Here is a 121,896-nt window from a genome sequence, read left to right as displayed (position 1 = left end):
TCTGTTCCATAACTGTTCTAGGAGGACAGACAACATGTCAAAGAATTCAAAATCCTCGGGCTCTGGAGACATTAAAAGACACTTACATGCTCAAGCTGACACCCCCGGAGGCCTCGAGCCCGGGAGTGAATTTGGTCGGAGAAGTGCGGGAATTGCGGCGAGAAATGTTGAACATGTCGGCAATGCTGATGAAGGTCGTTGCTGACTTGGAGGATCTTGCTGTAATACGTCGATCGATCACTGCCATTGAGACGAAATTCACTGATATGGTTACAAGAGTGGGGGATGTTGAGAAACTGATTGATTATCTGGAGTCATCGGAGAGGGAATGATCTGCTAATCCGCTAGCGACCAAGATGGATTTGGAGCGTGTCTGGGCGAAGTTAGAGGACTTGGAGAACCGTAGCCGGTGGAATAACGTCCGAATTGTTGGAATTCCTGATGCCGGAGAGGGTCAAGATATGGTGAAATTCCTGGATGGGCTCTTTCCAAGTCAGCTCGACATAACAAGCCATGAGCTGGAAATCGAGTGAGCTCACAGGTTTCCGGCTCGGCGATCCGCTGAGGGAGACAGGCCCCGATCAATTCTTGCCAAATGTTTGAGACCATCCGCTAAAGATCTCGTTACTTAAGGCGAGGAGTAAAGGAAAGTTTTCTTGGAAGAACCACAACATTTTCTTTTTCCCAGACTTTGAGAATTCGACAAGAGAGAAACGTGATCGATTCAAGGAATGCAAGAAACTCTTACATCAGCGGAAGGTCGCTTTTGCTCTGATGTTTCCGGCCAAACTGAGAATAGATACTAAGGATGGCTGCAAAATATTTACATGCCCACAACAAGCAATGTCCTTCATAAAGACATTGGAGTAAGTAAGCCATTTGGTGATTTTCATCTTGCCGTCTAGTGGACCTGTCTCGCTGAACATACATTCGCCTGCCCGAGGAAACTGGGCGCCTTCTTTGTTTCTTTTTGTGCTGGTTCCGCCTAGCGGCTGGAGTTTGTTTTGTGGAGGAACACACCTTCGAGACAATTAAGTGGATGAATCTACACTTTTTTGTGCGTGTGTGTGTGTTTATTCCGCTTATGGGGTGAAGTTTGTTTTATAGATTATCTTCTGTTGTGTAATTCTGTTTTACAAACTTTTGTATACACCGGACTTGAGCAATCCGACAGCAAAGCTGTCGCGGGAACTCTCTTAGGCATACACGGACTGAGTTTAGAGGGATGGACGCTGGTTGCCGCTGTCGTGCGCGGGATTAATGCGCATGTTTTTCTTTTTTCTGTTTTTTTGTTGTGTTTTGTTCTGGGTGATGTTTGGGGGTTGTTTGTTGCACTAATGGGGAATGTGGTCTTTATAATTTTGTTTTTGCCACACAATCTATTTTTTTCTAATATATCATAATGTCAAATGTTAATATGAGTGGAATGTGAATGGGTTGGGGGCACCCCACAAAAAGAAGGAAGGTTATTTCTTTTCTGAAGCGTAAGAAATATGATATAGTGTTTCTTCAAGAAACACATCTCTCCCCACAGGAAGCTAAAAAATTTGGGAAGATATGGGGTGGACATGTTTTCTTTAGTGCTGGCTCAAGTAAGAGCAGGGGAGCCATTACATTGATAAGTAAACATCTACAACTCAAATATTTCAAACAGACTAAAGATAAAATAGGAAGAGTCATTATTGTTTTAGCAAAGATTCAGGGGCAAAGGTTGATTTTGGCTAATATTTACGCACCTAATGCTGATGATCAGGGCTTTTTTATAGATCTTGAAGGGATGTTGCAAGCCGCTGGCACCCCTCATGATATAATATTGGGAGGAGACTATAATCTTTTGATGGTCTCAGTTCTTGATCATAGTGAAGCAAAAGTGGCGCAACAGTGACGCTTCACAGGATGTGTAAAAATCTTGGTCTTACAGATATTTGGAGACTTTTGAACCCATCTGGTAGGGACAAAATTTTTTTCTTCAGTCCATAAGATTTATTCTAGAATAGATTTATTTTTGATATCTAAGTCCCTCATTTCATCTGTTGTTGATTGCTCAATTGGAAACATCTTAGTCTCAGATCACGCCTTGGTGAGTTTAGAGATGCTGCCACATATGGAGAAAGATAAATCATATATTTGGCACTTTAATGTATCCCTTTTGCAAAATCCTGAATTCCAATAAATGTTAAAGGCCGATATCAATGTTTATATGGAGACCAACTGGTCCTCAGTATCTTCTGTGGGTGTGGATTGGGAGGCACTCAAGGCGGTTGTTAGGGGTCGGATCATACAGTATGCATCATTCACCAAAAAATCCAAAACACGAGAACTCGTGGAGTTGAAAGGGAATACTAAAAGTGCAGAGGCAGAGCTGAAGCGCCAAATGTCGTCTGAGAATTGACCCGATTGAAATACAGATATAATACTATTTTGTCGCAGAAGGTGGAGTTTTGGTTATTCAGGGCAAGACAGTCATACTCTGAGTCGAGGGACAAAGCAGGGAAGCTTTTGGCTAGATATATAAAGCAGAGAGAATCTTTTTCTACCATTCCCTCAGTGAAATCTGCTGGTGGTGAAATATTTACCTCAGCCATTGATATTAATAATGCCTTTAAAGAATTCTATCTTGATCTTTATAGTTCCACGTCTTCGTCTACTGATGAAGATATTAGAAACTTTGAGGAACCATTAGAACTCCCTAAAACTGACGACTGAGCAAAAAAATTCTCTTGATTCTGAGATAAACTTGGAGGAGCCTGACGAGGTAATTAAGGCCTTACCTACAGGCAAGGTTCCAGGGCCAGATGGTTTTGCCGCTGAATTTTTTAGATCTTATGCTACAGAACTGGCTCTCACTTGATGCCGAAAAGGTGTTTGATATGGTAGAATGGGATTATATTTTTAAGATTTTGGAAATATACGGGTTTGGGAATACTTTTATTAGATGGATTAAATTACAGACACCCGTTAGCGGTGGTACAAACAAATTGATTAATTTTAGATTATTCTACTCTGGATAGGGGCACCCTGCAGGGTTGCCCTCTTTCCCCATTATTGTTATGTCTTGCCCTGGAACCATTAGCAGCCACGATAAGAAAGGAAGATGATTTTCCAGGGGTGGTGGCGGGAGGTTTAGCGCATAAGATTTTGCTTTACGCAGATGATATTTTATTATTCATCTCCGACCCCACTAGGTCTATGCCTTGCCTCCACAGAATTATTAATTCCTTTTCTAAGTTCTCAGGATACAGTGTCAATTGGTCTAAATCCGAAGCTTTGGCTCTGACAGCGTACTGCCCAGTAACGGCTTTTCAGCCGGGTGCCTTCCAGTGGCCCAAACAGGGCATTAAATATTTGGGCATTTTATTCCCAGCAAATTTGTGTGATTTAGTCATAGTTAATTTTGATCCCTTAATAAAAAGGTTTCCGAGCAATGTGGGCAGGTGGGCTTCATTACATTTATCTATGATTGGGAAGGTTAATGTTATTAAAAAGAATTGTACTCCAAAATTCAACTACCTGCTACAATCTCTCCCTATAGATGTCCCCCTCTTTTAATTCAAGAAATTTGATAGCATAGCGAAGTCCTTCATTTGGAATGGTAAGCATCCCAGATTACATTTCAATAAGTTACATAGGCATATTGACAAAGGTGGGCTAGGCCTACCCAAGATTTTGTTTTATTATTATGCATTTGGTCTCAGACATTTGGCTCATTGGTTGCTTCCACCTGAGAGAGCCCCTCCCTGCTTTTGTATTGAACAGTAAGTTCTTGCCCCTATTTCGCCATTGCAAAGCCTTTCTATTAAACTAACCAGAGAAGTTAAGTTACACCCCGTTATCTCGCATTTGCAAGCGGTATGGACAAAAGTGTCCAGAGAGTTTAATTCAGACATTTATTTAAATGTTGCCTCGAGCATTTGTATGAACCCAAAATTACGTATCAAGTCCTCTTTCTGCTGGTCAGAGTGGATTGTGAGGGAGGTTAATATGCTCGGTGACCTATATGAGAGTGGAGTGTTGAGATCTTTTGAAAATATTGTTTAACATTTTAGGATTCCCAGATCTCATTTCTTTAGGTATTTACAGCTGCGCCATCTGCTCTGTATTGTTTTTGGGAGTAGTATACACCCCCCTATAGCGGCAGATTCTCTGGGAGCGGTGATTACTGCTTTTGGAAAAGGTCATGAGGCATCAGTGTATTACTCCCTGCTAATTCAGAGTCTGGGGGTCAGAGATTTAACTTCTATCAAGAGAATATGGGAGATAGATTTAAACTTGGTATTGGAGGAGGAAGTGTGGGCTAGGATTCTAAAAAACATCAAGTCTGCATCTAGAGATGCAAGGGTGCGCCTTATGCAATTCAAGATTTTACATAGATTCTATTGGACCCCCTCTAGATTGTACAGGCTTGGTCTTAAAAACACACCCACCTGCTGGCGATGCCAATCAGAAGATGGAGACACAACCCATGTTTTTTGGGGTTGTGTTATGATTCAAGAATTTTGAGTTTTATGTGTAACGTATTGGGCACTCAAATTTCATTGTGCCCCAGACTCTGTATTTTAGGCGATGGGGCAGTCATAAATAAAGGGAATAAACACATAAAAAATTGGGTCCTAACCAGTGTAATGATCACCAGACAAGTTGTTTTAAGGGGATGGAAGTCGGCTGGAGCACCCCCATTTCAGGAGTGGTGCTCGGAGATCGGAAGGGTGGCGGCTTTCGAAGAAGGGTCATCTAGAAGACTGGGTAACTTGGATTTGTTTGTTGGGAAATAGGGCAAATATTTGGCATTCTTGGAGGGCTCTCGGGGTGGGGCAGTGCAGAGAGAGGTGTAGTTATTAATGTGTGTGATTAATATATATATATATATATATATATATATATTTGTGTGTGTGTGTGTGTGTGTATGTGCATGTGCTCACGTGTGACCACAGGGGTGTTTGTTGAGGGTCAGGGTAGGGTTGGGGATTGGGAGGGGTGGTAGTGGGGGTTAAATGTTGATTCTGTGTATATACAGTATGTTTTGCTTTTCTTTGTTTGATGTGTGAATCAAAAAAATTTTAATCACAAAAAATAAATCTCAAATAAATATTAAATTTAAAATCAAGTTGCATGATTATGCCAAAAAAAAATTATAATTGTCGATTTTTTCCCCTTGATATAGTAATTGCGATTATTAATTAACAGTATTTACATTAAAATTATTATTATTATTTATTTATTTTTTTTTTTTCCTTTTTCTCCCAATTTGGAATGCCCAATTCCCAATGTGCTTTTTAAGTCCTCGTGGTCACGTAGCGATTTGCCTCAGTCCGGGTGGCGGAGGACGAATCCCAGATGCCTCCACGTCTGAGACAGTCAACCCGTGCATCTTATCACGTGGCTTGTTAAGCGTTGCCACGGAGACATAGTGCATGTGGAGGCTTCACGCCATCCATTGCGGCATCCACGCTCAACTCACCACGCGCCCCACTGAGAACAAACCACATTATAGCGACCACGAGGAGGTTACCCCATGTGACTCTACCCTCCCTAGCAACCGAGCCAATTTGGTTGCTTAGGAGACCTGGCTGGAGTCATTCAGCACGCCCTGGGATTCGAACTAGCAAACTATAGCGTATTTTACACATTAAAATTATTATTTGTTTCTGGCAATGCAGGAAACACATCCAAAACAAGCTTAGAACTGCATTACTTAATTAATTTACTGCTATTTTATACATCAGTAAATCAAGACTATGCTGAAATGGTCAACTTCACATTAGCCCTTACAGCAGCATTAAAAAACAAAATATTTTTTTTATAAATTACACAGAAATCAAGCAACAACAATACTAAAATGTTCCCATCATCTTAAAAATAGAAATATTGACACAACAGGAGCAAAACAAATGGAATGCTGCACTCAAAAAAAAAATGTTTAGCCTGTTTTTAAGATTTAAGCATTTAAATTAATTACAAAATTCCATCAAATTGAATTGTGTAATTTTTAGCTATATCAAATAAAACTTGAAGGAATATTCTGGGTTCAATACAAGTTAATCTCAATCAACAGCATTTGTGGCATAATATTGATTACCATAAAAATGAATTTTGACTCGTCCCTCCTTTTCTTAAAAAAAGCAAAAAACTGGGTTACAGTGAGGCACTTACAATGGAAGTGAATGGGGGCCAATATTTGAACATTAAAATATTCACATTTTCAAAAGTAAAGTCACAAGACATGTGTTAACATGATTTTAGTGTGATAAAATCACTTACTAATCTTTTCTGTGTAAAGTTGTAACCAATTTTAAAACTTCGTAACTATGACGATGTAATGTCAACAAACCCTAAAACGACTGTAAAAATGACAATTTAAACAACTTAACAGCTCAAATATTAAATTAGTTTTCACAGAAGAAAATGTAAATGCCTTTATAAAATTATAAGCCAAGTGAGTGTCTCGACGAGTCGACGAAATTATTTTTTGTGGTAATCGACATTATGCCACAAATGCTGTCGATTAAGCTTAACTTGTATTGAACCCAGAATATTCATGTAATATTTAGTTTTTGTTTTTTTATTATTTTATTAAGCTAAAGATTACTCTGTGTGGTTAAGATTGCTGGAATTTTGTTATGAAATTGAAATACGTAAATCTTAAAAATAGGCTAAAATGTGTGTGTTTACAACAGCTTTCATGATTAATTAACTGTAGCAGCTGTATTCGTAAGCTTGATTATTTATATTTTATTTTATTAATTGTGTAGCCCTTTATCAAGCTAGAACAAAAATGTAAACCAGACTTATTTTTTATTTCTTAGAACAGTAAAAAATGTTTACCTGGTGTGCAGGCCCTGCAGGACACAGAGCCTGTGTTATTACTGTAAGAACCAGCAGGACATGACTGACAAATAGGACTTCCAGTGGAACTAAAGACAAAATACTGTTAAAGTACATTGCATGTTAAACAGCATGTGCTTTGAATAAACAACAACATAGTAACCCTTTATATTCTCACTTGCTGTAAAACCCAGATGAGCAGGGCTGACAATCCCGCTGTCCCGCTAGAGGTTGATAGAAACCCTGAGTGCAGGGAAGACAAGCTTCAGAGAACATACACAGACCACCCTCTGGACAACAAGAACACTGCAGAGTCTCTGAGGAAACAAATCAGAAAAAGAGTGCAACTGTCAACTTCTCCCTTAAGGTACAAAATTGAAAACAAAAATTATCTATTCTGCCTCTATTATTACATGGGATCTTGTAACTTTTGGACTGATAGAGGGGAAAAAATAAACTTTAAAACTTTGAAATAATATCATTCTTTTGTTATTAATAAAATGCAGATTTTTCTGGAACATTTGTTTCAGACCAACAGTTACTTACTACTATACATTGTGTGTGTCATTTAATTCTGATACACATATTATTGTAATTTGTAATGAGAAATATTTCCTCATGGATTATTTGCCTTTGTTGTATTGCTACCAAGTTTGAAAAAACAAATCAACTTCTACATGTGGTTGACACTAAAATAAGTCTCATAGCAGTTAACATCAAAACTGTACAATGTTAGATAGTTCATTTTTACAACAGTTAGTTCCGGTCCTCTAATTTGATTGGCCAAGTGGTGTTTCTATGTTGATATTTAGTATAATAGCACTGTGAATTTTCACTGTTTCTTTCACTCCACATGGCCGTCTTCAGGGCGCTCTAGACGACAGTATGTGAATGGTGCGGAGTGGAATGGGAACCAGAGCTGTTTGATTTTGCTTGGACAGAGGAACATATTTTTTGAAAGTCATGGCATCTTGTGTTTTCTCTGGGGGTTCTTTGTAGCAAGCGGGAAAAGGAAAACTCGGAGTGGAATGATTTCAGAATGCTTTGATCGGAAAACGGAAATTTCCATCGTTCCACTCCATTCACATGCTTTGTTCCAGACAGGCTGTCAGCCTGTGCAATGTTTGGTGCCACACAAAGCTTGATGATTTGGCTTCTTTTGGAACAATTGTCATTACAAGAGAAAAAAAATACACAAACTAAACTGGCCAAATTTTGTCTGAAATGCAAGTAATGTATATTAAATAAAAGCAATATCAGAATTGCAATCATGCTGTTATACTGAATATAAGTACAGCTTACAGCTGAATCACAGCCACGCTCATATACTGAATCAGTAGATTTTGGTTGTGCATCATTACACTTATTCCACAACAGGAGAAACACTCACCATTATTGGAATAGGATCCAGGAGCGCAGGCCTTGCAGGTGGACGTGTTCAGTGCAGAGCAGCTGGCAGCTGTAGTGGAGGGCATGATGGGAATTGCAGTGGTCACGTTTGCACTGACTGTGGTGACTGTCACAGCAGGGCTGAGGGTTATCTGACTCATCACCACTCCTACACAATGACAAGGAAAAAGTAGACATTTTTAGCAGAGAGGGGCCACTACTATTTAAATGAATAGGAGAAATTGGAATGCCCAACCAAGAAGCTTTAGCGCCCAACGGTCAATGGATGTTGAAAGGAAGTTGGTTGGATATGGCGGAATGGTCTTAAAAGCATAATTAAAGGGATAGTTCACCCAAAAATGAAAATTATCTGATTATGAACTCACCCTAATGATATCCCAGGTGTGTATGACTTTCTTTCTCCACCAGAACACATTTGATGAAAAACAGAAAAATATCTTCACTCAGAAGTTCCTTAAAATGCAAGTGGATGGAGATTTCTCTTTTGAAGCTCCAAAAATCACAGACAGTCAGCATAAACGTCAACGATACTACTCCAGCTGTTAAATTAACGTCTTCTAAAGCGAAACGATCACTTTTAGTGCAAAAAAAAAAAATCAATATTTAAGTACTTATTCACAATAATTTAATGCTTCTGGTAAGCTTCACGAGAGGGTGGAGTTCAAGCGGACTCTCGTGTGACGTATTCCTGTTGCCATGATACAGAATTAATCCCACGTTCTCCACTTGGTTGAGACATCCAGGATAAGCACACAAATGTACCATTGGGAATTGTGAAATTATACAGATCTAAACCAATATCAACCAAGCTACTGTACAGTGTTCCTCCTCCTCAATTGTAAACAGCGCTGCTCTTCCAGCTCTGACTCACGTGCGTCAGTTTTGCGTGTTTCAAATGTAAATGCGATTATGTTACACGCGCATACCACTGCAAACTGGAAGCATGATTTCGAGATTTAAAAAAAGTACTTAAATATTTATTTTTTTCACACCAAAAGATTTTTAGAAGACATTAATTTAACCGCTGCAGTCGTATGGACGACGTTTATGCTGACTGTCTGTGATTTTTGGAACTTCAAAAATCAGATCACCATCCACTTGCATTTTAAGGACCTAATGAGCTGAGATATTGTTCTAATTTTATAATGTGTGTTCTGGTGAAGAAAGAAAGCCATACACACCTGGGATTTCATGATGGTGAGTAAATGAGAGAATTTTCATTTTGGGGTGAGCTATCCCTTTAAGCAATAGTTCGCCCAAAAATGAAACTCATTCTCTTGTTGTTCAAAACCTAAGTGTGACTTTCTTCCATTAAGTGCAAAAAATATTTAGCTTCATTTTTATGCGGTTGATTTTGGCATAAGCACAAATAGGATTCAAGAGCTATGGCAAGCTTTTCAGAGAATAACAGCCTAAATTCTATACTTGCTTGCAAATCTATCGAACGGCTTAAAGGGATAGTTAATCTAAAAATGAAAATTCCCTCATCATTTGCTCACCCTCATGCCATCCCAGATGTGTATGTATTGGTAGGCAGATCTAAACCAATACCAACCAAGCTACTGTATGCATAGGCAGGGTGGTAGCCCAAACTACAGGCCCCAGATTTTTAGCATGCCGGGCAGTATAGATTGGTCAATGTTCTTCAGACTTTTGATGGTTTCTTGATTGTCCTTTAGTTTCGAGTCGAACCATCTTCCAAGACTTTTAACTGGCTTCTCTGACACAGTTGGAATTGGTTTCCGATCACTAAAAAAACTTTGCTCTGTGAGTTTGCCTTTGATAATAGAGATACTTATTGATTGTATGTCTTTCTGTTCTGCAGAACATAAATGAAGATTTTTTGAAGAGTATCTCAGCTCTGTTTGTCCATACAATGCAAGTGAATGGTGACCAAAACTTTGATGCTCCAAAATCCACATAAAGACAGCATAAAGGTATTACATAAGACTCCAGTGATTTAATCAATGCCTTCTAAAGCAATCTAATTGGTTTTGGGTGAGAACAGACCAAAATACTGAATACTTTTTCACTGTAAATCTTGTCATTTCAGTCTCTAGGCTTGATCATGATTTCAAGCTTGATTACACTTCCTAGTGCTTGACGAATGCATAGAGCCCTAGATGGCGCTAAGAAGTGTAATTGAGTTTGAAATCATGATTGCCAAGGAGACTTATGTTTTCAGATACATAGGACATGATAAAGTCCAAAGTACCTATCGTATACATCTTTCCTCCCAATGGTGATAGGAGGACTGACCTACACTACTACAATGTTTTGAAGAGTGCTGAAGTCTGGGCAGACACATCATTGGGGTTGTCAAGTGGGCTCCTACATTCATGAACATTTCGCTGACTGGGCCTACGACATCTCCAGTAGGTTCAGCAGTGCGTTCTGGTGTCCTAGAACCACCCCTCTCAGCATCTGCCAAGACCACTCACTTGGGAGACCAACTGGGGGTCCTTTCTCTTGAGCCAAAGCCACTGACTACTCTGCTCTGCCACACCCAATGTTGTCTTGTTGGTCTGGTGTAGGGCTTGTCCACTGATCCCCAGGTCCCTTAACAGCCCTTAACACTGGGAAGATCTTGGCTCTACAGCCCCGCTGTTCTGCCTCTGCTGCCAGCTTGATGTATTGCAGCTTCTTCCTCTCAAAGGCTTCTTGTACGGCATCCTCCCAAAGGACTGTGAGCTCCACAAAGTAAACTGTGTGCAGAGAGTTGGACCACAGCACCAGATCTGGCCTCAAGTTAGTAATGGCTATTTCTGATGGGACCATAAGCCATTGGTCCACATCCACTAGCATTTGCCAGTCCCGGGCTGCCTCGAGCTGTCCAACGCTGGTCCTTGGTGGGATCTTCCACTGTTTTTGTTCCTCTTCCCGGAAGGCTGGCTGAGCTGCATCGGTTCTCCTGGTCAGCAAGGCATTGATGGCTGTTCTCTTGTTTTCCAGAGTTGCTGCCAAGCACTTGAGGACTTGGTTGTGTCTCCAGGTGTACCGTCCTTGGGAGAGGCTCAATTTGCACCCAATAAGGATGTGCTTTAATGTTGCTGGTGATAAACACAAGGGGCATGATGGATCTTCACCCCACCATTGGTTGAGATTTTGAGGGGTAGGAAGGACGTCGTAGGTTGCACGATTGAGAAAACTTATCCTGCTTGTCTCCATCTCCCACAAGTCCTTCCAACTGATCTTCTGTTTTCCCACACTCCCATTTCATCCACCGGCACTGTTTGGCTTGCAACACGGCCTTGGCACACCTTATAGGCTCTTCCTATCATGGACTTCAGCCACGACCAACTTTCTCTTCTCTAGTGAGGATGCCTTGTTCCAGCAGGATCATCTTTAACCTAGCCCCAAGCCTCCTCTTCCCTGTTGGACTTGGGCCACAATGTCGCCATGGCGGAGTGCAGATATTGCCTGCTGTGCCATGTTCTTAGCAGTCCACTTCCTTCCTGTTGTTAGGGTGGGGGCAGCAGCTCTGATCACAGTGTCTCTGGACTCTGACAAGGTCATCTCTAGCCTCACTTTGGCGCATTTGAATTCCTCTGTGAGGACAGAGAGAGGCAGCTCGAGTAACCCCTGACCATACAGGCCTATGCTGCTCAGGCATCAAGGGAGGCCTAACCATTTCCTCATGTAAGAGCTGATTATCCTTTCCATCTTCTAAACTCTTGTGAGGGGGATGTCATAGATGGTCAGTGGCCACATAAGGCAGGGTGGTAGCCCAAACTACAGGCCCCAGATTTTTAGCATGCCGGGCAGTATAGATTGGTCAATGTTCTTCAGACTTTTGATGGTTTCTTGATTGTCCTTTAGTTTCGAGTCGAACCATCTTCCAAGACTTTTAACTGGCTTCTCTGACACAGTTGGAATTGGTTTCCGATCACTAAAAAAACTTTGCTCTGTGAGTTTGCCTTTGATAATAGAGATACTTATTGATTTGGATGGCTTGATTATAGATTTATAGTGAAAAAGGAGTTATATTTTGGTCTGTTCAAACCCAAAATCAATTAGATTGCTTCAGAACACATTGAATTAACCACTGGAGTCTTGTGGATTACTTTTACACTGCCTTGAAATGCTTTTTGGAGCTTCAAAGTTCTGGTCACCATTCACTTGCATTGTATGGACCTACAGAGCTGAAATATTCCTCTAAAATTCTTTGTTGGTGTTCTTCAGAAGGAAGAAAGTCATTCACATCTGGGATGGCATGAAGATGAGTAAATGATGAGAACATTTTTATTTTTGGGTGAACTATTCCATTAAGACATGGAATATAGTTCACAAGTCATAAGAACTACTCTTAAGATAACTGAAAAGTGATTTCTGTCCTTTGTGGAACTCGACAGCCATAGTCCCCTTTTACTTTCATCGTATGGCAAAGAGTAGCATGAACATAGCGCAAAAAAGTCTCCTTTTGTGTTCCTGGAAAATATAGAAAGTCATACAGGTTGGACTTATATGAGGGTGAGTAAATTATTATTACAGAATTTTCACGTCTCTAAATAAATTATATGGTCAACTTTAGTCCACACGCAAATTTTCAAGTCCAGTATTTGCTGTAATTTACATGTCAAAAAGCAGATCATATGATGTGATGTCTTTCTGCTCATCATTTTGACAAGGACAAGGTTAGTTTAAAAGTCTATTGTAACAGCATCACGTGAATCACGTTTGCATTTCTGTGACTGTGTGTGTTTTGGGTCGGAGCTCGCAATGCAGAAGCCATACTCGGCGCCATCTTGAGCTGATGTGTTTTTATTGGCCTACACACTGTAAATGGCCCCATGCGGTTGTTAAGTATAAGCAGTAGAGGCAAACAAAGTGCTTATTGTCAGTGTAATCATATTAGGCATGAGGCAGTGACAGAACCACCCACTGAAGAAATACAATTATTCTGAGGGGAAAGTCATATGACTTGATCTGAATGCAGAAATACTAAGAACCAGTGAGGGAACTAGGTACTATTTTTCCATGCTATTTCTATTTAGATTACTGATTTAAGGGAATTTTTCAGCTCTCTTCAACAGACTGTAAAGAATTATACAGCTTTAAAATACACAAATGGATAGTTGACTAGTTGGGAAAAAAATGGGATATTATTTTTTCCCCAACATCAACATTTTAGGTTATAATGAATGTGTATATTGGACAGTGTATATTTAAGGTGCAGTGAACTGTAGACATTCCAGATTTTTTTTTTTTTTTTTACAAATATGAACCACCTTTTAACTTTTTGACAGTTCATTTAAATAATCGTGCAGTGTGCATTTTATTTATTTATTTTTTTAATTCCTACATTCCCAGTATTTTTTCAAATATTTGAGGTCATAAAACTGCATGCATAATTATTATACAAGAATTATAAAAATGTATATATGCTATAGTCAGGGTTGGGGAGTAACGGAATACATGTAACAGGATTACATATTTAAAATACAAAATATAAGTAACTGTATTCCACTACAGTTACAATTTAAATCATTGGTAATTAGAATACAGTCACATTCAAAAAGTATTTTGATTACCGAAGAGATTACTTTGCATTTTATTGTCATTTGTTTCATTTAATATTTAGTCCTTTCAGATGGAAAACATTTATACAAATTAATGATGCGATCCAAAGTGCATTTGAACAGTGGTGAAACACTTTCTTATGATGTGTTACATTCATACGAGCAGACAGAGAAGTAAGTTTGAAGTAAGTTTGGAGCAGAAGAACTAGAAATAAACCTTGTGTAAATTGTCAGCTTTACACTAAGATAAAATGCTATTTCTAGCCATTTTACATGCACGTGTTATTTCACGATCATTATTTTTATCAAGAAAATTCACGTGGATTTTCATGGATCATAGTTGCTTTTTTCCAGTAACACCTTTGATATCAGGGCAAAAATCTTATTCTTGATAATTGTTTTATTGTTTTCCGGTAAAAATATCTAAAAATCCTTAAAACAAGATCAATTTGATTGATCTTGTTTTAGAAACAACACTGCATAAGATATTTAGGTTTTTCAGTGAATGTATTTTTAACATGTGTATTTTGTCTTACTGTACTGGCAGAGTTTTTATAGTCAAAATAAGTGAAAAAATCTACCAGTGCTGAAGAAGTAATCCAAAGTATTTAGAATACATTACTGACCTTGAGTAATCTAACAAAATACTTTACAAATTACATTTTACAGCTTGTATCAAAAGTAACCCTCCCAACCCTATATATATATATATATATATATGGTTTTTACCACTCTATATATAATTTTTGTTTACAAATATTTTTTCTGAAATAATAATATATGGACCTTAGGTAGATCTTAATAGGATTAAATAACAATGATTATCAATACAGTTTGATTTTAAGCAAGAGGCCACAGTAACAGACATTTAAAAACATTACAGCTTGAGTTTACAGATACAGACTGAAGCTGAGGTGAAAAGCAAGATGTGTTACTGCAAGAGAAAACATTTAAAGCAATCCTGCCAACCAGACCGACTGTCATCTGTTTTAAAGGAATAGTTATATAAGAAAACGAGTCACTACAGCATGCCAATGTATTTGTGAAGTTTTGATTTGGCAACTCACCCAAAACACACGCGGTGACTAGAACAGACAAAACTCCCAAACGCTCCATGATCCCGCGGTGATTTACTTCAAGAGTCAGCACATCTGATTATCGATGTGAATTCATTACGTTACATGAGGGTTTTGGTAAATACATGTGTGAACTGTCGGAGAGTTCCTCAGTCATTCCCTGTTTCAGCGGCTCATCAATGTCATATGACATCTCAGTCATGTGATCAGACGCTTAACAAAGGCGCACACTTTACTTACTACTGTATACAGACGCTATAAAAGAGTATCAAACTAGTATGATACAGAAGAAGTGAATCGAAACATTTTCACTGAGAAACACGTAGACCAGTGTTTGAAGCGAACACTGCTCCGAGACTTGAAATGTTCTCGGAATCACGTTTGAAGTCCCGCCATTTAAAGAATCAAGCTGGACGAATGACCTGAAAAACCTCTTAAAGTTACCACGGTAAACAAAAATACCGACAAAATACCGTAGTTAGTGAAGTTTTTGTTACTAAAATAAAACTTTGTGTAACGTGTTAGCCAACACTGTCATAAATAAATTAATATATAAACAAATATAAATAGCATCGAGATCCATTTACACTTTTTGAAGGTGATCGCATATTCAGTTATTATAGTTTTACAGTAGACACAATAACTAACAACTATTGTATGTTGGAGACGATGGGAGACTATTTGAAGCCCATGAACTGACAAACACTCCTGTTTTAAAGGGATAGTTCACCCCCAAAATTGTATTTATTTATTTATTTATTTATTTATCCCCTTTTCTCCCAGTTTGGAATGCCCAATTCCCACTACTTACTAGGTCCTTGTGGTGGCGCGGTTACTCACCTCAATCTGGGTGGTGGAGGACAAGTCTCAGTTGCCTCCGCTTCTGAGACGTCTCTTGTCATGTGGCTCATCATGCATGACACCGCGGAGACTCGCAGCATGTGGAGGCTCATGCTACTACCCACGATCCATGCACAACTTACCACGCGCTCCATTGAGAGCGAGAACCACTAATCACGACCATGAGGAGGTTACCCCATGTGACTCTACTCTCCCAAGCAACCGGGCCAATTTGGTTGCTTAGGAGACCTAGCTGGAGTCACTCAGCACGCCCTGGATTCAAACTCGCGACTCCAGGAGTGGTAGTCAGCGTCTTTACTCGCTGAGCTACCCAGGCCCCCGTTCACCCACAAAATAAAAATTCTCTCATTTATTCAAACTCATGCCATCTTAGATGTGCATGACTTTCTTCTGCAGAACACAAACTAAGATTTTTTAGAATATATTTTAATATAGAATATTTTAGAATAAGAATATTTCAGCTCTGTTTGTCTATTCAGTGCATGTGAATGGTGACCAGAACCCAGATAAAAGTAATCCATAAGACTCCAGTGGTTTAATCCATATCTTCAGAAGAAATATAGGTGAGGGTGAGAAACATCAATATTTAAGTCCTTTTTGACTGTAAATCTACACTTTAACTTTCACTTCAATATTCTGGTGTGGAAGTGACTTTCACTTTCACATTCAGCCACCTACTGGTTGGGGCTGGTCAAAGGTGGAGATTTATAGTAAAAAATTATCTTCAGATTTCACAATACAAGAAGTTCCCAAACGTGACAACAAAATCAACAATAAAACGTTATAAGTAAACTTGCAAACAGTGAAACCATGCAAGCTCATTAATGGCAGGGAAACAACCTGGACAGGTGGCCAGTCCATCACAGGGCAACACACACAGACATACACATTCACACTCTCACTCACACCTATGGGCAATTTAGGGTCTCCAATTAACTTAACCTGCATGTCTTTTGGACTGTGGGGGAAACCGGAGCACCTGGAGGAAACTCACACGAACTTGGGGAGAACATGCAAACTCCACACAGAAAGGCCCAGTTGAGCCGGGACTCGAACCCGGGACCCTCTGTGCCATGCCACCAACACTCAAATTGTAATTGTAAAATGTTTTCTGTAATTAAAAATATTTGGGTTAAATTAGAGGCAAATAAAAAGCCAAAAAAAAAAAAAAATAAAAAAAAATTGGTCACTAGTGGTCTCAGACTTTTGGAACTTCCGTAAGAAAAGAAAAAAGAAAAAAGGCAATTACATTTACTGTAAAATACCTGCAGCTGTCATTGCCAGAAATTTACTGTAAAAAAAATAAGGTGACCATGTTTTACAGTTCACTGACGTTTATATTATTAAATGATATACTGCACTGTAAACTTGATAAACTAATCTTCTGGATCTATAAAAGTCTACTTTTCACTTTAAAATGCATTGTTAATCACCGTAGTAACTACAAAAGGCCACATGACGACAAAGTTCATTAAGAGCGGCCCTTCCAGGAGCAATAATTAATACACATTTAGAGACACAGTGTTACCCACACATACACAAAACACCATTAGGGTAACAAATGTGACACTTAAATAATGCATTAAACATCAACTAAACTACATAAACTATAACAGAACACCCCAGTGTACATAACTGATATTAAAAATAAGAAGAAACATAACTATTCCCATAAAATATAATGAAATGTGATGGGTCAAGAAGGCACTTGAATGCCCGATTATAGTTTTTCACCATAATTTTAACAACAGTTTATCATTAAAAAGTACATGTTTTCTCTTGTTAAACATAATATACATTTTTACCATCAATTATATATGGTATATGGATTCATACTTTTTACATCTAAAAATGTAATTTTTATAATATTTTACAGTAAAATCGCGTGTTGTCTTGTTAAATATATTACCATTTTTAACCCTATATAACCAATACATTTTTTTTTTTACTGTAGCATTTTACATTCTTTTACCATTAAAATTATGGACATTTTTTACAGTATCTAGTTTTATACTGTAGCTTGAATTACAGATATGAATATTTCCTTCTTTTGTGATCAAACAAATGGCATGTCTGAGTTATGTTATGCTTAAGAAATTGCATATAGTTTAAAACTGCTATTTTTTTCTTTTCAGACTATAAATGATGGATATGTCAGTATTCTAATGCTAGAGCAGGTTTTTCAAAGCAGGTCCAGGTGCAAAAAGCTCAATCTCATGTTGGCTCTGGTGGTTCAGGTACTCCTCCATTCCCCGCTGCTCATAGATCTCCTGCTCTAGGTCCATATTGAAGAGGGCACGGGAGGACATGGCAATAGTTATGGCATTCTGAGGCTTCGGCTGCAAAACATTCATGATAAATCGACAATGACAGTAGGGCTCAAGTATTGTTGGTCAATATATTGAAGCTGTATGAATGGCTACATAGGACGCCTTCTGATTTGGATGTAGGGTGAATACAGGTAGTGGGACACTTTCACCTAATCAGTCTTTTTTTATTATGTCTATATTCCATTACTAAAAATCAGCACAAAGTTCATCCTAAACAAGCATGGGATGACACAAAATGGCTACTTTAGTTCTGACATTAACTGAACAATCTTAAATTGTAGGGAACAAAGGGGTCTAAACACCCCCTGGGGTAAAAGGCTCCTTTGATTTGATTTTCTCCCAAAGATATTAACAAAAACTACCACAGCACTTTCCTAAACATCTGTTTGTCACTATGGATTGCAAAATTTTCATGATCCATGAGATCATTGCGTGAAATCAAGATCTACGCTGATAGCGTAATGTGTTTCATCAGGAAGTGCATAGAGGATGTAGTGCCGACCAAAACAGTACGGATCTACCCAAACCAGAAACTGTGGATTAATAGTGATGTTCATGCGGCACTTAATGCGTGGACCTCCGCTTTTAATTCCGGGAACGCGGAGGAGCATAAACAAGCCAGTTATGCCCTCCGCAAAACTATCAGAGCAGCCAAACGGCAGTACAGGGACAAGATTGAAGGACAGTTCAACACCACCGACTCTACGAAGCATATGGCATGGAATTCATATAATCACAGACTTCAAAGGGAATAAAAACTCTGCCGTGAACACAGCTGCCTCTCTCCCGGATGAGCATAATACTTTTTATGCTCGTTTCGAGGGAAATAACACAGCCCTTGTGGAGAGAGCTCTCGCGGTCGAAGCTACAGAGGTTAGTTCACTCTCCGTCCCTGTAGCGGATGTAACCCGATCTTTCTGATGAGTGAATATCCGCAAAGCCGCTGGCCCAGACGGCATTCCGGGCCGCGTCATCAGAGCGTGCGCGAACCAGCTGGCTGGTGTTTTTATGGATATTTTCAACCTTTCCCTCTCCTTGTCTGTGGTCTCCACATGCTTTAAAACTTCCACCATTGTGCCTGTTCCAAAGCAATCCAAAATCACTTGCTTAAATGACCGGCGTCCTGTTGCTCTGACCCCCATCATCAGCAAATGCTTAGAGAGACTAATCAGAGATTACATCTGCTCTGTATTGCCTCTCTCTCTAGACCCATTGCAGTTTGCTTACCGCAACAACCGCTCCACTGATGATGCCATTGCATCTACACTACACACTGCTCTCTCCACCTGATAAAAAAGCACACTTATGTGAGAATGCTGTTTGTAGTCTACAGCTCAGCATTCAACACCATAGTGCCCTCCAAGCTTTGTGTGAAACTCCGGGCTCTGGGCTTAAACTGCTCGCTGTGCAGCTAGATCCTGGGCTTCCTGTCAAGCAGATGCCAGGTGGTTAGAATAGGCAGCAACACTCCTCATCACTGATCCTCAACACTGGAGCCCCACAGGGATGTGTTCTCAGCCCACTCCTGTATTCTCTGTACACACATGACTGTGTGGCAACACACAGCTCCAATGCCATCATTAAGTTTGCTGATGATACGACGGTGGTAGGTCTGATCACTGACAATGATGAAACAGCCTACAGAGAGGAGGTGCACACTCTGACACACTGATGTCAGAAGCACAACCTCTCCCTCAACGTCAGTAAGACAAAGGAGCTTGTGGTGGACTTCAGAAGAAGAGATAGAGAACACAGTCCCATCACCATCAATGGAGCACCAGTGGAGAGAGTCAGCAGCTTCAAGTTCCCGGGTGTCCACATCACTGAGGAACTCACATGGTCCGTCCACACTGAAGCCGTTGTGAAGAAGGCTCATCAGCGCCTCTTCTTCCTGAGACAGCTGAGGAAGTTTGGAATTAACCGCCACATCCTCACACGGTTCTACACCTGCACTGTAGAGAGCATCCTGACTGGCTGCATCTCCGCTTGGTACGGCAATAGCACCTCCCTCAACCGCTTAGCCCTGCAAATGGTGGTGGGAACTGCCAGACACATCATCAGAGGTGAGCTTCCCTCCCTCTAGGACATTTATACCAGGCGGTGTGTGAAAAAAGCTCAGAGGATCATCAGTGACTCCAGCCACACGAGCCATGGACTGTTCTCACTGCTACCATCAGGTAGGCGGTATCGTAGCATCAGGACCCGCACTAGCCCCAAGCAATCAGACTTTTGAATTCTTGATCTCCCACGATCAAAATACATCAGCACTACACTTTATTAATCTTATTATCTCACACTGGACTGTCATAATTATATCTCTCTTAACAACACACTGGCAACTGACTATCAACTGACAACCTGAATGTCAATACAGTACAATACAACCTACTGTACATTTTATATATACTATATATACTATTTTTATTGTATAATGTGTATTCTATATTGTGTGTATTGTATACTGTACATTGTATGTTATTATTTGTATATTGTGTTGTGTGTAAGTATGTGTATATTAGACTTTAAATTGTGTTGTGTTAATCTGATGTTTATTGTAAATTGGTATATGTCTCATCACTGTCATGACTGCTATGTTGCTCGGAACTGCACCCAAGAATTTCACACACTATTGCACTTGTGTATATGGTTGTGTGACAATAAAGTGATTTTTTGTCTAAAGGTTGATGTTGAGGCAATTTGATCTAATACTGAATAATTTTTAAAATGTTCTAAATTTGTATAATGAAAATTCCTGAAATGATCACATTTATTTTGAGAAAAAATTCTAATTTGATATTTTCAGTTTTGTTCAAGGTGATTAAATCAAAAGTTTTTCAATAACTGTCCAATAAGTGAAAGGATAGTATTTGGGGTAAAAAGACCCTCTGTTTGAGGAGCTAAAGGCCCCCATAAAACACATTATTTTCTAAAATGAAGGGAATAGACTTGTTATTAAAAATAAAGTGGCCTCACATTGACTTATCCAATCACAATGGAGATTAATTTGTTTATAGAACATTTGAGATGTAATGAAATACCAAATGTGATCGAAATTTAAGAAAATGTTTAATCCTTTTCTGAAGTGGTTATTTTGAATAAGCATTATCTTAATTTATTTCTCAAAAAATATCATGCTATCTCAAAATTATTTGCATTAGTTGACAACTTTTGCCCTATAACTACATGACATCACTTTAAACCCCCTGGGGTGCTTTTACCTCAAGTATGTGACACGTGGAATAAATGCCCCCATGCCACCTTTATTTATTTATTTATTTATTTATTTGTATTAAAACTAAATTCTATTCAAAACAACCTTCTCTTGTTATTTATTTAATTTTTTTTTATACAAATTATGTTGCTCCATCAATATTAATAAAAAGACATAAAAAAACATTTCCGATCTTGATACATTTTGTGACCAGAAAAAGGCTAATTTTCCTTTAGCCCCAAATTTCATAGGCTTTATTGTAATTTTGCTTTTACTTACATTTACAATAATTGTACAAAATACCACTTTGACAATAAAGGGGTAGCCTACAAGTTTTGGGGTCAATGCATGTTTGAGGAAGCATTTACAGTTTTGTATTTAGTATTTTTCCTTTATTAGCCTACTATATTGTAGCTACTGGAGATTTAGGCCTCTTTAAAATGTATTATATTTATTATATTTTAAAACTACATCAGAGAAAAAGTATTAGCCTACATGTGTTCACCCTATTTTAAAAATTGCCAATGACCGATTTCAGTTAGGTCTACTTTGTGTTTGTTAGATAACAAGCTCAAATAAACAGATAAATAAATAAAGAGAATAACTGTTACTTACAATAAAACACCCTAATAACAAACTTTTTCATAAAGTTCATAAATTCCTTCGTTAATCTCCGCTGTGACTTTTACTGCAATCATCATATCGCTTTTCCGAAGAAGGTTCAAACATGGTTCCTACCAAATCCTGCGTTGCTGTTTTATCTCGAGTCATGGTCTTCAACAATCTGCCTTATTTTGCTGTTTGTTTGTTTCCCTGTCTCATTTTCCTCCAGTATTCTTCAACGGCATCACTGCAGTATGCGTGTCTGTTAAATGTCCTGACCGGCGCCTATATTTTTAGAGCCATTATCAACTGTAGATGCCTTTTGTGACCTCAACACAACCTTAATGTTTTCGCACCATATAGTACTTAATCACATAGCCATTAAGTACTATATGATGGTGTATTTCATCCAAGTTTATTACAGACTTACAAGAGTAGGTTTCTTGCTACAGGTCTCCTTCTCTTTCATTTGCAGTTGAATCATGATAAACAGTGTTTGGTGGTGAACAGCAAGACTGGGCAGTCAAAACCCCTGGAGCCAAGAAGAACCCAGATGTGGTCACATAAGCACAGACTGACAGCTGTGGATGCCACAGAGATCAGAAGTCAACAGGCCAATCGCCGTTGCCAAGAAACGTAAAGATCATTAAGCAACAACATAGAGGATGGTAGAACAGCTCATTTAATCGTTCATTTCATAATTATGAAAATGTCATTTAAGAAAGCAAGAGACGGGTTGCTTACAGCATTAAATAATAATTTACTGACAGAAGAAGGGTGGAACACAGTCTCACGGCGAAATCGTCAGGATTCGTACGACTTTTCTAAATTTGGCTAATTTGTCTGATATAGTGCGACTGCGCTCATTTGATTTCCTACGACTTTCATTACAGCCAATGACATCGCTGGACATCGTTTCCATCTAATATGGGACAATTGCTTGCTTCTGTCACACACAACAGCTTCCTATCATGTTTACACACTCTACTGATTGGTTAAGTTTAGATAAGGGCCTCCTGCACAGAACTCGTGCTTACTTCCGCATTAGACATTCGGGAATTTGCACGTGAAGTCGTTCGAGTTTATGCAAACAACATGGTGCCAGACCATATGAAATAACCAACTCGTAAATTATGTAAGAATTTTCATGAGATCGGGTTGAAGAGTTCTTACTCTTGTTAATAGCTCTAAAAACCTAGATTTAATTTTGTGTGAGAAAATGGGATTTACCAATCCTGGCAGCTGTTCTTGGCATTCCCAGCGAGATAGTGTGTGATCAGAGAAGTGTTGTGGGAGGAGTGGAGGCACTGTGTATGCTTCTGAAGAGGTTGACATAACCTTGCCGGTACAGTGACATGATGCAAAGGTTTGGTCACCGACAAGTACCTGTCCTGTGTATGGCCACAAACTCTGTGCTTGACTACATATATGCTGCACATCATGAGAAGATAACTTAGTGTAACAACAATATAGGCCTACTGAACTCTGCTGCATTAAAAACATACGCTGACTGCCTCCACCAAATGGGAGCCCCTCTAGATAACTACTTTGGATTCATAGATGACACTGTGCGACCCATAGCCACACCTGATATAACACAGAGGGTCCTATACAATGGTCACAAGTGGATAAAATATCAGGCAGTTGCCATTTCTAATGGTTTAATTGCCCATCTTTATAGCTCTATAGGTAGGTTTGAATTACTTTCCACACTCAGAATTTTTGCAGATTGTTCAGTTTACTTAAAATAAACTAAAGCAACACAATTCTACAACATTTCATCTTAACTTGATTTAATTACGTTACATACAATTAAATTTGTAAAACTGAAGTTTACTTAATCAGTTTTAGTTAGGACTAAATGAATACTTTTTGTAGTATTGATGAAACTGGGCAGGGGATTTCCGTTTCCCAGCATGCTTCGCAGGGGACTGGATGGGGTGAACAAATGTTGAAACTAAGTGTTATTTTATGCATTTTTGAGCAAGATGAGAATAGGAGATTTGTTCATGTTTAATGTTGTGTTATATTGGCATTTAAAAGGAGTGTTTGTTCGGCTGGAGTTTTTGGAGTTCCCATTGTGGTGAAGATTGGCGCTTGAGCTTTGGTTGAGGATGGACTCTCATTTTCAATGAAGTTTGATTTGAATGCTGCTTAGCTCTATAAGCAGTTGCTATCAAACTCATTGTCGTTACACTTGCTCACCTGGGATATACTAATGATTAATCAAATAAACTTCGTTGGACCAGCTGAACACAATTATTTAGATGTTATCAAATTGTTCTGACAAAATGAATTTAAGTTTGTACAAGTCAGTTCAAAATAATTATTTTTGTTGAAAAAATGTTAATTTAATTGCGTGGAAAAGATTTCCTCAATTTAATTAAGTTCAGTGAATTTTTTTTTTTTGTTTTTTTTTTTTTTTTTTGAGTGCATGTTTGAAAACATTACTTTTACCCTTACAGTTAATAAAAATAAAAAAAAATTATAATAAAACATATTTTAACAGAGGGAAAGATGTATGACTCTGGGATGCTGGCAGAATCTGGACTGTGACCATTGCTGAAGCGGCATGCCATGTCTGAGGATGGTCATCCTATGTGTTTGTACGGGGACCCAGCATACCCACTGCATGTGCACCTGTAGAGCCCATTTAGAAATGTTCACTTCAGTCCCCAAATGCAGACATACAACAAAAGTATGAGTGAAGTCAGTGACTGTGGAATGGTTGTTTGGAGACATTGCAAATTACTTCAAGTTCATGGACTTCAAAAATAATTAAAAAATTGGGCGGAGTAGTATTGGCAAACTGTATGTGGTGTCTGCTTTGTTAAGAAATGCACTTACTTGTCTGTTTGGTAATCAGATATCTTGGTTTTTTAACTTGGATCCTCCACAGCTTCAAGACTATTTTTCATAATGTTTAGCTCACACGTACACATAGACTTTAACATGCACATTAAACTCTATATACATAATTGCATTAAACTCTTTAGCCATATTTGCATATTAAAAGAATGTCGCATTAATTGGAATGACAAAAGAATGTGACACCTGTAAATTTGTTCACAGATTTTATATTTTCTTATTATCAAGAGAGCATTTGTACATGTAACTGTTTTATGAAATCAGAATGAATGATGAATTAATGAATGTGTATGAACAGTAAAACAACTCGGTTTCTTTGACATAATTTCAATGAGGGCAAGTAATGCTTGCCCTTGCTGTTGCTGAAGTAGCATAGCCTGCATTGCCTGAATTTGCTGCTGCTGGTTTTGCATTAGCTACATCATTGCAGTCATCTGACTTTGTGACTCTTGTGCTGCCTTTGCTTGCTCTTCAATCAGTATTTTTTTTTTCCCCTCAGCTTCCTCTCAGCCTGTCCTCTCTCCCTCAAAAACTCAATGGTGCATTCCCACTCCTGCTTTTACGTTTGTTGGTTCCACAATCCTCTCCCTCATCACTAAGCCTCCTGGTGGTCTGACTCACTCTCTCCATGGCCCTCTTCCTTGTTTCCTCTGCTTTGGTACAGTCTGCCTTTATCTTCCTCCTATTCTCATCACTCCCTCTGTTTTCCTCTGCTGCCCTTTCTTTCTCTGTTATTTCTTCAATGAGCTCATCAAGCTCTGTTGTTTCTGCTGATGTGCCACTACTCCTCTCAAATTTGTTATTTTTATTCTTGTATTTCATTTGTATAAGGGCAAATCTCTCCCTCACAGACCTCTGTGAAACTTTAAATTAAAGGTCTTGGAAGTTATTTAATGTTTCCACAATGGCAGACCAGGCTTTGCCCTTCTCAACACTCCCCTTCGGTATGGGTCTGTTAGTAGGATCACTCTACAGAGAAGTGTATCATGTCTCTCTGTCCACTCCATAGGGCCTCTGAACAACATGAAACATAGACTTGCTAGCTCACACATGAATAAGAAGCCTATAATTACCTGCGTTGCTGGCTACCTTATTCAAAGTCAATTCCAACTGACATTGGGTAATTTAGAGTTTTGAGGAGGATGTTTGGCTACTTACTGTTGTTGGCAGCAGAGGATATTTCTTTGAGCAAACTGGAAATACAATATAATTAGCCAGAGATTAAAATCTCTACACAGAACCATTAAATGACAAAACCCTATTTCAGACACAATTACAGCACCACATATAATTCATAACATTTACTTACCAAAATCACGTAGTAACAGCAAATTCTCAGCAGTGATTCTCCCATAATAGACGCTCACAGTACGCCGTCCGGAAGTAGTGTGTTAATATCGCACATGCGCCAAAGAACAGAGAACGTCGTAGCCGTCGCGTCCACAGCTGTTGCTTAAATTCCCTATTGTACAAATGGAAAAGACTGCAGCCTTCATCCTTACCTCTTCCCAAGGGCATAGATTTGGCTTGAACATTGGGGAGGTTGGTTGTAGTATGAAGCATTTGCATGTTTCTATTGATCAATGGATTACCTCCCCCCATCCCCCCGGAATCTACGCCCCTGCCTCTTCCCACATCATTACCTCTCTCAGAGATCAATGATTGAGCATTTCACTGTGGCATTCACTCCTCAGCTTTGAATGTGGGTGAGCATCTGTGCTAATGGTGTAATGTATTTTTGGACTCTAGGATCTATGATTGATGCATATATCAGAAATGTTCCTTTAAAACTGCTGGTGTTAAGCTTTACCATTATACTGTGGTGAGCCCTTGTGCAGGGTCCACAGCAAAAACACTTAAATTTAAAGGCTGACAAATCCCTAAATATGAGCAATCGTAATAGTGATGCTTTCCTTAGCAAATACCACTAATAAACTGTTCCCTCACAATGACTAAAAAGACAAGCAGTGTGTACATTACCAAAGCCTTTTCACAATGCTCAAAGATAAGAATAAATTCAATTTGTATCAACAATTTAAAGCCAACAACCACACATCTCAGCATTTCATGTCTATATTGTAGTCAGTTAGCACTGCAAAAATGCTTATGATTTCTTCACAGCACACCGTGATATGTTGTTGATGTAAAGACACAAGTAGACAAAAACACAGATCCATTTTCATCTGGTTACCAACTAAATTTAATTGAGAACTAATGCATGCCTTATATATATATATATATATATATATATATATAGGACTGAGGACTGCCTCCATCACTCAAGGATATTGATAATTTAAGAAATTTTCTGGTTGAGTTGATTGTGCGTGTTGTGTGCCATTTTTGTTGAAAAATGAAAATCCTCTTTAAAGGTGCACTCAGTATTTTTTTCCTCATTAAATGTGTTTTACTCTTCTCCTTTACTTTGCAATTATTAAACATATGTATAAATTCATGACCACTCACATGAGATGAAGACTCCATGTCAGTTACCTTATAAAAGCTGCCATTTTCTACATGGAGAGAAAACTACTCAATCTCCGTAATAACCTTGATTGGACAGTTTTACTCATAAATTAAATTCATCATGGCTTACTGTGATTACTGTTTTTTTTTTTTTTTTTTTTTTTTTTTTACAATGGCATCAGCAACTGAAAAATAGTGTGTTTGAATGATGCTGCATCCAGGCCTCTAGGTGTCAGAGTCCAAGTCCAAGATGACATGAACAAAAACTTACTGAGTGCACCTTTAAATCCAGGTTTCTGGAATGGCACACTCCCAAAAAAAAAAAAAAAAAAAAAAAAAAGTGGACTATCGTTAGGTTTACAAAATCTACTCTTGTTCATATTACTCAAAAAATGCATGGAACCATGTGAACTTTTCAATGAAAAAAAAAAAAAGTTTACTATAATAAATTTGACAACATGAATATTTTTTGTTTGGTTAACTTAAATTGGGCAGAGGATTTCTAGATCCCTGCTTGCTTTGCATGGGACTCAATAGGGAGAGTAAAGGTTAAAATTAAGTGTTATTTTGTGTGCTTTTGTGCAAGATAAAGATACTTGTTAGTGTTTAATGGTTTATGGTGCGATTTAAAATATTTTTTTGTTATTTTGGAGTTTTGGGGGTTCCCATAATGTCGAAGAGTGGAGCTTGAGCTTAGGATGAGAACACGTACATATGGCATATGATATTTAATGCTCTCTTCACTGAGTGGTTGCTGTGCTAACCATAAGCAACAAACTGCACTCTATAGTGCTTCATACTAGCATGTATTTAGCATGCTAATATTTGCTGTCACTAGAACAAAGAAATAAAATAATTTGTTATTTTAACATGTCTAATTTTGTTGGGTTTACCCAATTCCATTAGGTTCCCTCTACACAAAGTATTTGATTTAAGATTATATAGTAATTTTAAGTTAAGAAAACTAATTTCAAACACGTGGAACCACTGTCCACGATTGAATCAATTTCCGCAAAGAGATATTTTTTTTGAGTGCAGCGAGTTTTGCATCATCATTAAAGTGTCAAAGGAATGTGGCGCGACCAGCATCGTGTACAGATCAGGATGTCTCTCTTGGACACAAACAAATGCATTAAGGATTTTCTTTATAGCCATTCAAAATTGCTTCAGGTGGTAAAAGCATTCTACCTCTGTACATAATTTAAAACAATAACCTTTCTCTTAAGGTTCATGGTTCAACAAGAACAAAATTGCAAGCCCCATCACTATGAATGTGTATGCCACACACTTGTGCAACAATGGAATTGATTTGGAACTCGATACCATTAGTTACCAAATCCAATTTAAGGAGTAGGCCTTCAATGCTTGATAGTTTGAAAACTGCAATTTCAATGAGGGTGTGTAAACTATAAATACACTAACAAATTGGTCTTCTGAGTTTGCCTGTTATCCATCTTATTTGGAATCAGAAAACAAAATACAGAGTTCCCAAAACTTTTGATCAATGAATTTAACTAATAAATCAGACCAATCTGTGAATCAGTTTGATGGATTCATTGAAAAGAACAGACTCAAAGTAAAGGTTTGTTCACAAATCAGACATGACAAGCAAGTTTTACTCATCATCTAGTCAATTCAATCTTTTAAAGGCAATGCATAACTAAAAATTATATTCACTACAGAAATGTTATGTTGTTAATATTAATTTTCATGACCATGGCAACCCGAAAAATTAAATTTAGGAGACACTGCCAGTTATGTAAAGAAAAAAAGTCATTTATTACTTTCATTGCATGACATAAATACTTTGTAGTCTTTGAAAAGTTCTTTACATCTTATTAGACTGAACCGGCCATTATAAAATAAGAACAAGCTTTGAATAAATAAGTGTAAATTCTCTCATTGTGATTCACTTTATACAGAAAAAAGTAAATTTATACATAAATAATTTCATTATTTTTGCTCTCTGTAAAATAAAACATCTGTATAATTTTAAAGACTCGCATCTTATTTTCAATTAATAAAAAAAATAAAATAAAATAAATAAAAGACTGCTGAAGAATGAGGATAGGAAGAGGGTAAAAATTAGAAAGTGAGCTCATCAAATGACAGCCTGAAAGTTGAGTCTGCAGACACTGAACCTGTCATCCGAGGAAGTGATCAATTTTTGACTGACTCCCCATCTCACACCAAACTAAAATACATTCAGAGAGTGGCTGTAAAATCAATTCCTCAGTATCATGCCAATGTACAATCAAGCCATTCCTGAGGAACAGTCATGATATCAAAAAGGAAGCAACCAGGAAAATGATAAAATTGACCCACCAGGCAAATTTATACTTGATAACATCATTAAATAGAAAGAAAACCTGTATACAAGACCATATATTATTTGCTGATAAGGAATCCTCTTCCTTTAACTAATGTAATGAGTTAATGTATGAAGAGTATTTTAGCTGTGAACTGTGCAACTGCAAACTGATTCCAGTGTCTGTTGGGTCTCCCAATACTGAAGGTACTATAATCTATTCAGTGGACTATAAGTGTCTTAATCATATGCAGGTAAAAGTACATTTTAAACCTTATTAATATTGATGCGTTTACAATGAATAATGGTACTGAAGAATCACAAGCCAAGTGGGGAAAAAAGCAGGTCTCATGGACAGGTTCACAATACATGAGAATAAATTCAGTACAGGAGAGAGCAGACAGGTACTCTAAAGCTGTTGTGGTTCCACTAGTTGTAAATCTGAAAAGAATCAGATTATCTTCTTAAAGCATATGAATTTATAACTGATTGAACTGCACTGTATTCCAATTTAACAAAATTAAGCAACCTGCAATTTCATGGTTCATAAGGAAAATGTAAAGGGCATTTAACAATATAAACCTCTGAACCTGTATGCAAAGTTGTGGCAAAATATGAAAACCTCTCCAAAACAATCTCTACGACATGAGAAAGTAAAGGTACAGAACAAACAATTTGCTCTTTTGGCAATTTTAAAAATAGAACAATCTAAAAGTGCAAACACGAAACAAAAATCCATAAGTTTATTATTTGGTTAGCTTGATAACTTTGATGAATTTGTTTCTTACGCTTTGTAGTATTCCACATAGATTAGACTGTGGTACATTTCATGGTACAGAAGCTCTTGTGAATGTCTTGTAAACACAGCAATGTAATGAGAGAGAATACAAAATATCAGGACAGGTTTGGGAAAAAAAAAAAAAAAAAAAAAAAAAAAAAGGAATGATTAGCATTAACACCAATCATAAACACTTGGTAAAATCTAATGAGGCATTAACTATTATCAATTATCAGAAAGAAGAATTAAATAGATTCAATCAACTAGCAGAATTAACCGTGATGTAACTCTTACAATATTACTAGTCTACCTGCTCAACTTAATAAATGTTACTTCACAGGATGCATGCAAGCACATGAGACATACACTGTACTAGAAACCTGTTAGATCTCAGAACAATTCAGTCGGTAACAACCATCTGCAATCAGGTGCAATGTTCAGTTAATTTTAAAACTATAACTTTAGATCATTACACATAATAAATCATCAAGTGTGGCATTACTTAGTCAATTTCAATGCGCCACCATTTGTCACACAAAGTGCATTTTTTAATAGCTAGTAGTGTTTAGTCAAAAATCATTATGCAGCACATTTATCAATGGTTCAATCTCAGACTTGTGTTAATAGAGCAACTGCCTCAAAGGCACAAGTACCTGATCATACATGTTAAAATCTGATTAACGTTTACAATTACAGATAAAAAGTAGTGGTTGTTCACTTTATAGTGTTTTCAATGGATGAAAAAAAAAAAAAAAAAACTTATGAAAAGGTGCAAGGGGAAAGAAAGTCATCAGAAGGGATGAGGTAGGGGCTTTAAAGTGTCCTTTTGTATCAGAGGGAAAAGCAAAAGGCTCCCATACTTTACAATGCTGTAAAAGGCAATTACTTTACAGTTCGGTAGAAGTTACTGGAGAGAGAGAAAAAGAAAAGAACATCCCAATGTTGCACATTCATTGGCATGAGGAATGGCTATTTGGAAGATGCATAAAATCATACTTTCAGCGCATTATATATATACACACACACACACACACACACACACACATCTTTTTTTTGGCCATTCAACTAATCCCAAAAAGCAGCATTATTTTCTGAAAAAAAAAAAAAAAAAACATTATCTGTGCTATATTATGCCATGAAAGCATCACTGATGGTGCAGTTAGTGTTAAAGGGATAGTTCACCAAAAAATGAAAATTTTGTCATCATTTACTCACCCTCATGTCACCCTCACTGTAGGATGCAATTAAAGTGAATGGTGAATGAGACAAACATACTGTCTAAAATCTCCTCTTGAAACAACATGAGGGTAAATAAATGATGACAGAACTTTCATTTTTGGGTGAACTATCCTTTTAATAGTATTGTCTTCATATACATCACAGTTTTGTTATTTTCATATACATCATGTGCTCACAGTTTACATTCAATCTGGAAAAATGAGCCCATGGAACTTTGCCAGATGAAATCTTGCTAACAAGCTGCTGTATGTTTTGTTTTTTTTGTCATGTAAGTGTAGTTTTCAGGTGCACTTATGTTTTACAGAATAGCCAGCTTGTTCCATGCTCCATTAAAGCAAATTGTTGAATTAAGCTCATTGTTCAAAAGCAAAGCCCTAAAAATACTTTGGCTCCCATAGCAATGGGGTTCTTCCTTGATGTGCTTTCTTTATGAGGCATTCTTAACTGTAATTCTGTCCATCTTGGTTTGTTCCCTGGTCAAGGCTCTTTTTCCTGCTTTGAAGGGACTGCATTTAGTGTTTTATGATATTTACACTTTTTTGGATGATGATGTTAAAGTGATGTGCATGTCTCAAACACTAATGGTTACTGAAGTATCAAACCTCAGTAACTCACTGTAGTGTGCTTATGTCTCTGTATGAGTGTGCGTAAGGTGTGCGTGAGAGCGCGGTGGTCAGATGCCAGTCCGGTCACTGTAGAAAGGCGTTACGTGGAAAATGTAGCAGTGAGTGCAAACTCTCACCGGCTTCATCTGACCATATCTAGGCAACGGAGCTGAGTGCGATGAGCATCGAGAACAGAAGATCTGCAATTAAACATGCAATAAAAAATAAAATAAAAAAACATGCAGTTTGTCAATCATCTCATTGGGTCTTTATCACTAATAATTGCGTACAGAAAAGCTTCTTACAAATGGATAAATCCAAATGATTTTATATGAGGGAGAGCCAGTCCACAGTTAGTAATTTATCTCTATATACAAGGCTATTCATACAACCTCACCTGTATAGGTGCAATGAAATTATAGCAGCATCTTCGTGTAAAGCCAAATGAGCCAATTTTTAAAATTAGTTAATACAATGATTACCTTTCCAGTATTTTACAGGCAGTCCCTCCAAGAGTTTGTGATCGCAAGAATTAATGCAAATACAACCAATCTCCGCATTATTTGCGGTAGCATGCTCTTTTGTAGAACTTTTCAGGTGCTGCTCTAAATGGTCCAACTCTGCGGTGCGGGTTGGTGATGGCCTCACTTAATTTGAAGTGTTCACATTCATGAAACGTGTTAAAATTTGGATTGTACAATGTGATTAGAATCCAAGTGCTCAATAATCGTGGTTAAATCAAATAATTGCGATTTAACAATTCTGTTGTGAATAACAGGACTAATATTGAATCCTCAGTTTTGTTTTTAGTTTAAACTATTTTTACCTTACTGATTGCACTGTATCTTTTTCTGTATTCTTTTTCTTTTTTGTTCATTCTTTTACTTATTTTTTTTAATTAATTTGATTACTTTTTATTCTCATTTCTTGCTCTTAATTGGTTTTAAAATGTATTTTATCTTGTATTTTCTTTATCATTTATATGTAAAGCACTTTGAATTGCCACTGTGTAAGAAATGTGCTATATAAATAAACTTGCCTTGCCAAGAATTACTCGCACTGTCAGAGGCAGAACATTTTAATATAAGAATAATTAATGTTGTTACATTGAACTCATATCGAGTTTAACCTCTTAAAATGTATTGTATTTTTGTATTTATTATTTTTGCATGCTAGCTGCATATTCAGTTTTTATGCACTAAAATAATTACAGGCAGTTGCACTTGTACCATCATTGACAGAAATTACACAAGTATACTATGATTATTTGAAGAGTTTTCACTGTAAAATAACACAAAAAACAAAACGCTGCAAATGGCAATAATAATATAATTCAGTAAATCAAGTTCTCTGGATTCCCCCACTGAGTAAATAATGGCCACAAACTATAAAATAGTTATCGGAAGTGGGGCACTGCCATCTATTTTTTAAACAATCACCACGGAATCTAATTTACATGAGGAGAAAGATTGCATTACATTCGTATGGTCATAGTACTTGTCATGGGTACTTTATATATGTTACATTTTACGTTTTCACTGCAAATGCTGGAATTGTAGCTCTGTGATTGGCCAAACTGCTCTGTTTGACTTCTCTGAAGCTTGACCTCTGGCCTACTTTCTGTATGATTTGAATTTCTGCATTTTGAATTCTATATTGAATTTTAAAATATAGAATTTTGTAATAATTAAATAATTGTAATTTTATAATCTGAAAATGTACAGCTAACTTCACCTCTAAAAAATTCAGAACACAAAAATATGCAATTTAAAAATACAAATCTATAAAATATACAGAAAAAAAACCCCTACATTTTGTTAAATGCCACGTCTAAAATTTAAATTTACCAAATTCAAATTCAAATCTGTCATTTATCTAGCTCTCTACTACATTAGATCACTGTTTTACTAAATAATTATGCTTTAAAATGCACAAAGTACAAAAGCTTTTTTACTGTTCTAACAATAAATCATTTCTACTGAACATGGATTGGATCCGTTGAACAATTGACAGGCCAACATTTTAAAGAGAGCCACAATAAAAGACAAATAGAAGATACAAATCTTTTAAAAGATACAAAAAAATAACTAAATATGATAGATAACACAGAGAAAAAAAAAATATTTTGTACTTCTAAAACATTGCACTTCACAACTCACATTTTATACGCATATACTGTATATGAAAATACATTCCTAATTCATACAGTGCATATGTCTGGCAATTCCACTGAAATGTCAACCACATCATGGAAAAATAAAAAGATTGAACTAAAGAAACAAAACCCCCCTTTTAAATTCTGTATTATATTGGCATATTGGATAATGGATAATGCCATCCAGACCGCTAGAGGGCGCCACTTATTCACAGAGCGCTGACTGAAGTGCTGAATGCAGACAATATTTTGAAACTAAGCCTTTTATGGCTTACTAATCACACAAGGCCATTTGAGATTTCAATCTTAATTCAATCAATCATGCAGCAATAATGGATGCCATAACTATGTCTCAGAAGTCAAAGTCTGCTGGTTTCAAGCATTGTGGATGGTTTCCCTCATCAGGAAACCCCGGGGTTGGGAACCTGTGTCTATTTGTTGAAAATCAAGTGGCTTGCCGGGTGTCTCACTATTCACCAACACATGATCGTTTAAAACTTTCTAGAGAGAATTTTCCTGCAGAAAGTGTGGGTGCGATTGCAAAGCTTAAACACTGTTTTGATTTCCTACCTCCCGAATTTGTCGTACAGCCTACTCCTGGTGAACAAGGTTTGAAATGAACAGCCTCCAAATGCGGATTTTTCATGCGCAGTGGCGGGTAATTTTGCTGATGTACCAGCCACTGTGGAGGGTGACCCACTTCTCAGAGTAATTTATGACAAGAAATTAGACACAAAGACGTGTGTTTGACGAAACACGTGTGATTATATTTTGAAGAACAGACAAACGAAAAGCCGCCGTTGAGCGTCTGAGTTGATGTGTGCACAGTGAGCTCTGCTGTTCATGAGTGCAATGAAAGCGCTTCTCCAAGACACGCATATGCATAGAGTTCTGGGCCTTGTTTCCGCAATAACTATTGATCTTAGCAGTTAAGAGCATTTTCTACAAGCGATTTTACGAACGCCCGTTATTTTTTTTATGTGTGCCCAGGGTGTGAAATATATATATTTTATTAAAGAAACAAAGCCGAAAGTGATTAAATCATAAAATAATACAAGACACCTTGAACCTAAAATTGAGTTCTATTTTCTTTTCTTTAGGCAGCATAAACTGTATTACCAAAACGCAATACACATCGATAAGAACACACACTTGGCAGCATTATTTTGGGAACACATGGGAATTTATTAGGCTTATTTATTATGATTATTATTCTTATTATCATCATCATCTTTACATTTATAATCGTCTTTAGTTCTTAATGTGTAGGCTATTAGTAATTTTTCACCTGTTGTCGTTGACTGATACTTGCGTGATGGCAAATGGGGCCATCACGCGTTAGAGACGGTAAATGTTTGGATTTGGGGAGATGGTTAAATACGATTTTTTGATCACTTCGTTATTTTAATTGCTTTTTCGTTTCGTTTAAAGTGCAATTTGAATTTGGAAATGTCTTAAGTTTTTTGTGTTTCAATAAATTAAAGCAAAATCAATAAAGCAAAAATATTCACTGACCCTCGGCAGGGGGGTTGACGATATAATCGAAAATTGCAATATTTAACGACCTGCGTCGTCAGAGAAGTGAATTATTTAATTGTAAAATGAAGTAATTTTACAGAGACCCACACAAACACGTGTAGTCAGTTCCATATTGCAACATGTTACCAATTAATTGTTGTATATTTGTTTGTTTTTGAGTAGTCTATGGGCATAATAAACATTTAAATTTATTGAAATTTCTTTTGGAAAATAGTAAGTTATTAATTTGTGCTATGGCTCTTTCGAAAAAAATGCATCAACCAAAAATAAAAAAATTGGCTCCTTAGTGAAAAAAGGATCCCGACCCCTGATGTAGCCTAGAGCCAAGTACCGCTTTCACAATGGTAACGTCTGTTTATGGCACTTTTTCCACATTAACGTGAGAACGAGAAAGAATTCAAGTTAAATATTAGATGTTCACAAAAGTGCCAACACTTCTACATATTGTGGCTTTTATTGTTTCTGGAGTTTTTACAAAGTGTGTTACTAAATAATTATAAATAAACTAATGGTTTTTCATATTGGTGCTTTCATGCTTATTACTATGCCGTTGATTCTAATTTGGTCAATAACTGATCGTTAAATATCGGCAGCCAAAACATCGGTGCATCCCTAATATAAAGTTGAAGTCATTAAAACTCATTTTTTAACCACTCCACAGATTTCATATTAGCAAACTACAGTTTTGGCATGTCGTTTAGAACATCTACTTTGTGCATGACAAGAAATTTTTCCAACAATTGTTTACAGACAGATTTTTCACTTTTAATTGACCATAGCACAATTCCAGTGGGTCAGAAGTTTACATACACTAAGTAAACTGTGCATTTAAGCAGCTTGGAAAATTCCAGGAAATTATGTAAAGCCTTTAAACAATTAGCCAATTAGTTTCTGATTGGCTAATTGGAGTCAATTGGAGGTGTACCTGTGGATGTATTTTAAGGCTTGCCTTCAACCTCAGTGCCTCTTTGCTTGACATCATGGGAAAATCAAAAGAAATCAGCCAAGACCTCAGAAAAAAACATTTGGCTCTCCACAAGTATGGTTCATCCTTGGGAGCAATTTCCAAATGCCTGAAGGTACCACGTTTATCTATACAAACAATAGTATGCAAGTATAAACAACATGGGACCACGCAGCCATCATACTGCTTTCTGGAGAAATGTCCTCTGGTCTGATGAAACAAATGTAACTGTTTGGCCATAATGACCATCGTTATTTTGAGGCTTGCAAGCTGAAGAACACCATCCCAACACTGAAGCATGGGGGTGGCAGCATCATGTTGTTGGGGTGCTTTGCTGCAAGAAGGACTGGTGCACTTCACAAAATAGATGGCATCATGAGGAAGGAAAATTATATGGTCATATTGAAGCAACATCTCAAGACATCAGCCAGGAAGTTAAAGCTTGGTGGCAAATGGGTCTTCCAAATGGACAATGACCCCAAGCATACCTCCACAGTTGTGGCAAAATGGCTTAAGGACAACAAAAGTCAAGGAATTGGAGTGGCCATCACAAACCATGACCTCAATCTGACAGTAAATTTGTGGGTAGAACTGAAAAAGCGTGTGCGAGCAAGAAGGCCTACAAACCTGACTCAGTTACACCAGTTCTGTCTGAAGAAATGGCCCAAAATTCCAGCAACTTATTGTGAGAAGCTTGTGGAAAGCTACCCAAAAAGTTTGACCCAAGTTAAACAATTTAAAGGCAATGCAACCAAACACTAACAAAGTGTATGTAAACTTCTGACCCACTGGGAATGTGATTAAAGTAATAAAAAGCTGAAATAAATAATTCTCTCTACTATTATTCTGACATTTCACATTCTTAAAATATTGATCCTAACTGACCTAAGACAGGGAATGTTTTCTACAATTGTCAGAACTTGTGAAAAACTGAGTTTAAATGTATTTGGCTAAGGTGTACGTAAACTTCTGACTTCAACTGCATATACAGGTGCATCTCAATAAATTAGAATGTCGTGGAAAAGTTCATTTATTTCAGTAATTCAACTCAAATTGTGAAACTCGTGTATTAAATAAATTCAATGCACACAGACTGAAGTAGTTTAAGTCTTTGGTTCTTTTTATTGTGATGATTTTGGCTCACATTTAACAAAAACCCACCAATTCACTATCTCAAAATTAGAATACATCATAAGACCAATAAAAAAAACATTTTTAGTGAATTGTTGGCCTTCTGGAAAGTATGTTCATTTACTGTATATGTACTCAGTACTTGGTAGGGGCTCCTTTTGCTTTAATTACTGCCTCAATTCGGCGTGGCATGGAGGTGATCAGTTTGTGGCACTGCTGAGGTGGTATGGAAGCCCAGGTTTCTTTGACAGTGGCCTTCAGCTCATCTGCATTTTTTGGTCTCTCGTTTCTCATTTTCCTCTTGACAATACCCCATAGATTCTCTATGGGGTTCAGGTCTGGTGAGTTTGCTGGCCATTCAAGCACACCAACACCATGGTCATTTAACCAACTTTTGGTGCTTTTGGCAGTGTGGGCAGGTGCCAAATCCTGCTGGAAAATGAAATCAGCATCTTTAAAAAGCTGGTCAGGAGAAGGAAGCATGAAGTGCTCCAAAATTTCTTGGTAAACGGGTGCAGTGACTTTGGTTTTCAAAAAACACAATGGACCAACACCAGCAGATGACATTGCACCCCAAATCATCACAGACTGTGGAAACTTAACACTGGACTTCAAGCAACTTGGGCTATGAGCTTCTCCACCCTTTCTCCAGACTCTAGGACCTTGGTTTCCAAATGAAATACAAAACTTGCTCTCATCTGAAAAGAGGACTTTGGACCACTGGGCAACAGTCCAGTTCTTCTTCTCCTTAGCCCAGGTAAGACCCCTCTGACATTGTCTGTGGTTCAGGAGTGGCTTGACAAGAGGAATACGACAACTGTAGCCAAATTCCTTGACATGTCTGTGTGTGGTGGCTCTTGATGCCTTGACCCCAGCCTCAGTCCATTCCTTGTGAAGTTCGCCCAAATTCTTGAATCGATTTTGCTTGACAATTATAAGGCTGCGGTTCTCTCGGTTGGTTGTGCATCTTTTTCTTCCACACTTTTTCCCTCCACTCAACTTTCTGTTAACATGCTTGGATACAGCACTCTGTGAACAGCCAGCTTCTTTGGCAATGAATGTTTGTGGCTTACCCTCCTTGTGAAGGGTGTCAGTGATTGTCTTCTGGACAACTGTCAGATCAGCAGTCTTCCCCATGATTGTGTAGCCTAGTGAACCAAACTGAGAGACCATTTTGAAGGCTCAGGAAACCTTTGCAGGTGTTTTGAGTTGATTAGCTGATTGGCATGTCACCGTATTCTAATTTTTTGAGATAGTGAATTGGTGGGTTTTTGTTAAATGTGAGCCAAAATCATCACAATTAAAAGAACCAAAGACTTAAACTACTTCAGTCTGTGTGCATTGAATTTATTTAATACACGAGTTTCACAATTTGAGTTGAATTATTGAAATAAATGAACTTTTCCACGACATTCTAATTTATTGAGATGCACCTGTATATAGGTCTTTAAAAATGAAACCGTGAACTTATTAATAAATCACAATGTCTGTGAAGATGTTCATACACTAGTTTTATTAACAAATACCTGCGTCTGCATGGTTAGTAATGAGATTCATAATGAATTTAAAGCTGAACGCTATTCCGACAGTTCGGTTTGGAGAGTGGACTGTCGTACCTTTCCACAGCTCCTGCAGTGATGTTTCCTTCTGATGACGGTGAATGGAGCCTTACATGCAATGCAGGAATTACACGCCTCATCCGGAACCCATTCAGGAGGGTCTAATGAGGGAAGAGCAGAGAATGAGAAAGCAAGCACTAATACACATAAAAACACAGCATGTAGAATATTTTTAATTAGACAAAATATTTCACTACTTTTTGGAATTAGTGAAAATAAAGGAATTATATTTAGAATCAACATTTTGACCCGCATCTTGAGTTAAATTTGTCCACTGAGCTCGTCTCCAAGCATTCTGGGATTGCCTTATGAGTTGCTCACTCTGACAATGAGTTGCAGCAACAAAGTACCCAGAAGTCCTTCATTTTTCAATGATAGTTGGCAATTAATGTAACTGTGACGAGGAGGAGGGCGTGGCCGTGATGGAGCAGGGCCGACGCTGAATCAGCTGATCAGCGGGAGAGCGAGATGAGGGGCAGCCGGAGACGCAGGTTTGAGAGAACAATTTCATGTAAACCAAATAAGTCTCTTCAATGTGTTAGCATATATTCAACATATAGAACAAACATATAGATAGTGTACTGTACTAACCTTCAAACTGTCCCTCTCGAGCTTTGGCAGCAAGTTCTGATGAAGAGATGGTCTCCTGGCAGAGAGCACAGTCCTCCAGTACTGCACTGCCCAGACATGGGCCTGAGGTGCATATCAAACAGCACATTAAACCAGTGATCCCTGACGTCAAGTAATAAATCATGCAGTCGAGCATCCGTACAATTCCGAAATGTGCTTCACTGACCTTTCTTGGGCTTCTCGTTGTCCCCTTGCTCTGATTTTGTAGCCATTACCTCAAACAGAGTCTTTAAGATGCTCCGCAGATCACTGGCATAATTTGTTTGCAACTGATCAGCCACACCTTCAGATATTTGAAATGAATCAGCCACAGTCAGTGCAATTCATAGGTGGTATTTAGAGGTTTTACCATGCACTTAGCAAACACGTTTGACATTCATGTTTTATAATTAATCATTAGTTCTAAATCAGAATTAATCAGAAAAGTTTTGCCTGTGAGCTAACAACTGGTTTTGTCTTTGTTAAAGATGATTATCTTTAAAAAGTGTCTAACAAACTGGAAAATTTACTGTTCTTAAAGGGATAGTTTGCCCAAAAATGAACAAACCCTGATGTCTTCCCTGATGTCTTCCCTAATGAGTATGATTTTCTGTCTTCCGTGGAACAAAAAAAGAAAAGTAGAATGTTCATGCTTCCCTTTTCTATTCAATGATCATGGGCTCCAAACAGGAAAAAACAGCATAATAAAAAAAGCGTAACAGTGGTCCATATGACTCATGCGCAGCTTGAACATCCTGCAAATTAATCCCTTTTGTGTTCCAAGTAAGAACAAGTCATACATGGTTTTGGAACAACATGAGGTTAAATGCTGATGAATTTTCTTTTGAATGACCTTTTCCTTTAAGAAGGGTTTACAAACTCCCTTATTTGATGCACCCAGGTTAGGTCATGTATTCCTCTACCAATCAGCTAATTAATAAATTCAGATCTGTTAACATGCAAATCTGCAGTGCTGGTCAAGTGACTAGAATCCGCTAAGATATCTTGAATTTTTACGATGACCTGGACAACTGAGCACATATTTTCTTGTGTGACATTGTGAAGGCTTTAGTAGACAATGAATTCCTCATGTCATCAGGTGACATACCTGATATGCAGACAAAAAGCCGGTGAATGAGGTCACTACTACTATGGAAACGTGAGCGAATTTTATTGTGAGCAGCGAGTTTGGCGGCCTGTAAAGCCACATGGATCTCCTGGTGATCCAGATCTTCAGACATGTCTGAGCTGGTCAGACTACCTACAGGGCTGAAAGGGAAGAGTATTACATTAAATATTTAACAATAAGAATAATAATGAAAAAATACTCTCTCTTCTTGCTCAAACTTACAAAATGAACATCAGCAACAAAAAGTTATTATGACCAAGTAAATACTTATTAAATAAAAAAAAGAATTCAAATTTGTACTTTTTTTCCCTATTATTTTAAGGTGAATTGTGCAGTTTTATCTGTTCCCAACAGCAAAGGGAACACTATGGGCTTTTTGCAATTATTTACTGGACTCATAGATTAAGTATCGGGCTTGATTTCTACCCAACATTCACATAGGACGTAGAAAGGAAATAAAGAAATAAAATTAAAAAAAAAAAAAACTGTAGTAAATGTGCGTACATATTCGTCCTTAACCCATTAGCCTAAAGTGTTTACCTGGGTGAGTATGAACTTGACAAACTGCATGAAGTGACAGATACACTCTCAACGTCACTGCTGGGGACAGAACTGAGGGGGGACTCCTGAGAACTGCAGCGCACCATTCCACAAAACATGCGGGGGCAACAGATGGAAATGAAAAACAAAAACTCAAAACAATGACAACCTTGATAAAAAAAACCTCATACACAAAAAAAAAGGGCAACAAAACTTTTCAAAAACGGAAATCAAAAAACCCAATTCAATTCATTAGAGAAATTGTTCACCCAGAAATGAACATTCTATCATTATTTACTCACCGGATAATTTTTCCATACCCGACTGTTATTTTATGTGTGTTTTCACCAAAAACACACAAAAATGTGCTATAAATGTATCATTATAGTAGTTCTTAAAACTCATGCAATATATCGCAAGTTTTCTGAAGTCATATATAAGCCATAATAGCTTGGTGTGAGAAACAAACTGAAATTTGAGACGTTACTCACTGATAATTTTCCCTCCCTGCACTTCTCAAACCAAATTTTGCACCTATTGCTCTGGTTTGACATCGTGAAGTTTGGATATGAGACACTGCAGGTGAACATTATCAGTGAATAAAGACTTAATTTTTAGTCTGTTCACAATATCGCTTCAGAAGACTTGGAATATAGCATTTTTATAGTGTTAGTTTTTGTCATTTTTATACTGTAGCTTGACTGGTAGTCACCACAAGCGGCCATTGTATGAAAAAAACAATTTTTCTTTTTTTTTTGTCTTTCAAGAAACAAATAACAACAGTACACTGGTTTGGAATGAGGAAATAATGACAGAATTTTCATTTTTAAGTGAAATATTCCTTTAGAATCATAACAAAAAGGATGAAATCTCACCCTTTTGTAAAGCAATGCAAGCTTTTACACACAAACAAACAAACAAACCTAGAGCTCTTTTTGTTATCTTCTTTGGACTGTTTTCCAAAACCCTCCGATCTCCCTTTTGCTGTATTGTTGGGTTGCATTCGGCATCCTATGTCACGATGGGTGCAGCTAGGTCCTCCCTCCCTTTGTCCCGAGCCTCGATTATCCTGAGCCAGAAGAACTCCTGCCAGGCATTTCTCACAGCTGGGATATGGGGAATAGTCCTGACTGCCACTGTCCTCTATCGCTGGGTTCTGCATGGGACAGTGTGAGGTGAGGTGGCCTTGGGAAGGGGGTAGGGTGAGCGGTAAATGCCCATTGCCCTTCCCTGGGCTGCCAGCAGCAACAGCTGTTTGGATGACAGAGCTTGTGATGGTGAGCTTGTGTTTATCAAACCCCAGCGCCATGCCCCGTCCAGCGGGCTCCATGGCTGCACCGTCATCGGTGTTGTCAACGCATCCGCCTGCACAGCACACACAGGAGTTAAGCAGGCACTGAGTGGCAACTAAAGCCCCGCCCTCAATGGGCTCCAGACCATCTGCTGAATGAGGTAAGTCCACGGCCAAGTCGGACAAGCTTGGAGAGCGTGGGTTAAAAATCACTGTAGCGGACAGTTTCATTCCACCGGTGCGATTGGCGATCTCTTCCGCAGCCTCTACGCAGTTCTCCTCATGCAACATTTCCCAGCCATTTACCGGGGGCGATCGATCAGAGCTCCCTATGGACTGACAGCCAAGATTAGTGGCATCGCTTGATTGACAGACTGTCAACCAACCATTACAGGATGAGTCACTCAAAGGGTCGGGTCTAGAGTGCTCAGGGGATCCGAGGCATACGGTAGGAAGGGGAAGCTTTCCACGGCAAAGCTCGCTGGTTACACGTTCCCCTACAACTCCTCCGGCCTCCAAGTCCTCCATGAAGAACACTCTATCATCATCTTGATAGGAACCTGGGACTCTCCGTGGAGACGCCTGAGTGCTGGAAGCCGCACTGGAACCATCCAAACTGCTTCCTCCGTAGGGTCGAGGCCGGTGGGCCGGAGATTGATTCTGACTCGGAGGGGAAAGCAAAGTGGACATTTCATCCCCCACTTGATGCACCATCATATTGAGCTGCTCTAGCTCTTCATCATCATACTGCATGGAGCAAGCCAAATCTACATCTGTGCCCTTATCCTCCTCTTTGCTTTCACAAGGGGTTTCCTGTAGCCCCTTTCCTCCCTCTTCCTCCTTCCATTCAGTGTCCTCTTTCTGGGTTACACAGAGTGTGATGTCCACTACCTCCTCTTGAACTGCATCATCCTTCTCCATGGTTTCTATCTGGCTCTCAGGACCAGTGGAAGTGTTGGAACCACCAGGAAACTCTCCTTCCTGAGAGATGCAGAGGCTACGCTCCAGCGTCATGAGCTCTTCATCTGTTAGAGTCTGCAGTAGGTCCCTGACATGAGAACACAAACATGTACTTCACAAACCTGCCATGTTGCTCAGTCATTATAGAGTTTATTTTTCAAATCCCAATCCTATAAACCAGCAATTAACAAGTTACTGAAATCAGTGCTAACTACCACCAGTAAGACTTTTTGAATAAAGTGAACAAAAAACAAAAAAAAATAAACAAAAGATATCAAAACAAGAACAAAACCACACACAAAACAAAAACATTCACTATCATGTCATCAAGTTTCACTATAAAACTATGTGCCTGAACCGCACTGAAAATTCTCCAGCTACACCTACAACAGATAATCGCCAAACTGGCAATGTTGTTCAGAGGTTAACATGAATGGCTATGAACAGCACCTTATTTTTCTTAGCAAAGTGCGAAAAGGCCGGAAGAGTTCAGACATGTCCTCTGGTTTGCGGTCCAGGTTGAGAGGCCCTTCAGAGTAGATAACAAGACCACTAATAAGAGAGCATATGACAAGGGATCCCATTACCACATGAGCATGACATATACAATGCGAGGACAATAAACACATGTAGAAAATGAATACTATAGGAGAGATTTAGATGTGGATCATGACATGAAGTGAACAGATGATTAGAGTGACATATCACTTACCAGACAATGGCAAGTCTAGGGATTGTAAACATGAGTGCTGGCTCGTAGTCGTCAATCATGTCTTGTGTAAGATACTCAAGCTTCAGGGCCCTTGAGACAAGAAAAACGTACCACATCTTTTTTATTGACGCTGTGCTTTTCAATATCAACTGATGTTTCATTAACCTTTCCATTTAACCTCGTTTAGCAGTGTATGAATATGTAGGCTACACTTTCTTGGTCTATAAATAGGACGTCCATTTTGATCTGACACTGTAAATATTTCACCTTTCAACTGTCTCACAGAAGAGCACGATCACCTCTTGCTGGATGTAATACTCTTTAGGAGACTTTACAGGCACCATGGCTGACACGTAACTACAGGAAACAGACAGAACCATGATATGATTACATTATTGTACAACAAAAGCTTGGGTAATCAATCAAATTTTAATCATACTTTTGTGTGCAATGTGTTTGATAATACATTAGTACCAATAAAGATAGCATTTATCAAATTATAAACAGCATGAATGCACTCAGGCACTGTACTTTTTGACCAATGAATTTCCATGAGTTTCAGTTGTTTGTGATTAGTGGAAATGGATTTTTAGAAATAATTTTATAGACCTAGCACTCACAAAGGCAAATTCTATCCAGGCAATGAAATATTTTTGATCAGAGCATTACTAGAAAAACATAAAATCACTATAGAAATTACTTTAAAGCCCTCTTAAAAGGAATATTCTGGGTTCAATACAAGTTCAGCTCAATCAACAGCATTTGTGGCATAATGTTGATTACCACAAAAATGTATTTTGACTCGTCCCTCCTTTTCTTTGACAAAAGCCAAAATCGAGGTTACAGTGAGACACATACAATGAAAATGATCCAGGACAATTTTCTGAGGGTTTTAAAAGGCAGAAATGTGAAGCTTAGAATTTTATAAACACACTTAAATTCTTCAGTTAAAACTTGCGTATTATTTGAGCTGTAACATTGTTTAAATTGTTGCTTTTAAGGTTGTTTTAGGGTTAACGCCATTACGTCTTCATGGCACTTTAAAGTTGTGATATTAAATATAACTTTAGACAGAAAAGGTTAGTAAGGGATTTTATCACACTAAAATCATGTTAACACGCATACTGTTTACATCTTGTACCTCTACATGTGAAACAGTTTTTTTACTCTTTATTCTTGAAACAAACAGTTTAATGTTTACAGATTGGCCCCATTCACTTCCATTGTAAGTGCCTCACTGGAACCCATATTTTTGCTTTTTTTTTTTTTTTTTTTAAGAAAAGGAGGGAAAGGGGGCCTGGGTAGCTCAGCGAGTAAAGACGCTGACTACCACCCCTGGAGTCATGAGTTTGAATCCAGGGCATGCTGAGTGACTCCAGCCAGGTCTCCTAAGCAACTAAATTGGCCCGGTTGCTAGGGAGGGTAGAGTCACATGGGGTAACCTCCTCGCGGTCGCTATAATGTGGTTCGCTATCGGTGGGGCCACAGAGAATAACGTGAAGCCTCCACACGCGCTATGTCTCCGCAGTAACGCGCTCAACAAGCCAAGTGATAAGATGCGCGGATTAACGGTCTCAGACGCGGAGGCAACTGAGATTCGTCCTCCGCCACCTGGACTGAGGCGAGTCACTACGCCACCACGAGGACTTAGAGCGCATTGGGAATTGGGCATTCCAAAATTGAGGAGAATATCAAAAAATTACAAAAAGAAAAGGAGGGAAAAGTCTAAATTTATTTTTTTAAGTAATCAACATGTTTCCAGGCCTGGAAATCCAAATTTTAAAATGCCATTTCCTGGTTTTTCATGGCCGTGGGAACCCTGCAGATAAGTGGATGCCAAAAGCAAAAATTATATGCAAAGGTGCCCCATTTCAAGTTACCTGAGCTCAAACTCAGCAAAAAGGCTGTCGAACTGTCGCAAAGCTTCCCTCATGCGGTCGGTGTAGTTGTTGAGATCTCGTAGTGCTTGGTCTCGGGTGATGTTGCGTACTTCCTCTAGGCTGCGGGTGAGGTCTTTGGCCAGAGGCCGCATGGCCATGCTCTCGATTTCACGATTCATGATAATCGATCCTGCAGCCAGACACTGTGAAGAGGACAGATAACAACCATTACTGCCTCTAACAGGTTACAGCCTGAGTCGTGCCCACAAATGATGTGGTTACTTAGCCAAACAGCTTTAATACTCAATTGGTAAAATCTTGTAATTGACTATTGTTTTGCAGTAAAGTCCGGGGGCCTCATTTATAAAACGAATGTATGATCAGATTTGATCCCAAATGTGAGGAATAAATCGGGATTTATAAAGGCAGAAACTGACATGAAAATGTTCTTATGCGTACATCAACTGATAAGCATGCGTACATACATTTTTTGTGCTTATGCTCCAGTGTGCGCTGACTTTTTATTTTATTTTTAATGATGCAAATATGAGTCAGTGACAGACTGAATATATGAATAAATGAGTGAGCACATTTATGTATTCATCACTCAGCCTCTTGTCTGCTGTTGTTGGGGACATAAATAAAAACAAATGATCTGACTAAAATGCTGCATAATCAATTGCAAGAGGGAGCAGAGAATAGCAGGAAAAAAACACGCATGTAGTTTATACAGAACCCAATTGCCATGTAGACTGTGGATATTTCATTATACTGTATATAAAACAGCATGTAAACCTCTTTTTGGAAAGAAGGTAGGTTGATGAATGGAGTGGATTTACAGTAAACGCTGGTCAATAAATGGATTTATTATTGATAATGAAAATGAATAACTGATGAGTTGTTGAAGTCTGCATTAGCCCGGGAGCTGCACTCACTTTTTCAGAAAACCTTGCCAACCGCAAGAACATCCCATATGAATGAATGAATCATTTGCACATGCACTTTTAATGTATTCTGTCTCACCATGTTATGATATTTATGGGTGTTCTGTAGTTGGAGTCCATGCGCTCGTTCATGTGCGCATGTTTTTAAGATGAATTGAGATTTATTAAATGGGATGCATTTAGGAAAATTTGCAAAAATGCAGCTGAAAATTATAAAAGTGCCCTGATATTTAACATGTTGGGATAGAAATGCCCCAGTGGTGAGTTCCTGTTTTTCTGTACTATTCTAGGGTTTATTGCCTTTGCAGTCACTATAGCCTATAGCTGTGAGTTATCTGTATTCGCTGTCTCAGTGGCAAGTGTTGTCAAATGTGTCACTAATATGAAGTTTAATACAAAAACAATTAATCCAGCAGAGCGTTTATTGTGTTATGTCTTATGCATTAATTACAGCTACTTTTCTATTTGATGTTGATCTTGTTATGAACAGCCATAATTTGTTCAGACTGAGAATGTGGGTGAATGAATTGATTAAATTGAAATATTTGCAGTAAATCAAAGACAAGCACTCTGTTGATAGAAAAATGTTCTCATTAGGGTAAAAAATGCCCCTGAAAATCTATTGCTCCTTAATAAAATGTACATTTTTGACACTTAAGTAGTCCATAATCAAGTGCTTTATCATCATGTTCTTTACAAAGACCTTTAGGGAAGATTGTTCTAGAGAGAAGTAGTTAGCATGCCCTACCTCTGCTCCAAACCACAGCTGCCCGGCCAGGTTGTCATGGCGGATCTCTTCTGGGAACTTCACACAGAAGTCTCTGTTGGCTCGGTCTTCAGGTATGCACTCATCCATAATCTGATTTATGATGTTCAATACATTGTCCTGTACAAATAATGAGCAGAGGCAAGATGTAGAATTAGAACAATCCATCACTTAACCCAGTGGTTCCCAAACTTTTTCAATCGAGCCCCCCCTTTACTAATCGAAAAATTTGTTTAAAAACATTACTCCTCCTCTACAGACTCAACAGTCCAGCTGAAATATATCAATCAATTGCACAATTGACACTCAACTGGATTGAAAGCATGCTACAAAATTTTACACTTCATAATATAGCTTGTTTTTTTTTAATGGACTTCTCATCCAATCCCACCATCTCCCTGTGCCTCCCCTGCAGTGCCCTTGGGAGATGCGCCTTACACTTTTGGAACCACTTTTGGACTTAATCATTGTTTAGGTAGATCAGGCATTGCTTTTTGCACAGAAACAAGAATTAAAAATTGGTTTTAACTATTTAAAGTCATTGAAAAATTGGCTCGCATTTCAAGGTGTCATATTTTAATATGTTCCTTGAGGTTCACTTATAATATTAGTAACGTTTTTTGCACATAAATATTAATTTTCCAAATATTCATTTGGAAAAAAATATATACATTTTCCACTCTCATTCTGACCCTTTGTCAGAAACGCTCTGTTTTGGTGCTGCTTCTCCTTTAAGACTTGACAGTTAACGCCCACTGTTCTGATTGGCTGACTACTCTTGACTGACTTGCACTCTGCGTGCCATCTCACAGCACACCACTACTGGGGCAGGCCTACAGAAGTAATAAAGTAAAAAAGTAGTTGTGTTGCTGTGGAGGTGGTCAGATGCAAATGTCTACTACAGTGTGACATCACAAGGTGGAGGAAGTAGACAACAAGTTGTTTTGTCTGCTTTTTTTTAACAAATGCTCTTTTTGCAGTGAGGAGGAAGTTTTGAGTTCTGAAACTTGCATTATGTTTTTATAGTACAATGAAATCTTACATGTGAAAAGATGAAGGAAAATGTTATTCCTCATTTCATTACCCCTTTAAGGGTGAAGTGTAATTTCTGGACCACTAGCATCACCAAACTGAATTACTTTTAACACAGTAGGAACAACATAATAGAATATAATGATTTCTTTCCTGTCAATTTGTTAGTAAAAGGTGAAGTACATAATGCTGCCTTCACATGCTATTGAAATGATCCTACTTCCAAAGTTGTAATTATGAATACGTTGGCGGAAAAAAATAGGAAACATGGAGTACAGGTTCAATCTTGCATATTTCTTGGGGAACTCTTATTCTGACACTGTAATACATGTTAGTCTCTTATACATGCTATTTTCTCAATTTAAAAAAAATGTACAGTATGCCTAATATGGTAACTAATTTACATAAATCTCTGTGCCTGAAATGGCAAGCGATAATAAGGTATCATTCCCTACAGAAACCATATTCTCTGGTCCTCTCCAATATTACACCATTGGCTGATCCAGTGTTTCGGATTGTAGGCGAGGTTTTCAAGTGAAAACAAGCCAATGTTTCTATGTCAGGCTGGTCGGGATGCTCAAATGAACAGAAGAATGTTTTTGTGTTTACACTTTTGGGGAAATCAATGGCAATCTACCCATGACTAACAAATAGTTGTCTCTGCTTATTAACCTAGGATGAAAGTAGCATTTTAACATTGGGGGGAAAACAGAATTTGTTTTAGTAAACTTCACCTTTAAATAAATTTTTTTTTTAAAAGTCAACACAAATATGGTGTGATGGATTCTCAAACATTCCAGAGTGGGGGAAAAAAAAACACCTGATAAAACCGGAGAAATAAGACCAAAGATCACGCACTTGTGAAGCTCTGAAATATAAGATCAGGAGTGACATAAAGTGATTGACCTGGCAGGAGCGGAACTGGTTGACCAGCAAGGTGCACCTCTGAGGGTCTTTTCTGCCATCCAGACTGTCCAGCTCAGTGGCCACCTGGTTCAGTTCCTCATCTGCATAATAGAACTGGGCCAGCAGCTGCGGATCTGACCTCTGTGTGGAGGAAGAAAAAGGCACATGTAAACAGATGGTCATTCTTGATTTAATCAAGGATGAAATGCTCAAACAATGTAGTGATATGTTAGCAAGTATAATGTGTGGCTTGCTCTCTATGGAAAAATTCTACTTCAAATGGCATATCTTGCAACAAAATCCATCCACACACATCAGTAGGGCATGTAAGCTACTGTATGACTTCAGTTTTACTACATTTGCCAATTTCAGAACAGTCCTGTTTACTATTTTTCTACTAAGGGAAACATTGCTAAACAACTACATTATAAGGTTTTCTAAAGACAATGTGATTTGTGCTTGCCTGTGCAAAATTTGCCACTACTATTCCTGGTGCTTTTGGTGGCTTCCAGGGCATTGCTAAATGGTTGCCGAGATGCTCCAAGTGTTTTAGTTCATTGCTATGTGGTTGCTAGGGTGTTCTGGCTGCTAACTAGGTGGTTACTTGCTGGCCCAAGACAAAGGAGCCTATCCCCAAGTCTCTATGGCTCGTGCTCCCTCGTTCAATGTGAGTCAATGGGATTTTGACACCCATTTTACTGTCTGCATATCTCATTCATGCCTGTAGCACAAACGATGTGGGACATTCAAAAGGTTAAAGGAATAGGTTACCCAAAAATGAAAATTCTCTCATCATTTACTCACCCTCATCCCATCTCAGATGTGAATGACTTTCTTCTGCAGAACACAAATTAAGATTTTTAGAAGAATATCTTAGCTCGGTAGGTCCTTACAATGGTAAATAGTGACTTAAATTTGAAGCACCAGAAAGCACATAAAGGCAGAATAAAAGTAATCAATACGACTCCAGAGGTTTAATCAATGTCTTCTGGAGCGATCCAATCGGTTTTGGGTGAGAACACTAAAATATAACTCCTTTTTCACTATAAATCTTGACATCAGCAGTCTCCTTGGCAATCATGATTACAAGCTTGATTACACTTCCTAGTGCCATCTAAGGCTCTGCGCATGTGTCAAGTGCTGGGAAGTGTAATCGAGCTTGAAATCATGATCGTATCTAGAGACTGCAATGGCAAGATGTACAGTAAAAGTTATTTTGGTCTGTTCTCACCCAAAATTGGTTAGATCACCTAAGACATTGATTAAACCATTGGAGTCATATGGATTACTTTTATGCTGCCCTTTTTGTGCTTTTTGGAGCTTTTAGTCACCATTCACTTGCATTGTATGGACCTACAGAGCCGAGATATTCTTCAAAAAATCTGTTTGTGTTCTACAGAAATAAGAAAGAAATTAACATCTGGAATGGCATGAGGGTAAGTAAATTAGATCATTTTAATTTTTGGGTAAACTATCCCTTTAACACTTAGGGGTTTGGTGAAATTCCTAACTTAAAAGGATAGTTTATCCCAAAAAATTAAAATTGTCATCATTTACTCCTCATGTTATCCCAAACCTTTATGATATTCTTTCTTCAACTGAACACAATAGGACATGTTAGGCTGAATGACTGGCTCAGTCACCATTCATTTTTAATGTATGGGGGGAAAAAGCGGTGTCAACATTCTTATTTCTCCTTGTGTTCCATGAATGGGTTTGGACTGACACAAGGGTGCATAATTAACGGAATTGTATCTTTGGGTAAACCAACCCTTTGAGTTGTAATGATAATAGTGACACTTGCCGTACCACTAACAAATGAAACACGTAGCCTAACCTAACAAATATTTGACCTTTTTTATCCAGTTGTGATTGACAGTGTTATAGCATTGGAGTGTGTCCAGATTGGGAAGTCTTTGTGTCCTGGACTGTGGCCGTTTGTAATCTGCACATAAATTTGCCTGGGAAGTGGCACATGCCTGGCACATGGACCAGAGCTGAGTCTAAGCTGATTTGAGCGTGCAGGTCAGCTCATAAGCTCTATGATTCCCATGTATTAAAAAAACAAACCACCAGAGACATAATCAGAAAACAATTTAGCAAACATGGAGCTAAATATTTGTGTGGTGCACACAGTACTGAAAAATGTGTAAGACCTATACTAAACTAATCATTGTAAAGCTGAATGAACATGAGGAATCATGGGTTGAGAGGTTCAACAGGCTTCAAAGTTATAAATGAAAGGTTTATGGTTACAGTTAAGATATCAAATCAGAACAACACTGATAATAATTAAAAAAACCTGCAGTGACAAACATTGACATACTGTGCTTCTAGCTTGGTCCAAATGTGCTGTAGATTTCAACAAACCTTAATTTTTTTCTGTTTTTACTTTATTTATTTTTTGATTCCGTAAGATAGCCATAATTCTATCTTGAAAACAAGCACTGTTTGTTAAGAATATATCCAAGTGAGTCACAGTCAATGAGGCAGAACTGCACCCATGGGCAACGGATGCTTCTTTGGAAACAATTAGTGTTTGCACATCTCATGGGGTACCGTGGGTTTAATCCATCAAAACACTTTCCTGCTGCAACATCCTGTTGTAACATTATTCAGATTTTTTTCATTTGCTTATCGCAGATTATTATTAAAATCTCAGATATCACCCATTGACCTATTTGCAAGACTTTATTCTTTTAGCAATATTCATTTTAACCCTTAAACGCATACCTCAGGTCTTCAGTAACCCGGGACCTCATTCCACCCCCTGTAACTCAGACATTTTTTGGAGTTCTGCCTACACCTCTTTAATATTCCTCAATCTTTCTCTAATAAATAGTGTAACACACACCCAAAAAAAAAGAAAAGAAAAAAAAAATTAATAATAAGTTCACATACACTTTGTTAGTATTTGGTAGGATTGCCTTTAAATTATTTAACTTGGGTCAAACATTTTGGGTAGCCTTCTACAAGCTTCTCACAGTAAGTTGCTGGAATTTTGGCCCATTCCTCCAGACAGAACTGGTGTAGCTGAGTCAAGTTTGTAGGCCTCCTTGCTTGCACACGCTTTTGCAGTTCCGCCCACAAATCGGATTGAGGTCAGGGCTTTGTGATGGCCACTCCAAAACCTTGACTTTGTTGTCCTTAAGCCATTTTGCCACAACTTTGGAGGTATGCTTGGGGTCATTGTCCATTTGGAAGACCCATTTGAGACCGAGCTTTAACTTCCTGACTGATGTCTTGAGATGTTGCTTCAATATAGCCACATAATTTTCCTTCCTCATGATGCCATCTATTTTGTGAAATGCACCAGTCCCTCCTGCAGCAAAGCACCTCCACAACATGATGCTGCCACCCCCATGCTTCACGGTTGGGATGGTGTTCTTCGGCTTGCAAGCCTCATCAAACATAAGTTCAATTTTTGTTTCATCAGACCAGAGGACATTTCTCCAAAAAGTAAGATCTTTGTCCCCATATGCACTTGCGAACTGTAGTCTGGCTTTTTTATGGCAGTTTTGGAGTAGTGGCTTCTTCCTTGCTGAGCAGCCTTTCAGGTTATGTCGATATAGGACTTGTTTTACTGTGGATATAGATACTTGTCTACCTGTTTCCTCAAGCATCTTCACAAGGTCCTTTGCTGTTGTTCTGGGATTGATTTGCACTTTTTGCACCAAACTACGTTCATCTCTAGTTGACAGAATGTGTCTCCTTCCTGAGCAGTATGATGGCTGCATGGTCCCATGATGTTCATACTTGCAAGCTATTGTTTGTAAAGATGAACATGGTATCTTCAGGAATTTTTATACTGCTCCCAAGGATGAACCGGACTTACACCGGTCTTCAATTTTTTTTCTGAGGTCTTGGCTGATTTCTTTTGATTTTCCCATGATGTCAAGCAGAGGCACTGAGTTTGAAGGTAGGCCTTAAAATACATCCACAGGTACACCTCTTATCAGAAGCTAATTGTCTAATTGTCTAAAGGCTTGACTTCATATTCTGGAATTTTAAGGCAGTGTTATGATCTGCACTTGCTTCAATTGGTCAGGTCTAGGCTCAGTAACGTTATACGGCAATAAAATGAATTCAGCTGACTACCTGAATATACTGAATGACCAGGTTATCCCATCAATGGATTTTTTTTCTTCCCTGACGGCACAAGCATATTCCAGGATGACAATGCCAAGATTCATCGGGGTGAAAGAGTGGTTCAGGGAGCATGAAGAATCATTTTCACACATGAATTGGCCACCGCAGAGTCCTGAGCTTAACCCCATTGAAGTCTTTGGGATGTGCTGGAGAAGACTTTACGGAGTGGTTCGACTCTCCCGTCGTCAATACAAGATCTCTGCCAAAAATTAATACAACTCTGGATGGAAATAAATGTTGTGAAGTTGCATAAGGTTGTCGAAACAATGCCACGACGAATGCGCACCGGAATCAAAGCTAAAGGTAGTCAAACACAATATTAGAGTATGTGCCTTTTTTTGGCCAGGCAGTGCATGTGTAGAATGTCACATATGTTTGGTCAAAATTCCCATTCATTTAAGGGTTAATGATTTAAAATTGGTTTCGAAGCTGTTGTAAGATATGTAGTAAATCAATCAGTTGTCCGCTGTAGGCAAAAAATTTGTGTTTCATCATAAAAACTGTTGCAAGTTGTGGTGAAACCTACTAATCGATCCCCAAACATGTGGAAAACACAAACTGCTGACACCAAGAAACTTTGGGGCCCACATGAGAGGCTGTTAAAATCTATATAAGGACGAACCTGTGACAAAACCAATTCAACAGTACATATACAACAGTCTTCACACAGCATATTTAAGAAAGAATATCATTATTATATAGCTGCCAAGCCAGCATAATATCACAGACATGCCACAACGCGACAATGTCCATTCACAATAAAGCAGCGAGTCACCTGAATGACTAAGGGACACCACGGCTGTGTTTCAAAACCTAATAAGCTGCTTCCATGAACAGCATTTTTGAGCATGCCCATATTATAATGGTGCTAAAAATGCTAAGTAGGCAGCTCACATCTTATGACGCCCAAAAATGCCGTCAAGGAAAGGCAGCTCACAACCATATGATGACCAGATGTGCTATCTAGGTAGGCAGCTCACATCATATAATCCCTTATATGCTGTTTAGGGACAACTCACTAGGTTTTGACACACATCCACTGCAAAGCAAAACAATTCAATGAGCGTTTTCACTGAACATTCTAATGTCAAGCTTACCTTTGGCTTATAAAGCCACTTTCGGAAGCGATTCATCATAGGTCACCTCGCCAGTTTCGCCACAGCTACGTGCCAAACCCGATCCCGAACCGGAGCACCTTTAAACCCGCACGCGCGCGCACGCACACACACACACACACACAAACAAACAGGCTCTGTCAGCTAGCGAGCTACGCTAGCGCCTCCTCTTCAACAAAGCCGTGTTGACTGCGATGAACAAAGGCCAAAAACAGACATGGCCAGTGTTAATCCACTGTTAATATTAATTAATCATGGGCTCGGACTCTGCACTTATATCCAACAATGGTGCGGTTGCCTTTGTCCCCAAACACACGGGCTGCTCATGACTAAGCTATTGAGCGTGCGCGCAGTCTGACCGCGGAAGTTGCGCTGCTTGACAGGTCTTACACTCAGGCTGCCAAAGAGTAATTCGCTCAGAAAATATATAGCTGCTTTATAGCTCCTCCTTTTTTTGTTTACATAAATTAAGAAAACAATTTTGAAATGCAAAAATTAATACATTCATTCTTTCTTCTTTTTATTCATTAGTTGTTGTGTACATTTATTTAATTTTTTTGTAGTCCCTCCCCCCCTTTAAATTCTGTCGCATTTTTTCACTTATTAAAATTATTCACATTAATAATATTGTTTTTGTTTGTTTTACTAAATGTCTCCTTTCTGATGGCCAAACAGAACCGGATTCAATACCTGATAACAACCTCTGCGTTTTTACCATAAAGGAGAGCGTGACGTTCAACTAGCATGTTACGACAGTAAGTCACCGTTTGCGGATACCATACAAATGAATGTGCAGAGCCGTAAACTGACACCTACCTGACGCAAAATTGTCCGTAATCTCTACACATACAGTAGTTCACTCCAAAAGGATTGTTTAGTGTAAAGCATGTTGAAGATAAGCGAACAGACGGTCAGCTGTTTCCTCACAAAAGCAGTTCATTCTGCATACTGAATTATACCCTTCACAGACATCCATTCAACAACAACAACAAATACAGCTCGTCAATATACCGCCAGAGACTATTTGATGCCGCGTTTCCTAACATTGTAGCTCATTTTAATAGAAGAGCTCTGGTCGGACTGCCTCCCTGTTACCAAGCAACAACAAAACACTGTCGCTGCAGTTTTGAAGTGTAGTTCTTGCATTTTTATAGAAATCGATAATAAATGTAACCCTTTGCGCATGATTCAAGATATAATTGTGGCACATATTATTTCCAATGTAATTATTTGATTATTTATTTTTTATGTTTTAATATTCTGAATCTACATATGCTCAGTGATAAATCATCCACACTGTCGGACTGCTATTTATTGATCCGTATGTGTGTTTAGTTGGGCTAAAAACAGTGAGAATAAACTACAAAGAACTGGTGAAGGGAGTTACAAGATTCCTGGATGAGTTTCAAGAAGACAAACAATGCATTGACGAGATTACACAGGGTGCTGCCAAGGATATCTTTAAAATAAACTTAATGATTAACATATGTTCATGAGTATGTTCACTTGGTCTAAATGAAATCAGAATATGTTGTCTCTTGTCTTTCAGAACCTTTCCTCTGCTGACCAGCAGTTTATAACTGAGACTTTGTATGGATGTATCACGCTCAAAAGGTTTTTAGACATTGTGATCAACATCTTCTACATTCACCATGGGGAAATTTTACTTAAAGTGGACCGAAACATTTTTATTGGTAAATGCCCTGATTGATGTAGTAGCCTAACAAGTATTACTGTCAGTCTCCATCTGCTTTCTTAAATAGTGCTATAATCTGCAATGACAGTTTATTCCTGCTATAAATAATAGAGCTCCTTAATGTCAAAAATTCACAATATGTGTGCTGAGTGACTCCAGCCAGGTCTCCTAAGCAACCAATTGGCCCGGTTGCTAGGGAGGGTAGAGTAACATGGGGTAACCTCCTCGTGGTCGCTATAATGTGGTTCTCGCTAGGTGCGGCACGTGGTGAGTTGTGCGTGGATGTCGCAGAGAATAGCGTGAAGCCTCCACACGCACTAAGTCTCCACAATGCGCTCAACAAGCCACGTAATAAGATGTATGGATTGACGGTCTCAGACACGGAGGCAACTGATATACGTCCTCCACCACCCGGATTGAGGCATGTCACTATGTCACCACGAGGACTTAGAGCGCATTGGGAATTGGGCATTCCAAACTGGGAAAAAAAGAAATTCATAACTCCCACAATGACATAATATGTTTTGGTTTGGTTTTCTCAGTTCTCTGTTATCTTGCAACATTCTGTCTTGATGACCTGGGAATGGAGCGTTTCAGTAGAATGATCAAGTCTCTAGACGTCTCAAAAATGCACAAAGTAAGCAAAATACATGCAAAGCAGAACCTATACTAAATATAATTTAATTACCCACATTATGGACCAAATGATCTTATTGTACAGAAATAATTCATCATGTTTACACACCTGAAAAAAATCCCTCTTAGGCTGAACTTGATTCCGTCGTGGACAGTGGTTCCATGTGTTTGAAATGAGTTTTCTTAATTTAAAATTACTGTCATCTTAACTCAAATCCTTCATGTAGAGAGAACCTAATTGAATTGGGTAAACCCAACAAAGTTAGACATGTCAAAATAACTCAAATTAATACATTTAATTTATTCATGTACTAGCTAGTGAATAACACTTAATTGTAAACATTACACTCCCTATTGAGTCCCATAGTCCCATAAATTAAGTTCATATGGTTACATGTATTTTTGAGTAATATGAACAAGGGAAGATACTGTAAACATAACAACAGTCAAAGTTTTTTTTTTTTTTTTTTTTGGAATGCAGGGAAGGTTCACCAAAAAATTAAAGTTCTGTCATCATGCAGCCCCCATGTTGTTCTAAGCCCAAATGACTTTGCAGAATTGTGTAGAAAAAGAGCAGCATCAACATTCAGAATTTCTTTTGTGTTTCATGAAAGAAAGAAAGTCATTAGGGGTTGTAACAACATGAGTAGGGGAGTATGTAATGCTGGAATTTAAATTTTTCGAACTAACCCATTAAATTATTATTATTATTATTATTTTTTTTTTTACTTTAAAATTATTTTTTTTTTTACAAGAAACTTAAATCACTGAAAAGTACTAATAAAAGTAAACCCCTAAGAACTGATATTTTTTTACAATGTATTGTACCTTTCCTCATGTTTTCTCTCATGAGAAATTCTCTCATGCAAATTACCTGCTCAGTGTGTCAGTTCCTCAGTTTTTTCTAACGCCAACAAATTCACAACACACATCCAGGCGGTATGGAGTCACATCTATGATGCTGCTATTGTAAAGAGTAACTGGATCACTCCATTGATCGGGTACAATGGTAAAATATATCTGGCTAATACAAATTATTCTGATTTCTGAATCTTTATCACAAATCATAATCAATAACTCCTTGATGAGACATTGTGGCTTTAGCCTTTAAGAATCAGAATGCTTTGAAATTTAAATAGCTCAATCATAGCAGAAATACTGTATATGTCCCACCTCTGAATTATTTATTAGTGTTTGTAAGTCAATACTTTAATTAGGTGTATGGATTAGATGTATGCGTTTATGAATAATTAAATTATTAATGTTGGTATGAATTATATGTGAATTATCTGAAGACTTAGAGGAGATGAAGCACAGTGTATATGTCCTGCTTTAAAGTTAGAGTTCACCTAAAAATGAAAATTCTATAATCATTTACTAACCCACATGCCATCCCAGATGTTTATGACTTTCTTTCTTCAGCAGAACACAAAAGAAGATTTTAAGAAGTATATTTCAGCTCTGTAGGTGACCAGAACTTTGAAGCTCCAAAAACAAATACAGCATAAAATTAATTCATGCGACTCCAGTGGTTAAATCCATGTCTTCAGAAGCGATATGATAAGTGTGGGTGAAAAACAGATCAATATTTAAGTCCTCTTTTTTGTATTAATCTCCACTTTCACCTTATTCTTCTATTTTTGACGATTTGCAGTCTTTGTGCATTTCACCATCTACTGGGCAGGGAGGAGAATTTATAGTAAAAAATCACTTAAATATTGATCTGATTCTCACCCACACTTATCATATCGCTTCTGAAGATTTATTTATTTAGTTTTAACGCCACTTCAGCAACCAGGCTATTCACATGGCAAACAAAGGTTCATCAATAAATATTTACAATATTAAATAAGACACTTAAAATGTATACAAGATAAAAACTGTAAAATCTGTTCATGTGGTACTTTTTAAAAAAATAGCTATTAAACAATTCTCTGTATAAAAACGTTGTCTGATAGTTCCAAAAGATTTACATAGGGGTTTGGCAAGGTATACATATGGGAGGATCTTCACCAGTCAGTAAAAACGCATGTGTTAGTCTTGAATGGCCCAGTCGGCATCTGGTAAACACTATTTGGTCATGCCTAGAGTTAAAATTTTGAGAGTAATTTCTTTGGATCCTGGGGTTTATTTTGTATAATTTATTGCTGTTGCACTCATTCCATTCTGATTGCCACTTATTGGTGATATATGAGTTTATTAATGGCCTGAGATCAGAGGGTGGTATCAGACATTCTGAGATCTCCAAGTTTAATGCCTCTTTTGCAGCTATATCTGCTTTGTCATTTCCTGCTAGACCAATATGTCCCAGCACCCAACAGAGGATAATGTTGAAATCCTTCTTCTGTAATCGATGTATTTTAGTCAAAATGTTTATGATTATGGGATAATCGGTCTCCATGGATTCAAGTGCTTGAAGGCAAGACTTTGAGTCTGAAGCAATTAAAAAGTTTCATCCTCAACCCTGCTCAATGTTTTCCAGTGCCAGTAGCAGCGCTCGGGCCTCAGCTGTGAAGATAGAGCTCTGTTCTGGAATACGTATGCCATATTGTTGATCTCCAATCACTTCTGCTGCTGATACACTGTCATCCATTTTGGATCCATCCGTGAATACTGTACTATGGAATGAGAAATTACATTTCAGTTCCAAGAATTCCTGTTGATACACGTTGGGAAGTGTTTCTGCCTTTTTTAATTGTGCCAATGCCATAATAATAGTTGGTTTTTTCAAGGTCCAGGGGGGAACAGGCCAAAAATGTCTTATGTTGTCCAGTTTGCTGTTCAAATTCTCCAAGTATGGTTTAATCCATATTCCAAAAGGTTTGATCGCTTTAGGTCTAGCTTCATACAGATAAGAACATTCTGGTTGGAATACTGGTGTAAAGGCCGGATGACTTAGATTTGCTTTGAGTTTGACTGCATATTGTAACATATTGTCGTCAACATATAAACTTCGAAAAATGTGGGGGTCAGTAACTTTGATTATACTATTGATTTGATGCTGAATAAAGTCACTGAAACAATGCTTCCTTGTGGAACTCCCAGCTCTTGTACATGTTGGTTTGATAGTGTAGTTCCTACTTGAACACAAAAACGTCTGTTTGTCAAGAAATTGGAGATAAAGATGGGTAGGTTGCCTCTGAGCCCAAGTTCGTACAGGTCTTTGAGTATTCCATATCTCCAGGTGGAATCATAGGCCTTCTCAAGGTCAAAGAAGACAGCTACAGCATGTTCTTTTTTAATGAAGCTGTCCCGGACAAACGATTCAAGTCTGATAAGGTGGTCCAAGGTGCTTTTGCCTCTTCTAAACCCACACTGGTAATCACTAATCTTATGCGCCGATTCCAGAATCCATATCAGATGGTCGTTGATCATTCTCTCAGTGGTTTGAAGAGACAGCTAGTCAGAGCTATTGGACGGTAGTTGTTTACGTCAGAATGATCCTTACCTGGTTTGGGGATGGGAATAATTATTGCTTCTTGCCACGAAGGTGGTATATTCCCTGTTTTCCAAACATTATTAAAAATCTCCAGGAGAATTAGTAGTGTTGTATATGGTAAGTGCTTCAGAAATTCATAATGGATTCTGTCTGGTCCAACTGCGGTATTATGGGAACGTTTGATAGCCCTTGTAAGTTCCACTATAGTGAAGGGTTGATTATATGGCTCAGTGTTATTTGAGTGGAAATTCAGAAGTTTCTGTTCCTGTTGTATACGTATCTTGTTGAATTCTGGTCGGCAGTTGTCTAATGAAGAGTTCTTTTCAAAAGATTTTACTAGTGTATTGGTTATTTCTTGAATCGTAGTTACGAGAGTGCCTTGATGCGTCGAATTTGAGATTCTTCATTTTGTTTTTCATCTTTCGAATCAGGTTCCAGATTTTTTGTGATGGTGTATTTGCTGTTAGTTTAGATACGTATTTTCTCCAACTCTGTCTTTTTGCATCATTAATAATCCTTCGTGCTTGTGCCCGGCTTATCTTAAATCTTACTAGATTTTCTTCTGTTGGGTGTCTGTTGAAGATTCTCTCTGCTTTTTTCCGAGCTTTTATGGCTTTTTTGCAGTTGTCATCGAACCATGGGTTATGCATGCGACTTGGTTTTGGTGATGTCTTAGGGATAGTATCATTTGCTATTTTGATCAGCTTGTCTGTGAAAATTGTAACTGGGTCTTGGCTGTCTTAGGTTGCTGAATTATGTTTATCTTAACATTGGGTCTGGAACAGGTACCAGTTGGCTTTCTTGAGATGCCATCTTGGAATATTATGTTGGATATTTGATCTTGTAGATGTAACGATTAGGGGAAAATTATCACTTCCATATAGATCGTCCCAGGTGCGCCATGAAAAATCAAGCAAGAGATCAGGTTTGCATATTGTTAAATCAATTTTTGAATATGCTCCATGTCCTGGGTGCAGGTAAGTGTCTGAGCCATCATTGAGGATACACAGTTCAATGTTACTGGTGAAGTCTTCAAGTATTTTTCCCTTCCTATTTGTGCGATTTCCTCCCCATAATGGGCTGTGACTGTTGAAATCACCTGCAAGTATGTAGGGGGTTGGGAGTTGATCAGCAAGATTGTTTAGATCTTGAAGTGTAACGGGTGTATCTGGAGGCAAGTAAATGGAACACAATGTGATGGCCCTATGTTGGTTAAACGTACAGCTATTGCTTGCAATTTAGTATCTATTGTGACTTGACTGTGAATTACATTGCAATGAAACGACTTCTGAAGACATGGATGAAACCACTGGAGTCTTATGGATTACTTTTATGCGGCCTTTATGTGGATTTCGAAGCTTCAAAATGTTGGCACACATTCACTTGCATTGTATGGACCTACAGAGCTGAAATATTCTTCTGAAAATCTTTGTTTGTGTTCTGCAGAAGAAACAAAGTAATATACATTTGGGATGATGTGAGTGTGAGTAAATGATGAGAGAATTTCATTTTTGGGAGAACTGTCCCTTTAAACACAACAAAGTGTACATTTATTTGTGGCACTATGCTTTCTGACTGATGACTTTTTGCTTCTTATTAGATGGTGCAGTAAGTTTGATCTACTGTTAGATCAACTTGCCAAACAAATGGGCAAAGGGAGTCTGCCAAAGAAATCTCCCTGAAAAAACACAGAACCCAGGGAATTTGATCTGACCAAGCCCAAAGCTCGACCACTCCCTGCTCCTGAAGTCATTTCACAGCAGAACAAGCCCAAGCTGGCAAGTAGCAAAACACACCAAAGCATGTTGATTCAGGTCAATACATGCAGAAAAATACATTTTATGTATGGTACTTAAAGTAATCAGAGTGCATGTTTACAGTAAAGAACCCTTGAAATCATTAAATTTTGTGACTTCAGCCCATGTTTGTATGTCAGTGTCATCAATACGCTAGTGTAACCCTAAAAGTTGACAAAATGAACTTTCAGCAGAGATCCACTTTTTAAGTTATGGTCTCTCTTCAGGGAATACAGACCAAAAATATTGATGACTCATCTTGTTCTCAGACATTTTCTACAATGAGAATGTTCCACATGTACAATGTTCAGATAAAGATATCAAACCAGACCATTATGAATAATAGCACATATTATTGTCCAAATCAGATTACATAAAGATTTTAACATCTACTTGCTTCCTCCTGCAGGTGCCAGCCAGCACTCACAGATCTCCAAAGGAACCAGAGATTCTGGACAAGATGAAACAGAGAAACCAACAGAAAGCACTAGTAAGGCCAAACAGAGACAGAAGCTACTCTTTCACATACTATACCTCTCATTACATCACTGAACAAATACATTTTGTTTTATTTATTAATTGCATCTTCATGCTCAGACCTTATGGTGTTATTTCTTTACTCCATCTGGGAGTCCTGAATGAAGCAAACTCTCAGCAGTTCAGATGTGCAAACCCACAGAAGTCTGAGAAAACTCAGGTGTGTGTCTTTCAGCAGTGGTTCTCAACTGTTTTTGCTTCAGGACCCATATTTGACATTGGACATCAAGTGGCAATCCAACACAGTACCAACATTTATAGTACTGACATTAAAGTTAATAATAAAAAAATAAAAATTGTAAAAAATGATTTTTAAAAAATATATATAAATGATATAATTAGCTAATAATTCACCACTGAAAATTCTGCAACCTAGTCTCATGGAATAATTTGCAAATTGACTTTTACTAACACTAAAGGAGCTAAAAAAATAAAATAAAATGTGTGTTTTATTCACTTTCACACAAATCACGTCTACAGCGGTTGATTGTGACTTTATAAACAATTATTTTTCGCACTGTATCTCACACACTGCTATGTTATGATATTGAAACTGCATCATTTGAACAATGACACATTTTAACACTTGTATTACAGACTCATCTACATTTACAAACTTATTCCAATGTGATTAGTTTCCACGGTAGCTCACCTGATTGAGTGTTAGACTTTGGACTCAGAAGATTGTGGTTCGAGCCCACCATGCACACAAGCTGACATGTGAGATGAAAGTGTCATAGAAGTGACACAAAATGACGTTATTTCTCCAGAAAATGTGCTTTTCATTTCGCATTTTGTTTTTGAACACTATCGGTTAGGTTTAGGTGTTGGTTTAGGGTAAGGATGTCAGTTTTGTTTACCTCTTATTTGTTTTTAGGACACTATTGGTTAGTTAGGTTAAAATTTTGGTTAGGGAGGTACGTTTTACACATGAAAACCTCCATCTAATATTCAGCTTAAAAACCTTGTCTTATTACGACACCATTTCACTTGCTTTTGGCGCCCCGTGCTGGATATTTCACTGGGAAACTGCAGCCAAATGTGTAATAAGGCACGTAATTTCATTTTGCAAATATTTTGCCACGGTTACGTAACGTTCATGAGATCAGGCTGAATAAAATGTGGTTGGCCCAAGGTCATATTTGTTTTTTATTTCCTTGCATAGTTTATCTCCCTGCCCCATGACCCACTAGTCTTACTGCACATGGCTATATTTTTTCTTAAAGAAATAGCTCACCCTGAAAATTATTTCATCATTTACTCACCCTTATGCTATTCCAGATGTGTATGACTTTCTTTCATCTGTTGAACTCAAGTGAAGATTTTTAGAAGAATTTCTCAGCTCTTTTGGTCCATATAATACAAGGGAATGGGTACCAAAATTTTGACGCTCCAAAAATCAGCATAAAAGTAATCCATAAGACTCCAGTGGTAAAATCAATGTCTTCAGAAGTGATTTGATAGGTGTGGGTGAGTAACAGATCACTTTCAGATTCTTCTTCTTGTGTTTTTGGTGATTTCACATTCTTTATGCATACCACCCCCTACTGGGCAGGGAGAAGAATATCTAGGAAAAAATAAAAAGACAAATATTTATCTGTTTCTCATCCACACCTGTTATATCACTTTTGAAGATATGGATTAAAACACTGGAGTCCTATGGATTACTTTTATGCTGCCTTTATGTGCTTTTTGGAGCATAACATTTTGGCACCCATTCACATTGTATGGACCTACAGAGCTGAAATATTCTTCTAAAAATCATAATTTGTGTTCTGGTGAAGAAAGAAAATCATACACATCTGGGATGGCATGAGGGTGAGTAAATGATGAGAGAATTTTAATTTTTGGGTGAACTATCCCTTTAAGGTCAGTGGATTAGCCTACCATGTGTGTCAGAATGTCAGACAGTGGTGAACTGGCCATTGGGAGAACCGGGACTTTTCCAGGTGGGCCAGCAGCGAAATGGGGCCGCCATGTTATGCAGAACATGCCACAAAACAGCGCCGCGATATGCGGAAGGGGGCAGCGATATGCAGAAAAGGACAGCAACACCCTCCCAACAACTTTTGGGCAAGATTACCATGTAAAATCCCGGGCTGATTTCTCTTCCCAGTCCACCCCTGATGTCAGATCATCAGTTTCAAAAGCTATAAGTGTCTTTATTGTTTTGATGAACAGAGTGTCATATCCCAGATTCTTCGAAGCCGCAATGCAGAGCTCAAATTTGACCAGCTTTATGCTTCTGGCAGTCCTGCCACCCAAAAGGTAATTCTGACTACATTGAATATGCACTGAAGCAATACTGCTTGTTACATCCACCATGGTTCAACATGCTTTTGAACTCAGTGTTGGCTATTTTCTATTAGTGAGGTGCAGTTAAAAAATGTATAAACATATTTTATACAATGGCACAGACAAACAGCTGTGCCGGTCAGACTGAACACAACAGCCATCCTACACGAGGGAGCTTTGTTTAATCGCCAGTTGGAGGAATAATTGCAAAGGTCCTGTTATTCCTCAATGCTAATTAGACTGTTACTTTTCCCTGTGTAATTACTTAATTATTTGGAGTATAAATTATTAATAATTATTCAAAGGCTTCTGAAGCCATACAATAGCTTTGTGTGAGGAACTGACTGAAATTTAATTTTTCACCAAAGATCTTCCCCTTTACTGTAGCTCTCAAATCTCATTTGCACATATTTAAATATGGCGTGTGATGCCGTGTCGTGCCAGGTCTAACATCAGTAATGCCAAATGGCATTGGTTCTTGCATGTCCTTTAACGGAGCGTAAAGTGCCAGTTTGAATATGCGAATGTGCAAATCATATTTGAGAGCTATGGCAGAGTGGAAAATGATCTTTGACAACTTAAATTTTGCAGATTAGATTGTTTGTGGCAGGGTGCAAGCGAGCCATCTGCATTCCTGCAGTGGCAGAAGGAGATGAGAAAGAAGGATCTTCAGGAGGAACTAGCTGAACTGGAGCACCAGTGACTGAAGGGGTGGATCAGCCATGAGGAGGCGGCGCTCGCACGAGAACGCTTCCTGGAGCGCAACAACCATAAAGTTCAGCAGGTTAAGGAGGTGATCTCATAACAAACAGTAGAGTTTACAGCAACAGATTACTCAGTTTGAGGGGCAGTACACTAAGATCAGCTCATGGTTTTTTATATCTTTATCTATGATTGCTTCAGACTGCAGAGCTCATGCAGAGATATGCAAAGAAGCATCTGCAAGGGGAGATGGAAATGAGGGATCTGGTGCAGCAAGTGGCTGATGGGCACAAGAACTCCAAAGCCACCAAAGCTAAGCTACAAGAAATCAAATGACGCATAGGTACAATGATTCTGGATTCTAAATGTAATGGAAATGGAAGTGACAACAAAAGCACACTATGTGTGTTTGGGGCAGTTAAGGAGGTTTCAGAGCAGAACAGGGTCCTGGAAGATGCCCAAGCAGAGCTCAGGAGGAAGATGGAGCTTATACATCAGATTCGTGCTTTTGAGTCAATGCCTCTGGTCAGACAAAAGCTTGTGGATGACACTGAGGTTAGTGGATTATTTCCTAACATCAACAAAACAAAACTGTAAAGGAACAGTTCACCCAAAAATGATAATTCTCTCATTATTCACTTACCCTGATGCCATCCCAGATGTTTATGACTGTCTTTCTTCAGCAGAACACAAATTAAGATTTTTAGAAAAATGTTGAAGCTCTGTAGGTCCTTACAATGCAAGTAAATGTGTGCCATCAAGTCAAGTCATTTTTATTTGTATAGCGCTTTTCACAACACACATCGTTTCAAAGCAGCTTTACAGAAAATCATGCTTTAACAGAAAATGAAACTGTAATATCTATAATGTCTTCGAGTCATCATTGTGTAGTTTGATAAAATGCGATTGTGAATTGTGTTTAAAAATAAGTAATTAAATAATAATTGTATTTAAAACACCAGTGAGCAAGCTGAAGGCGACTGTGGCAAGGAACACAAATCTCCTTTAGATGTTTGTTAATGGAGAAAAATTACCTTGGGAGAAACCAGACCCAGTTCCCCTCTGGCTAACATCATGAATATAATGCCAATATTAGTTATTTATAGTGCAAGTCATGGTTTAAAATGATTAAACTAAGTGTTAAGGGCCAGGCTGCTGGCTGTTTGATGGTCAAAAGGCATATTTAGGCAGCATAAAAGTAATCCACACGACTCCATATATATGTATATAAGTATATAAGTATATATATATATATATATATATATATATATATATATATATATATATATATACTTTTTTATATATATTTTAATTTTTAAATTTTATTGAATAATGTGTATCTATATAGTATCTATATAGTAAAAAACAAAAAAAACAAACAAAAACAGCATATTGTATACTGTACAGTGTATGTTATTATTTGTATGTTGTTGAGTGTAATTATGTGTATAACAGATGTTTAAATTGTGTTGTGTTAATTTGATGTTTTAAGTTGAGTTTAATTATGTATAACAGATGTTTAAATTGTGTTGTGTTAATTTGATGTTTTAAGTTGTGTAATTATGTATAACAGATGTTTAAATTGTGTTGTGTTAATTTGATGTTTTAAGTTGAGTGTAATTATGTGTATAACAGATGCTTAAATTGTGTTGTGTTAATTTGATGTTTTAAGTTGAGTTTAATTATGTATAACAGATGTTTAAATTGCGTTGTGTTAATTTGATGTTTTAAGTTGAGTTTAATTATGTATAACAGATGTTTAAATTGCGTTGTGTTAATTTGATGTTTATTGTAGATTGGCGTATGTCTCATCACTGTCACGACTGCTATGTTGATCGGAACTGCACCCAAGAATTTCACACACTGTTGCACTTGTGTATATGGCTGTGTGACAATAAAGTGATTTGATTTTTGATTTGATTCCAGTCGATCAATTAATGTCTTCTGAACCAAATCGATAGGTTGGTGTAAGAAACAAATCGATAATTAAAACGTTTTTAACTTTACATTGTTGCTTCCAGCCAGCACTAGGATGCTGTTTGAAATAAACTAACTCTTGCGTGTGACGTTCATTCCTCTGTTGTAAACAAAGCATGCGCTTTCGACTTCTCGCGTGTACGCACCATAGCACTGATGTGTTGACTGCTGGCAGGAAGCAATTTTTTAAAGTTAATAAAGTTTTAATTTTCGATTTGTTTCTTACACCAACCTATCGATTTGCTTCAGAAGACATTAACTGATCGACTGGAGTTGTGTAGATTACTTTTATGCTGCCTAAATATGCCTTTTGACCATCAAACAGCAAGCAGCCTGATGGCACCGGTTTACTTACATTATAAGGACCTACAGAGCTTCAACATTTTTCTAAAAATCTTAATTTGTGTTCTGCTGAAGAAAGACAGCCATACACATCTGGGATGGCATCAGGGTAAGTGAATAATGAAAGAATTTTTATTATTGGGTGAACTATTCCTTTAAAATGTTGGCCATAATGTATATGGACACCTAAACTCCACACCCCTTTTTGCTTATAGAACATATCATTTCAAAACCAAAAAAAAAAAAAAAAAAAGAAAAAAGGGTCCTCCCCAAACTATTGTAACAAAGATGGAAGCCCATATTTCACTCCACTGAAAATATATATATATTATTCTACATTGAATAAGTTAGTTTAAGCACTTTATATATATTATAAAGTTCATGCTTAAACTATATTAAGTAATATTAAGTAAATTCTACATTTGTACTCAATTCAGACATGTAAAAGTCAGATGATTTATGATTGTTTATCATGCATATGCATCATCATGTATGAATCCTAGTAGACAACCTTGTCATATATAAGCAAATTTTAATAAGTAAACCCCACTCCAAATTTTTTTCAGTCTAGAAAGTCAATGTATGTCTTAGCATTAAGATTTGTCTTCACTGGAATTACTGGAATAGCCAAACCCATTCATTTGAAAGGGTGTCCACACAGAGGCATCTACTTTTGGTCATGAATTGTATTTTAGGCTGGATGTAACTCAGCCTGCCGGTCATGACGAATCCTGCAGGAGAAACAAGTCAAAGAACAGCTGCTGGACAACATCACTCTGTGCAGAACTCTGGCTGAACATGCCGCTGCACGCAGGTAACACACTTTTACTTGCACCAAGCTCCAGTGGGGTCCAAAAGTCTGAGGCCACAAAGTTTTAGGAATTAAAAAATTTAAATACCAAGAAATCTTGTAAAACATACATAAAATGAAGAAATATTTAGGATTTCTATGTGATCAATGCAAGCAGATCTGATCAAATGTAAGCAAATTCAATGTTAAGGGTTAGTTCTCCCAAACATGTCAGCCATATGACTTTCTTTATAACATGGAACACAAAAGGTTGATGCATTCTAACAATTAATAAAGCGCCATAGAAGTAGTATATGCGAAGGAAGGAATGAAAGAGTGACTTATCTCTGATCTGTTCCAGGCAAGAAGAGAAGAGGTTGAAAAGTGAACTACGGCAGACAGTCAGTAAAGATGAGACAGTGCCGGCCCTTCAGAGGACCCTACAGCAGAAACAACAGGAAAAACACAAGAGGAAGACTGAAAAGAACAGTATGAAGAGAAATGAACTGGTGCTTCCAATAACAGTCAAGAACTCAAGAATCCATATAAAGGTGAGAAAAGACTGTGTAATACATTTGGATTTTGCTATAATTCTACGCTGTAAAACTTTTTATGATCCATATAACTTGTCACAATGATTTTGCCATTTATAATTGACAATTTTAAGAGTTTTATGAATTTTATATGACCTTGTTTAAATAGTCATTAAATTCAGTGATCAGAGAGTGCAGTAAAATCAGTGCATGTTGTAACTTTGGCAAAGCTTAACATTTTATTTCTGTCAGCAGGTTATAGAGGAACAGCACTGGCAGGAGCTGGAGAGAACTTTGGAACAACAGGTTTATGGGGCCTTCTATCAGTCATCCAAAAAAAAAAAAATTAGGCATAACCACAGGCAAGTTTTCTGATAGACTAATACCTCTTGGTCATAGTAAGGTCATTTTATAATGTAAAAGGCATGCTTTTTAATGTTTGTTTTCTTTTAAATGGTAGAAATAAAAATGTTAGAATTATATCTTGACATTAAAATTGATGATAATAATGATACTTAAGAGTAAACTATTTCATGTATATTTTAAGTGTCCAGACATCAAAGTGCAGGCCTGGCTGCTGTAAGGAACTGTGATAAAGTACAGATTTATTTTCTGTTAAGTGCACTGTGTTTTGGCTTTGAAAGTTTTTCTTTCTTTTTTTCACCATACTGTAATATTGCTAGTCAAAATACTGTAATAACAAACACCTTCTCTATACTACACATGCACACTAATGAGTAAGGACACCAGAACAAACCAGCTTAGTACAACTTTTTACTGTAGATCTAATTCATTAAGAGCTTCTGCATTTTCCTGTTAATGCCCAGAGAATGACAAACGAAATTAATGTCTGATAGAGTGAATTATTCCTAAACAAAAAGATAGACATTGTGCTACAGAAACATACATGAAACGGTTCCAAAATGTAAAAAGTATTGCACAACACGTACCATTACAATCTGAATATTCATAAATTATGTGCTACAGTATTTAGTAGAATGCATCATATGTGTGCTACTTATAACATCTACTGCGCATTATTAAAAATAAATCACTGAAACAACATTCTACCCTAAATTTACATTTTCAAACATTCCCTCAATTGTTATTTGGGTGTAAATGACTTTTAAACCACTTGGTCAAATATAGTGGATATGTGTATGACAAGAACAAAAAAACAAACAAAAATTAAAATGGACTTAAAACGTTTCTGCAACTGCATAAAAAAAATTCAGTCAAGCAAAATACTTCTATAAAACAAAATAGTTCATCCAGTTCCTTGTGTATCTTTACCCGCTGACACTTTAAACTGGTGTATTAAGTAACAAAAAGTAGAACATGTACATAATATTATGAGTTATGACTATATTAACCTGTGAGATGAAATAAAATGTTGCATGTTAAGAAAACAAAGCAGCTGGTTTACAGCTGGTACGTGCTTTCATAATCCTATGTGCCAAAATCCAAAAAGTGCTTAGTAATTAGTGGTTACATCATAAGTGGCTGTTACAGTCAACTAGTGTTAAACACATGATACACAAAGTTGGACTTTTAAAGGACCGTCATTCAGTCTTGAAAGTGAAAAATAAGATAGTCCATTTGTACATTCTCTTACTGTATCCTCGTATACTTCTGAACTTTGATAGGAATAGACTGATAATAGGAAGAAAAGGAGTTTATCTTAAAAAAATTGTTCACCCGAAAATTAAAATAGGGCATCCAAGGACATTTCATCTTTCCACAGTGAATCAATTAATCATGAGAGGGCAGACAATTAGACGTCTCATGCCTCATACATTCACCAAGCCTTGGGGTTCATCTTCTCTCTGAATGACATCCTCAGTTTGTTCCTGGGGGCCGGTGCTGGCGGCTGAAGGTCCTGACTGGATGTGGTCTCAGGATTTTCTGACTCATCTCTCTTTTTGGGAGTGTAAGGGTGCTGATAGGGCTCGATCTGTCCAAGTGGTGCGTTTTTACGAGAGGACGTGTGGCTCTTCTGAAGCTGCTGAATGATGGCAGAGAATTTAGCATCCAGTGACGGGCGCCCTGTTCGAGGCCTCGCCCCCTTACAGTTCTCTTTCTCCTGATTGGATAAGACACTGGTAGGTTGAATGAATGGTAATTTATCAGGAGGGGGTAGAGGGGCTCTCCTCTTCTTTTTACTGCTCGTGGAGGGGTTCGGAACAGACTGATTGCTTTCTTTACCTGGTGACAGAACACTTTTTTGTACCACCATTTGCCGGGATCCTTCAAAAAGGGCTGCCCAATGAGGAGACTCTCTGTCCTCCTCATGACCAATGAGAAAGCGCCCATCAGTTTCCTCAATCTTGTTGTGAATGATGTCAGTCAAGCTCTCAAACTTCCCAGGGGATCCAATGCCTGAATGGTATGATGAAACCGTTTAGCAGTTTCATTTTTAAATAAGCTATTAAAGGATCACAAAATAATTAGAACATACTGTAATATTGCTAAAATTGTATAAACTCTGCAAAAGGACTTCTCATGCCACAATAAATTTAGTGTAGTTACATATCATTTTAAGTTATTTTTCCTGTTATATTAATGCCCAGCAAATGATAAGTCATAAATGTTATAAAGAGTGAATTATTTTTAAAGGGATAGTTCACCCAAAAACAAACATTCTCTCATCGTTTACTCACCCACATGTGTATGACTTACTTTCTTCTGCAGAACACAAAATAAGATTTTTAGAAGAATATCTCAGTTCAGAAGGTCCTCAAAATTCAAAACAGGGTCCAAAACTTTGAAGCTCCAAAAAGCACATAAAGGCATCATAAACGTAATCCATACAATATCACAACTCCTACTGGGCTGGTTTGCAAATATGATTTATTTGTTTTCCTTTTCTCAATCCCTCCCTTTTTCCCTTTCTTCTCCCTGTCCAGTTGGTGGCAATCCGCACAAAATGCAAATAACCAAAAAAAAATAAATAAATAAAAAATAAAAAAAAATATCCTGAACATGCATAAGAAGGCTTTTTGAAAGCCGATTTATAGTAAAAAAAGGACTTATTGATCTGTTTCTCACCCACACCTATCATATCACTAAGTCATGGAGTTGTTTGGATTACTTTTATGCTGCCTTTACATGCTTTTGTGAGCTTCAAAGTTTTAGAACCTGTTGACTTGCATTGTATGGACCTACAGAGCTGAGATATTCTTCTACAGAGCTGAGATATTCTTCTACAAATCTTTGTGTTCAGCAGAAGAAAGAAAGTCATACACAACTGAGATGGCATGAGGGTGAGTAAATGATGACAATTTTTATTTGTTGGGTTAACTATTCCTTTAAAATAGCTAGAGGCAGCACAACAAACAGAACGCACGTGTCTCAAGACGTATTTTCAAAAGCTGACATTTAAAATGCGACATGCACGAGATTTAAAAAATGTGGCGCAATGGTCAAAGATGTCCATCTAGTCCACGTTTACGTAGAAAAAATAAATAAAATAAAACTGTAAACAATGTATGAACGGCTCCTAATATGTAACAAACGTACATTTAATGAATGTAATAGTAATGCGTATGTAGTAAAAGTAACGCAATAGAATTTAGAGTCTTTTTCCCAATTTGACAGTTTCAATCAGACCACAGTAAATCAAGCCAATACAAGTCATTCTTACATCACTTGAAGTCATGATATAATGTCTATTTACAGTAGATTCATTACTCACTCAGATCATTATAAACAGAGTCAGCTTGCTTCGTGAGAAAGAGTGGGGGTTTTCGTGGTGAAAGAACCTCAATTTCCAAGAGCTTGTCGCACGTATGCTGCCACTGACCTAATGCATGTGATAATATTAATAGAGTCATCAACACCTATAAACACAGAGTCCTTTACAAGTTACTTTTACATACTGCACCATAAGTCAGCAAATTCAGTCAAATACAGATACCCTTCTCTCTTTTTCTACTAGATGTCAGTTGAACTCACTCTGGTCATATATGTGCTGCCAGAGGGCAACCAACCACTCCCGCAAGACATCAGGAGTTTCAGCATTAAAGACATGACTGGCAGAGACTCCTTTTCCAGGGTTTATCAGGCTCAGCCTAGACCCAGATTTCTGGTGGTCCTTGTCTACCACACGGATACGGGTATCCTGCAGAAAGAGACATTTTCAAATCTTGAACTACATGCCTTACAATGGGTCTCACATTCTAAATTATAAACAGGATATTGCTGAAAGACCAGGATGTCCTTTTTTGCCTTATCACCTTTATCAATAGCCATAGTAAAGAGAGGCCAGGAAATGACAGGGAAAAGACAAAAACATTTTTTAATGTAACAGCAAAAAAAAATAATATATATATATATATATATATATATATATATATATATATATATATATATATATATATATATATATATACATACATACAGGTGCATCTCAATAAATTAGAATGTCGTGGAAAAGTTCATTTATTTCAGTAATTCAACTCAAATTGTGAAACTCGTGTATTAAATAAATTCAGTGCACACAGACTGAAGTAGTTTAAGTCTTTGGTTCTTTTAATTGTGATGATTTTGGCTCACATTTAACAAAAACCCACCAATTCACTATCTCAAAAAATTAGAATACATCATAAGACCAATAAAAAAAACATTTTTAATGAATTGTTGGCCTTCTGGAAAGTATATTCATTTACTGTATATGTACTCAATACTTGGTAGGGGCTCTTTTTGCTTTAATTACTGCCTCAATTCGGCGTGGCATGGAGGTGATCAGTTTGTGGCACTGCTGAGGTGGTATGGAAGCCCAGGTTTCTTTGACAGTGGCTTTCAGCTCATCTGCATTTTTTGGTCTCTTGTTTCTCATTTTCCTCTTGACAATACCCCATAGATTCTCTATGGGGTTCAGGTCTGGTGAGTTTGCTGGCCAGTCAAGCACATCAACACCATGGTCATTTAACCAACTTTTGGTGCTTTTGGCAGTGTGGGCAGGTGCCAAATCCTGCTGGAAAATGAAATCAGCATCTTTAAAAAGCTGGTCAGCAGAAGGAAGCATGAAGTGCTCCAAAATTCCTTGGTAAACGGGTGCAGTGACTTTGGTTTTCAAAAAACACAATGGACCAACACCAGCAGATGACACTGCACCCCAAATCATCACAGACTGTGGAAACTTAACACTGTGTCAAGCAACTTGGTCTATGAGCTTCTCCACCCTTCCTCCAGACTCTAGGACCTTGGTTTCCAAATGAAATACAAAACTTGCTCTAATCTGAAAAGAGGACTTTGGACCACTGGGCAACAGTCCAGTTCTTCTTCTCCTTAGCCCAGGTAAGACGCCTCTGACGTTGTCTGTGGTTCAGGAGTGGCTTAACAAGAGGAATACGACAACTGTAGCCAAATTCCTTAACACGTCTGTGTGTGGTGGCTCTTGATGCCTTGACCCCAGCCTTAGTCCATTCCTTGTGAAGTTCACCCAAATTCTTGAATCGATTTTGCTTGACAATCCTCATAAGGCTGCGGTTCTCTCAGTTGGTTGTGCATCTTTTTCTTCCCCACTTTTTCCTTCCACTCAACTTTCTGTTAACATGCTTGGATACAGCACTCTGTGAACAGCCAGCTTCTTTGGCAATGAATGTTTGTGGCTTACCCTCCTTGTGAAGGGTGTCAGTGATTGTCTTCTGGACAACTGTCAGATCAGCAGTCTTCCCCATGATTGTGTAGCCTAGTGAACCAAACTGAGAGACCATTTTGAAGGCTCAGGAAACCTTTGCAGGTGATTTGAGTTGATTAGCTGATTGGCATGTCACCATATTCTAATTTTTTGAGATAGTGAATTGGTGGGTTTTTGTTAAATGTGAGCCAAAATCATCACAATTAAAAGAACCAAAGACTTAAACTACTTCAGTCTGTGTGCATTGAATTTATTTAATACACGAGTTTCACAATTTTAGTTGAATTACTGAAATAAATGAACTTTTCCACGACATTCTAATTTATTGAGATGCACCTGTATATATATATATACATACACACACACACACACACACACACACACACACACACACACACACACACAGAGATCAAAACAGTGCCAACCCGTGGTTATCTGAGTTAACGTAGACTTTGTCAGTTCGAATCAGTCTGGCCATTCTCTGTTGACCTCTCTCATCAACAAGGCATTTCCATCCACAGAACTGCTCCTCACTGGATGTTTTTGGCACCATTCTGAATAAATTCTAGAGACTGTTGTGTGTGAAAATCCCAGGAGATCAGCAGTTACAGAAATACTCAAACCAGCCTGTCTGGCACCAACAATCATGCCACGCTCCAAATCACTGAGATCACATTTTTCCCCATTCTGATGATTGATGCGAGCATTAACTGAAGCTCCTGACCCGTATCTGCATGATTTTGTGCACTGCAGCCACACGATTGGCTGATTAGATAATTGCATGGATGATTGTTGATGCCAGACAGGCTGGTTTGAGTATTTCTGTTTCTGCTGATCTCCTGGGATTTTCACACACAACAGTCTCTAGAATTTATTCATAATGGTGAAACAAAAAACATCCAGTGAGGAGCAGTTCTGTGGACGGAAACACCTTGTTGATGAGAGAGGTCAACAGAGAATGGCCAGACTGGTTTGAACTGACAAAGTCTACAGTAACTCAGATAACCACTCTGTACAATTGTGGTGAGAAGAATACAATCTCAGAATGTTATTCTGAGATGCAGGTAGGCACTATTATGGTGGCACGAGGGGGACCTACACAATATTAGGCAGGTGGTTTTAATGTTGTGGCTGATCGGTGTGTATATACACACACACACACACACACACACACACACACACACACACACACACACACACACACACACACACACAGTATATAGTAGTATATAGAAAAGTGGGGAGCTTGCCCATGCCTTTTTTTTTTTTTTAGCCAGTCAGAAACAAAATCATGTGGTTCAATGGATAGGAGCAGTCTAATTAATTTTATACATTCTAAGATTTCTAGATTTCATTATAGTTAACTATAAAAAAAACTTTGGTCCACGTACTTCTTACCTTATTTATGGGGATAATGAGGCTGGGCTCCACTTTGGCCTGAATCTCCTCAGGAGTGTAATAGCATGAAAGCCGTCCAGCCTTTAGCACACAGTACAGCTTACAGCATCGATGCAAACCCTCAATGCTTTGCTAAAAACACAGTATTCAAATATCTGATTACATGACAACACTGAATAATCCTTTTACAAATATTAATATGAATCCTTATAAAAGATTCTTCCTAGAAAAAGTGCTGAAGCAGTACTTCATTACTGTAGTTGCATTATTGTACACAGAAGAGTAAGTGTGAGCTCATGTCTTACCTGTTGGCTCAGGTAACCACTCATCATATCTTGAGTCATACAGTCAGGCTGTGCCACCAGCTGGCAGCACAGGTTTCCGTAGAGCGGCAGCCATGATGAAGCTTCCACTAAACAATCAATGGCAGAGGTCAAACAATAAAGGTACGGATCACTATGCTACATGATTAAATGGATTACTTTTATGCTGCCTTTGTGCTTTTTGGAGCTTCAAAATTTTGGTCACCATTTACTTGCATTGTATGGACCTACAGAGCTGAGACATTCTTCTAAGAAATCTTTGTGTTCTGCAGGAGAAAGAATGTCATACACATCTGGGATTGCATGCGAGTGAGTAAATGATGAGAGAATTTTCATTTTTGAGTGAACCATTCCTTTAAGGATTATTTCACTTAAAAATTAAAATTCTGTCACTATTTACTAATACTTACGTCACTACAAACCTGCATGTCTTTATTTCTTACATGGAACTTATAGGAGATAAATGTACTGGCTACTTTTTTTCATATATTGAAAGTGAAATGGGATCCAGGACCCAAAATGACAAAAATGAACAAATAGTCCATATGACTCTTGCACTGTATTCCAAGTCTTCTGGAGCTTTATGCAAGGAATAGACACAAAAAGTCGTTATCGACTTAAGTTAGTTTAATTCCTCACACAAAGCTGTAGTATGGCTTCAGAAGACTTGGAATACAGAGCAAGAGTCATATGGACTTTTATGGTGCTTTTTTGTCATTTTTGAGCACGACAACCCCGATCCCCATTGACATTGATTATATGGAAAAGAGTGGCCAATACATTGTTCAACATCTTTCCTTTGATGTTCCAAAAAAAAAAAAAAAAAAAAAAAAAGACATACAGGCTTGGAGTGACATAATAGTGCGTGAATGACGACAGAATTTTCATTTTTGGGTGAACTAATGTCACTTGTCTGCCCTTACCATTCTGCAGGATTATGAGAGAATGAGACTGGAAAGAGCCCTCCGCCTGCTCTAAACCCAATGTGGTGTATGCCATCAATGAGTAGCATGCACCTCTACCAACAACATAACAATATAGGTAATTAGAGAACAATTACAGTGGAAAACAGCAAAAAGCAAAAAATATTTTTTTTCTACAACATCAACAAGATGAATTTAACTGCAATGCTAATAAATGTATTATTCATCCATGCATACTGTGGTATTGGGTTGGACTGGAGGAAAGTGTCTGGGTCTCCTCCATCCAGAAGAGGGCAGAGTTTCCTGCCTGAAGATCTGCCAAAAGAGGAGCGGAACTTCCTGGCCAGTTTTTTTGGAGTGTTGACAAAGGTTGCCTCCTCCTCTAGTCCACAGCAATACAGCTCCAATGTTAGTTCAAAGTCCGGCTTAGCCTCAGAACTGTTCAAGATATTAAGAAGAATCTCTCAGACATTCAGCAATGCACTCAGGCAGTTAACACTTTATTTAAAATTTTAGGGAAAGCTGAAAACTTACAAAATATTGACACCCTCAAAACAAATATCAGTCATTGATGGGTCTGCAATCACCATGTCTGTATCAAAAATCTCAGAGCCAATCTTCATCAAACAGAAGACTGCCACCCTCTGTGCACCTATAGGATTCAAATAAGCATGACATCAGGACAAACAGCTATTTTTAGTGTCCTTAAAAGGTGAGGAGTCATTTTTGTTCAAATACTTTATCATATCAGTGCTTAATATGCAAAGACATTATAAGTAAAACATCTGTAGGCTGATTTCCACAAAGTGTTAACACTGTGGCGCTATCAAAACATTTCTGTTTGAGCATCCTGACACAGCACAGTGGCTCAACCAATGGTGTGACTATCTGTTTGACCAATGGCAGACAGAGGGAGTGTTCAGGAAACCTGTTTGAAAACAATTATGTTAGCTTAAAAAAAGCCAACATACTGTTATTCTACATATTTGGTTTAGGGTTTTTCCAGAATCAGCTTGTTCTGACTTGGGTTGCTATGACTTTTCTAACTTATTGGACCTAAGCTGTGTCCCAGATGACACACTATACACTTAAAAATGTACTATGCACTCAGCCATATAGTGTATGAATTTGTAACAAAGTGTAATACTGTCCCAAATGGAACACTTAACTTTTTTTTTTTTACTACACGGAAGCGTTCACCGTTTAACAGCTGATGGAAGTGACGTTTCAAACCCAAGCATTGTGTTGCCACTAGCTTTAGCGTACTATTCACCCTCAGTTCAACACTAACATATCTCAATAATAAACATATTCACACAGCATGGTATGATGGTAAAGTGTTTAACTCACTTTTGTAAGGTGCTGACTTCACAGATGTTTCGCTAGTTGTCATTCTTCATTATTTACAACTTTTTTTTGCCAGACCAGCATCGCTGCCGGTAACTCTGCCCCTTCCGCTATGTACAGCAAGCCGCGAGCGCTGAGTGCACGAAGTGTCCAACATTCCACACTCAATTTTGACGGTTAAAAAAAACAAAAAGTGCATCATCCGGGTACTCGTAGTGCACTTCTTTTTGTTGCATTTTCAGTGTATACATACTTCTCACACTACTTGCACTTCAAAATGATGTAAAATAGTGCAGAAGTGTGCTGTTTGGATATCTATCCATCCATCCATCATTTTCTCTCTTTCTTTCCTTCTTTCTTTCTTACATTACTTTTGCTTATCTGTCTGACTGCTGGGCCTGTAAATCTTTCAAACATTTAAACTATTGGGCCTGGGTAGCTCAGCGAGTATTGACGCTGACTACCACCCCTGGAGTCGCGAGTTCGAATCCAGGGTGTGCTGAGTGACTCCAGTTAGGTCTGCTAAGCAACCAAATTGGCCCGGTTGCTAGGGAGGGTAGAGTCACATGGGGTAACCTCCTCGTGGTCGTGATTAGTGGTTCTCGCTCTCAATGTGGCATGTGGTAAGTTGTGCGTGGATCTCGGAGAGTAGCATGAGCCTCCACATGCTGCGAGTCTCCGCGGTGTCATTCACAACGAGCCACACGATAAGATGCGCAGATTGACAGACTCAGAAGCGGAGGCAACTGAGATTCGTCCTCCGCCCCCCCGGATTGAAGTGAGTAACCGCGCCACCACGAGGACCTACTAAGTAGTGGGAATTGGGCATTGCAAATTGGGAGAAAAGGGGATAAAATGTTAAATAATTTTTTTTTTTTTTTTAATTGTCCGGCCAGATTTTTTCAAGCCAACATCAAAAGTTTGTACGTATCTAGTAATTTTTGCAATTCCGTATGGTGAAGCTAGTAGTGCAGAAATTACACACTTCAACTTTAAAAATGGATTTCATTTATAAAGACATTCTTAAATTGATGTCACTTAATATGATTTACAGCCCGCTAAATATGGACGTCAATTGAAATACATAACATTTTAGCAGTGGTACATTGCATGTTTTAAGCATTACTTTCATAACATCCAATATGGAGAGGGCAAGATTATGTGCTTTAAATTTTCACTTACTCCCTTTGCTGTTGAAATGTTCTGAATCTTTCCAAAACAATGGAATCCGCAGGCCTGAATTTGCAAGAGAAATGGTAAAAGATGACATGATCCAAAATGAAATGAATAATAAATCACACACTGACATGAAAGAAAAAAGATCTACAATGACTTTGATTCCTCACCAGATATGGCAACCTTCCCCTTACAGGGAATTTGATCCTGAGAGTCTGAGGGCCTGTAAGGAAAAAAATAGCCATGTGTATTATCTTGTATGCAAGTCTAAAAACATTTTACATTAAGATGATAAAATCATTTCCCACTTAATATTGCCAGTAAAAAGAACAGATGCAAATGCTCTCTAACCTTCTGATGTCCTGGTGCTCTTTCCTCCTCTGTGCCTCACTCATGTAGGCTTTAATTCGGGCATTGCAGGTTAACAAACTCCTAGATGCGTCCAGCACCTGCTTTTTCTTAGTGCTGGCAACCAGAATCTTGTAAGCCCCTGCTCTCATTCGTATCTCAAAGTCCAGCTTTTCCTGAATATCACAGTCCTATGGGAGGATAAGAAAATTAATCAAAAGAAATAAAGAGGCGTTATGGACAGAGGATTCAGACCGTTAGTTCCAGTCCTCTGATCTGATTGGACGAGTGCCATTCACTGGGACACTTAACTGTCTGTATCACACCACTTCTCAGTGTTCGTGGCTTTCCAAACAGGGTGATGATTTTGATTCATTGTTTATTTTAATTTCAATTACTGATTCATTCAGTGGCCACATGTCATCTCCAGCAGATGGAATATAAATGAATGAAAAGGATCTGTATGTTTATGTAATGTTGTGGGTGTGTTGTCAAATGTGTTGATTGGTCATGACGTATTTTAAATTTGGTGCTGTTGCATTCTGTTTGTAAATGCCTGATGAAGGTCAAGTGACTGAAACGCTGCTGAATAAATGTTGATACTCTTTGCAAGCCAGGATAGTGTGCGGGATTTTTTCCATTTCATTGACTTTGCTACAGCTTGTGTCCTACGCATCTATCAATTACTTCTCAGGTGTGCGAGGTTAGTTGTTTATTAAAAACTATAATATTAAAATACTTGAAATGTATGTAATCAGTGACAGTGTACAAGCATATGTATCTAACATAATTATGTATTTTCAGCTGGGCAGAATTATTAATATTTCTATTATTGTGCCACTATTGCCCTCTGCTGGGCTGATTTTTTTGTCCCACTCCATGCCCTATGGATCAATTTACTCTTTAATGATGAGCACTTTTGTTAAGTTTCACAAGGAACGGTTTTGCATATGTCCTGAATGTAATAATTATAATAAATACAAATGTAACTTTGCATGATTCAGGCTTTGTTCAAAGTTTTGTGAGAGTATAGAATCGTAAATACAGTAATGTAAATCAAACCAAATCCTTACGTCCTTTATCATTTCATTATTTTGAAAAATCAATTCAATTTGATCAATTTAAAGAAATAATTTAATTTATCTGATTAATCGATAATCAAAATAATCATTAGTTGCAGCCCTAGCATACTCCTCTGACCGTGAGCGGATACGAACGTGTCTGACGCATGCCCACTACAATTTCTTTGTGATACTCTTTTAGTACAGTCAATAGCAGGCGCATCTGTCAGCGATGCACACAGCCGAGGACCGTGTGTGAGGGTCAGGAAGATCTAGGCAGTGCGTGGTCAAGCCGTACAGCTGTGCTGATGATGCAATTTGCGTCACACATGCTGTGCGCCTTTAACCTCCAGTGTGCTGTCTGCGCTAGTTTCCGAACAGTTCGAAATGCACCTTATTTTCATTCTAACTCCACATAAAGCCTCTGAAAGCAACATTTTCCATCTTTTGAATGCACCCATTGACTCTCAATGTGATAATGCACAGTGAATATAGGATTTCTAATGGAAAATAGTCCTATAGTCCTCATCTGTGGTCATTGTGTTTAACAGCATGCCATTTCGCAGTAAAACGAGAACCACTGAATCTTTCATTGACAAATTTTGTTTGTTGAGCTGTTGTATAAAAACTATATCACACTCTAAATCATGCTGTTGTTCCAGCAGTGATCACCTGTGGCCTTGTGCCTATGGCTGAATCATAGACATGCTGATAAATGGTACAACAGCACTCCGATTCTTGCTTGTTTGTTTTGGATTTTATTTCCATATCAGCTTAAAAGTCTACTTCTTGTTTTTGCCAAGAAATAATCAAACAATTGATAAATGGAACACATTTTGTAAAAAATAATACATGAAATAAGGAAAGATTCTGATTCTTGCTTGTGTGATATTGCTTAAATAATTCCTGAGACAGGTGCATGCTGATTTAGGTATTGATGAGATATGGGCACAACTGGGGAATGATGCAATGAAGTAACAAGAACATAACTAGAAGGGATGAGATCGGAGGGGCCAAGATGGCATCTTACTGATCAGGCATGTTTGCTTTACCTGCTCAAGTTAAGAAGGAATTTTGATCGACAGACTGACTCTACGACCTTCTGTTGACATTTTTGATTTATGTTTTGAACATGGCTGAATTAGTGCGGACAAAAGCCATTTTAATTTTGATGGGCAAAAAAAAAAAAAAAAAAAAAAAAAAAGGATTAACAAGGACTTGCATGACTTGTGGAACCTGGACAAGCAACTGTGTGACTAAGTTGGAAAAGACATGGAGGACTCCTTGTCTGACCTTGTCGACTCAAAGTGATTTTAAAGGTGCAGACGTTCCTCTGCTCACAACACCCAGCAAAAGCCCTCACAAAAAAAAAAAAAAAAAAAAAAAAAAAGGACAGCTGCGTTTCTCTCTCCGAAATTTTCAACTAAGCAAGATGCGATTTTCCAGAAAATCACCAACATTGAGAGTTCTGTTGAGGTTACAACCTCTGCTGTTAACTCTCTATCCGACACTGTTAACCGACTTCTCTCTGATGTCGCATCTCATGGCGAAAAGATTGGGAAAGCTGAAGCGTCGCTACAATGTGTGCAACAAGAGAATGCACAACTCAAACTTAGAGTGGAGGATACAGTTGCAGATGTTGCCTTAAGCTACTCGGGGTGAAGGAGTGCGAGGATGAAAATGTGCAATCTCTGACCATTAATCACCTTTCCAGGGTGGTCCCTTGTATCAGGGACAAGCTGGAGGATGTTATCGATGTGGCACATCGCATTGGTAAACGTAGAACAGATGGTTCACCCCGATACATCATTGTTCGATTCATGACAAGGATGCACCACAATATCATCTGGACAGAAGCCAAGAACTCCTACCTCAGAGAGAACGGTCTCTACATCAAGGAGTATCTTACCAAGGCAGACACTGACAACAGGAACAAACTCTGGTCACTGATTCAGGCTGCACGGAAGGAGGGGAAGAAGGCTGGCTACAGTGGGCCCTTCGCGGTTAACAACAAGAGGATCTCGGCTGATTCGATAAAGCCTGCTTGAGCAAATATTTTCACATGAGTCCTGATATCAACAGAGCTCAGGTTTGCCCAATTTGACTTTGGACATTGCACTATGGTCTGTTGATCACATTCCCTCTGTTATCCAAATGTTCTTATAGAAGGCAGCATTCGTAGAAGTGCCTAGTTGTGCATTTATTGTACTTTTAGTGGTAAGAGTTTTCTTTTTGTTCTTCTTTGGTTTATTTATTTTATTTACAGACAATTTTGAATTTAACTCTTTGAATATTGTTTCTTTAAATGCAAGGGGCTTAAGAGATAATACTAAAAGAAAAGCACTTTTTTTGTTTTGTAGAAAATACAATGCAGATTTAATTTTTTTTGCAAGAAACTCATGCCTCTGTTTCGGATTCTAAATTTTGGAAATTTCAATGGGGTGATATTATCTAATTTAGTAAGAACAAATAATGCTGCCACTTGCCCTTATTTTATTTAACAAATTTAAAGGAGATGTTCTTGATTCCAAGACCTCATCAGAAGGTAGATGGGTCATACAAACTGTTAAATTAGATAATGCTCTTTTTATTATGTGTAATATGTATGGTTATAACTCTCATGCCAAAAACAAATTCCTGTTTAATGATCTTTCCAAAACCTTGATTGAAATGCAGAACACAGCCACTGGTGCAAATGTTTATTTTATCCCCTTATCTCCCAATTTGGAATGCCCAATTCCCAATACTTAGTAGGTCCTCGTGGTGGCGCGGTAACTCACCTCAATCCGGGTGGCGGAGGACAAGTCTCAGTTGCCTCTGCTTCTGAGGAGGTTACCCCATGTGACTCTACTCTCCCTAGCAACCGGGCTTAGGAGACCTGGCTGGAGTCACTCAGCACACCCTGGATTTGAACTCACGACTCCAGGGGTGGTAGTCGGTGTCTTTACTCGCTGAGCTACCAAGGCCCCCGAATATGATCTCTTTCTGATCATCTGAGCATCTAGAAATTTCTGAATTTTTTTTGGTATTTCAAGATACTGTGAATAACTTAACACCTTATCTCACTGAGCTACCCAGGCCCCCTGCACCAGTGCAAAATGAATAATTTCTGGGGATTTTAATGAAGTACCTAATGCTCTGCTGGATAGACTACCAAAGAAATGCATCCTAATTCCCAAAACTCTTAATATTATTGATTCCTTATGTCAAGAGTTATCTTTGGTAGACTGTTGGCACTATTTTAATGGGAATACATCAGAATTTACCTGGAGTAACTCCTCCAATACATTGAACTCTAGGACTGATCTATTTCTTGTTTCCTCCAACGTATTACAACATGTTCATAATATATCCCATCGTTACACCCCCTTTTCAGATCACCTTTTGATTCGGTTAGTCTTACAGACTGGCCATAAACATAACAGCCTACGTGGCTATTGGAAGTTTAACAATTATCTGCTTGATGATTTAGTTTTCACTGACAGCATCAAAGCCCTAACTACTAATATTTTATTTTGGTGACATTTTAGCCTTTTAAAAAAATTTAGTCCATGTATTACATCAATAAATATGGTGTATTGAAATTGCAAATATTATATTGCATATACAGTGTATTCAGAAAGTATTCCCCTTCATTCTTTTCACATTTTGTTATGTTGCAGCCTTCTGCTAAAATGCTTCAAATTATATATATATATTTTTTCACATCAATCTACACTCCATACCCCATAATGACAAAGCAAAATCCAGATTTTTGATAACTTTGCAAATGTACTAATAAAAAAAAAACTAAAATATCACATTGACAGTATTCAGTCAATGAATACTTAATGGAAGGTGAACCTTCCTAATGCTATTTGCAGTGGCGATTTTAGGGGGTGTCCTGTGGTGGCCTGGGCCACCCCTGAAATCTCATTGGCCACCCTGTGGCCACCCCAGAACTGATTGGTAGTTCATCATGTTCATCAACACAAGAACGAAGAACCAATAGAAACACCTGTCAATCAAAGATGACGTCTCAGGTCATTTGTTGATTTAGAGCCACACTGACCCAGGGTCAGATTTATATTTCTGACCATTATAGTAGTGGTGGGACTGAAGCTGTTTGAGCTGATCTTTGATCAGTGGGGGGAGGGGCAGGCCGCAGGTGGCCAGGCAGGTGCCGCAGGTCGTGGGCAGCAGGCGCCAAGTCTGGAGTAGAATGGTCGGTCAGAAGCACGAAGCTGAAACGAGCTAGTGTCTACTTCCAACGAGTTGACGATGTCGATTTGTGGTCAAAAAGAAAGCTGTTATTTGAGAGGTATGTTCATTTAATCTAACGTTTAATTTATCCCGAATTTCCATGTGAATGTGAAAACATTTTTTCATTGTTACAGTAGCTAGGTTAAAGAGTAAGCTAGACCCTACACCACATTCAGCATGTTATCTTTATATTGACATGAAATATGAAATGCCATGTTTTCTGATTTAATGTGTAAAGATGAGTAAAGCGTTTTACAGATGTATATGTTCAATAGCTAAAGTTATATATATATATGGCTAACCTGTGTGTGAAATGGAAGGGTTTGTGCTGTGACTGTACTTTAAATCTTTACATGAGTTGTTTATGAGCTCTTTATGTGTATTATTGGTCAGTCAGACCAATAAAATCTTCAGTGTTTTTATACCTTATTTGACATTTTAAATATGCAGAGGCAGGGCAAATTGCACTTAAATGCCACAAATGATTTGACTAACTATTTTATTTGGTAATATTCAAAGTAATTGAAGCTATCAGAACATGTGGAAAATAAACCTGAGTAGACACTGTAAATAGAGCTTTGTTTTTTACTGTATTCAGAGCTCAGTCTGCAATTTTGGGGTTTCCAGACAGACACCTATAAGCCCTCGTAGCCAATTTCACACACTGATTTGTACCCAATTTAACAATATTTCTGCTGGACAATGCAGTTATAGCTAATAAATGAATGAATAATTGATTGAATGATTGATTGAATTGCGCCTCAATCAGTTATCACCTGTACTTGTATCTTTTTATGATTATACACTATACCTGATGTTATACGCAGATTAATTCTCTACAATGAGAATAGCTCTTAAAAATGTGTAACTGACTTTTCCTAAACAATTACTGATTTAAAAATGGATGTTATGTTAAAATAACCAGAGATTCCCAGAAACTGTAAAAGGTTGAAATAGAACAGGAATAGAAAACTGTCAAATGTCAAAACAACAGTCTGATATTGAATACAAACAATTCAGTGAATGCTAACATGAGTTTAAGAATTCATTTATTCTACATGTGTAGATGTTGAAGCAAAGCAATGCGATATTTACATATTTTGATCATGTGCCATTCATAAAGGTTCTCCCGGTATCGCCACCCCACACTAGGTCTGTGCCACATCTTGGCCACCCCAGTAAAAATGTCCTGGATATGCCACTGGCTCTTTGTAGGGATTAAAAAAGGACATTTAATCTGGCAAAAGAGCAGCAGGTGTTTTAGAAATGTTGGATTTTTTTTTTAAATTATTATTATTATTTTTTTTTATATAAATACCACTTTTTTTCCCCCCTCCCTAATTTGGAATACCCAATTCCCAATGCGCACTAAGTCCTCGTGGTACTGTAGTGACTCGCCTCAATCCGGGTGGTAGAGGATGAATCTCAGTTGCCTCCGCGTCTGAAACCGTCAACACGCGCATCTTATCACGTGACTTGTTGAGCGCGTTACCGCGGAGTGTGGAGGCTTCATGCTATTATCCACGGCATCTATGCACAACTCGCCATGCGCGGAGAGCGAACCACATTATGGCGACCATGAGGAGGTTACCCCATGTGACTCTACCCTCCCTAGCAACGGGCCAATTTGGTTGCTTAATTTGGGTATAGTTAAGTTATAATGTCCATTTTGCTTTCATACAGTATGAAAGAAATTCTCTTTCAGCTAATGCTGTTATTCATATACAGGTGAGCTACGAGGACCACCACGAGGACTTAGAGCGCTTTGGGAATTGGACAATCAAAATTGGGGAGAAAAGGGGAGAAAATCCCTTACAATAAAAAACGTATTAGACTAATACTTAAGTCAAAACATACAGTTTATCCTAGAGGGAAATTCTTTCAGAATGCTCAAATCTCTAATATTGATTGGAAAAAATCTTGGTTAAATCGTTATAAATTCAGTATTTTATCCCTGTCATTCAGACTTGTGCATCGATTCACATGTCTCAATTTCGCCTGAGAAAGTATTGAATATGTGGTGGTTAATTTATAACTAACAAAACAACCATATACCAGCATCATTAGAGACATCGAAAAACAAAACAATGATTTTTAAAGGGTCTTCAACGCGGTGGGTTTATGACGGTTATGAATTTCGACACCACAGACTCACCTCATTTTGAAAAAACACACTTTCTCTGATTTTCTTTCTTTTTATCTCCATGGCGAGAGAGGAACATGAAGATACTGTAGATCTGGTGCTTATGTTGCGTCTAAACTTTTGAATATCCCGCGGTGGATCCATACTGGCCTCTTCACCGAGACAAGTCCCTCTTAGATCAACAAACCAACGGATTACACAAACGGGAATCCGCCAATCATTGTCTTCCAAAGCGACCCGTCGCCTACGTAACATCCGGACTGTACCATTTTTAAATTCGGAAAGGTTGGAATTGAGATTCATCTTAATACGTGTGTGCATATAAGTAATTTATTTATACGTTTTGTTATATATAAATACATACAATTATAAACTAAACAGTTTTACTTGTTTATGCAATTGTTCATAGTGTTTGTTTGTGTTAATACTGCGTGTGGTTTTTCCAACTCACACCCCGTCTGACTTCAAATAGGTTAAACCGATTGTCTGCCTTACTGCATTCTAATGAATCCTCAAATTTGGTCAAATCTGTTCAGTGGTTAATAAACCAGATTGATCGTAATTTAACACATGAACCGATGACATCTTGCAAGCATTTTACATACGGAAACTGCATCCAGCGTCACTTAAAAATAAATAATTAATGTCACCTCTGTCGCTGCTGTCACGCTTCATACACCCAGATATCTTTGTACTGTATCAGAATCACAGAGGGTTACCAGTGGGACTCGGAAAAATATCAAGCAACAGATAATCCGAACGATCAACAGTTTGATTAAAGGTTACAATATAAAATCCCTGCAGCACGTGCCAACATTGACATTGGACCTCGTCCATTAAGGTACGGCAGCATGCTTGCTGTTATATGTTGTGATTTCAGACTACCTGATTGCATGAGTAGATCGCACATATTGCAGTGACAGCTTTATATAAGTATGGGACATTATGGGTCATTAAAATGTGACGAATTAATTTGCATATAGGTGATAAATATAACATTCACAGTGAATTATCTGCAGTTGCTACCACATATCCATTAACTTGATTTGCAGAAACTGTAACATTAACCTGTTTAAGCTACGGGCGTACTGAAATGAAAAGAGAACATTCGACTGCATTATTAATCGATGGAAATTGTGATCAGTAAATAGTCTTTTTACAGTAGTTTGTTACCAAGCGATCATCATGGTAATGTTAAACACTTGTACTGGTACTGTGATTGTTTCTATTAACTTACAGCCCAGAATCTCCATTATAAAGATCTGACACAGGCAAGTCTTCCAAATAGTATTGGTGGTCATTTTCTCTGTCACTTTAGCATACTGTCATTTTTGTATCTTATGGATACATACATCATATCTTTGTTAGGCCTTGTGAAAAGCTCACTTGAGTAAAATTGAACATCTGATACAGAAGAGGACTGAGATTGAGTGGCTGACGGATATGGGATTTTTTTAGGCCTGTGCTGATTTAATATAAAAAATATATAACATTAAATTATATCATCATTAAATTGTATTATATATAGTATGCATATGTAGTTTATATGACATTTAAATTTTTCATGAAAAGATTTTGTCCATGAACATAATATTATATATTCAAATTGTGTTTTAATATTTTAGCAATACATATAATGAACAATGTGGAAAGAAATACTTATATATATGTATATATATTAGGCATTATGTAATTGTGGTCTATTTAAAAAAATGGCAGGTCATTTATTTACATATTGTTTTAAAAAAGCGTGTACAATTTTGTCACCATTTATTGAGTCCTTAAGAGTGACTTTCAAAATTCCTTTCTAAATAGGCATTCCCTTAGTGATTTTTTCCCTCATTCATGTGTAGCGATCAAGATCCAGCCAAACATGTGGTCCATGGAAAGAGGATTAGACAGGTCCCACTATAATACCTGGAGAAAGCTAATTTTTAGCATTCCCAATCATCTCAGTGGCAGTTGTTCGGCTGGTGCATGACCCCCTGGAAATACACAATTTGAAATCTGCAATATTTGCTAATGGAACCACAGAAATTTTACAGCCAACTATCTAAGCTTTTTACCTTGTCGCCACAGGAAAATAACTTAATGATAGGGATGCACCGATCTGATACCTGGATCGGTATCGGCTCCGATACCTACGCTTTTAACCGGATCTGGTATCGGTCCAAGGAGCCCGATCCAAATTCTGTTATGTGTGATAGTCAAAGTCGTCACTGTCAAGCTCCAAATATGTCATAAAAGAACAATAAAAGCACCAATAAAGTAGTCAATATGACTCATACATTTTATTCAAAGTCTCTTGTAGACAAATGATAGCTTTGTGAATACCAAATGGTCACGTTTAATAAGTAAATATATAGTACTGTATGCGTGCTCAGCATGTTTCAGTGAATGAGCGCTGCTTTGTTGTTGACACACACACACACTCCTATCACACATGGGGCTATCATGAGTGGTGCGCAATATGTCAGCTCAACACACAAACAACATCTCAGATGTAGATTTTCAATTGTTCGGTTCGCTTATAGCATGCATCAAGAACAGCACCAGAGGAGCAGTTCACCAGATTTTGAAAAAGAAGCATATTAAACTACTGTGAACTAGGCTACACACACACACAAGTCAAAGGACTTTCTGGAGTGTTCCGCCAAACTAAAAGCCAGATTTCTTTATTTATTGTATAGTAAAATTTTACAAGTTCATAGATATTTTTACAAATATTTTATGATTATTGTTTGTTTACAAATTACAAATTAAAAATAAAAAAGTGAATTAAAAGTGGACTTCCTCATATCTTAAAATTTAAGTGAATAAAAAGAGATCTGGATCCTTTTAAGTTCAGAAACAAGTTGAAAAAATGTGCACAGTGAATTGGCTTTTTTCTACTTTCACTAGAATAACTTTTAATTTTGCTGCTGCACTATCCAGTAGTTAACAATAAAGTTTTCCTTAATAGGCTACAGATTTATATTGAAATAATTTGTATTTAGAGGATTGTGTTGCTTTACATATAAAAGAGTACCCCCAATTAGTTCCACAAAATGAGGTATAGATATTCTAAAATGATTAAGACAAAAACTCTGGTATCTGATCGGGACCGTTACCGAGAGTTCAGGTATCGTAATTGGTTGGGGAATGAAAAAGTGGTATCAGTGCTTCCCTACTAAATGAAAATGCTGTTTGGCTGATAAATCACATAAAAAACACAGTCCCAAGCCCTTCACTTGTGACTATCCTGAGCTGTGACGTCAAAGGCTGCAGACAAATGTCCATTAACCATCCATGAAAAAAGTCAATTTCAAAATTTGTAGGCCCTTTAAACAAATGAACAAATCGGCCACTGGTGAAACGTCTAACGAGAAATAATAAAATAGTAACCATGTATTTGTTGCTTTCAAAAGATTGTATTGTCAGAATACATGGCTACTTTGAATGGCCGTCAATGGAGAAAGATGTGTTTTGGAGGAACTGGTGTAGTTATGGTATCTACCAGCAGTGGGGAACTAAACCATGCTAACCAGCCAAACCTTGACTCCTTAGTTTAAGTTATGAATGTTTTTTTGAAAATTTTGTGGTACCAAATATTTTTTTTTGTGGTTGGTGTTAGGTTATCTGTGTCATGCAGCAGAAAGTGTGCACACGCAACACAGCGCTGTTTGTGAAGAACGGTCAGGTGTGTGGAGCTGGCGCCCCTCCACAGTATCCATTCCGCTGCCCACGATGTGGAGAGCATGAACGTTTTCAGAGTCTAGCCTCTCTCAGAGCTCACCTAGAGTACAGCCACCCATTTCAGACTAAACATGACATCAGCCTCCTGTATACAAGAGATCACTGTAACACGGACCACATGAAAGGCTGCAAAAGCTCCAATTCTGACATGCATAAAGTACGTGATGCTGGCACAAATACTAATTCAAACTCAAATGGGAGAGGAGAGCACAAACTCATGACTCCAGAAATGTGCCCTGATCAGAAGCGGACTTCCCCAGAGAGGAGCATCAATGTTGGGGCAACATCAGCTGGTGTGGGGCCCCTCTCAGCTCCAGTGGTGTCGGTGGAGAAGAGGTTGGAGGGGATGATGAGGACAGCCAATAGCAGTATGGAACGACGTCTACTGCGGCTCAGCTCAGAGCTGGCTCAGACAGACACAGCCATACTGTGTGAGCGTGCTCACTCGCACCACCTGGCCCAGGAAAAACAGGAAGTGCTGGAGCGAGAGCGGGCGCTCAGCAGACAGGTTGACGCCGCAGTCATGGTGATTGCCACACTGAAGCAACAGCTCAGCATCTCGGAGCACGAATTGGAAAGGAGGGAACAGTGAGTGAAGGCTTCAAATATTATTCAGTCTTCATGAATAATGCAAGTTTAGACCAGTGGTTCTCAACTGGTGCAGGGTTTTTCCTGGGTCAAAAATGATCTTTGGTGGTGGCTGATGTGCATGGTCATCCACATCTGTGATGCATTTTTTTGATGTTGCTGTTTGTTTGCATAATTACATTTAATTAATATTTAAGGTGTGTAGTTGCATTTCATGTTTGTATTAAACATAAACTTTGCTTCGGCGGCCCGAAATTTGACTTTGGCGGCCGCCTAAAGGTTTTCAATGCATGAAAAACCTGTTGTGTGTTGCAACCCCAAAATGATGCAAACAATAGGGAGGAAAACACTGCTAAATGCAAATAGTGCATATACTATAATGCCAAACACTCCCCAATTTGTTTATGTTGACATCAGATCGGCATCAGGAGGTTGAATGTTTTGTCCGCTAAATCAGTGTATGCTTTCTGAATATCCAAACTGCTCCTCCCAGCGGCTGAAGATGGTATTACGGTTCACAGAGTCACTGCCTATGCACAAGAACATGGTTGTTTGAATGGATGTGACAGGAAACAGGGCAAGCATCATTGCGTATTTTTTTTTCCATAAACATACAGCAGTAATTACATTTATATACTTTTAACCCAAACTCTAAACCTAACCCTAACAGCAAAACCAGTTGATAACCACTGCTCAAGACTGTCACTCAATTGATGTGTTGATGTTTAATTTTCAATAAGCCATTCTTCTATAACCTTCTTCTGTTTGCAGGGAAGTCATTACCATTCAGAAATTTCTGGAAGCAGCGGCACAGCATGAGATGTGTGGGAAGGTTCGTTTGCGACGGTTCATTGAGGGCCTGCTGCGGCGGATTTCGCTGGCAGAGAGACTACTGGAATATTATCAGAGTGCCCCCCACAGGCATTGTTGCACAGCTCACCCTGTATGTCGCCAAAGTTCTCATTAACATACCAATTGGGATTTACAGCAAGGTTTTATTTTTCCTTAGAATATACCATATTAAAAGCTACAAAAATTAATTTTCCCTAGATAATTAATCATCTGACTTGGCCCACATATAAGATTTTGCAGGAACTGAATGATTAAAGGTCATCCATTCAAGGTCACTCATTGTTTTATTTGTTCTGCTGGTCCAAATGACAGTTGTCTTGGATTTATACTGACACCTAGGGGCATGGATGCAGCATTACACAAAAAAAGCTAAAGTTTTAAAGGGATAGTTCACCTAAAAATGAAAATTCTCTCATTATTCACTCTATTTACTTTCCCAGGTGTGTATGACTTTCTTTCTTCTGCAGAACACATTTGATGAAAATTAGAAAAATATCTCAGCTCAGTAGGTCCTTAAAATGCAAGTGGATGGTGATCAGACTTTTGAAGCTCCAAAAAGAACAGACAGTCAGCATAAATGTCACCCATGCAACTCCAGCTGTTAAATTAACGTCTTCTAAAGTGACAAGATCGATTTTGGTGCAAAAAAGATCAATATTTATATACTTTTAAACTGTAAAGCATTTTTTTTTAATGTTTTTAACTATAAAGCAAATGTGTTCTGCCAAAGAAAGAAAGTCATACACACCTGTGACTGCATGAGTGTGAGTAAATGATGAGAGATTTTCATTTTTGGGTAAACTAACCCTTTAAGTTATTGATTAAGCCATGATTAATTTATTCTGTGAGCGAAAGTGGCTAGTGTCCGGCCGTTCGTGTTATCATTCTATGTTAGCTCCTATGATACGACCCGCTCCATATAAATAAAACCACTTAAACAATGCTACTGAAATGACTGGAGTCTTCATCTCATGTGAGTCTTTACAATTTTAAACATATTTTTCAAAAGTACTAATCATTTCTTCAAACATTTGTGTACATGTTTTTAATGAGGGGGAAAAACTATTAAGTGCACCTATAACTTCTAGAATATTTCAGAAATATGTCAGCCATGTGCATGTTTTCTCTAACTTTATTATCATGATTCTAGGTCCCCATGTCATCTGAGCTTGGTCCGCAGAGAATAACTCAAAGCAGGTATGGCAGCACTGGTTTTACTTTCAGAGAACAAATCATATTAAAGTGAGAGTTAACCTAAAACTGGAAATTCTCATTAAAAGCTAAATTACATATTATTGGCTTAAAGGAATAGTTCACCCAAAAGTATAATTCTCTCATCATTATCACCCTCATGCCATCCCAGATGTGTATGACTTTCTCTCTTCTTCTAGACACAAACAAAGATTTCTAGAAGAATATTTCCTCACAATGCAAGTGAATGGTGACCAAAACTTTGATGCTCCAAAAAGCACATAATGGCAGCATAAAAGTAATCCAGACAACTCCAGTGGTTAAATTTGTGTCTTCAGAAGCGATATAATAGCTGTGGGTGAGAAAAAGATAAACATTTAAGTCCTTTTCTGCTATAAATCTTCACCTTTGACCAGCCCCGACCAGAATGTGGTGATATGCACCATTATTACATGGCTCTCTGGAATACTCTATTCTGATTGGTCAGTGGCGCCATCCAGTGGTCAGATATTGCTCTGGAACAACCGCACATCTGGGGATTTAGACATATCAGACCATTTATACGGGTTCTGCAAGCCATCTCTCCTGCTTCTCGGACCACTGTGCAATCTCTACAAGTAAGCTAATAAAATAATTTAAACTCAAATCAATGTTTCATGTGCATTTATTTATTTATTTGGCAACTAGTCTTGTAATAGGCTGAATAATGAGGAGTCAGATGGTCATTTTTACAAAGTAAACACCAACAGAACTGTGACGCAAACCAGAGGTGGAATTCGGCTGTTCAGTGATTTATTTCTACTCACATAATTACACAATTTCAACTCAAATCAATGTTTCATGTACATTTATTTATTTATTTGGCATGTAGTCTTGTAATAGGCTGGATAATGAGAAGATGATCATTTCAACAAAATAAACACCGACAGAACTCCGAAGCAAACCCGAGGTTGATTCCAGCTGTTCAGCGATTTCTTTCTTCTCAAATTACATAATTTCAATTCAAATCAATATTTTATGTCCATGTATTTATTTATTTGGTTAGTAGCCATGTAATAAGCAGGATAGTGTACAGTCAGCCGGTTGTTACCTCAAAATAAAACCCCTCAGGGTGTTATAAAACCCTGTCAGGGCTTATTGTGCGACAACAACCGGCTGGCTGTACATTATCCCTTACAGAATGCAAATTGCCAAAAAACAAAAGAATAAGAATGTGAAAGTGGAGATTTACAGTTAAAAAAGGACTTAAATATTGATCTGTTTCTCACCCACACCTATTATATCACTTCTGTACACATGGATATAACCTTATGGATTACTTTTATGCTGCTTTTATGTGCTTTTTGAGCTTCAAAGTTCTGGCCATCATTCACTTGTGTTAAATGGACCTAGGAAATGGACCAGAGCTGAGATATTCTTCTAAAAAATCTTTCTTTGTGTTCTGCAGAAGAAAGAAAGTCACACATCTGGGATGGCATGAGAGTGATAAATGATGAGAGAATTATACTTTTGGGTGAACTATTCCTTTAAGCCAATAATCTGTAATTGAGCTTTTAAGCTATTTATGTAACCTTTTCACTTCCAGCTCTCTGTACTTTGACATATGCATATGTCCTCACTTGATTCAGTGTCCTGTAACAGACAGGTTGTCCACTGTTACTAATTCATGCGATCCTATCAAGACAGTGGAATATCATGTTGCCCTCCTCTATAAGTAATGATTGTCCTACTGCTCTACGTTTCCTTTCATTTGTTTTAATGTGTGTGTGTGGAAATTAAATGTGCTGGATCATGGTGCATACAGTATGTGTGGTGGATGATGGAGCAGATCTTTTGTGTCTCATCTTATTTTGCTGATATTTGGCGACAGATCTTCAGGAGAGTATTTTGAGCAAGATGAGGAGCAGCAGCTACATGGTCAGTCTGGATGGGGACTGTCCAAAGCCACTGGAGGCAGACTGGGTTATGAGAGCTGGCACCAGCGGAGGAGGTCAGATGGGTATGAGGTTTAGGGACAGATGCAGAATCTAGCAATGAATGTAAATGCAAATAATATTGTTTCATTAATATATTGAGTATATTAACAAAAATAAGTCAATATGAGTTAAAGATAAAGCCCAGTTAACAAACTCCTCTTAAAGCTCCTCCACACAGATGTTTTGCAAGACTTCAAGGTGCTGGTATAGTTTATTCACCAGTGTCAGCTTTAGTTTTGCACACATCCACTACAGCGTCATTCAATAGCAGATAGCATATTAGTGCTTTGATACTTATTTGATTCTTGAATATGATTATGCTCCATCTATGAAATAATTTAAAAGAATAGTTCACCCCAAAATTAAAATTATGTCATCATACTCGCCCTCGTGTCCTTACAATGAAAGTGAATGGTGACCACAGCTGTCAAGCAAGATCACTTTTATGATGCTCTTTTGTTCTTTTTGGAGTTTGACTGCCCCTGGTCCCCACCCACTTCCATTGTATGGAAAAGGCCAACTCATATATTCTGATACTCCTCTCCTTTGGTGTTTCATTGCAGAAAGAATGTCATACAGGTTTGGATTGACATGAGGGTGAGGAAATGGTTACAGAATCTTCATTTATGGGTGAACTATCCCTTTAATTGTAAAATGACATATTGGCTATATTGTGGACACATGGTCAAACAGCCCTTTAATTCAAATAGATATAGCTATTCTACAGGTACATAAAGAGGAGCTGTAACCTAGTTAACAATGTTATGTGCTTGATTTCTAACAGATACTACTGTTCAGGACAATGAATGTAGTTATGTTATCTAAATAGAGGTTATAATGAAACCTGTGTTGCGCAGGTCAGAAGTTATGCCACTTTAAGCTTATAGTTTATTCACAAGCTTCCTCTCACAAAAAAAATAAGAAAAATGCACTGTTATAGATAGAAAAAAAGAATGTAGCAAAGACCTAAACAACTTACTCTGATTTGTGTCTAGCATCAGGGTTGCCAGGTTTGTGTGATAAAGACAGCTTAATGATAAAAACTACTGTGCATGTTCAGATTTCCTTTCATTTGTAGGCCTACTGTTTAGTGCAAGTAGTAGTATTAAAGGACTATTCAATACAAGTTCAAACAACAGCATTTGTGGCATAATGTTGATTAGCACAAAACACTTTTTTTTTTTTTACTTGTCCCCTCTCTTCTTTTTAAAAAAAAAAAAAAAAAAAAAAAAGCAGTAATCTGGGTTACATTGAGGCACTCACAATGGAAGTGAATGAGGCCAATCTGTAAACATTCAAATACTCACTGTTTCAGACCTATAGCCACAAGACATAAACATTATACATGTTAACATGATTTTAGTGTGATAAAATCACTTACTAACATTTTCTGTGTAAAGTTATATCCAATTTAACAATTTAATAGACAACGTAAAAAAAATTAATTCATTAAATTAATTAATGCAAGTGCTTTTCTAAAACATAAGCTTCTAATTTTTGCCTTTAAACCCTCCAATAATTGGCCCTATTCACTTCCATTTTTAGTGCCGCACAGTGCTGGGGGGATTACTTCTGAATTGTGACCTGGTACTAATTACATGACTAAAATTGTAGTCAGTTTAATACCCTCATTTGATGGGTTGGTGGGTGTTAATTTCAAACCCTGTATGTAAACAATAAAAAAGTAACTGTAATCTGATCACAAGTATTATAAAATGTAATTTAATCTAATTACAAGTACATATTATTTTTGTAATACGATTGCGTTATCCAGATTATATGTAATCCGTTACTACCCAGCTCTGGTGCCTCACTGTAACCACGATTTTTAAAGGAGGGACGAATTGGAATAAATGTTTGTGGTAATCAACATTATGCCACAAATACAGTCGATTAAGCTTGTATTGATAATGGAATATTCCTGTGTATGACTGTCTTTCTTCTGCAGAACACAAACAAAGATTTGTAAAAAAATTATTCAGCTCTGTAGGTCCATGCAATGCAATTTAACAGGGCCCAAAACTCTGAAGCTTCAAAAAGCACATAAAGGCAACATAAAAGTAATCCATATGACTTCAGTGGTTAAATCAATGTCTTCAAAAGCATTATGGTAAGTGTGGGTGAGAAACAGTTCAATATTAAAGTCCTTTTTTGCTATCAATCTCCACTTTTACAGTCTTCTTCTTTTGTTTTTGTTTTCCTACATATCACCACCTACTGGGCAGGGAGGATAATTTATAGTAAAAAAAGGACTTAAAGGGATAGTTCCCCCCAAAATGAAAATTCTCTCATTATTTACTCACCCTCATGATATCCCAGGTGTGTATGACTTTCTTTCTTCACCAGAACACATTTGAAGAAAAATAGAAAAATATCTCAGCTCTGAAGGTCCTTAAAATGCAAGTGGATGGAGATTTCTCTTTTGAAGCTCCAAAAATCACAGACAGTCAACATAAACGTCATCAATACGACACCATCCATTCAAATGGCAATGCGATTACATCACACGTGTGTACCGCTCCTGACCGGAAGCATGATTTAGAGTTGAAAAAAGTACTTAAATATTTATCTTATTGACACCAAAATGATCGCTTAAGAAGACATTAATTTAGCAGCTGGTGTTGTATGGATGACGTTTATGCTGACTGTCTGTGATTTTTGGAGCTTCAAAAGAGAAATCTCCATCCACTTATATTTTAAGGACCTTCTGAGCAAAGATATTTTTCTATTTTTCTTCAAATGTGTTCTGGTAAAGAAAGAAAGTCATACACACCTGGGATATCATGAGGGTGAGTAAATAATGAGAGAATTTTCATTTTTGGATGAACTATCTCTTTAAATATTGATCTGTTTCTCACTCACACCTATCATATCCCTTTTGAAGACATGGATTTAACAACTGGAGTCATATGGATTACTTTCTTGATGTCTTTATGTGCATTTTGGAGCTTCAAATTTTTGGTTACCATTCACTTGCATTGTGAGGACCAGCAGAGCTGAGATATTTTTCTAAAATAATTTCATTTGTGTTCTGCAGAAGAAATAAAGACATACACATCTGGGGTGGCATGAGGGTGAGTAAATGATGAGGGAATTTTCACTTTTGGGTGAACTATCCCTTTAAATAATTGCAACTTTCAAAAAATGTCAAGTTCACAAGCATTAAATAATATTTGAGCCTGACAAAGTCCAGGTCATCATTGATTGTAATGTATTATTTATTAAGATATAAAATGCAATATATTTCAACTTGAGGGTGTAATATAAATTCAGCCTGCGGCAACCATTTTAAAGAAGCCCAATTCCACAGTAAACCACAGACTTGGCAAACCTGTCTTGCGTCATCAAAATTAAATTCATGTTCTGGGTTCAAAACAACTTGAGCCCTATCAGAAGCATCTGTTGATTACCACATAAAATTATTTCGATTCGCACCTCAGTTCGTAAAAACAAATGAAAGTTGTGTGTACAGTAATGCACTTAATCCACTTGAAAACAATTCTGAGAATAGGAGTAAACTTTGATTTAAGTACTTACCAAAGTCCTGATGTAAATGTACTGGAAATACTGATGTACAGTATAATGTTTGAAATATAACATTTAATTATGTTGCCAAGGTTGAATGGTTAATAAAAAATGAAATACAAATATTTTTTAACGTATGATGAGGGTATTGTCCATAATAGTGGTGGAACAGGGTAGTGCTTTTGGTTGAGTGTGGTGCGAAAAGGGCAGTCGGGTAAGGGGTCTATAAAAGACATGATTGGGTGACATGAGACCTAATGTAGCGGTTCAGATGAACAGAAATAACAGTTTTTTGCAGAGAGTTGTATGTCTGTACCAACGCAAAGATGATGGTAAAAAATGACTAGTTTAATTCTTCATTAAACCTCTATTTGTCATAGGTTAAGTGATTGCAACGTCATCCACTTCATTCTGTGCTCAATTCTGACACTGTGATTAGGTCTTTTGTTGTTCCTTTGTGTTTTTGTATCACTAGTTAAGTTGTGTTTACTTAGAAAGGAGATCTAGTGCTGTGTGAGCATGAGGTAGTTTACATCCATGAGTATTTTATTGTGAGTGAGCATGCTATGCTTAATCCAGTGGCTTGTGCAATATGTGAAAATATTTTCATGATGGGAGGAAAGACAGAGCAGTGTAGTGCAGGCGAGATATGGATAGTCGGAGGACACTGTATGTCGAAGCATGTATAGTGGGGCTCAACCTAATTCACATAGACCACAGGGTTTTATAACATTGTTTGATTTTTAACAGTTATAATTAGGGGTCAGAGAGCAGCAAAGATGTTGGAAGTCTATATTGTGTTTGTCTTCATTATTTTTCTGCCCTAAAACTGTTGGATGTCAGAGACCGTAAATCAAAGAGAACTCAAACTTAGTAAGATATCCTATTTTTTTAAACTCCTCCAATTTGCTGAGTTTGTCTGTGAAATTTTGTGTGTATCATCTAGAGACGCACCTAAGAAAAACTTATCAAACAAATTTGGATTCGTTAACTAGTAATGATGTGGCAGATTTGAGCCAATATATTTTTGGATCATTGACCTGCATATTTTGAGTGCAATGTCCAAACTTCACAAAACTGGGTACATGTAGACAATAGGACATTTTGGGTAATCATGCCAGTTTTCATCAATTTCCAATAAGAGAGGGTGCCATTATTTTAAAATAAACTTCAGAACAACTGATAAACTATGTTGAAATTTGACATTTGTGTGGTAATTCCGCTTTTCCAATCTGCTGGGATCCCAAAAATTGCTGCTTCCAGCTATTTTTATTATTATTTTGTATATAATAATAATTCTCATCTCCGTGCAAACAAATATTTTCTTTATTTAGGGACAATTTTCTCGCAATGTATTTCATTGGCTTCTGTTTTCTGTCAGTACCAACTATGTCATGGATAATGAGAACAATGTCCACAGCGCTGTTTCAGTCTAACACAAACTTTGTAAATCAGGTCATCATTTGAAAGAACTGACAATGTTATCGGACTGATGAAAACATAGAGATGGATGATGCTCCAAAAAAATTTAATACGTGATTTTTGTTGACAGAAATAACACTTATCTATGGAATTTCAATATATTTTTTTGAGTGTTAGAAAGTGTTGTGTTATTTGGCCAACCGACCACAGGTGCAGAAGCCAATGATATTAATAATTTGTCGATACGAGTTAGGTATGCACAATATATCGTGACAATATCATTCAAAAATTTCCTTTTTTTTTTTTTTTTGACCTGGTTAGGCCAATACTGAAAGCAGGTAATATTATATCTCATCATTTTTCAAATTCAAACACTGTACTTTTTTCTCTCCAGGTTTCAAATTACTAATGTTTTGATGCCTGATTTCATTTTAAGTATGTCATTTTACTTGGTGTGAAGAACGGTATTCTTTTATTTAAATTAGCAAACAATAATATAGATTTCAAACTTTGACCATCATATCAGTAATCGACCATAAAATAAATGGGCTATTGGCTAATTTGAATAAAAATGCAAGAAAGTCATATCAACACAAATTTAGACTGTGGTGCATACCTAAAATAAATGGCACCTTTAATGAACTACCAGTAAAACCCTGACTTTCTGTGAAAATGTTGATCATTTATTTTTCTGTGAATTATGTTGGACCCTAAAAATGTAGGTGTGCCATTATAGATGTGACAATCAGAAGAAGAACAAAGTTAAATAACTTTAATAAATTTTACTTTTATTGTTTGTTGTTTCCTGGTAATAATGACTATAATTTGATAAGCCAGTGTTTAATGTTGTGCCATGCTGATTTCTGTTAAAATGTTGAATTTGTTTTCACTAGACTGAATTATCTTAATGTTTGTGCCTTTCTCTTGAAACATTATTGTCTGTATTACACTTGTGATCCTGTGAGATTTGAAGTCTCACGTGATACTTGCTGCTCTATGTGGTATCCTGAGTAATAGAAATGAGATTAGAATTGATCATTAAAGATTGATTTATTAATGCTATGCCTGTAATCCATCTCTTCGTGGTAATCACAGCATTATTAAAATCTGAATGGTCAACCATGCAATCAGATCCACTTTTACTGTGTTTACTGAGTGTTTTTTTCCAAAACAAAAAGTACCATCCTTTTTTATCAATGCTGTAAACTCTTAATAGAATGTAAAACGTGTATCCAAACACCCAAATTCAGCTACTGTAATGCAGAGTAATGGCCACCAGATGGTTTCTGTGATTCTACTGCAGTACTGATCCTCTTCTCTTCTGTGGGAAATTGACCTATTTAAACATTGCAGTGCTAGTATGTGTTCAACGTTCGATGATATGCTACTTTTGCAATTTTGAGTGCTTGATCATATTAGCTCATTATTGGCTCCACAGTGAGTCCTAGAAATCTTACAAACTCTAATTTAGAAAATCTAAATGATCTATTAATTTAAAGAAAATCTAATCTAGAATTATTTTAGTCATTTTTATATTTTAGAATCTGTTGAACATTTTGGCATATGCATCCAAATGTCCATTGCGTAAATCAAGGGCGATAACAGCCATATACTGAGGGGTACGTGTTGTTTTTCAACGACCGACAGTATAGTATAATTATAGTGTAGTTAACTGTCATTTAAACTACAACTAAAACTTTTACCTACAAACTATGACATTTTTAAACTACAATCATAGAGTTCAAACAGCCCACATTAACATTATATTTGTGCTTGTGACAGATGCATCCTTAACAGAGCAACTATTACCAAAGCTCAAAACTAAGAAAACAAGACAAGTACCAATACAAACCCTCAAGATTCAATAGTAAATGCTGTAGTGTTACAGACAAGTTGGACACTTACTTTTTTGCACTTTAGACAAGAATGCACTTGCAGTGATTATTTTTGAGGGTTTTTGGATTTTAATGGATCCGTTTGGCTGTGTCCTAACAGACTAGCAATGCTGTAGTGTCTGCATATGTGACATTTTAGCTCACAGTTACACAATCATGGCAGGGTTTAAGGGGGGCCTGCATTGTTTATTCAGAGTTATTTGTTCTCTACCCACAGACTATGCTATAATGTGTTATATCTATCTTGAGAAATCATGACATAGCTGCAGAACCCAGGGGGAACTTGGTTTTATGTTATGTTTGGCCTTTGACATTATGTCTTATCTCCTAAATAAAACATGTGCCTCTGCACATTAAGTAAGATGTTCCTCTTCAGAGAATGCTTCAGTGGTCTGTTGGGTAGAAGCGCTTCGGTATGGAGACAATATGATGCCTTAATTTTTTTGCAAATATATAAGTATTGCAAAAGACAAAGCTGTGTTTATTTGCAAAAAACAATGTATGTTGTAAACGAAACCCAAGAATTTAGACCTTTTTTTTTTTTAATCTATTTTCACTTTAACTAGGTTTTTAAAAACTTCTATTTACATATTGGGAAGTATGTGTTTGTGTCTTGCTTTTAAATGTTATTAATAAAAATAGAAAATAAAAAAAAATAGGCATTAATGCAGAACAGTGGTATAGCTATAGAAGTGTCTTTATGAAATATGAATCACAATTCCTGAAGAACATATACCACAAATTAGTACTCTAAATTAGAGTTTTTGTGCAGGAATTGGGTTTCACATTTGTTAATTTAATAAAACACATTATCTTTAATATATTATATTTATATTTAGTATTATGTTGTTTGTTATGGCAGACCTGTCTTATAGTACTCTCATAAAATACTATTTCATGTTCAGTGCTGATTGATTATTGGTTCCCCTGTGAACTGCCCATCAACTTTGAGCACTTGACTAACCTGCTCCCAAACTCTGTGTTTCAAGCTCCAATACAGGATACATTTTTAAATGTATAACATCACATCAGTGATTCTTCTCTGTGGTGGTTGTCAGACATTTTCGTAATATTTCCATGTCTTCAAATGAAAGTGTAATAAAACTTGACAAAATGGCTAAATTAAAGGATTATTGCACTCAAAAATGTTAATTCTGTCACTGTTTACTCACCCTCATGTACGACTTTCTTCCGTGGAACATGAGAAATTGTGAATATTGACGTAGCTGTTTTTCCCATACAAAAAGTATAGTAATAAAATAAAAATAAATAAAAGTAAATGGTGAATGAGGCTGCCAGTCCCTAACATTCTGCCTAACATCTTTTGGGTTCCACAGAAGAATGTCATATGGGTTTGAAACCAAATGAGGGTGAGTAAATAACAATTTTTGTTGTTGTTGTTGTTGTTGTTGAACTAATCCATAAATCTCTTATTCTGTGTTTTACCAAGGCATTTGAGGTTAGTTAAAAATTTGTTGTTGTTTTTTTGGGATATTCTCCCTCTTTTCTCCCCAATTTTGGAATGCCCAATTCCCAATGTGCTCTCTCGTGGTGGTGTAGTGACTCGCCTTAATCCGGGTGGCGGAGGACGAATCTCAGTTGCCTCCGCGTCTGAGACAGTCAATCCGCGCATCTTATCATGTGGCTTGTTGAGTGCATTACCGTGGAGACATAGCGTGTGTGGAGGCTTCATGCTATTCTCCGCGGCATCCATGCCCAACTCACCACATGCCCCACTGAGAGCGAACCACATTATAGCGACCATGAAGAGGTTAACCCATGTGACTCTACCCACCCTAGCAACCGGACCAATTGGTTGCTTTGGAAACCTGACTGGAGTCATTCAGCACACACTGGATTCGAACTTGCGACTCCAGGTGTGGTAGTCAGCATCTTTACTTGCTGAGCTACCCAGGCCACCCTGGTTTTAGTTACATTTTTAAACAAGACAAAAAATTACTCAAAAGCAAGTCTGTTTGCTAAAGTATTATTTATAAATTATTGAAAACATTCAGTATCTTGTAAAATATTATAAATTGTTGTGCATGTTACTACAAAAGACAACACATTTTGGTACATTTTACACACACTGTTATAGAACATGACAGCTGGAGCTCTGGCATTTTGGTTGAATTCGTTGTGTGTGGTCTTGTCAGTTGTCTAGGACTGATGCCTCTAATCAGTGCAAGAGCATTCTAGTCAAATAAAAATAATTAAAATTATATGTAAAGTCCACTCCTTTATTGAAAGGAAAATATTACACAAAGAAACAAGATTGTGGCCATGAAGCATTGTAATGCCTCACCAGTAGCACAAAAGCCCCACAACTGTTTTCATCATCTTGTGATAAGGTGCAGGGAGCACCATTTCACCAGTACACTCTAAATTCTTTGGTCTTCTTGTACCTCACAGCATATACTTCCTCAGTAAATAACTGGAATACACATTGTTTACAGGATTAATATACATAAGTATTCCTCATGAGTAACATTGGATTGGTCTGCCACAAAAACATACAAAAGTGCTAAAGAAAAAAAATAATTATGCTGTAAAATTATACTGCTATTCTTCTGCATGAATGCCTTATTTTTTTGTATTAATAACATTTAAAAATAAGACAAAGATTGTTATGTTGTGTTATGTTATGTTATGTTGCACTTAAAGTAACAGCTTCTTACACTGAATCATAAGTTTTTATCAGACAGGCAATATTAAGAACTGAAATCAAGGCTTTGAAGGTACAAACACATACTTCCCAATATGTAAATAGGAGTTTTTAAAAACCTAGTTAAGGTGAAAATAGCAGACTGTAACATCAAACGACACAGGCAAGTGACATTAGCTAAAAAGCTACATGAAGCGTAAAAGCACTGTAACCAGGACTTTCACCTTAAAAATTAGCTTTTTTTCAGCTTTTAACATTAAGTGATTTTATTCTTGGTTAAATGAGAGAAAATGAGACACCTTAAAATCAGTGACATTTTCCTGCTGATCACGTCCGCTTGTTTTGAAGTTAGCGGGCCTCATGGTGCATGTAAACTGCACATGTTCCTTGACCTCCTGAATTAGCCACACCTCATATGATGTCGTCATACTCTAAACTCCGCCCCATGTCAAAACAGTGTCACATGGTGAAGCACAAAGGGAAAGTACCGCGAGCATTAAAAGGAGCATCGCAGAGAAAAAAAAAATTTCTGTTCAAAAGTCTGTTGCAGATGAAAAAATTTCAATTCTTGGGTTTCATTTACAACATACATTGTTTTTTGCAATTAAACACAGCTTTGTCTTTTGCAATATATTATTTATTTTTATTTTTTGCAAATATATAAGGCATCATATTGACTCCATACTTGACTTGAAGGAATAGTTCACCCAAAAATGAAAATTGGCTGATAATTTACTCACCCTCAGGTCATCCAAGATGTATCTGAGTTTCTTTCTTCATCAAAACAGATTTTAAGACTTTTAGGATTTCATTTCAGGCCTCCTCCTCTAAACAATGCAAGTGAATGTCCTCCATTTTTTGACGGCCCAAAATGCATATTTAGGGTGCGTCAAAATAATCCACACGACTCCAGTCGACAAATAAAGTTCTTCGCGCTTCCTGCCTCCTCCTCCACGTGACACGTGACCTTACCAACGAGCTTACATCATCCCTCTCATCGGAAGCAAACATTTGTAGTTAAAAAGTATTGTTTTGTTTCTAAAAATAATCAATCGTTTGGTTTCAGAAGAACTTTATTTGTCGACTGGAGTCGTGTGGATTATTTTGACGGATTATTATTTATACAGTGAACTATTCCTTTAACCCTCACAGGCAGGCGGGCTGTTGAGAGAGTTGGCCCCGATTCAGTGAAAATAAACCTCCTGTGAGGGAAACACATATTAACCAGAGAGCACAGAGCTCTAGCCAAAGAACAAAGACCTCTCAGCTACATTAAAAAAAGATGTAATCTAGGAACAGAGAGAGAGAGAGAGAGAGAGAGAGAGAGGAGGTAAAGGGATAGTTCACCCAATTATGAATCATTTACTCACCCTCATGTACTTCAAAAGCGTATAACGTTCTTCCTTCTGTGGATCACAAAATAAATGTCAGGCAGGGTGTTAGCCCAGTCACCAAAATTGCATCTTTTTTCATACAATGAAAGTGAATGGTGACTGAGGCTAACATTCTGCCTAGCATTTCGTTTTGTAGTAATATAAGTTCAGACACAACATGACAGAATTCTCATTTTTGGGTGAACTTTCCCTTTAAATCAGCACCTTTTACCTTCCCCCATCAGTGGGTGAGAAGAATGCAAATCACCAAAAAAAAAAAAAAAAAAAAAAAAAGAGAATTTGGAAGTGAAAGTGAAGATTTATAGTAAAAAAGATCTTAAATGTTGATCTGTCTCTCACCCACACTTATCGATCCTGAAGATACAGATTTAACCAAGAGGCGTAAATTTAGGTAGAGATAAGGGACATGTCCCTATCGACTATCGAAAATGTCCTGACCAACATTTGGGCAATTTTGCCACTTAAAAAATACTTAAACATTATAATATGTTTTTATTTTCATTTGAATGACTATAAAACATTCTCAGCATCATTGTTCATGTGTAAATTATTGTCCGACGTCTTCTGTAGTGGCAAATAAAAGGCGTTGTCACCTGGCTCCTGTTACTTTTCTCAGTGTTGTTCTGGATCCACCAATCACAGTCGTTTGTGATTATTATTGGTATTTTTTGAATCATGCTCTGAAGGTTACACGGGCAGATTTCCATTTGTATCTTAGGTCCAAACATTTAAACTAATAAATTTAAACAAACAAACCTTTCGTGTACAAATGTTTCCTATCAAAGACTAAGAAAAAAATAAAAAATAAAAAATAACTCGTCCTTTGTTTTGTATGCGGCCTAATGGAAGAGTCTGCCTTTACGTGCGGTAAGCGCCCTCTTGAGGAAAACACCATTGAATTTGAGCGACTGTGCCAGGTAAAAGGGTGGATTAGAGGTGCAGGATTTTAAAATGCTATAGTATAACTGCTATAGCTGATTGTCATCCCACATTAAGAATGTGTTAGTGGCCAGTGGGGCTGCACATACATATGCATTCATCCGTAAAGTTTATTAAGATACTGGGAGCAGAAATATTAGGCATGCGTCTGTTTGTGTTTCTATGATGACAGGCGTGTGAGAGAGTCGAGCAAGCAGCGCAATAAAATGAGCTGGTCTATGTCAGCGCCAGGATGTTTGCCTTTTTAACTTTTTAACAGATTGTATTTGTACACACACACACACACACACACACACACATATATAGTCTTATTGCGGATTTCTATATATACTTATATTTTCTATTCACTTTTTATTTTTATTCTGTTTTTTTATTATCTCTGTCTTGTTGCTGTATTGTTGTGTACTGGAAGCTTCTGTGACCAAGAAAAATTCCTTGTATGTGAAAGTATGCTTGGCAATAAAGCTAATTCTTATTCTTTTTTACTAATATTTAATATTTTCTGCGCACAATGTATAGCATACATTTAGCTATTACATGTTTACACTGGTGGCCAAAAGTTTGGAATAATGTACAGGTTTTGCTCTCATGGAAAGAAATTGGTACATTTATTCACCAAAGTGGCATTCAACTGATCATTATGTATAGTCAGGACATTAATAATGTGAAAAATTACTATTAAAACTTGAAAAAACTACTTCAATGAGTTCTCTTCAAAAAATCCTCCACGTGCAGCAATGCCAGCTTTGCAGATCCTTGGCATTCTAGCTGTCAGTTTGTCCAGATACTCAGGTGACATTTCACCCCACACTTCCTGTAGCACTTGCCATAGATGTGGCTGTCTTGTCGGGCACTTCTCACACACCTTACAGTCTAGCTGATCCCACAAAAGCTCAATGGGGTTAAGATCCATAACACTGTTTTCCAATTATCTGTTGTCCAATGTCTGTGTTTCTTTGCCCACTCTAACCTTTTCTTTTTGATTTTCTGTTTCAAAAGTGGCTTTTTCTTTGCAATTCTTCCCATAAGGCCTGCACCCCTGAGTCTTCTCTTTACTGTTGTACATGAAACTGGTGTTGAGCGGGTAGAATTCAATGAAGCTGTCAGCTGAGGACATGTGAGGCGTCTGTTTCTCAAACTAGAGACTCTGATGTACTTATCCTCTTGTTTAATTGTACATCTGGCCTTCCACATCTCTTTCTGTCCTTGTTAGAGCCAGTTGTCCTTTGTCTTTGAAGACTGTAGTGTACACCTTTGTATGAAATCTTCAGTTTTTGGCAATTTCAAGCATTGTATAGTCTTCATTCCTCAAAACAATGGTTGACTGACGAGTTTCTAGAGAAAGCTGTTTCTTTTTTTGCCATTTTTGACCTAATATTGACCTTAAGACATGCCAGTCTATTGCATAATGTGGCAACTCAAAAACAAACACAAAGACAATGTTAAGCTTCATTTAATGAACCAAATAGCTTTCAACTGTGTTTGATATAATGGCAAGTGATTTTCTAGTACCAAATTAGCAATTTAGCATGATTACTCAAGGATAAGGTGTTGGAGTGATGGCTGCTGGAAATGGGTTCTGTGTAGATTTGATCAAAAATGACTTTTTTCCAAATAGTGATGGTGCTGTATTTTACTTCAGTAATGTCCTGACTATACTTTGTGACCAGTTGAATGCCACTTTGGTGAATTAAAGTACCAATTTCCTTCCGAAACAGCAAAATCTGTACATTATTCCAAATTTGGCCGCCAGTGTACGTGTTTTATTTTGCATATTGGAGAAGAGCATTGAGGTAGATAGGAAAATCATGTTTTGTCTAAAAATGACAGGAAATAAAATAAGACCTTCGTGATCAAAATAGTGCTAGTAAAACAAGCTAATATATTTAATATGGCAGGGCAGAGGAACAGAAAATGAGAGTTGTTATATTAGGAAATATTGTGCCTATAGACACAATTTCTTTCATTCTTAATATCAGCATTTTGAATAATGTCCTTCTTGCAATATGTCCCTACCAACTTTCAAACCAAACCTACGCCCTTGATTAAACCACTGGAGTTGTATGGATTGCTTTTTTGCTGCCTATATGTGCTTTTTGGAGCTTCAAAGTTTTGCCACTATTTACTTGCATTGAATGGATCTGCAGAGCTGAAACAATCTTCTAAAAATCTTCATTTATGTTCTGCAGAAGAAAGAACGACATACACATATGGGATTGCATGAGGGTGAGTAAATGATGAGAGAATTTGCATTTTTGGGTGAACTATCCTTTTAAGCTTGCAATAAAGAACCATCACTGGTGCTAGCTGAAACAGAATGGTGAATGTTATCACTATGGACAAATGTAAGAGTATTTTTTTTTTGTCTTTATCTGTGTAGTGCTCTTGAAGATCAGAGAAATGTTTGGCAGCGGTTTTGATTGGTTCACTCTCATTATTGTCTTTGATATTACTGTGAGCATATTGTGAATCCTCATAGCAATCAGGGTGCAGCTCTAAGGCCCATATTGACGTCACTCATTACTGGGACCATAACCTCTCAAATTTACATTTTTCTGATGGTTTTTGTTTGACAGAGGCCATTCATGATAATTTCTCCCTGAACAAATACAAAGTACAGCTTTGTGGATGTGTTCTTCTGAATAGTGCAATGTACAGGTGCATCTCAATAAATTAGAATGTCGTGGAAAAGTTCATTTATTTCAGTAATTCAACTCAAACTGTGAAACTCGTGTATTAAATAAATTAAATGTACACAGACTGAAGTAGTTTAAGTCTTTGGTTCTTTTAATTGTGATGATTTTGGCTCATATTTAACAAAAACCCACCAATTCACCATCTCAAAAAATTAGAATACGTCATAAGACCAATAAAAAAAACATTTTTAGTGAATTGTTGGCCTTCTGGAAAGTATGTTCATTTACTGTATATGTACTCAATACTTGGCAGGGGCTGCTTTTGCTTTAATTACTGCCTCAATTCGGCGTGGCATGGAGGTGATCAGTTTGTGGCACTGCTGAGGTGGTATGGAAGCCCAGGTTTCTTTGACAGTGGCCTTCAGCTCATCTGCATTTTTGGTCTCTTGTTTCTCATTTTCCTCTTGACAATACCCCATAGATTCTCTATGGGGTTCAGGTCTGGTGAGTTTGCTGGCCAGTTAAGCACACCAACACCATGGTCATTTAACCAACTTTTGGTGCTTTTGGCAGTGTGGGCAGGTGCCAAATCCTGCTGGAAAATGAAATCAGCATCTTTAAAAAGCTGGTCAGCAGAAGGAAGCATGAAGTGCTCCAAAATGTCTTGGTAAACGGGTGCAGTGACTTTGGTTTTCAAAAAACACAATGGACCAACACCAGCAGATGACATTGCACCCCAAATCATCACAGACTGTGGAAACTTAACACTGGACTTCAAGCAACTTGGGCTATGAGCTTCTCCACCCTTCCTCCAGACTCTAGGACCTTGGTTTCCAAATGAAATACAAAACTTGCTCTCATCTGAAAAGAGGACTTTGGACCACTGGGCAACAGTCCAGTTCTTCTTCTCCTTAGCCCAGGTAAGACGCCTCTGACGTTGTCTGTGGTTCAGGAGTGGCTTAACAAGAGGAATACGACAACTGTAGCCAAATTCCTTGACACGTCTGTGTGTGGTGGCTCTTGATGCCTCAGTCCATTCCTTGTGAAGTTCACCCAAATTCTTGAATCGATTTTGCTTGACAATCCTCATAAGGTTGCGGTTCTCTCAGTTGGTTGTGCATCTTTTTTTCCACACTTTTTCCTTCCACTCAACTTTCTGTTAACATGCTTGGATACAGCACTCTGTGAACAGCCAGCTTCTTTGGCAATGAATGTTTGTGGCTTACCCTCCTTGTCAAGGGTGTCAATGATTGTCTTCTGGACAACTGTCAGATCAGCAGTCTTCCCCATGATTGTGTAGCCTAGTGAACCAAACTGAGAGACCATTTTGAAGGCTCAGGAAACCTTTGCAGGTGTTTTGAGTTGATTAGCTGATTGGCATGTCACCATATTCTAATTTTTTGAGATAGTGAATTGGTGGGTTTTTGTTAAATGTGAGCCAAAATCATCACAATTAAAAGAACCAAAGACTTAAACTACTTCAGTCTGTGTGCATTGAATTTATTTAATACACAAGTTTCACAATTTGAGTTGAATTACTGAAATAAATGAACTTTTCCATGACATTCTAATTTATTGAGATGCACCTGTATATTCAGTAGCTTTAGTTAAAAATGGGCCTGGCAGAGCTCCGATGCCCTTTTCACTTAATATCCTTGTGTATGTTTGTTTGTTTTTAGCCACCATATTCTGTTTGTGACCCCAATGCTGTTGTAGTTGCTCAGAAGACATCCTTAACATTGAAGTATCAGATTGTTCTTTCATGACTTAACCTAACCCTATGGAAGGGAGATTCTGACAATTTTAAATAAATTAATAAAAGGATAAAAATGGAAGAAAAAAAAATGTCTCGGTGACACAGAGCACAAGTAATAGGACAAACAAGACATAAATAATATAATTTTTTTTAAAACATTTTTAATTAATTAATGAATAAATTGTATTTATTTATTGCAGGGTTAAAATTGACCCCCGCCAGAATTTCTGAAGCATGTACGCCTACTTCTGGATAAAACTGAGGGTTAAAGCTTCTGTAATATCTGTCTAATGGGTTTTGATTTGCTCAGAGCAGTGAATTAAAAGACATTTATGGGGAAATAATAGGTTAATTTCACCCCAAACATAAAAAAATATAGAGTCCATCTCAACAGAACATGAGGGTTAAGGTAGTTTCGTTTTGGAAAATTAGTGAGGGAGGGTTTAACTTAAGAGTGTGAGATAAACTGCTGGTTGGGGGCCTGAAGGAATTTGGTGGGGTGTAGCCCACCTCAGCATTCCCTTGAATCAGGCCCTGGTTTAAATCTTGAGAAAAAAAAAAAAAAAAAGTATAATATTTGTAAATCTCATTGAAATGGTTTTTGGAACTATATATATATATATATATATATATTAAAATAATTTTAACAGAAAAAAGAAAAAATGCCACAGTAAAGAAAATGTATTGGTTACTATGAACTTTTATTAACTAATACATAGTAAGGTGTGCGCCTTAATAGTGAAAAATTGTAACGTAATTTTACAGTAAAAAAGTATGATTACCCTTATAGTTAACAATGAGAATTCACATTATATTTAACAAGACAATACGTATTTTGTACTATACTGTTAAATCTATGATAAAAAAGTATCGGGTATTCCCAGAAGTCCCTTCATGACCAATCACATTTAATTATATTTTATTGAAATATTTGTTTCTTATTATTATTGATATCATTCATGTACACAGGAGTGTTTTATGTTACATTTTATGTTGTTAATGTTTATTGCATTATTTTATTGTCACGACTTGTGATTCGTGTGTCATGTGTGTTACCTTGATGATGTTTTGTGTTTGTGTGGGTGACTGTCTATTATATTTATTGGCCATTGCTTCGGGAAGGCCCACTTCTGATGAACTTTAAGTCATCATGTTGCCTTAAAAGTTGAAAAGTGCAAATCAGATTTTCGTTTAATTTGTAAAGCTTCCTATGAAGCTTCTCAGACAGCAGCTTTCCAGAACCGTAGAACAGAAGGATCATCCAGTACTTCACCACAGCTGCAAAACATCTGAATATGAGAGCTATGTTTGTTTGAGTTGGCTATGAAGAAAGTATACAGGCTACACTGGGAGGGAGGAAACAAGAGTAAGAGTGAATAAAAGAGACAAATATTATTAAAAAAACACATTTGATTCTGTAATCAAATGTGTTAGTCAATCATTTGTGCGTAACGTAATTAGGACTGGACAGTTTTATGCATTTATTAATGTTAGATGTGAGTTCGGATGCCATGGATACAAGCGTCCTTATGATGTCATCAAAAAGTGTTTGTTTTTTCACAGTCATACTGTGAATCACTGTGTACGTGTGGTCTTACGATCTAAGAGGACTGCAGTAGGCGGTGGTGTTGCTTCCTGTTGCATGCTTTGTCTTTTTATAGATGCTCTGTTTTTGTGTGTGTGTGCCAACAAATAATGACTCAAAGTATACAGGAATAACAACATAACCGCAGATGACTAAACTGTCCACATGTCTCTCTTTTTTTTCTTCTTCTTTTTCTAGAAATACCCTATATACAGCTTTTTATAATAATGTCATGCAAACACATTTGTGTGTCATGATTGGTTGGGCAAAGGCCAGCGTCTCTACTTCTGCAGTGATTCATTAAATCTTTGGTTTATAGCAACAGTTACTACAGTAGTCAGTCATTGCACTGATTTCTTGCATAACCCACAGATTTAATTTTGAATCAGGTTTATGTAACATATGATTTAATAATAGAATAAAGTCCTGTCACTGCATTATCCAAAAACAATTGGTCACTTAAAAGTGTGTATTTAATTGCTTTCATACAAAAAACAAGTGGAATCTGAAAGTAAACTATGTTAGTCCTTTTCTCAGGACTAATTTCACTTTTGTAAGCCATTTTTGCAATTACTTTTAACCAAATGATCCCAAGATCATTTTTAAGTTGTTAGGTGAGCAGAGTAACCAGATGTGTATTTCATAACATTTCCTATGGGCATGTTCCGCTACGTTTAAGTGTTCAGATACTTTTTGTCTTTGTTAATGTGCAATTTTACAGAATTTCAATCTGAAGTTTATGTGCTGTGCTTCATTTAACTATTTTGGCCAATAGAAAAGCAAGTTTGGTATTTAATTTCCTCAGTTTAGTTATGGGACTTACAGGCTGCATATCAAAGTATTACAAAAGCATAATACTGTAGAGCCGAGGAGGGCGGGGCCGGGCTGGAATGAGACACACCCGGTCCCCAATCAGCCTGATGGGGCGTGCGATGGTTAAAGGCGGCCGGGGAGGACAGTTCAAGAGAGAGAGAATTACAGACAGCTGTCCTGTGTGTTATTGGTTGTGTGTTTTTGTTTAAGTTGTTTATTAAATTATTATTTAAGTTGTCAAGCCGGTTCTCGCCTCCTCCTTTCCACTGAACCCCCTTACAAATACATATTAGTTTAAAGGGATAGTTCACCCAAAAATGAAAATTGGCTCATCGTTTACCCTCATGCTATCCCAGATGTGTATTAATTTCTTTCTTCTACAGAACACAAACAAAGATTTTTTTAGAAGAATATTTCAGCTGGGGGCCTGGGTAGCTCAGCAAGTATTGATGCTGTCTACCACGCCTGGAGTCACGAGTTCGAATCCAGGGTATTCTGAGTGACTCCAGCCAGGTCTCCTAAGCAACCAGATTGGCCCGGTTGCTAGGGAGGGTAGAGTCACATGGGGCAACCTCCTCGTGGTCGTGGATCACGGAGAGTTATGAGTCTCCGCAGTGTCATGCACAACGAGCCACGTGATAAGATGCGCGGATTGACTGTCTCAGAAGCGGAGGCAACTGAGACTTGTCCTCCGCCACCCGGATTGACTTGAGTAACCGCGCCACCGTGAGGACCTAGTAAGCAGTGGAAATTGGGCATTACAAATTGGGAGAAAAGGGGATAAAAAAAAAAAAATTTAAAAGAATATTTCAGCTATGTAGTTCCATACAATGCAAGTGAATGGTGACCGAAACTTTGAAGTTCCAAAAAGCACATAAAGGCAGCATAAAAGTAATCCATACAACTCCAGTGGTTTAATCCATGTCTTCTGAAGCGATCTAATTGGTTTACTCTCTTTTTACTGTAAATCTTGACAACAGCATTCTCCTTGGCGATTGTGATTTCAAGCTTGATTACACTTCTTAGCACTAGGAAGTGTAATCGAGCTTGAAATCATGATCGTGCCGAAAGATACTGCAATGGCAATATGTACAGTGAAAAAAAGAGTTATATTTTGGTATGTTTTCACCCAAAATCAATCAGAAGACATGGATTTAGACACTGGGACCATATGGATTACTTTTATGCTGCATTTGTGTGCTTTTTTAAGCTTCAAAGTTCCGGTCACCATTCATTTGCATTGAATGGACCAACAGAGGTGAGATATACTAAATAATTATATTTGTGGATGTATTATAAATAATAATAATAATAATCTTCATTTGTGTTCTGCAGAAGAAAGAAAGTCATACACATCTGGGATGGCATGAGGGTGAGTAAATGATGAGGGAATTTTCATTTTTGGGTGAACTATCCCTTTAACTGAGACGGATCATCTCGTGAGTGAGGGGGACAATTACATGCTGTCTGTCACAAATGTACAAAGAAAACTAATAATGACATTGTCATAGGGACAATACTATTTAAATAATAATAATAACAACGCAATACACAGGTTCAACAGTACCTCTTTCTCAGTTCACCCGCCATTGGAAGAAAAAAAGTAAAATGTGTACCATGAGTAGACTTAATAAATCCCATAGCGTTGTCAGTAGGAGGAGCCCTGACTACCTGTTTCTTACCGCACACATTTGTCAACGTCGTGCCATCTGAGGGGCGGTGAAAGACCGCTGTGTCATTGCCCCTTTAAGAGCAAGTGTGTATGGAAGTTGTAGTAACACAGTTTGAAATTATACACTTTAACTCCGTCCATACACGATATATACGAATACTATTATTTGTGACGGAAGCCTGTGATTAAAGCTTAAAAATATTAAAGAGCGAGTTTTAAGTCATTAGTTTTAAAGCATCGCTGAATTGTCACTATATATATATATATATATATATATATATATATATATATATATATATATATATATATATATATATATATATAAACTACGCTTCCCATAATGCTAAATACGACGTGTAGCAGTGTTGACGTTGCGTACGTGTGAATTGGACGCCTGTATATGGGGTAATCATGGCCAGGAATGAAATGCACGTAACGTTAATTCTTATCTCCTAAGACAGTGGTTCCCAGCCCTGTTCCTGGAGGGCCCCCAACACTACACATTTTGGATATCTCCCTAATTAATCACACCTAATTCAGCTCATTAGTGGAGACTCCAAGACCTGAACTGGGTGTGTCAGAAAAGGGAGAAAGAGTAACAAAATGTGCAGTGTTTGGGGCCTCCAGGAACAGGGTTGGGAACCACTGTCCTAAGGGTTAGTTGTACTTTTTACATATGGCCCACATGAGAAGTTGATTTGTCTTTGAATCGGAACTTATTATCGCAGGAGGCGCGGAGCGCGTGAAAGGGGCGCTTTGAGTTGAACGTCAAGTGGCCGCGAGACACTCGCGCGTCATGATGCTACGGAACAGCATGACTTCCACTGTGCAGAATATCGCCAAACAGGCGCTCACGACCTTCCGAAACCCCTCTCTTGTCGGAGAGCACAATAAAATGTTTTGGGACAACCAGAACAAGCTCAAAAGCCTTTTGGCGGAGGTCAGAGCGGTCGATTTGAAGAATGTCGCCCGGGACGCTGAGAGCGCCCCAATGCCGCCCGCGCTTCTCGGTCCTCCCGTTACATACATGCACATCTATGAGACCGACGCCTTAAGCATGGGAGTGTTTTTATTAAAAACCGCTGCATGATCATCCGGGAATGTATGGTATGCTCATAGTGATCAACGGAAAGGTCCGAATCAGCTGTTTCGACAGGCTGGATAAACCCAGAGACGGTGCCAGCGGCGTGCAGTTCAACCCTCCGTTAGTGCCCCTCCAGAAAGGCTCTCTAAGAGCCTCGGTGTGGAGATCGGTGGGGGAATACACGGAGAAAAGCGGCCCGTGTGTGCGGTCACCTCAGAGGGACAACATTCACCAAATAGACGCTGTTGACGGACCCACCGCTTTCCTTGACATTTTGGCACCCCCGTATGACCCGGATGAAGGGAGAGACTGCCATTATTACAAAGTCCTTCATGCCAGTTCAGAGGCCGCGGATAGAAAGCGTGAAGCCCAGGAAGCACCATGTGACCTGTGGCTTATGGAAATCCCACAGCCTAGTGTATTCTGGTGTGGTGGTGAACCTTACCCAGGGCCTAAAGTGTCCCTCTGAAAGACTTGAGAATATACTGGGGTTCTGTAAATCACAGCATTGTGGGTTCTCTTTCAAATGAGTCTCATACCCTGTCATACAGGGTTACATCAACCCTCCTGCACTTTCAGTTGCCGATTGTCTTGTGGCCTCTCTGATCTTGCCCAATTTCTTTAAAGTCCATACATTTTCACCATATGCATGCAGTCTGTGTCCTGAATTTCTATTCAGAAGAGATTCAACTGTTGCCTGGATTTACTTTGTATAATTTGGGATAATTTCCAAAGTTAACAGCAAATGTGAGATTTGTTGTAAATGTGTATCACAGCAGTTAATCAGAGTAGGAATCTATATCTTTTTTCTGTATGTAAATATTGCTACAATGCACTATGCCATCAGGGCCAGCAAATGCCACATATATGGATACTTTCCTGAACACTCCTAACAATGATTCTGGTTCATGTCCTAAAACAAAGCATTTAGCCAGACTGTCAAATTTGAAAACCATTTTAAATATGCAGAATGTGTCATGAATTTGATAACTACACTAAAGGCACCAAGTAACTTAAATTCTGTCATGACTGGAGTAGAATTAATGAATAAAATATAAGACAATAGCTGGTCTTGATGTTTATTTTAAAATATAATTAAAATGTTGTTATACTTTTAAACACTGAAAACTACTTTGATTAAACTGACAATATTTTGAAGATTTGTGTGAAAGCATGTCCAGTCATTTAGGGAACTACGCATTCACTTGTTGACAAATGGCGGACTCTAGTTGTGTGAGTTGGTAATGCTGTTCCACGTTTGATATCCATCGGCTTTCATTGAAGTGTCTCAACAAGTAAATGCACCAGGTAATTATTGCAGTTTTATTCTAACACATAAATGGTAATATTATCAGTAAAAAGACAACTCATGGAGCTATGTAAACACTATGGATACCCCAGTGAGGGAATCTCCAATTTTGCACCGCATGACAAGTAGTCCTAAATGTTAGCGAAAAAAAGAAAAAAGAAAAAAAGACATTTTAGTAACAATGTTCAACTTAACGGACGTTTTTATTTTTGTTTGGACAAATACTACAACAAATCACATTCAACAGTTTACAAGCTTCAAATAACTGTAAGACGACTGTTCCACGTTGATATTGGGCCACGTAGGGGGCGTTCACACTGAACACTTTTTTTTTACGTCGTGGTTTTCAATGATTTATTTATTTTTTTATTTTTATTTTATTTTTATGTAAACATGCGCTAGTGTCTCGCGTTCAGTTTTGAGACGCCATGTCTAGTTAAGATGAGCTTCAGCTGTTAAAGGAATAGTTCACCTGAAAATAAATTAATTTTATCATGTACTCACCCTCATACCATCCCAGAGGTGTGACTTTCTTCTGCTGAGCACAAACAAAGATTTTTAAAAGTTTATCTCAGCTCTGTTTGTCCATTCAATACAAGTGAATGGTTGTCAGAACTTTAAAGCTCCAAAAAACACATAAAGGCAGCATAAAAGTAATCCGTACAACTCCAGTGGGTAAATCCATATCTTCTGAGGTGATATGGGTGAGAAACAGATCAATATTTAAGTCCTTTTTTAATTTTTTTTATTTTACTTCTCCTCCCTGCCCAGTAGGTGGCAATATGCACGAAGAATGTGAATCGCCCAAAAACAACAGAAGAGGAAAGTGAAAGTGGGAATTTATAGGTAAAATAGGACTTAAATATTGATCTGTTTCTCAACCACACTTATCATATCACTTTTGAAAACATGGATTTAACCACTGAAGTCATATGGATTACTTTTATGCTGGATTTATGTGCTTTTTGGACCTTCAAAGTTCTGGCCACCATTCACTTGCATTGTATGGACCTACAGAGCTGTAATGTTCTTCTAAAAATCATAATTTGTGTTCAGCAGAAGAAAGTCATGCACATCTCGGATGACAAGAGGGTGAGTAAATGATGAGAGAATTTTCCTTTTTGGGTGAACTATCACTTTAAAAAGAGACACCTGTGTTCTGTTCGTTGCACTGCATCTAGCTGTTTTTAGTGCAACGTGTTCGGTGTGAACGGCCCCTAACAGCACTCAGAACCTTTGCCGGTGCTCACATCAGTGTCCCATCGGTGTTCGAGTTATGAGGAGGCACAGACGCTTTTTTATCCTTCTGTCTCTGGTGGATTTTTGTGTGCCTCCTTCTTTCGTCGCTCCTTGCGAACTTTCTGCCGCAGAAGTCACAAGAGAAAGGCTTTTCACCCGTGTGTGTGCGTATGTGGGTCGTGAGGTGGTCGCTCCGGCTGAAGCTGCGCATGCAGATCCGGCACTGGAACGGCCGGTGCCCGGTGTGGATACGCACGTGTCGCGTGAGCTCATCCGAGCGAGAGAATCTCCGGTCGCATCCCTCAGCCGGACAGGGGTACGGTCGCTCATGCACCGGCGTCTTGCACGGTCGGTTCGGGTATTTTCGTGGCCGCAGTATCGGCCTGAGTGGGACATTTTGTGGATTGGTGTCTATGGGTGGCCTTGACCCGTCTACTGGACACGCCAGAGTAAAATTTCTTATCGTGTTCAAGGGAGTGAGAGGTGGAGGGACTCTAATAGACTCCAAAGAGCACGAAAAAGGTTTTATGTCCTGAAACATAGTCATGTCCCTTTGGCTGTTGCTGGTCTGATAGAAACCCCCATAGTCGGGAATGATGGAGAACATCGCTCCGTCTATGGTAGACTTGGGAGCGGAGTAGGACGGAGTGGCGTATGTTATGGGACATGAGCTGGTAGGGTGATAGGCTGAGGGGTCCTGGTATGCATCAGCACTGCAGGTGTAAGGGGGAGGACTTG

At 37.8% G+C, this 121,896-nt stretch overlaps 7 protein-coding genes across 15 annotated transcripts in view; 3 read left to right on the top strand and 4 right to left on the bottom strand.

The window, feature by feature from the left end:
* Nucleotides 1-7,001: 7,001 nt before the first annotated feature.
* On the bottom strand, nt 7,002-55,925 carry LOC127411306 (lateral signaling target protein 2 homolog). 2 transcript variants are annotated; one of them, XM_051646783.1, is made up of 16 exons: nt 55,520-55,925; nt 50,274-50,414; nt 48,318-48,455; nt 46,626-46,828; nt 45,013-45,102; nt 44,746-44,835; nt 44,484-44,585; nt 42,706-44,121; nt 41,783-41,875; nt 41,222-41,382; nt 40,301-40,417; nt 40,096-40,197; nt 39,502-39,605; nt 25,859-25,893; nt 8,213-8,380; nt 7,002-7,139 (listed from the first exon to the last, which is right to left on the bottom strand). In XM_051646783.1, the coding sequence occupies exons 1-15, from the start codon at nt 55,556-55,558 to the stop codon at nt 8,215-8,217; spliced, it is 2,997 nt and encodes a 998-aa protein (XP_051502743.1). In that variant the 5' UTR covers nt 55,559-55,925; the 3' UTR covers nt 7,002-7,139; nt 8,213-8,214. The 2 variants fall into 2 exon arrangements, with proteins under 2 accessions (XP_051502743.1, XP_051502744.1); XM_051646784.1 differs by lacking the exons at nt 7,002-7,139; nt 8,213-8,380; nt 25,859-25,893 and adding an exon at nt 30,387-32,296.
* LOC127411369 (cytosolic 5'-nucleotidase 1A-like) lies at nt 16,970-22,337 on the bottom strand. Of its 3 annotated transcripts, none has more exons than XR_007892262.1 (2): nt 21,968-22,097; nt 16,970-18,027 (listed from the first exon to the last, which is right to left on the bottom strand). XR_007892262.1 is itself a non-coding variant. In XM_051646896.1 (2 exons), the coding sequence occupies exons 1-2, from the start codon at nt 22,314-22,316 to the stop codon at nt 17,857-17,859; spliced, it is 225 nt and encodes a 74-aa protein (XP_051502856.1). In that variant the 5' UTR covers nt 22,317-22,337; the 3' UTR covers nt 16,970-17,856. The 3 variants fall into 3 exon arrangements, 1 of the variants encoding a protein (XP_051502856.1); XR_007892261.1 differs by having other exon boundaries at nt 21,845-21,984; XM_051646896.1 differs by lacking the exon at nt 21,968-22,097 and adding an exon at nt 22,263-22,337.
* Nucleotides 55,926-65,076: 9,151 nt separating the features above from the next.
* cfap99 (cilia and flagella associated protein 99) lies at nt 65,077-70,893 on the top strand. The gene is given in 7 exon segments (XM_051646846.1): nt 65,077-65,909; nt 66,528-66,729; nt 66,840-66,981; nt 67,057-67,193; nt 69,695-69,771; nt 70,109-70,298; nt 70,536-70,893. Coding segments are annotated over 7 exon segments (1,248 nt in total). The 5' UTR covers nt 65,077-65,529; the 3' UTR covers nt 70,656-70,893.
* A 137-nt stretch (nt 70,894-71,030) lies between these two features.
* On the bottom strand, nt 71,031-89,053 carry rtkn2 (rhotekin 2). Of its 3 annotated transcripts, none has more exons than XM_051646808.1 (12): nt 88,895-89,053; nt 81,440-81,627; nt 81,259-81,311; nt 81,095-81,148; nt 79,100-79,217; nt 78,803-79,003; nt 78,566-78,660; nt 77,625-77,731; nt 77,320-77,451; nt 74,235-74,400; nt 73,975-74,082; nt 71,031-72,659 (listed from the first exon to the last, which is right to left on the bottom strand). In XM_051646808.1, exons 1-12 carry the CDS (start codon nt 89,024-89,026, stop codon nt 72,079-72,081), a joined length of 1,935 nt encoding a protein of 644 aa, XP_051502768.1. In that variant the 5' UTR covers nt 89,027-89,053; the 3' UTR covers nt 71,031-72,078. The 3 variants fall into 3 exon arrangements, with proteins under 3 accessions (XP_051502768.1, XP_051502769.1, XP_051502770.1); XM_051646809.1 differs by having other exon boundaries at nt 81,440-81,612; XM_051646810.1 differs by lacking the exon at nt 73,975-74,082.
* Nucleotides 85,987-99,498, top strand: znf365 (zinc finger protein 365). 4 transcript variants are annotated; one of them, XM_051646856.1, is made up of 5 exons: nt 85,987-86,797; nt 92,496-93,205; nt 93,977-94,148; nt 95,208-95,254; nt 97,119-99,498. In XM_051646856.1, exons 2-5 carry the CDS (start codon nt 92,508-92,510, stop codon nt 97,258-97,260), a joined length of 1,059 nt encoding a protein of 352 aa, XP_051502816.1. In that variant the 5' UTR covers nt 85,987-86,797; nt 92,496-92,507; the 3' UTR covers nt 97,261-99,498. The 4 variants fall into 4 exon arrangements, 3 of the variants coding, with proteins under 3 accessions (XP_051502816.1, XP_051502815.1, XP_051502817.1); XM_051646855.1 differs by lacking the exon at nt 85,987-86,797 and adding an exon at nt 89,422-89,723; XR_007892251.1 differs by lacking the exon at nt 85,987-86,797 and adding an exon at nt 89,422-89,723 and having other exon boundaries at nt 93,977-95,254; nt 97,119-97,166.
* Nucleotides 99,499-118,098: 18,600 nt separating this feature from the next.
* On the top strand, nt 118,099-119,674 carry adob (2-aminoethanethiol (cysteamine) dioxygenase b). Its single transcript, XM_051646872.1, is given in 2 exon segments — nt 118,099-118,603; nt 118,605-119,674. Coding segments are annotated over 2 exon segments (756 nt in total). The 5' UTR covers nt 118,099-118,322; the 3' UTR covers nt 119,080-119,674.
* Nucleotides 119,675-120,121: 447 nt separating this feature from the next.
* Nucleotides 120,122-121,896, bottom strand: part of egr2a (early growth response 2a) — a 4,340-nt gene continuing 2,565 nt past the window's right edge. Inside the window, exon 2 of the mRNA XM_051646850.1 lies at nt 120,122-121,896. This exon is cut by the window's right edge and continues 288 nt beyond it. Coding sequence (XP_051502810.1) covers nt 121,166-121,896 — 731 coding nt within the window. The 3' untranslated portion in view covers nt 120,122-121,165.

Source organism: Myxocyprinus asiaticus, chromosome 20 (genome assembly GCF_019703515.2).
Source record: "Myxocyprinus asiaticus isolate MX2 ecotype Aquarium Trade chromosome 20, UBuf_Myxa_2, whole genome shotgun sequence".
Taxonomy (NCBI): Eukaryota; Metazoa; Chordata; class Actinopteri; order Cypriniformes; family Catostomidae; genus Myxocyprinus; species Myxocyprinus asiaticus.
The sequence above is the reverse complement of the archived record's forward strand: the minus strand, read 5'-3'. Positions and strand labels throughout refer to the sequence as shown.

Coding starts and splice junctions, on each gene's coding strand:
- LOC127411306 (XM_051646783.1), bottom strand. CDS start 55,558: ATGATGAATCGCTTCCGAAAGTGGCTTTATAAGCCAAAG. Junction 48,456..50,273: donor ACCAGTTCCGCTCCTGCCAG/GTCAATCACTTT, acceptor TTATTTGTACAG/GACAATGTATTGAACATCAT. Junction 44,122..44,483: donor ACTTTGCTAAGAAAAATAAG/GTGCTGTTCATA, acceptor TTCTCATGTCAG/GGACCTACTGCAGACTCTAA.
- rtkn2 (XM_051646808.1), bottom strand. CDS start 89,026: ATGGATCCACCGCGGGATATTCAAAAGTTTAGACGCAACATAAGCACC. Junction 81,312..81,439: donor GAGCACCAGGACATCAGAAG/GTTAGAGAGCAT, acceptor TTTTCCTTACAG/GCCCTCAGACTCTCAGGATC. Junction 81,149..81,258: donor GGGGAAGGTTGCCATATCTG/GTGAGGAATCAA, acceptor TTGCAAATTCAG/GCCTGCGGATTCCATTGTTT.
- znf365 (XM_051646856.1), top strand. CDS start 92,508: ATGCAGCAGAAAGTGTGCACACGCAACACAGCGCTGTTTGTGAAGAAC. Junction 93,206..93,976: donor GAATTGGAAAGGAGGGAACA/GTGAGTGAAGGC, acceptor TTCTGTTTGCAG/GGAAGTCATTACCATTCAGA. Junction 95,255..97,118: donor CAGAGAATAACTCAAAGCAG/GTATGGCAGCAC, acceptor ATTTGGCGACAG/ATCTTCAGGAGAGTATTTTG.
- LOC127411369 (XM_051646896.1), bottom strand. CDS start 22,316: ATGATTCAACTGCAAATGAAAGAGAAGGAGACCTGTAGCAAGAAACCT. Junction 18,028..22,262: donor GTAGCAAGAAACCTACTCTT/GTAAGTCTGTAA, acceptor AATGTTTTGCAG/CCGAAGCCTCAGAATGCCAT.